This window comes from Aegilops tauschii, chromosome 2 (assembly GCF_002575655.3).
Source record: "Aegilops tauschii subsp. strangulata cultivar AL8/78 chromosome 2, Aet v6.0, whole genome shotgun sequence".
Lineage (NCBI taxonomy): Eukaryota > Viridiplantae > Streptophyta > Magnoliopsida > Poales > Poaceae > Aegilops > Aegilops tauschii.
The window spans coordinates 350,098,052-350,242,230 of NC_053036.3; the positions used below are offsets into that span (position 1 = coordinate 350,098,052).

At 44.7% G+C, this 144,179-nt stretch overlaps 3 protein-coding genes and 1 non-coding gene across 8 annotated transcripts; all 4 read left to right on the plus strand.

The window, feature by feature from the left end:
- Positions 1-45,007: 45,007 nt before the first annotated feature.
- On the plus strand, positions 45,008-48,684 carry LOC109747926 (uncharacterized). 5 transcript variants are annotated; one of them, XR_012202693.1, is made up of 5 exons: positions 45,008-45,631; positions 45,787-45,861; positions 47,179-47,251; positions 47,496-47,616; positions 48,132-48,684. It is a non-coding gene; the product is annotated as an uncharacterized protein (transcript). The 5 variants fall into 5 exon arrangements; XR_012202695.1 differs by having other exon boundaries at positions 45,015-45,861; positions 48,132-48,253; positions 48,345-48,684; XR_012202694.1 differs by having other exon boundaries at positions 45,015-45,715.
- Positions 48,685-76,005: 27,321 nt separating this feature from the next.
- Positions 76,006-76,806, plus strand: LOC109783291 (uncharacterized). Its single transcript, XM_020341904.4, has one exon. The coding sequence runs from the start codon at positions 76,254-76,256 to the stop codon at positions 76,575-76,577; it is 324 nt and encodes a 107-aa protein (XP_020197493.1). The 5' UTR covers positions 76,006-76,253; the 3' UTR covers positions 76,578-76,806.
- A 9,863-nt stretch (positions 76,807-86,669) lies between these two features.
- LOC109783290 (uncharacterized) lies at positions 86,670-87,275 on the plus strand. The gene has a single exon (XM_020341903.3). It carries the CDS (start codon positions 86,745-86,747, stop codon positions 87,078-87,080), a length of 336 nt encoding a protein of 111 aa, XP_020197492.1. The 5' UTR covers positions 86,670-86,744; the 3' UTR covers positions 87,081-87,275.
- Positions 87,276-96,270: 8,995 nt separating this feature from the next.
- LOC109783292 (chloroplast envelope quinone oxidoreductase homolog) lies at positions 96,271-98,626 on the plus strand. Its single transcript, XM_020341905.2, has 4 exons — positions 96,271-96,524; positions 96,783-96,921; positions 97,768-97,859; positions 97,946-98,626. Exons 1-4 carry the CDS (start codon positions 96,369-96,371, stop codon positions 98,624-98,626), a joined length of 1,068 nt encoding a protein of 355 aa, XP_020197494.2. The 5' UTR covers positions 96,271-96,368.
- The last annotated feature ends 45,553 nt before the right edge of the window (positions 98,627-144,179 follow it).

Genomic DNA, 144,179 nt, shown 5'->3' on the forward strand with positions numbered 1-144,179 from the left:
AATTCACCACAAACAAGTTTGGGTCGATTCAATATGATCGTTCTTCCAACGTCATAATCTCAATGTTGTTTTAGGACTATCGTTACACTTAACGATATCCTAAGATCCGGAAAACTTGATCACCAACAACACTTGAGCTAGTCCTGGAGGCAAGACTAGGAACCTTTTATTTAACTGTTTATCATTCCACACGTGCATATGAGTTTTCACTGAATCGCATATTCCAGGATCATGGCAGTTATAGCATAGAATATAAACTCCATAATTATGAATATGTAAGTATAATAATACAAATATTATTGCCTCTATGTCATTTTTCCAACAATAGTGCTATGTCTCAACTGATGACCTTACCGAACTACTCAAACATGTAGACCAGATCAGAGGGAGAAACCATTGAAGAACACATCATGAAGATTGATTAATAATATGTCTCATAGTAGTTTCCCGATGTGATACACGATTACAAAGTATGTCTAGTTCAATGAGTGCTACGGCGGTAGAGATGGTGGCGGCTATGGAGGTGTAGATGGGAAATGGCGGCGGCTAGAGTTGCTGTTGATGACGAAGATGGAGGTTTCTATGATGTTTTGTGTTTGTGGTGTTTGCCTCTTCACGGTATTTGTTGAATTGGATGAGGGGACACCCATGCATGGCAGTCCATATGGCCATGAATACGAGTGCGTGCAGTCGTATGGAACGTTGTCTTGTGCTCTGGTCTTCCTGGTGCGCCTCCCACTTGGTCTCCTCTATCTCCTTTTTACTCCTTTTCATGACTTGATTTCCTCCATAAATAGCCCATTTTTTGTGGAAGCAAAATAAAGATAGGACATATGCAACCCTTTGTATTCATTAGTCATTTGTATCATTATTGGAGCGAATATCTCAGTTTTATGAAATATCTCAGTTTAAACTTAGGTTTGATGAGCGTAAAAATAACACTCGTCATGGGTCCACACTAGAAATCAAATAAACTTTGCTTCTAATTTATCAATTATGCACTATGAACAATATTTATATTTGAACTATCTATGGATTATGAACAATTTGCATTTGTGTGCACTGAACTATGTTTGGGCAAGATAATCGACATGCATGTGTTTGCATGTATTTGATCTTTTGAAAATAGGGATTCTGGTTGCAAATGGCAATATTTGAGGCCCGCCCGGTCACTGTCCGCGGGCATGTCCATGGACGTATAGGGATCAGGATTAGCCAGTTGTAGTTGTAAATGCTTTAAAAGAATCTACAACCGGTCGCCTCAAACAGGTCTCAAACACTCGCGCGGACAGACCGCTCATTGACCGGTCAAAAAAAGCCGACCGAATCGGCTCCTCAAACGAGCGCCAAACGCCCGGGTTGTCTGGTACCACTCATACTCAACCCAAATCTGGGGCGAATATGGGGAGGCGCATGCGTGCTCAGACGCGCCCGCTATGTCAGTCCATCCCATGCTGGCCCACCATGACCATACTCCGTACAAAAACCCCACCTGGAGCAAAACCCTAGATCACTTCACTTTTCTTTGCTCTTCGTCTCTTCCCTCCCTTTCCCCAATCCGACCCGCTCCTCCTTTCCGTCAATCATGTCCAGCTCCGGTAGCGGCAGAGCGACGGATCCGGTGACGATATGGACGCCTTCCTCTGTGATGCGGTAGGCGACAAGGAGGAGTTGGCCCTCTATATCGCGATGGAGCACTCGCGGTGGACACGGGCGTCAGCTTCGGCTCTGCTCCATCCCCTGTCGCCCACCGCCACAGTGCTGAGCCGGAGCGGGTCCATCTCACGTCATGCAGTGCACCCACTTCGCGCCACTGGCCCACTGCCACCCTCCCAACTGTCCGTCCGCTGCTCCTTAAGGGCAACAGTGGGTGTTAGTGCCCGCTTTGCCGGCACAGCGGTCGTGCATGACGGAATCCGAGGTACGCGCCGCCCGTCGTGAGAGGCAGTGGTCTAGTGAGAGGGTGGCGGCCTCGGGAGTGCTCACACAGTCCTCCCGCTGCTGCCACGGCGTGCCGGCAGTGCCCGATGACGAAGAGAGGCTCCTCGCGTGGGTCTACCGCATCTCGCTAACGACGGCGGAGGCAGATGCCTGCTGGCTCCATCGGATAAACATGAAGGCGCTCCGGCTATGGTTGGAGCAATCCGCGTGCAAGCGGCAAAGGCAGCGATGGAGGCGGCGAGAGTGACAAAGCCGAAGAGGTAGCGGGACCGTGCTGTCTAGAGGATGGCGGGCTTCATCGACTCCTCCACCTCCTCCGACACACCAACTGCTCCGACGACGACGACTACAACGACCCACCTCCCGTCGGCGCCCACCTGGACACCTACAACAGCGCCGGTGACCTAAAGGGAAAAGACCAGGCGAGGAAGTGATGAAGCTCAACCCTCTCTCCATTTCTATTTCCGTTATTAGCAATCTAGTTTTGGACTTTTTCGTCGGTTGAAATGTGGTGATCTTTTGGTGATTGGTTATGTGCATTATGTGCATTTCTATGTCCATTTGTTGTCGATTTCTATGTCCGTTTGATGGTCTACATAGTTTAGTTTCACATTGCATGCTTTACTATGAATATAGGTTGATAGATTTGAGGTACACGATTGTGGTTGCGTCGATTTGAGGATTGCCCGATCACTGCCCGCAGATGTATAAGGTGCTGGATTTGGCAAATTCGACTGTAGATGCTGCAATAACTCTATTTTATTCCATCACAACTTCCTCCAATATTTTTAGGATAGTAAAACTCAACCAGTTTATAGCCCTCTCACGCCCTCAAGATTTTTGGCCGTTTGATTCATGTCTATAATGTTTTTGGCCGTTAATCGCTATCTAATCTTGTCATTAGTCGCTAAGGGCATGTACAATGGTGCTATCTTAGGAGTGCCACGTAGGATCAATGATGAGGTGGAGAAGAGAGAACTCATAAGAAAAGGCTTGTCTTCTCTTATGATCTCTTAGCACAATATGTCTCACCATATTTTTAGGAATTGCTAGTTATTGAAGATAAGGCTAAGAGATGACCCATTGTAGACTCTTTTTTTGCCATCTCTAAATTACATGCAAAACTTAAGATAAGACTATCTTATCAACCATTGTACATGCCCTAAGTGGGCCAGCTGTCCTAAATGGAGGCTGCTCTCGTAGAAAAATCAACTTAATGTGGTTGACTGGGCCCTTCCACATGAAGCCCATTTCAGCAAACGAGTATCTCAACTCTACGTTGTGCTCCCTTTCCCGACTTCTCCTACTGGCCGCTCGCACTTCCTATATATGGCGCGTACCGCGCCGGCCAGCATCGTAGCGCATACCCCCTCACGCGCGCTACTATTTCAAGGGGCCGACCCATTTCGTGGTTTCCCACACAACCAGTTTTTGGAAGGTTCCGGAACCTTCCCTGAACTGGTTTTTCTCTGTTTTTTCTTTCTTTTCCTTTTTTCGTTTTTTATTTTCACTTTTCATCCTTTTCTGTTTTATTTTTTTTCTATTTTCATTTTTATTCTTCTTTTTCAATTTACGAAAATCTTCTAAATTCGCATTTTTACGTGATTTTTTTTCAAAGGTGAACATTATTTTGGAAATCATGGTTTTGTTCTTAAAAATTTGTGAATATTCTCTTAAATCATGTACATTTTTTTGAAACCATAAACATTTTTTATAACTCACGAACATTTTTTTTCAAAATCGTGAATAATGTTTAGAACTTTATGAACATTCTCCTAAATGATGAACATGTTTTCAAATTCGTGAACATTTTTATAAAACTCATGAACATTTTTTTTTAAATCATGAACAATTTTTAAATTTAAGACAAGTTTTTGAAATCATGAACATTTTTTTCAAAGATGAACATTTTTTTGGAAATGTTTGTTTTGTTTTGAAAATTTTGTGAACATTCTCTTAAATCATGTACATTTTTTTGAAACCATGAACATTTTTTTATAACTCAGGAATATTTTTTCAAAATCGTGAACATTTTTTAGAACCTTATGAACATTCTCCTAAATGATGAACATGTTTTCAAATTCGTGAACATTTTTTCTAAAACTCATGCTCATTTTTTTGAATCTTGAACAATTTTGAAATTTATATTTTTATCGAAATCATGATTTTTTTTATAAATTCTTGTATTTTTTCTAATTCACGAACAATTTCTAAATCATGAATATTTCTTTAATCCTGAATTGTTTTTAAATTCTAGACAACTTTTTGAAATCATGAACATTTTCCAATTTCACGATCCTTTTTTGAAATCATGAACTTTTTTACAAATTTTGTGAACATTTTTGAAATCATGAACATTGTTTTAAATTCATGAACATTTTTGAAATTTGTGAACATATTTTCCCAAATTCATGAACAATTTTTGATTTACCGAGCATCTTTTTTGAAATCATGAATGTTTTTTTGAAATCATGATTGTTTTTATTTAAAATTAGCAACTTTTCTGAAATTTAGGACCTTTTGATATCCCGAATTATTGAAAAAAGAAAAGAAGAAAAGGAAAAAAAGAAAAAGAAAACATCCGAAAAAATAAAAACAGGCGGCGTCCGGGCCACATATGGGCCAGTCCCTCGGCTGCTCATTGCGATGCGGGCGCTTCGCAGAACGACCGAGCGACGCTGCCTGGGCCAGCCCACTTATGTAGATACGTTACGAACTGGCCAATCCAGTTTTGTGCCTTCTAAAGGTTCCCTGAACCGTGTTTTCGTTGCTTTCATCGTTTTCCTGTTATTTTCTTCTTTTTTCTGTTTCTTTTCCTTTTCCCTTCTTTTTGTTTTTCGTTTTTTGTTTCTTTTTTCTTTTTCAACACAAGTTCGCAGTTCTACAAAATGTTTAGGATTTTCTGTAACAGCAAAGAAATTTCCTATTTTTCAAAAAATGTTCTTGTTTTACAATTTGTTTCATAATTTCTAGAAATACATGAAAGTTTCAAAAAAATGTTCCTGTTCTTGAAATTATTTTCAAAATCTAGAAAATTATCATATTTTATGATTTTTGTTCATAAATTCAATAAATGTCGGGAATTCCAAAAAAATATTAGTGTTTTTTGAAAAAGTGTTCAGAATATTAAAATATGTTCCTATTTTCAAATGATTTTCGAAAATTTTAAAAATTGTTCATGCTTCTCAAAAACTGTTCAACAATTCAAAAAATGTTCCCAATATCGAAAACTATTCAGAATATGAATTTTTTCTCACAAATCCAAATATTGTTCGTGTTTTCAAAAAATGTTCTGAATTTTTTAAAAAATTGTGCTTTTAAAAAATTATTTAACAATTCAAAACATGTTCACATTATCGACTTTTGTTCTCAAAATTCTATAAATGTTCGAGTTTTTAAAAAAATGTTCGGGAATTTCAAATATGTTTGCGCTTTACAAAAATTGTTCCCATTATCCAATTTTTTTTCTCAAAAGTCAATAAATGTTTGCTATTTCAGTAAATGTTTCGGATTTCCAAAAAATGTTTTGTCAATATATGTTCACGCTTTTATTTTATTTTTTTGAAAATTTACCGTGTTTTTCAAAATTTCGTCTTCTTTTCAAACTTTGTGCGTTGCTACAAAAAATAACAATTTCCCAGGAAAGTTTGAAAAATATAAAAAATCTGTCCAGATTCTGCCTTGGTGTTAGTTCTTATACCTTCGCGCTCCTATTTTTTCACAAGCACTTGTTAGGTCTACTAGTTAGCGGCTCTCTGACCCTAGATGGAGGTGCAGAGTTCGAATCCCAGTGAGAGACTCTGTGCGCTTTTTCATTTTTTTAACATCAATGCGTTAAAGGCAGACAAGCGCGCTCACTACAGCGCCCTCTATTGGGCCGGCCTAGTCGGGGGGTCCGTGCGTGCGTCACTTCGCTGTTTGACGCAGTATGCATCGGTTAGGAGCTCCCCCTTTCCCCTCCCTCATCTCTCTCCTATCTCGCTACCTGGATGAACCGTATGTGCGCCGCCGCCGCTGTTGAAGCGATCCAACCCATTTTGGTATACTTATAGGAGTGAAAAGTAACATCGAACACACAACAAATGAACTTCCCGGGCGGCTGGCTTAGTTGGACCGAGGCGATGCTTGTCTTGTCGATCGATTCAGGTCTTCTCCAATGCTGATGCAGGATCCTTGTTGTGGTGCTGGAGACGAACGGGAGCATTGAATTTAATTCGTTAGCAATAACTTTTCAAAGTCTAGGTCGTAGTGCACATCCTCTTATGGGTTCGATAACTAATGGTCACTCCTTGGGGAAAGGCATAGGAAACTTCATTATCCAAACCGGATCTCAAAGGGCATCAACCATCTTTTCTAGCGCCGTTGCCGGAGAGGCATCATGTCACTAGTCACTGCGTTATAGTTACTAGCAAAAGGGCCCGTGCGTTGCAACGGGAGAAAAAAAATCACAAACTTCAATGTAGGTGACCACATTTTGTTCACATCATCGCATGATTTTTTTAAATCACAAATGCAAGAAAATGTTTCTTTTTTAAAATTTATTCACAAATCGAAGCAATGTTCACATTTTCAAAAAATATCATGGTTGTCAAAAAACTTGGTAATTCAAAGAATTATTCTGAATTTCAAGAATTGTTTTTTAAAACATACTCTAATACTCCCTCTGATACACCCTCGCAGTTAATTCTTCAAAATTCACGCGGGTATATAATCACAAATACTCAGAAGCATCAATGTTTAACTACATACCTTCTATCATTCATGAACACTTCTACAAATTTAGAAACATTTTTAAAAATCCTGAACATTTTTACTACTTAAAAATATATTTTTAAATATTGTGAACATTTTTTATATTGCAAACGGTTTTTAAACATTTTCTTCAATCGGCGAACAATTGTAGAATAGACAAACATTTTTTCAAAATTGGTGGATTTTTTTTAAGTTTGCAATTTTTTTTGAAATGCATGAACATTTTCTGAATCAGCAAACATTTATGAATCAATAAACCTTTTGTAATTCACGAACTGTTGTTAAATTTTTTGGACATTTTCTAAAATGCATGAACATTTTTTGAATTAGCAAACATTTTGTTCAATTTCATTAATAATGTTTCATACACGGACTTTTTTCAAAATCATGGACTTCTTTTGATTTTACAAACATTTGTTTTTAAATTCCGAACATTTATTTAATATGTGAATACTTTTAGAAAAATCCCGAGCATTTTTTGAATTCACAAACATTATATGTTTTCTTGAACATTTATTTCAAAATTCTCAGTTTTTTAAAATTTTAAAAGTTTCCAAATTATTTAAATTAGAAATAACAAAAATGGAACCAAAAAGATAAAAAAATAGAAATAGGAGCCCGCACATGGGCGGCCGAAACGGGCGCGCTGCGTGTTCTGCAGGGCGCAGAGCGGATTATAGTAGGTCCCTATGCTTGGGCCGGCTCAAGCGGGGGATTCCCTGAAAACGTTTTTTATTATTTATAGGTGGCATTGTGAGTAATATTTTGAAACTTTGGAGCCAATTTTAATGACGTACCACTGAAAGCAATAACCCCTTTATTTAGGTAGGTATAGATTGTTAAAGTTTCTATTTCAATTTATGTTTTAGTTCTTTGTTCTTGTATTTATTATTTTTCTAGTTCTGTTCTTACCGAAATCCCAACTCTTTTAATTCACTAAGCTCCTTAAAATCGAAGCTCCCAGAATCAATTGAGGTATCCAGTTTAGAAGTTACCTGCGATTTTGACCAATTGTTGACTGTTGAAGCTTCAAAATCATCTGAGCCAGTTTTACCCTCCCATCAAAGTGCATAATACGGCACAAATGCCACCACACCGGTTCGTTCTTTCCTTCTCCTCCAGACTTCCAGCAACAGAGTTTTCCTCTCCCGAGCCGAACACGGCCACCCGCTGACCCACCTAAGCCCCGGCCACCGGCCGTCGGAGCCTCTTCTCTACTCCATCCGGTGGATCGGTGCTCCACACCCCCGAATCTCCCGTTCCAAGCTTCCTCTCCCTCCTCCGAGCCGAATCGAGGCTGAATCGAGGGCCACCCCCTAGCCACGGTCGGCGCCGCAGCTCCTGTCCGCAAGATCCCCCACATCCCCTAGCTGCGCCCCAATCTGCTTCGCTACCGGTGGCCCAAGTCGTCCCATCGCGGAGCCCTCGAGCTGCTCCTACCAAGGACGTGCCAGAGCTCCTCCCGCCACCAGTCGCCGCCCGAGTCCAGCTTCCCCTACGACGACGCCGACTCCGTCCTGTAACGCCATTGAGTGTGTGCCTAGGGGCGTGTTTGGTTGCAGTTTGCAACAGTAGCTGCATTGCATGTCCATCTCCAGCCAGCCTGGTTCTTGAATGCAGCCTCATATGCAGCAGATGCAACCTGTTTGGTTGCCTGCATCGCATGGAGGGGCACTTACGCCCCTGCTGTTTGGTTGCCGTTTTTGTGCTTAGGGTGTGAGCAGATGCAAACTTTAGCTGTTTGGTTGCAAACAGCGTTTATGTTCTGCTCACCCCATTCAAATGTGGTGGCCTTACCACCACATGATCAACACAATAGCAAGCACATATGAGATCAAACAAAGCAAGCAACCAAACGAAATCAAACAAAGCAAGTAAGGAAATGACAGCAAACTACTTAACTACATAGCATCAGTCTAGATTAACAGCAGGGGCATCCTCCTTCCCTGCTCCACGCCAGGGTGCTGCTCCTGGCCAAAATATGAACAAGTTGCCAGCACAAGTACCATAAGTCTAGCCACACACCATAAAAGTTCAACACTAACACCTTACTTAACTACATAGCATGCTCAATGTCACCAACGCAGTTATGCCTGCTGCAACAAAACCTGCACATGACCGAGGAGTCGTGGTTGTAGATCTGAACCTTCAGTCCGAGTCCTGAGATGCGCACAACGACGAGGTCGCCGGGGACGATGCAGTGGCGGCGGCAGAAGTAGTTCCAGCCCCGGCCAAGCACCATGTGCCCCTCGAAGTTCTGGATCTGCACCCAGAACACGCACCGCTTGTTCGCCGACAGCCTGACCATGCACGGGAGCCGCTTGATGACCAGCCAGGTGTTCATCACCTCCACGAACTTGCGAGGGAAGACGAGCATGGCGAGGTCCTCGTTGTCCTTGATCTGCTGGTAGAAGCGCAGCGGCTCCCGGGCCCCCTCCTCATGGCCCTGCCTCGGAGATCATCCCCTTGAACGAGGCAGGCTCATGAAGGCGATCCTGCCAGGCAGGTCCACCGTCCCGAGCCACCTGTTCGTGGGGATGAAATCCTCGGCGCCCTCAGCTCCGGCCACCACCTGAGCTCCTCCACCCGCCATATCCCAGTCACTCTTCAATATCTTGTCAGGTAAGATGACAAGTATTAGTGCATAAACTCTTTGCCAAATGCCACTAATCAAATGCCATCGACATTAGCACTACAGCAAATGGCACTGATGAGAGACATTTGCCCAAGAGCAAATGCCACTGATCAGTGCACAAACTCTTGGGCAAATGCCACTTATCAATGGCACTTGCTCTTGGGCAAATGCCACTGATCAGACTGATCAGTGGCATTTGCCCAAGAGCAAGTGCCATTGATAAGTGGCATTTATGTTGGAAATATGCCCTAGAGGCAATAATAAAATGGTTATTATTATATTTCCTTGTTCATGATAATTGTCTGTTGTTCATGCTATAATTGTATTAACTGGAAACCATAATACATGTGTGAATACATATACCACAACATGTCCCTAGTAAGCCTCTAGTTGACTAGCTCGTTGATCAATAGATGGTTATGGTTTCCTGACCATGGACATTGGATGTCATTGATAACGGGATCACATCATTAGGAGAATGATGTGATGGACAAGACCCAATCCTAAGCATAGCACAAGATCGTGTAGTTCGTTTGCTAGAGCTTTTCTAATGTCAAGTATCATTTCCTTAGACCATGAGATTGTGCAACTCCCGGATACCGTAGGAATGCTTTGGGTGTACCAAACGTCACAACGTAACTGGGTGGCTATAAAGGTGCACTACAGGTATCTCCGAAAGTGTCTGTTGGGTTGGCACGAATCGAGACTGGGATTTGTCACTCCGTATGATGGAGAGGTATCTCTGGGCCCACTCGGTAATGCATCATCATAATGAGCTCAATGTGACCAAGTGTTTGGTCACGGGATCATGCATTACGGTACAAGTAAAGTGACTTGCCGGTAACGAGATTGAACAAGGTATTGGGATACCGACGATCGAATCTCGGGCAAGTAACGTACCGATTGACAAAGGGAATTGTATACGGGATTGATTGAATCCTCGACATCGTGGTTCATCCGATGAGATCATCGTGGAACATGTGGGAGCCAACATGGGTATCCAGATCCCGCTGTTGGTTATTGACCGGAGAGTCGTCTCGGTCATGTCTGCATGTCTCCCGAACCCGTAGGGTCTACACACTTAAGGTTCGGTGACGCTAGGGTTGTAGAGATATTAGTATGCGGAAATTCGAAAGTTGTTCGGAGCCCCGGATGAGATCCCGGACGTCACGAGGAGTTCCGGAATGGTCCGGAGGTAAAGATTTATATATGGGAAGTCCTATTTTGGCCACCGGAAAATGTTCGGGATTTTTCGGTATTGTACCGGGAAGGTTCTAGAAGGTTCCGAAGTTGGGCCCACCTGCATGGGGGGACCCACATGAACGTGGGTAGTGGGGGCAAGGCCCCACACCCCTGGTCAAGGCGCACCAAGATCCCACCTTAGAAGGAATAAGATCATATCCCGAAGGGATAAGAGCAAGATCCCTAAAAAAGGGGGATAACAATCGGTGGGGAAGGGAAATGATGGGATTTCTTTCCCCCACCTTTGCCAACGCCCCAATGGACTTGGAGGGCAAGAAACCAGCCCCCTCCACCCCTATATATAGTGGGGAGGCGCATGGGAGCAGCACCCCAAGCCCTGGCGCCTCCCTCTCCCTCCCGTGACACATCTCCCTCCTCCCGCAGCGCTTGGCGAAGCCCTGCCGGGATCCCGCTACTTCCACCACCATGCCGTCGTGATGCTGGATCTCCATCAACCTCTCCTCCCCCCTTGCTGGATCAAGAAGGAGGAGATTTCGCTGCTCCATACGTGTGTTGAACGCGGAGGTGCCGTCCGTTCGGCGCTAGGATCATCGGTGATTTGGATCACGACGAGTACGACTCCATCAACCCCGTTCTCTTGAACGCTTCCGCTCGCGATCTACAAGGGTATGTAGATTCACTCCTCCCCTCTCGTTGCTAGCATCTCCTAGATTGATCTTGGTGACACGTAGGAAAATTTTGAATTTCTGCTACGTTCCCCAACAGTGGCATCATGAGCCAGGTCTATGCGTAGATTCTATGCACGAGTAGAACACAAAGTAGTTGTGGGCGATGATTTGTTCAATTTGCTTGCCGTTACTAGTCTTATCTTGATTCGGCGGCATTGTGGGATGAAGCGGCCCGGACCGACCTTACACGTACTCTTACGTGAGACAGGTTCCACCGACTGACATGCACTTGATGCATAAGGTGGCTAGCAGGTGTCTGTCTCTCCCACTTTAGTTGGATCAGATTCGATGAAAGGGGTCCTTATGAAGTGTAAATAGCAATTGGCATATCACCGTTGTGGCTTTTGCGTAGGTAAGAAACGTTCTTGCTAGAAACCCATAGCAGCCACGTAAAACATGCAACAACAATTAGAAGACGTCTAACTTGTTTTTGCAGGGTATGCTATGTGATGTGATATGGCCAAAAGGATGCGATGAATTATATATGTGATGTATGAGATTGATCATGTTCTTGTAATAGGAATCACGACTTGCATGTCGATGAGTATGACAACCGGCAGGAGCCATAGGAGTTGTCTTAATTTATTGTATGACCTTCGTGTCAATGAAAACGCCATGTAATTACTTTACTTTATTGCTAACCGTTAGCCATAGTAGTAGAAGTAATAGTTGGCGAGACAACTTCATGAAGACACGATGATGGAGATCATGATGATGGAGATCATGGTGTCATGCCGGTGACGAAGGTGATCATGCCGCGCCTCGAAGATGGAGATCAAAGGCGCAAGATGATATTGGCCATATCATGTCACTTTATGATTTGCATGTGATGTTTGTCATGTTTACATCTTATTTGCTTAGAACGACGGTAGCATAAATAAGATGATCCCTCACTAAAATTTCAAGAGATGTGTTCCCCCTAACTGTGCACCGTTGCGAAGGTTCGTTGTTTCGAAGCACCATGTGATGATCGGGTGTGATAGATTCTAACATTCGCACACAACGGGTGTTGACGAGCCTAGCATGTACAGACATGGCCTCGGAACACAAGCAAAACACTTAGGTTGACTTGACGAGCCTAGCATGTACAGACATGGCCTCGGAACACAAGAGACCGAAAGGTCGAACATGAGTCGTATAGTAGATACGATCAACATGGAGATGTTCACCGATGATGACTAGTCCGTCTCACGTGATGATCGGACACGGCCTAGTCGATTCGGATCATGTATCACTTAGATGACTAGAGGGATGTCTATCTAAGTGGGAGTTCATTAAATAATCAGATGAACTTAATTATCATGAACATAGTCAAAAGGTCTTTGCAAATAATGTCGTAGCTTACGCTTTAGTTCTACTAAAGATATGTTCCTAGAGAAAATTTAGTTGAAAGTTGATAGTAGCAATTATGCGGACTGGGTCCGTAAACTGAGGATTGTCCTCATTGCTGCACAGAAGGCTTATGTCCTTAATGCACCGCTCGGTGTGCTGAACCTCGAGCATCATCTGTAGATGTTACGAAACATCTGACATACATGTTTTGATGACTACGTGATAGTTCAGTGTGTGATGCTAACGGTTTAAAATTGTGGCACCAAAGACGGTTTTGAAACGTCGCAAAACATATGAGATGTTCCAAAGACTGAAATTGGGATTTCAGACTAATGCCCACGTCAAGAGGTATGAGACCTCTGACAAGTTTCTTAAGCTTGCAAACTAAGGGAGAAAAGCTCAATCGTTGAGCATGTGCTCAGATTGTCTGAGTACTACAATCACTTGAATCGAGTGGGAGTTAATCTTCCAGATGAGATAGTGATGGTTCTCCATAGTCACTGCCACCAAGCTATTAGAGCTTCGTGATGAACTATAACATATCAGGGATAGACATGATGATCCTTGAGCAACTCGCGATGTTTGACACCGCGAAAGTAGAAATCAAGTAGGAGCATCTATTGTTGATGGTTAGTAAAACCACTAGTTTCAAGAAGGGCAAGGGAAAGAAGGGATACTTCATGAAACGGCAAATCAGTTGCTGCTCTAGTGAAGAAACCCAAGGTTGAACCCAAACCCGAGACTAAGTGCTTCTGTAATGAGGGGAATGGTCACTGAAGCAGAACTACCCTAGATACTTCGTAGATGAGAAGGTAGGCAAGGTCGACAGAAGTATATTGGATATACATTATATTAATGTGTACTTTACTAGTACTCCTAGTAGCACCAGGGTATTAGATACCGGTTCGGTTGCTAAGTGTTGGTAACTCGAAATAAAAGGCTACGGAATAAACGGAGACTAGCTAAAGGTGAGATGACGATATGTGTTGGAAGTGTTTCCAAGGTTGATGTGATCAAGCATCGCATGCTCCCTCTACCATCGAGATTGGTGTTAAACCTAAATAATTGTTATTTGGTGTTTGCGTTGAGCATAAACATGATTGGATTATGTTTATCACAATACGGTTATTCATTTAAGGAGAATAATGGTTACTCTATCTATTTGAATAATACCTTCAATGGTCTTGCACCTAAAATGAATGGTTTATTGAATCTCGGTCGTAGTGATACACATGTTCATGCCAAAAGATATAAGATAGTAATGATAGTACCACATACTTGTGGCACTGCCACTTGAGTCATATTGGTATAAAACGCATGAAGAAGCTCCATGTTGATGGATCTTTGGACTCACTCGTTTTTGAAAAGATTGAGACATGCGAACCAAGTCTATTAGTATATATGCATGAAGAAAGTCCATACAGATGGATCATTTGGACTCACTTGATTTTGAATCACTTGAGACATGCAAATCATACCACATGGGCAAGATGACTGAAAGACCTCGTTTTTAGTAAGATGGAACAAGAGAGCAACTTGTTGGAAGTAATACATTTGATGTGTGCAGTCCAATGAGTGCTGAGGCACGCAGTGGATATCGTTATGTTCTTACTTCACAGATGATTTGAGTAGATGCTGAGAATATTTACTTGATGAAACACAAGTCTGAATTATTGAAAGGTTCAAGTAATTTCAAAGTGAAGTTGAAGATCGTCGTGACAAGAGGATAAAATGTCTGTGATATGATCATAGAGATGAATATCTGAGTTACGAGTTTGGCACACAATTAAGAAATTGTGGAAATTGTTTCACGACTAATACCGCCTGGAACACCATAGTGTGATGGTGTGTCCGAACATCATAACTGCACCCTATTGGATATGGTGCATACCATGATGTCTCTTATCGAATTACACTATCGTTTATGGGTTAGGCATTAGAGACAACCGCATTCACTTTAAATAGGGCACCACGCAATTCCGTTGAGATGACACCGTATGAACTATGGTTTAGAGAAACCTAAGCTGTCGTTTCTTAAAAGTTTGGGGCTGCGATGCTTATGTGAAAAAGTTTCAGGCTGATAAGCTCGAACCCAAAGCGGATAAATGCATCTTCATAGAATACCCAAAACAGTTGGGTATACCTCCTATTTTAGATCTGGAAGCAAAAGCGATTGTTTCTAGAAACGGGTCCTTTCTCGAGGAAAAGTTTCTCTCGAAAGAATTGAGTGGGAGGATGGTGGAGACTTGATGAGGTCATTGAACCGTCACTTCAACTAATGTGTAGCAGGGCACAGGAAGTTGTTCCTATGGCACCTACACCAATTGAAGTGGAAGCTTATGATAGTGATCATGAAAATTCAGATCAAGTCACTACCAAACCTCATAGGACGACAAGGATGCGTACTACTTCAGAGTGGTACGTAATCCTGTCTTGGAAGTCATGTTGCTAGACAACAATGAACCTACGAGCTATGGAGAAGCGATGGTGGGCCCGGATTCCGACGAATGGCTTGAGGCCATAAAATCCGAGAGGATCCATGTATGAAAACAAAGTATAGACTTTGAAAGAACTACTTGATGGTCGTAAGGCTGTTGGGTACAGATGGATTTTAAAGGGAAGATAGACAATGATGGTAAGTGTCACCATTAAGAAAGCTCGACTTGTCGTTAAGATGTTTTCCGGCAAGTTCAAGGAGTTGACTGCGATGAGACTTTCTCACTCGTAGCCATGCTAAGAGTCTGTTAGAATTATATTAGCAGTTACTGCATTATTTATGAAATCTTGCAGATAGGATGTCAAAACATTGTTTCCTCGACGATTTTCTTGAGGAAAGGTTGTATGTGATACAACCAGCAGGTTTTGTCAATCCTGAAAGATGCTAACAAGTATGCAAAGCTCCAGCAATCCTTCTAAGGGTTGGAGTAAGCATCTCGGAGTTGGAATGAACGCTTTGATGAGATGATCAAAGATTTTGGGTTTATACAAAGTTCATGAGAAACTTGTATTTCCAAAGAAGTGAGTGGGAGCACTATAGAATTTTTGATGAGTATATGTTGTTAACATATTGTTGATCAGAAATGATGTAGAATTTCTGGAAAGCATCCAGGCTTATTTGAAAAGTGTTTTTAATGGAAAACCTGGATTAAGCTACTTGAACATTGAGCATCAAAATCTATAAGGATAGATAAAAAACGCTAAATAGTACTTTCAAATGAATACATACCGTGACAAGATTTTGAAGGAGTTCAAAATAGATTAGCAAAGAAGGAGTTCTTGGCTGTGTTACAAGGTGTGATTATTGAGTAAGACTCAAGACCTGACCACGGCAGAAGAAAGAGAAAGGACGAAGGTCGTCCCCTATGCTTTAGACGTAGGCTCTACAATATGCTATGCTGTGTACCGCACCTGAAGTATGCCTTGCCATGAGTTAGTCAAGGGGTACAATAGTGATCCAGGAAGGGATCACATGACAGCGATCGAACTTATCCTTAGTATCTAGTGGACTAAGGAATTTTCTCGATTATGGAGGTGGAAAGGGGGTTCGTCGTAAAGGGTTACGTCGATGCAAACTTTGACACTAATCCGGATGACTCTGAGTAGTGAACCGGATTCGTATAGTAGAGCAGTTATTTGGAATAGCTCCAAGTAGCGCGTGGTAGCTGCATCTACAAGATGACATAGAGATTTGTAAAGCACACACGGATCTGAATGTTGCAGACCCGTTGACTAAAACCTCTCTCGTAAGCATAACATGATCAAACCCTAGAACTCATTGAGTGTTAATCACATGGTGATGTGAACTAGATTATTGACTCTAGTAAACTCTTGGGTATTAGTCACATGGCGATGTGAACTTTGAGTGTTAATCACATGGTGATGTGAACTAGATTATTGACTCTAGTGCAAGTGGGAGACTGTTGGAAATATGCCCTAGAGGCAATAATAAAATGGTTATTATTGTATTTCCTTGTTCATGATAATTGTCTGTTGTTCATGCTATAATTGTATTAACTGGAAACCGTAATACATGTGTGAATACATAGACCACAACATGTCCCTAGTAAGCCTCTAGTTGACTAGCTCGTTGATCAATAGATGGTTATGGTTTCCTGACCATGGACATTGGATGTCATTGATAACGGGATCACATCATTAGGAGAATGATGTGATGGACAAGACCCAATCCTAAGCATAGCACAAGATCGTGTAGTTCATTTGCTAGAGCTTTTCTAATGTCAAGTATCATTTCCTTAGACCATGAGATTGTGCAACTCCCGGATACCGTAGGAATGCTTTGGGTGTACCAAACGTCACAACATAACTGGGTGGCTATAAAGGTGCACTACAGGTATCTCCGAAAGTGTCTGTTGGGTTGGCACGAATCGAGACTGGGATTTGTCACTTCGTATGACGGAGAGGTATCTCTGGGCCCACTCGGTAATGCATCATCATAATGAGCTCAATGTGACCAAGTGTTTGGTCACGGGATCATGCATTACGGTACGAGTAAAGTGACTTGCCGGTAACGAGATTGAACAAGGTATTGGGATACCGACGATCGAATCTCGGGCAAGTAACGTACCGATTGACAAAGGGAATTGTATACGGGATTGATTGAATCCTCGCCATCGTGGTTCATCCGATGAGATCATCGTGGAACATGTGGGAGCCAACATGGGTATCCAGATCCCGCTGTTGGTTATTGACCGGAGAGTCGTCTCGGTCATGTCTGCATGTCTCCCGAACCCGTAGGGTCTACACACTTAAGGTTCGGTGACGCTAGGGTTGTAGAGATATTAGTATGCGGAAATTCGAAAGTTGTTCGGAGCCCCGGATGAGATCCCGGACGTCACGAGGAGTTCCAGAATGGTCCGGAGGTAAAGATTTATATATGGGAAGTCCTATTTTGGCCACCGGAAAATGTTCGGGATTTTTCGGTATTGTACCGGGAAGGTTCTAGAAGGTTCCGAAGTTGGGCCCACCTGCATGGGGGGACCCACATGAACGTGGGTAGTGGGGGCAAGGCCCCACACCCCTGGTCAAGGCGCACCAAGATCCCACCTTAGAAGGAATAAGATCATATCCCGAAGGGATAAGATCAAGATCCCTAAAAAAGGGGGATAACAATCGGTGGGGAAGGGAAATGATGGGATTTCTTTCCCCCACCTTTGCCAACGCCCCAATGGACTTGGAGGGCAAGAAACCAGCCCCCTCCACCCCTATATATAGTGGGGAGGCGCATGGGAGCAGCACCCCAAGCCCTGGCGCCTCCCTCTCCCTCCCGTGACACATCTCCCTCCTCCCGCAGCGCTTGGCGAAGCCCTGCCGGGATCCCGCTACTTCCACCACCATGCCGTCGTGATGCTGGATCTCCATCAACCTCTCCTCCCCCCTTGCTGGATCAAGAAGGAGGAGACGTCGCTGCTCCATACGTGTGTTGAACGCGGAGGTGCCGTCCGTTCGGCGCTAGGATCATCGGTGATTTGGATCACGACGAGTACGACTCCATCAACCCCGTTCTCTTGAACGCTTCCGCTCGCGATCTACAAGGGTATGTAGATGCACTCCTCCCCTCTCGTTGCTAGCATCTCCTAGATTGATCTTGGTGACACGTAGGAAAATTTTGAATTTCTGCTACGTTCCCCAACAATTTGCTCTTGGGCAAATGTCACTGATCAGTGGCACTTGCTCTTAGGCAAATGCCACTAATCAGTGGCACTGATCAGGGGACTTGCCCAATAGCAAGTGCCACTGATCAATGACATTTGCCCAAGAGCAAATGCCACTTATCAATGGCACTTGCTCTTGGGAAAATGCCACTGATCAGTGCCATCTGGTTTTCTGCAACTGCCCATGAGCAAACATCCTAAGCATGGAAACATCTAAAAAGAAGAAGAACAAGTGCCACTTATCAATAGCACCCATGTGCACCCATGCACATTTGGCAGCATCCTACAAATGGTCCTACTACATGCACGTATAACACAAACCCTAGCTTGAACATGTATAACAAGATGAACATGAACATTATCCTAGGACACACACTGTAGCAAACAAGAACAGATCGGTCCAATTGGATTCGAATCAGATCGCATCCAATCGGATCTACTGGAATCCTATCGAATCCACTAAGTAGTAGCACATGCCTAAGAAATAAACCTCTAATCTACATCTACGAGCAAGCATTGGGGGGTTTGACTCACCGGAGCACGCGCAGTCGCAGTGAACTGAGGCCGGGGTGAAAACCCCGGCGGGAAGGAGAGAGGTGGCAGAGCATAGGAGGAGCCGGCCCTGGCGACGGCCTGCGGCATCAGCCCCGTGCTCATGGCCACGCCGGAGGTCGAGCAGGACAGTGCACCGACAGGAGAAAACCCTTGGACGAGGGTCAAGAAAACCCCTCTGCCCAATGGGGTCCCAAGAAGCGGCGGCTCCGTGGACGGCGCCAGCATCGAGCCCAGGACCACGAGGTCCAGAATCGGCGGCGGAGCAGGCACGGCCGGCACCGCATTGGCTGACGCTCGTGGTGGCCGGCAGCAGATGGGGGACGGCGCTCGCAGCACTGCCGCAAGGTCCCTGCCCGAGTTCTGGAGCCCGGCTAGCCAGCACTCTGGGATGCTGGCGATGCGCTGGTCGATGGGGGTCAGAGGACGGCGCGACGGTGGGCGAGGCGGAGCCATCAGAGGAGAGGAGAGCGAGGGGTGGTGAGGCAGAGAGGGAGCGGTGGGAACAGTGCGGGCTGATACGTCTCCAACGTATCTATAATTTTTGATTGCTCCATGCTATATTATCTTCTGTTTTGGACATTATTGGGCTTTATTATACACTTTTATATTATTTTTGGGACTAACCTATTAACCGGAGGCCCAGCCCAGAATTGCTGTTTTTTGCCTATTTCAGAGTTTTGCAGAAAAAGAATATCAAACGGAGTCCAAACGGAATGAAACCTTCGGGAACGTGATTTTCGGAACGAATGTGATCCAGAGGACTTGGACCCTACGTCAAGAAAGCTACCAGGAAGCCACGAGGTAGGGGGCGCGCCCTCCACCCTCGTGGGGCCCACGTTGCTCCACCGACGTACTCCTTCCTCCTATATATACCTACGTATCCCCAAACTACCAGAAACGGAGCCAAAAACCTAATTCCACCGCCGCAACCTTCTATACCCGTGAGATCCCATCTTGGGGCCTGTTCCGGAGCTCCGCCGGAGGGGGCATCGATCACGGAGGGATTCTACATCAACACCATACCCTCTCCGATGAAGTGTGAGTAGTTTACCTCAGACCTTCGGGTCCATAGTTATTAGCTAGATGGCTTCCTCTCTCTTTTTGGATCTCAATACAATGTTCTCCCCCTCTCTTGTGGAGATCTATTCGATGTAATCTTCTTTTGCGGTGTGTTTGTTGAGACCGATGAATTGTGGGTTTATGATCAAGTTTATCTATGAACAATATTTGAATCTTCTGAATTCTTTTATGTATGATTGGTTATCTTTGCAAGTCTCTTCGAATTATCAGTTTGGTTTGGCCTACTAGATTGATCTTTCTTGCAATGGGAGAAGTGCTTAGCTTTGGGTTCAATCTTGCGGTGTCCTTTCCCAGTGACAGTAGGGGCAGCAAGGCACGTATTGTATTGTTGCCATCGAGGATAACAAGATGGGGTTTATATCATATTGCATGAGTTTATCCCTCTACATCATGTCATCTTGCTTAAAGCGTTACTCTGTTCTTATGAACTTAATACTCTAGATGCATGCTGGATAGCGGTCGATGTGTGGAGTAATAGTAGTAGATGCAGGCAGGAGTCGGTCTACTTGTCTCGGACGTGATGCCTATATACATGATCATGCCTAGATATTCTCATAACTATGCTCAATTCTGTCAATTGCTCAACAGTAATTTGTTCACCCACCGTAAATACTTATGCTCTCGAGAGAAGCCACTAGTGAAACCTATGGCCCCCGGGTCTATTTTCCATCATATTAATCTTCCAACACTTAGCTATTTCCGTTGCCTTTTATTTTACTTTGCATCTTTATCACAAAAATACCAAAAATATTATCTTATCATATCTATCAGATCTCACTCTCGTAAGTGACCGTGTAGGGATTGACAACCCCTTATCGCGTTGGTTGCGAGGATTTATTTGTTTGTGTAGGTGCGAGGGACTCGTGTGTAGCCTCCTACTGGATTGATACCTTGGTTCTCAAAAACTGAGGGAAATACTTACACTACTTTGCTGCATCACCCTTTCCTCTTCAAGGGAAAACCAACGCAGTGCTCAAGAGGTAGCAAGAAGGATTTCTGGCGCCGTTGCCGGGGAGGTCTACGCAAAAGTCAACATACCAAGTACCCATCACAAACCCTTATCTTCTGCATTACATAATTTGCCATTTGCCTCTCGTTTTCCTCTCCCCCACTTCACCCTTGCCGTTTTATTCGGCCTCTCTTTTCCGTTTGCTTGTCGTTGTGGCTAGTCCTCTATCTTCTCTGTTGTCTCCCGAGAATGAAGTTCTAAATTTTAAGCAAAGGGAGGGAGAAAATCTAAAAGACGCTTGGTATAGAATTTGCAATGCTCAAAATAGATCTACCCGGAAGCAATCTACTTCCGTTCTTCTCCACAATTTTTATGTAGGTGCTACTCCTTGGTACAGATATATCCTTGATACCATTACCGGAGGGAATTTCTTGGGTAGCCATATTTTTGATTCTTATAATGCTATGATAGATTTGTTTGGCTCACCACCTCTTTTGGTTAATGGAACTACGTTAACTTTGGAGCATGTAATGCAAAGACTTGAAATTATTGAAAATAAAGTTGCTACCATAGAGTTAATTGAAAATTTGGATAAAAAGATTCACAACCAAATTACCCAATATGGATCTAAAGTAGGAGTCACTTTGAAAAATATTAAGGAGAAGGAACCCTTAGTTAACGAAAGAATAAATCAAGATTCCACTAGAATCGATAAACTTGAGGGTATCATTACCAACTTGGGAAACACTTTTTCTTCCGTAAAGAATACTCCAAGTCCTCCAACTAAAATTTCCAAGCTTATGTATGTTCCTAAAAACAAGGGTGAATCCTCTAGTAAGGAAACTGCAGATCTCAAATCTATAAGTATTCATCCCAATCTTTTTGCTATCATTAAGGAACCATTTGCTACAAATGAATTTTTCGATTTTATGCCTAGGAGTTTGATAATTAATAAAAAGAAAGAAACTCCCAAAGGTGATAGATGTCTTATTAAAGAGTTTCCCACCAAAGATGGCAATACCTAAATCTATCCTTGCTATTATGCCTAGCTAGGGGCGTTAAACGATATCACTTGTTGGGAGGCAACCCAATTTTATTTTTAGCTTTTTTGCTTTTTTGCTTCTGTTTAGGAATAAATATTTGTTCTAGCCTCTGGTTAGATGTGTTTTTATGTTTTAATTAGTGTTTGTGCCAAGTTAAATCTATAGGATCTTCTTGGATGATAGTAATTTGATCTTGCAGAAAATTCCAGAAACTTTCTGTTCACAAAAATAATTGTTAAAAATCACCAGAATGTGATAAAATATTTATTCCAATTGCTGCTGATCAATAAACAAATTTTCTAGGTCTTCCTATTTTGGCTGATTTTTTGGAGTTCCATAAGTTCGCGTTAGTTACAGATTACTACAGACTGTTCTGTTTTTGACAGATTCTGTTTTTCGTGTGTTGTTTGCTTATTTTGATGAATCTATGGCTAGTAAAAGAGTTTATAAACCATAGGGAAGTTGGAATACAGTAGGTTTAACACCAATATAAATAAAGAATGAGTTCATTACAGTACTTTGAAGTGGTCTTTTGTTTTCTTTCGCTAACGGAGCTCGCGAGATTTTCTGCTGAGTTTTGTGTTGTGAAGTTTTCAAGTTTTGGGTGAAAGATTTGATGGATTATGGAACAAGGAGTGGCAAGAGCCTAAGCTTGGGGATGCCCATGGCACCCCCAAGATAATATAAGGACACCTAAAAGCCAAAGCTTGGGGATGCCTCGGAAGACATCCCCTCTCTCGTCTACTTCCATCGGTAACTTTACTTGGAGCTATATTTTTATTCACCACATGATATGTGTTTTGCTTGGAGCGTCTTGTATGATTTGAGTCTTTGCTTTTTAGTTTACCACAATCATATTTGCTGTACACACCTTTTGAGAGAGACACACATGATTCAGAAATTATTAGAATACTCTATGTGCTTCACTTATATCTTTTGAGTTATATAGTTTTTGCTCTAGTACTTCACTTATATCTTTTAGAGCACGGTGGTGGATTTGTTTTATAGAAACTATTGATCTCTCATGCTTCACTTAGATTATTTTGATAGTCTTAAATAGCATGGTAATTTGCTTAAAAAATCCTAATATGCTAGGTATTCAAGATTAGTAAAAACTTTCTTATGAGTGTGTTGAATACTAAGAGAAGTTTGATGCTTGATGATTGTTTTGAGACATGGAGGTAGTAATATTAAAGTTGTGCTAGTTGAGTAGTTGTGAATTTGAGAAATACTTGTGTTGAAGTTTGCAAGTCCCGTAGCATGCACGTATGGTAAACGTTATGTAACAAATTTGAAACATGAGGTGTTCTTTGATTGTCCTCCTTATGAGTGGCGGTCGAGGACGAGCGATGGTCTTTTCCTACCAATCTATCCCCCTAGGAGCATGCGCATAGTGCTTGGTTTTTGATGACTTGCAGATTTTTGCAATAAGTATGTGAGTTCTTTATGACTAATGTTGAGTCCATGGATTATACGCACTCTCACCTTTCCACCATTGCTAGCCTCTTCGGTACCGTGCATTGCCCTTTCTCACATTGAGAGTTGGTGCAAACTTCGCCGGTGCATCCAAACCCCGTGATATGATACACTCTTTCACACATAAACCTCCTTATATCTTCCTCAAAACAGCCACCATACCTACCTATTATGGCATTTCCATAGCCATTCTGAGATATATTGCCATGCAACTTTCCACCATTCCGTTTATCATGACACGTTCATCATTGTCATATTGCTTTGCATGATCATGTAGTTGACATAGTATTTGTGGCAAAGCCACCGTTCATAATTCTTTCATACATGTCACTCTTGGTTCATTGCATATCCCGGTACACCGCCGGAGGCATTCATATAGAGTCATACTTTGTTCTAGTATCGAGTTGTAATCATTGAGTTGTAAATAAATAGAAGTGTGATGATCATCATTTTCTAGAGCATTGTCCCAAGTGAGGAATTAAAAAAAAAGAGAGAGAAAGGCCAAAAAAAGAGAAGGCCAAAAAATGAGAGAAAAAGAGAGAAGGGGCAATGTTACTATCCTTTTACCACACTTGTGCTTCAAAGTAGCACCATGATCTTCATAATAGAGAGTCTCTTGTTTTGTCACTTTCATATACTAGTGGGAATTTTTCATTATAGAACTTGGCTTGTATATTCCAACAATGGGCCTCCTCAAGTGCCCTAGGTCTTCGTGAGCAAGCAAGTTGGATGCACAACCACTTAGTTTCTTTTGTTGAGCTTTCATATATTTATAGCTCTAGTGCATCCGTTGCATGGCAATCCCTACTCCTTGCATTAACATCAATCGATGGGCATCTCCATAGCTCATTGATTAGCCTCATTGATGTGAGACTTTCTCCTTTTTTGTCTTCTCCACATAACCCCCATCATCATACTCTATTCCACCCATAGTGCTATATCCATGGCTCACGCTCATGTATTGCGTGAAGGTTGAAAAGGTTTGAGATTACTAAAGTATGAAACAATTTCTTGGCTTGTCATCGGGGTTGTGCATGATGAGAGCATTCCTGTGTGACGAAAATGGAGCATGACTAAACTATATGATTGTGTAGGGATGAACTTTCTTTGGCAATGCTATTTTGAGAGGACATAATTGCTTAGTTAGTATGCTTGAAGTATTATTATTTTTATGTCAATATTGAACTTTTTTATCTTGAATCTTTCGGATCTGAATATTCATACCACAATTAAGAAGAATTACATTGAAATTATGCCAAGTAGCATTCCACATCAAAAATTCTGTTTTTATCATATACCTACTCAAGGACGAGCAGGAATTAAGCTTGGGGATGCTTGATACGTCTCCAACGTATCTATAATTTTTGATTGCTCCATGCTATATTATCTTCTGTTTTGGACATTATTGGGCTTTATTATACACTTTTATATTATTTTTGGGACTAACCTATTAACCGGAGGCCCAACCCAGAATTGTTGTTTTTTGCCTATTTCAGAGTTTTGCAGAAAAAGAATATCAAACGGAGTCCAAACGGAATGAAACCTTCGGGAACGTGATTTTCGGAACGAACGTGATCCAGAGGACTTGGACCCTACGTCAAGAAAGCTACCAGGAAGCCACGAGGTAGGGGGCGCGCCTACCCCCTGGGCGCGCCCTCCACCCTCGTGGGCCCCACGTTGCTCCACCGACGTACTCCTTCCTCCTATATATACCTACGTACACCCAAACTACCAGAAACGGAGCCAAAAACCTAATTCCACCGCCGCAACCTTCTGTACCCGTGAGATCCCATCTTGGGGCCTGTTCCGGAGCTCCGCCGGAGGGGGCATCGATCACAGAGGGCTTCTACATCAACACCATAGCCTCTCCGATGAAGTGTGAGTAGTTTACCTCAGACCTTCGGGTCCATAGTTATTAGCTAGATGGCTTCCTCTCTCTTTTTGGATCTCAATACAATGTTCTCCCCCTCTCTTGTGGAGATCTATTCGATGTACTTCTTTTGCGGTGTGTTTGTTGAGACTGATGAATTGTGGGTTTATGATCAAGTTTATCTATGAACAATATTTGAATCTTCTGAATTCTTTTATATATGATTGGTTATCTTTGCAAGTCTCTTCGAATTATCAGTTTGGTTTGGCCTACTAGATTGATCTTTCTTGTAATGGGAGAAGTGCTTAGCTTTGGGTTCAATCTTGCGGTGTCCTTTCCCAGTGACAGTAGGGGCAGCAAGGCACGTATTGTATTGTTGCCATCGAGGATAACAAGATGGGGTTTATATCATATTGCATGAGTTTATCCCTCTATATCATGTCATCTTGCTTAAAGCGTTACTCTGTTCTTATGAACTTAATACTCTAGATGCATGCTGGATAGCGGTCGATGTGTGGAGTAATAGTAGTAGATGCAGGCAGGAGTCGGTCTACTTGTTTCGGACGTGATGCCTATATACATGATCATGCCTAGATATTCTCATAACTATGCTCAATTCTGTCAATTGCTCGACAGTAATTTGTTCACCCACCGTAAATACTTATGCTCTCGAGAGAAGCCACTAGTGAAACCTATGGCCCCCGGGTCTATTTTCCATCATATTAATCTTGCAACACTTAGCTATTTCCGTTGCCTTTTATTTTGCTTTTATTTTACATTTCATCTTTATGACAAAAATACCAAAAATATTATCTTATCATATCTATCAGATCTCACTCTCGTAAGTGACCATGTAGGGATTGACAACCCCTTATCGCGTTGGTTGCGAGGATTTATTTGTTTGTGTAGGTGCGAGGGACTCGTGTGTAGCCTCCTACTGGATTGATACCTTGGTTCTCAAAAACGGAGGGAAATACTTATGCTACTTTGCTGCATCACCCTTTCCTCTTCAAGGGAAAACCAACGCAGTGCTCAAGAGGTAGCACGGGCGTGGCGGTGACAGGAGAGTGTGGGGGAGGGGGCGAGTTATGAGACGTCCACTCCGTCTCCCGCGCTGCCCGAGGCGTGCAACTGGCTCGCACGCGTGGGCGCGCCGAGTCAGGCTCGCGAGAAACTACCGATTCGACAGTTTCCGCCGGGCCAGGCTCATGCCTGCTTTAAGTTCCCTGCGGGCCGCAAAACGCATGCAGCCCACGCAATCAAACAGGCCACGCACATCCCGCGCGGATCTGGTTGGGCTGCATGCGGGCAACCAAACGCGCCCTAGGTGTGTGGAATATGCCGGGCCGGCTGGGTGCGTCAGTGGCTGGAGTCCGTGCGTGCGTGGAGTGTGCCAGCCGGCTGGGTGCGTCGTGTGCGTGCGATGCAGTGCCTTGTGTGCGTCCTCCTTCGCCGGCTGGGTGCGTGGTGCTCGTTTGCGTCCGGCCAGCTGCGTGCATGCCCATGTGTTGTGCGCGTGTGTATAGATGCTCGCCGCATATCCACTTTGTGGCCATCTGTTCATGTACCTATGCGGAGCTGGGTCAACAATAAATCCTTTTTTATGTAAAGAGTAACACATTATCCCCTCATATTCGTACGTAGTCTATATTAAAATCTTTAAAAAGATTATATTTAGAAACGGGGGGAGTACTCAACATGGCACATTACACTCTGATTACATCAGCTCATGGAGCTTTCTAGGAACTCTTTTTTCACGAATACGCAAAGCTTGCGTATCATTCATTGATAGAAGAAGATCAGAACGAATACAAGATGTGATACAACACATGACACGGACACAAAAGGCGTGAACATGGTGATCTGAGCAGATAAACAAGGGATGCTCGGCCCAAAATGAGAAAAACACAGCTACACGCCATCCTGAGTAGTAGTGCAAACCACCAACAAGACGACCAACAACCTCATATCCAAGCCCGGGGACGCCACGGGCAAAGAAGGCGACGCCTTAAAGAAGGAGAATGGCACCTAGACACCGCCGCCGTCTGATCCGGATAGCCGGACCTAGGGTTTCCCCCGCTACTCAAAAAGGGGCTCAGAACCGGCCGTGACAACACCTCCAAGGAGGGGACGACACCCATGGGTGTCGCCGCTGCCAGCATCGAATGCAGGGATTTCGCCCTGGCCATAGTCCGAGCAATCCCAAGCCGTCAGAACACGATCGGAGTAGAGGAAGTCTGGTATAGGTCAGTGCCAGAACCGCAGGAGGGGAGCCACGCCCATCACCGAAGAGGCATCAGGCGCCGCTGGACGCACGAGGAACGGAGCAGCGGAAGGACAAACGAGGCACAAAGGTGGGTGGCTGGGCGAAATGAGGGGCGACGTGGGATGCGATGGTGGCCGGAGGCCCGAGCGAGCCAGAGTCCGGAGGGAAGCGCAGATCCTGGTCACCGGGACCGGAGCAGCAAGGTGATAACCCACAAGTATAGGGGATCGCAACAGTTTTCGAGGATAGAGTATTCAACCCAAATTTATTGATTCGACACAAGGGGAGCCAAATAATATTCTCAAGTATTAGCAGTTGAGTTGTCAATTCAACCACACCTGGAAAACTTAATATCTGCAGGAAAGTATTTAGTAGCAAAGTAGTATGGAAGTAACGGTAACGGTGGCAAAGGTAACAGTAGAAGTTTTGTAGTAATTGTAACAGTGGCAACGAAAAAGTAACTAAGCAAAGATCAATATGTGAAAAGCTCGTAGGCATTGGATCAGTGATGGATAATTATGTCGTATGTGATTCCTCATGCAACAGTTATAACGTAGGGTGACACAGAACTAGCTCCAATTCATCAATGTAATGTAGGCATGTATTCCGAATATAGTCATACGTGCTTATGGAAAAGAACTTGCATGGCATCTTTTGTCCTACCCTCCCGTGGCAGCGGGGTCCTATTGGAAACTAAGGGATATTAAGGCCTCCTTTTAATAGAGTACCGGACCAAAGCATTAACACTTAGTGAATACATGAACTCCTCAAACTACGATCATCACCGGAAGTGGTCTCGATTATTGTCACTTCGGGGTTACTGGATCATAACACATAGTAGGTGACTATTGACTTGCAAGATAGGATCAAGAACTCACATATATTCATGAAAACATAATAGGTTTAGATCTGAAATCATGGCACTCGGGCCCTAGTGACAAGCATTAAGTATAGCAAAGTCATAGCAACATCAATCTCAGAACATAATGGATACTAGGGATCAAACCCTAACAAAACTAACTCGATTACATGATAAATCTCATCCAACCCATCACCGTCCAGCAAGCCTACGATGGAATTACTCACGCACGGCGGTGAACATCATGAAATTGGTGATGAAGGAAGGTTGATGATGACGACGGCGATGGATTCCCCTCTCCGGAGCCCCGAACGGACTCCAGATCAGCCCTCCCGAGAGAGATTAGGGCTTGGCGGTGGCTCCGTATCGTAAAACGTGATGAATCCTTCTCTCTGATTTTTTCCCCGAACATGAATATATAGAGTTGGAGTTGAGGTCGGTGGAGCTTCAGGGGGCCCACGAGACAGGGGGCGCGCCCAGGGGGGTAGGCGCGCCCGCCACCCTCGTGGACAGGGTGTGGCCCCCTGGTCTTGATTCTTTCGCCAGTATTTTTTATATATTCCAAAAATATTCTCCGTGAAGTTTCAGGTCATTCCGAGAACTTTTATTTCTGCACAAAAATAACACCATGGCAACTCTGCTGAAAACAGCGTCAGTCCGGGTTAGTTCCATTCAAATCATGCAAGTTAGAGTCCAAAACAAGGGCAAAAGTGTTTGGAAAAGTAGATACGATGGAGACGTATCAACTCCCCCAAGCTTAAACCTTTGCTTGTCCTCAAGCAATTCAGTTGACAAACTAAAAGTGATAAAGAAAAACTTTTACAAACTCTGTTTGCTCTTATTGTTGTAAATATGTAAAGCCAACATTCAAGTTTTCAGCAAAGATTATGAACTAACCATATTCACAATAACACTTGGTCTCATATTTACTCATATCAATGGCATAATCAACTAGCGAGCAATAATAATAAATCTCGGATGAGAACACTTTCTCAAAACAATCATAATATGATATAACAAGATGGTATCTCGCTAGCCCTTTCTGAGACCGCAAAACATAAATGCAGAGCACCTCTGAAAATCAAGGACTGACTAAACATTGTAATTCATGGTAAAAGAGATCCAGTCATACTCAATGTAAACTAATAGTAATGCATGCAAACGACAGCAGTGCTCTCCAACTGGTGCTTTTTAATAAGAAGATGATGACTCAACATAAAAGTAAATAGATAGGCCCTTCGCAGAGGGAAGCAGGGATTTGTAGAGGTGCCAAAGCTCGATTTTGAAACAGAGATAAATAATATTTTGAGTGGCATACTTTCATTGTCAACAGAACAACCAAGAGATCTCGATATCTTCCATGCTACACACATTATAGGCGGTTCCCAAGAAGAATGGTAAAGTTTATACTCCCCCACCACCAACAAGCATCAATCCATGGCTTGCCCGAAACAACGGGTGCCTCCAACTAACAACAGTCCTGGGGGAGTTTTGTTTGCAATTATTTTGATTTGAGCATGGGACTGGGCCTCCCGGTGACCAGCCATTTTCTCGTGAGTGAGGAGCGGAGTCCACTCCTCTTGAGAATAACCCGCCTAGCATGGAAGATACAGACAACCCTAGTTGATACATGAGCTATTCGAGCATACAAAACATAATTTCATTTGAAGGTTTAGAGTTTGGCACATACAAATTTACTTGGAACGGCAGGTAGATACCGCATATAGGAAGGTATGGTGGACTCATATGGAATAACTTTGGGGTTTATGGAAGTGGATGCACAAGCAGTATTCCTGCTTAGTACAAGTGAAGGCTAGAAAGAGACTGGGAAGCGACCAACTAGAGAGCGACAACAGTCATGAACATGCATTAAAATTAATAAACATTGAGTGCAAGCATGAGTAGGATATAATCCACCATGAACATAAATATCGTGGAGGCTATGTTGATTTTGTTTCAACTACATGCGTGAACATGTGCTAAGTCGAGCCACTTGAATCATTCAAAGGAGGATAGCACCCTATCATACCACATCATAAACGTTTTAATAGCATGTTGGCATGCAAGGTAAACCATTATAAACTCCTAGCTAATTAAGCATGGCATGAGCAACTATAATCTCTAATTGTCAATGCAAACATGTTTCATTCATAATAGGCTGAATCAAGAAAGATGAACTAATCATATTTACAAAAACAAGAGAGGTCGAGTTCATACCAGCTTCTCTCATCTCAATCAGTCCATCATATATCGTCATTATTGCCTTTCACTTGCACGACAGAACGGTGTGGATAATAATAATAGTGCACGTGCAATTGGACTAAGCTGGAATCTGCAGGCATTTAATACACAGGAGAAGACAAGGTAACATGAGCTCTTTGTTAAATCAACAATAATGCATATAAGAGACACTTCAACAATTTCATTATGGTCTTCTCCTCTCGACCCCCAAAGAAAAAAAACTATTTACACGGGAAAACTCCCAACAAGCAAAAGAAGAACGAGAAATCTTTTTGTGTTTTCTTTTAGTTATTACTACTACAGGCATGGAAAGTAAACTAGCTAAAAGCTACAACTAATTTTTTTGGTTTTTCTTAAGGTTTTCAAACACACAAGAAGAAAGCGAGAAAAAAAGTAAACTAGCATGGATAGTACAATGAAAAAGTATGAGCACCGATAACTAGAATGAGTGTGTGAACATGAATGTAATGTCATTGAGAAATACGTACTCCCCCAAGCTTAGGCTTTTGGCCTAAGTTGGTCTATGCCCACAGATCAAAGCTGCCCTCTCCGGTGTACTGAGGAGGATCCTCAGGGTGCCACTGGTTAGCGAGCTCTTGCGGATCCCACTGATAAATAGACTCCTGATATGGATCAGGAGATGGCTCAGGCTCAGGCTCTGGGGATCATGTTCGCTCCCAATGTGCATAAATATCATCAGGTAGGATGATGTATGTGCCTGAATAAATGTTAAACAAAGAAGGTGCAGGCAGGGTAATAATCTGTCAAGTCTTTTCACTGAATACCAGGTTATAAATGAGTCTATTCTCCTTATCATCGCAAATAAAATCATGTGCTACCATACTATTATAATCTAGAAAAATAGGGGGCAACAACTTTTCTTCTTTCTCATAGTGTCTAATAGGTATCTCAAAATTTTTAGCAAGACGTGAAGCAAAGATACCTCCAAAAATGGGGCCCTTTGTACAGTTTAGACTCAACTGTTTAGCAACCATAGCGCCTAAACTGAAAGTAGTATCACGAAACAAGGCATGACGCAAAATAACAATATCAGGGGCACTAAGGTTTCCACTGTTCCCATGACCAATTAAGCATCTAGTAGCAAATATTGCAAAGTAACGCCGAACAGGAAAATGTATGCTAGTGATTCTTGCATCGGAAACTTTCCTCGTTTCCCCTACAGCAATCATATCAATAAACCCTTCCACATCATTATGATGTGGTTCCTCTATGCTACCCGCAAAGGGTAACTTGCAAACCGCACAAAAATCATAAAGTGACATCTCCTTAAACTCATCATATAAATAAAAATCCACCGAAGGTGGCGATCTCCTAGCATGGAAATGAGAATTTTGCACAAAAATATTAGTGAGGAGGAGATACTGTTCGAGCTGGTCGTGGAGGAAGTCGGTGAGGCCTGCATTCTCAGCCAAGTAATAAAATCATCATGAATCCCGACTGCTCTCAAGAACTCATCACAAGGCCATTCACACGGCCGAACCTCCGCAGTGTGAGGGAGATTATACTTGGGCTTCTTATTTTCTTCACTTTGCTTATCCTTCGAGCTTCGGCTCGAAGAGCCCCTCAATAATCTATTCATCATTTTCTGAAAATTTCTGAATTTTTTAGTAACTCAAAATAAAAGTGAACCAAACTCAACAAAATTGATAGCAACTACTCCCACAAGTGCCTAGAGACTATATCATGCATTAGAACTACTTGGGACCAAATAAATTTGACATGCAAGCTCAAGAACAAGGTCACCTAAGCAGCAAAAATTTGCAATAAATAAAGCACTAGAACAAAAACTAATTGGACCATTGGAGGAGTCACATACCGAAGAACAATCCCCCAAAGCAGTTTTGTGAAGGAAGCTTTGAGCAAGGAGATCGAAAATCGTAGCAAGATGAGCTAGAACTCGGGTTTGAGCTGGTGGATGATTTTTTCTGGAGGAAGAAGGAGTGTGTGGGTGCAGGAATAAGTGGAGGGGGCCACATGGGGCCCACGAGACAGGGGGCGCGCCCCAAGGGGGTGGGCATGCCCTGGACCCTCGTGGCCAGGTGGTGGCTCCCCCTGGTGTGTTCCCAGTGCCAATAATTCTTAAATATTCTAAAAAAATCATATTTCATTTTTAGGACATTTGGAGAACTTTTATTTTTGGGGTACTTTTTTATTGCAAGGATAATTCAGAAAACAGACAGAAAATACTATTTTTGCTTTATTTAATCTAAATAACAGAAAGTAAAAGGAGGGTACAGAAAGTTGTGCTTTCTAACTTCATCCATCTCATGCTCATCAAAAGGAATCCACTAACAAGGTTGGTCAAGTCTTGTTAACAAACTCATTCCGAATCGCATGAAACCTGAGAATTTTCGAATAGCACTAGGTTACCTCAACGGGGATATGCACATCCCCAACAATAAGAATATCATATTTCTTCTTGACAGTAGGAAGAGGGAATTCAAAACCTCCAATAGTAATTGTTGGAATTTTTCCAATAGAGTTGATATTGTGGACTTGAGGTTGTTTCCTCGGAAAGTGTACCGTATGCTCATTACCATTAACATGAAAAGTGACATTGCCTTTGTTGCAATCAATAACAACCCCTGCAGTATTCAAAAAGGGTCTACCAAGAATAATAGACATACTATCGTCCTCGGGAATATCAAGAATAACAAAGTCCGTTAAAATAGTAACGTTTGCAACCACAACAGGCACATCCTCACAAATACCTACAGGTATAGCAGTTGATTTATCGGCCATTTGCAAAGATATTTTAGTAGGTGTCAAATTATTCAAATCAAGTCTACGATATAAAGAGAGAGACATAACACTAACACCGGCTCCAAGATCAATAAAGCAGTTTTAACATAGTTTCTTTTAATCAAGTCTACGATATAAAGAGAGAGGCATAATACTAACACCGGCTCTAAGATCAAGAGAATTAAACCAAGTTTTAGCATCACCCTTTAATGAGAACGGAAATAACTTAAGGATATAGTAGTAACGAATTTTTTCCTCATGAGTAAATAGGGTGGCTATATCATTTAATTTAGTAAGATGTGCCACAACAGTTTCAGATTCATAGCCATAGAAAGGATCAGATTCAACCAAAGTAATTATCTCAGGATCGACAGAGAAATCATAATCCTTATCGGAAATACAGATAGGTGAAGTAGCAAAAGCATGGTCATATTTCATTCTAGCATTCAAAGATTTTTATTTCAGCTTAGCTAATAATTTCTTAAGATCATATCTATCACTGCAAGCAAGAAAATCTCTAGCAGTTTCTTCATCCATAACATAACCCTCAGGCACAACATGCAATTCATATCTAGGGGGAGAATCTTCATCATCACTTTCATCAATATTATCAGTTTCGATAATTTCATTCTCTCTAGCCCTAGCAAGTTGTTCATCAAGAAATTCACCTAATGGCACAGTAGTATCAAGCATAGAAGTAGTTTCATCATAAGTATCATGCATAGCAGAAGTGGCATCATCAATGACATGCGACATATCAGAATCAATAGCAGGTGTAGGTGTCGCAAATTTACTCATAACAGAAGGTGAATCAAGTGCAGAGCTAGATGGCAGTTCCTTACCTCCCCCCGCAGTTGAGGGAATCTTGGTTTTTCCGTCTTTCAAGACCCTCATAGTGATCAAAAGATATAAATCCCAAGTGACACAAAGAATAGAGCTATGATCCCCGACAATGGCGCCAGAAAATAGTCTTGATAACCCACAAGTATAGGGGATCACAACAGCTTTCGAGGGTAGAGTATTCAACCCAAATTTATTGATTCGACACAAGGAGAGCCAAATAATATTCTCAAGTATTAGCAGTTGAGTTGTCAATTCAACCACACCTTGAAAACTTAATATCTGCAGGAAAGTATTTAGTAGCAAAGTAGTATGGAAGTAACGGTAACGGTGGCAAAGGTAACAGTAGCAGTTTTGTAATATTTGTAACAGTGGCAACGGAAAAGTAACTAAGCAAAGATCAATATGTGAAAAGCTCGTAGGCATTGGATCAGTGATGGATAATTATGTCGGATGCGATTCCTCATGCAACAGTTATAACGTAGGGTGACACAGAACTAGCTCCAATTCATCAATGGAATGTAGGTATTTATTCCGAATATAGTCATACGTGCTTATGGAAAAGAACTTGCATGACATCTTTTGTCCCAACCTCCCGTGGCAGGGGGGTCCTATTGGAAACTAAGGGATATTAAGGCCTCCTTTTAATAGAGTACCGGACCAAAGCATTAACACTTAGTGAATACATGAACTCCTCAAACCACGGTCATCACCGGGAGTGGTCCCGATTATTGTCACTTCTGGGTTACCGGATCATAACACATAGTAGGTGACTATTGACTTGCAAGATAGGACCAAGAACTCACATATATTCATGAAAACATAATATATTCAGATCTAAACTCATGGCACTCGGGCTCTAGTGACAAGCATTAAGCATAGCAAAGTCATAGCAACATCAATCTCAGAACATAATGGATACCAGGGATCAAACCCTAACAAAACTAACTCGATTACATGATAAATCTCATCCAACCCATCACCGTCCAGCAAGCCTACGATGGAATTACTCACGCACGGCGGTGAGCATCATGAAATTGGTGATGGAGGAAGGTTGATGATGACGACGGCGACGGATTCCCCTCTCCGGAGCCCCGAACGGACTCCAGATCAGCCCTCCCGAGAGAGATTAGGGCTTGACGGCGGCTCCGTATCGTAAAACATGATGAATCATTCTATATGATTTTTTTCTCCCCGAACGTGAATATATAGAGTTGGAGTTGAGGTCGGTGGAGCTTCAGGGGGCCCACGAGACAGGGGGCGCGCCCAGGAGGTAGGCGCGCTCCCCACCCTCGTGGACAGGGTGTGGGCCCCCTGGTCTTGATTCTTTCGCCAGTATTTTTTATATATTCCAAAAATATGCTCCGTGAAGTTTCAGGTCATTCCAAATTTTTTTATTTCTGCACAAAATAACACCATGGCAATTCTGCTGAAAACAGCGTCAGTCCGGGTTAGTTCCATTCAAATCATGCAAGTTAGAGTCCAAAACAAGGGCAAAAGTGTTCGAAAAAGTAGATACGATGGAGACGTATCACAAGGACGCCGGCTAGCCCATGGAGCTGGAAGGGGGCGCAGCTCCGTAAGCGCGCCGGAATCGAAGAGCGCCGGGATGGACGGCCACCCAAGAAACCAACAAGGTGGGGGTGCGAAGGCGCTCGGGTGCCGGCGAGCCGAAGGAGCCGGAAGGAGCGCAGCTCCCGAGACACGTCGGGCCCGAAGCAGCCCTGGCCGGCCATGGACGCAGGAATCGGGCGCAGGTCCATGACCGCCGGGCAGGTCTCACCCCTGTAGGGGGGGTGATGGTGGGTGGATACACGCGCACAGCCAAGCCTTGGCCGGCCTGCTGCAAGAGGCCACCGCCGCCGGGCACTACCAGGCACATCGAAGGCCATCGTTTGCAGGGTGGAGCAGATCCGAAGCTCGCGAGGGGGGAGGGGAGTCGCACCATGGCAGGCGCACCCGGCCGCCAGAGGACGCAGCCGTCCGGGGAAGCCGCAACCAGCCAGGAGCAGAGCTCCAGATCCCGGCGGGCTGGAGGGGGCGGGCAGGGCCGCACGGAGGCGCGAGACAGGGTCCCGAAGCCAGCCCAAGGCACGACCAGGGCACCCGCAGGCCTCGCCGGACCCGCGGGACAGCGGCCGCGAGTGAGAAGGCGAGGAACACGCGTCGTCGCGGAAAGGGATCGGGGCTGCGAGGGGGGAGGGGGCAGCGCGAGAACCGCCGCCACCATCCTAGGGTCTCCGGCGATGGCGAAGCGGGAGAGGGCGGCGGGAGGTGGTTGCTGGCCGGCGGCTAGGGTTCCCCCCGAGCCGCCCAAGCAAGACGACGTGGGGGGCAGCGGCAGTTCTCCTCCCTTTCCAGGAACTCTTGCAATCATCATTTGGTCATCCTGTTCCCTGACTGATGCAGCCAGCTCGTGTGCGAACACGTTACACGTTCTCCTCATTCTGCTAATGCTATATGAGGCAAAACTTGCAAGACCTGCTCTAATGTCTTGGAGCAGTGCGTAGTTGGGTGACCGATTCTAGGCTGCGTTCTTTAATTCCATCGCAATCCTTTGGCGATCAAGCTCTAACGATAGGAGCACTACTATAGGGACGACACTGGTTGATCGAGTTTTGAAGGACACTATGCACCCGTAGGAGTATACTAGCATATATGCCCATGCGTTGCAATGGGAGAAGAAAAAAAAATCCTCACACGCTCCAAGTGACCCATTCATGTTACCACTCTCTTCGTCACCATGGTCACATTGTCCACCTCACGACGAACATGACAATCTCAAGGGCAATGAGCTTGGTCTTCACACTCTAGCTCTCTGCTTTCGAAAGACCTTACAATGCGTCACAACGAAAAAAGTTATCCGCATACGTAGCCTTCGTCCTCAAGAACAGAATACATCTAAACTGGTAAATATCTATCTAATTATTTTGTTACAGCGAACAAGGCAAATTATGTCAGCTATGGTTGAATTGAAAATTAATAATACAATTATTCTTAAAGCTACCAAAAGTTTGATTAGTTGTTACCATTGAGACAGAAAGTTTGCAATTGAAACACGTATTTTTCAATGATATTTTTCTAGAATTAAAATATGTATTATTTAGTACATCCAAATATTCAGAGTGGCGATGGAAAGAAGCAAAAATATAAAAGTATTCTTTATAAGAAACTATATAAAATGTCATATGGCCCTAGCCTAATAATAACACATAAAATCATGTGAAACATCTGATTAATTGCGGCTGCATTGTTAAACAGGCTGAGTCCAAGTTGTCGATTAGTTGGGCCGGCCTCGTACTAAAAAAAGGTACAAAATGAACTCCTCGCGCGACTTAATACCTTATTTCCGCATGCCCAATTCTGTATCAAAAGAAAAAAGGCACCGCTGGTAGCATACTGATATTCCAGGGATCGAATCCTGTTGTTGGTGTTTTGTTTTTTTCTGGTTCAGTATTTTTCTTTTCCTTAAAAACGGACCAACATATAGAAAGACGTACGACAAAACTGATGGTCGCACCGTGGACAATAAAAGGTGGAGAAACAATCCTCCCGGAAAGATAAGTAGCCGGTCTATCGGTATGCATATGATGTGTATCAAATTGTTTACCTGTATTTGCATATAAATATGTATGTAGTGTATGAAAAAATCCTCCAAAATCATTTTACGTTATTTTTTGGCAAAAATATCTATTTATAATCATATATGACTAACTTACAACCAGGTCGTTCCTTTAAATCAACATCAAAACTAGGTGTTTTAACTTAGGGATAATTAGATTTATACCCCTAGTTGTGTCCCACTCGTCTCTTTTACCCCTAATTTCCAAAAGTCATTGGTCCTGTCCAAGTCACTTTGCTCCTATTATGCTTTTGCCCTTTGACTGCTTGACCGTCAGTTTGAAAACTTCATAACTAATTCATACTAAATCAGAAAAATGCAAATAAGATACCAAAATGTTCAGAAAAACATCACCTATATGTCGGTGTTATTTGTATTCATGAAAAAAGTGTTGGAAAGTGTCCATCCGAGTTTTAGCTCTTATGCCACCACCATGAATAGTAAAATCTAAAAAAGTTCAAAAAATTAAAAAAATTGGTGGCAAAGAATGATAAATGTTTTAGTTGCCTGCCAAGTTTCATCAGGGAATAACATTCGTGGGTGCCGCGGCAAAAAAAACAATCAGCACTCCAAAATAGATTATTTTTTTGCCACGACTTCCACGAATGTCGTTCCCTAATGAAACTTGGCAAGCACTTAGAACATTTGTTGTTCTTCGCCACCATATTTTTTTGATTTTTTTGAATTTTTTAGAGTTCACTATTCATGGTGGTATCAAAAGAGCTAAAACTCGGATGTGCACTTTCCAACACTTTTTTTCATGAATACAAATGACACTGACATATAGGTGATGTTTTTCTGAACATTTTGATATCTTATTTGCATTTTTCTGATTTAGTATGAATTAGTTATGAAGTTTTCAAACTGACGGTCAAATGGTCAAAGGGCAAAAGCATAAGAGGAGCAAAGTGACTTGGACAAAACCGGTGACTTTTGAAAATTAGGGATAAAACAGTCGAGTGGGACACAACTAGGGGCATAAATCTAGTTATCCCTTTAACTTATAATCTATCTATTAGACTATGCTCTCTAATTTTAAGGCCCACATTTAATCGGTCTCCAATTTAAAACTGAAGCACGCGATTTTGATCGGGTCAATAATTTCTTAAGAAGCTCTCTCATCCAATTATTTTAGTTCATTGTACTTCTTAATTTGGAAGCTCTCCTATTTGATTGGAGAATTCAATTTTGGATTTGATTCACATTTTGATCGAGTAAAGGATTTTTCAAATTAATCGGTAGCAACTGCCCTCTAAAGACATACTAATCCCGCGTGACCTCTCATCACCTAGAAAAAATCACCAACATATGATATTATAGCACCAATATAGTACGTGCAGCCATCGACGCAAAAAACTTCCTCACATAAATATGGGATGATTAGCAAATAACACAAAATCACAACTCGAAAGGCTCACCAAAACACTGCATTATTACAAATCTATAATATCTAAATAGTTCATCTCCACTACCTTATTTCTCTTGACATAAAGACTATCCATCTCAGCAATTTGCCACATAAGCATTATTTTACCTTTTTAATATGAGTAACAAATTTCTGTTGGAATTTTAATGTGTGGCAACGACGATCTATTCCCGTACTTAATCTACCAACCGAAGCCCAATGTTCTCTCGCATACAGAAAAGAGAAGCCCAATCGTCTCATTTAAGAAGGCCAACCGTTGCGAACCAACCTGTGGTTGGATGGTTAGAGCATCTTCAGCCGTTCGCCCTCCAGGGCGCCGAAAAAGAGCGGCCTGGGGGCCAACCGGCGCTAATTTGGCCCCTGGGGATGACCTAGCTCCCAGCCACGCCCCCAGGCGCCGCCCCCCAAGCCGCGACAAATTCAAACATGGTCATTCCCGCTCACAAAAAATGCCACAAGTCCGGCGATCACAGCGGCCCAGTTCGGCGATCATCACCTTGCCACAGTTCGGCGATCGAATGAAAAGTTCGGCGTACAAAAAAGAAAGAACGCGCGTGCAACGCATCAGACGGCGGGGTCGGCCTCCGGCGTCGGCGGAGTCGGCGTGCGCGGGCTTGACGGTGTCGGAGCTGCTTCTGTGCTGCTGGGAGTCGTGGACGCATCATCGCTCGGGCTTGGCGTCTCGTCAGCATGGGCGTGGGAGTTGACGGCGCCGTCGACGACATCTGGTTCAGGACGAGGCCGCGCTCCGCCAAGTACCATGCCTTGACCGCCTTGTCGGTGCTCTGGAGCATGTCCGTCCCGCCCAGCAGGAAAGCCAGGTTGGTGTTCCTCTTCTTCGCGGCGACATCGGTCCAGAGTAGGTCGAGCTTGACGGCGCTGCTCGTCATCAACGCCGACCACCGCGCCTCTGTCTTCTCTTCACGCAGGGCGGCCTGGGCCTATGCGTCGGCGAGGCAATGCTCGATGGACTCCTGCACACGCGCGGTAGCCAAGTCGGCGTGTTCCCCCTTCTTGGCCCCTTTGTTGCCTTCGGGGCGCCCGTCGCCCGTGCCCGGCGTCGGCGCGTCCGGCTTGTAGGTCTCCTTGGCCTTGGCGAGGGTGCGCCGGACATCCGCCCACTTGTCGCACTTCTCGATCCGTTTGAAGACGTGGAGGTACTTGAAATCTTGGTCGCTGCTGTCCTGCTGAAACATGCCGAACATCCGCACCAGCTGCGTCGAGGAACTACCAGTGAGAGGCGCACGCACGGCGAAAAGAAAAAGGGAGAGGCCGGCGTGCCATACCTGATCCTCGATACTGGTGCCGCTCTCCGGCCGAGCCGCGATCTCCTTGATGATCCCATGCCATTTGTTGCACGCCGTTTGGATGAGCCCCCAATGGTTCGCTATTGCCTTCGACCTGCGATGCATGTAGACGCCTTTGAAGTAGGGGTCGACGAGTTTGTGCTCGTCGAACTCGGCCTTGATGCACTCCCAATACGTCTCGATGCTCTGGTTCGTGCCCGTGATCGGGTCGAGGCAGACGACTTTCCACGCTTCGGCGAGGCACTCGTCCTCCTTGGACACCCACTTGATGCGCGGCTCGTCGGTCCTGGCCGCCCCCTTCTTCTTCTTGCGTTCCTCGCCGGAACAGGCGCCGGCTCCTCCTCCTCCTCCTCCTCGTCCTGCTCGTCCGGCTCCTCCTCGCCGTACTCGAGCTCGCCGTCCATGTCGCCATCGAGGCCCATCATGTCGTCCTGGGCATTGAACCCGGGGGACGCGGCGGCGGCGGCCGAGCCTGCCGTCATGATGTCGTCCATGTCGGCTTCGGTCGCATCGGTGTCGCCGAGGTGCGACATGGAAGCTTGTAAGAAGGGCAGCGCGCCACGGTGGAGAGGGGGCATCGGGGACGACGCGTAGGCCGGCGGTGAGTAGTTGTATGAAGGGTACTGCACGCCGGCGAAGGCGGGCGAGGGCGTGCGCTGGGCCGGGTGACCATGGGGGAAGGTGATGTTGGGGTTGATCCCACCGTGCGCGTCCCCTTCGGCGTAGCCCGGCGACGGCGTGCATCCCCAGGATTGCGGCAACGATGAGAAACCGGCCAGAGAACCGACACTTTGCTGGCTCCAGGGCGTGTACTGGGCGTGCTGGCCGCCGGGTGGATTCATCATCCCCACGCGAACCGCCTCGACTTGTTCGGCCGAGCGCTCCGCTTGGTCTGCCGCAGCCGCAGCCGCGAGCGCCCCGCTGTCCCGGGCCTTCTTGGCGTTGGCCCTGTTCCGCCGGTCGGTGGTGACAACCTCCTGATGCTGAACTTCCGCCCTCCAGTCGGCGTTGGACATACCCGGTGGCTTGGACGGCGGCGCCCTCGGCTTCCTCTGCTTCGGCTGGGCGACGGCGGCGGACGCAGCCGTCGCGGCGCGGGGGAGCACGTACTTCTTCGGCGGCATGGCGGCCGGCTGGGAGGGGAGGAGGAGGGAGATTGGCGGGAGGAATGGAGAGAATGGGAGGGAAGCCGGGGGGAAGCGGGAAGAAACGGCGGGAAAAGGCTCTCAAGTCGCCGACAGAGCGGCCCCACGCGCCCTTTTCGCTTGTGCCGGTGCGCCGCGTTCGGCTCGGGTACGCGGCTGTTATTTCGGCCCAACCCGCGAAAAACGGACTCATGGAGACGCGACTGGCCGATTTTCGCCCGCAGCCGCTAAAAAAAGCCGAGGGGGGGGGGGGGGGGGGGGCTCTTGGGGCGCGGCTGGAGATGCTCTTAGAGGGACTATGGTATCCTCAGTCCATCAAGATTTAAATCCTGGTGCTCGCATTTATTACTGAATTATTTCAAAATTTCTGGCGATGCGCATTCAGTGGAAGGAGACGTTTACGTCGACAACAAGGTAGCTACGGTGACTTCACTTCATGAATTTTAAGATGTTATGTCAGCTAAGTCTTTCGGAAGCGCTCAAGAAGCCCAACCGTCCGGCCCCGCGTCACGCTTCCGCGGCGCATCCGGCGGCGAGGCCTGGCTCTCTGGGGATGTCGATCTATTGCCGGTGGGATTCGGTACGGTGTTCTGTAGCGTCGTCGAGATGCAGGCCCGTATGTATTTCTTGGTCAGCCCACGCTAGGGAAACAATCAGCCAGGGTAGTTCTGGAATCCGACGAGGCCACGAACCCACGATCGAGGGCATCTATGGTTCGTTTCGGCGCCGACACACCAAGCACACGCCCTAGCTTCGCGTAGACGCCTAGGAAGTTCGACGATGGCATCTGTACAACGGATCAACACCGGCGCTGACGGCAGAATATTCCTATGGTGAGTCTCCTTGATTCCTTTGTTGATTTATATTGTGGAATACTGATGATGAACTGGATCTGCATCTGGCTCCAGAAGACTAGAAACTTTTTGCTTTACATGGAATTAATTAGGTATAGCAATTTCTTGTTTTATTCTCAAAAATAGGTATTGTAAATTAGGCATGCACTGATTTCATCATCTGATACTTCTAAATTTCACCCTTAGGACAACATAGCACGGCTCACGTCAGATCTAAGGTATATCACCGACTCATGTCTAGGCTATCACAAGTTACAATTATCATTAGACATGCACAAACTGTTCGATGCTTGTTTGTATTTTTGGGACCATTATAAATCTACCAGTTTGTATGTGTTTTAGGTGTAAGAGCCACATTCAAACTAACGAACAAAAATACAATTTTCTAATTGCAAAATACATATTATCTTGTGTTCCTTTATGTACAGTCATTGTTAGAAAAAAAAAACTTCTATGTGTTCACTGTGTTCTTCGCCTCCCCTATGGTCAAATCCTGGCTCCGCCCCTGGCCATACATTCGTCTTCTCCATCTTCTTTATTGCATGTATCTCGAACGTGGGCTTAGATTTTCATTCGTAATTTTAAGTCAACACGATGGAAGGTCATGCAACCTCATGCCAGTTGATAGCCGAATGAAGCCGCCGATGGCTGTTTCAGTTAATCAATTCTCTCATGAAAACTGAAACAACCATCGGCGGCTTCATTCAGTTAATCAATTCTCTCATGTAAGTCTCTCAATGGTGATATGGCGACGTCGCAAAGCTCATGGCTCCTCAGACATCCTTGTCCACTAGCGATGCCATGGACAAGAACAGGGTATAATATAGGCCTCCAAGTGACCAACATCGGTTTTGAAATGAGCGAACCGTTGGGCGAGCGCTCGGGCGACAGCCTCGGCGACGCGGCTCGGCCCTCGCCGCGGGCGGCGGCGAACGGATGGACCCTCGTTCGGAGCGGCGCAGGTGCCTCGGGCCGCTCGGCGGCGGGCGCGCCGGCGGCGCCGTCAACCTCGCTGGCCCTAGAACCTTGCGGGGGCAGGTCCTGGGCCCTGGTGGCGGAAGACTCGGGCGACGAAGGTGAGGATGCAGAGGATGGGGCGTGGATACCGACGCCGTCAGGGCCCTTGGTGTGCGATTTCGTGGCTTTCGCGGCGAGGTCGCAGCGCCGGGGGCGTGGACATGGCCGGTGTTTTGCCCCGGGGGGTAGGGGCCCCAGGTCGGCGGCGTCTCGTGTCTGGAGTCCAGCGACACCTGGAAGTGGCAACATGGCGGCGAATGCGGCGGCGGCGTTGCTGCCTTCCCTGTCGCCCTCGGAGCCGGTCGAGGATTGGCCATGCTTGCCCTCGCCGATGCGGCGGCTGGCGGCAGCGGCGCTGGAGGGACGGCGCGCGCTAGAGGAGGTGCCCGAGCTGGCCTCGAGGGCTGACGTGGCGGCGAGCGAGGCCGTGGGAGCGGTTCGTGGGCCACGGGCCGCGGTTGGGCCTGGGGTTGTGCCTTCGGTGGTGGAGGGGCTGAGTGTGGCCCAGTCGGTGGGGGAGGCTCAGGTGTCGGCGGCGGCCAGTGGAGTGGGTTCGGTCTGGCCCGACCCAGCTCAGCAGTCCCACGCGGCTCGGCCTGCCCCCGGCTATATATGGCTGCGTCGCGGGGTGTTGGACCCTAGTTTAGGGTTTCCAGCCACCGCTCGAGAGGTGCGGCGCTTTGGCCTCTTCGCCCGCACTCTCCAGATCTCGCCTCCTCCCCCCCCCTCTCGATCTCCTTCGCGGCGGCGGTGATGGGCGATCGACGGGCGGACAAGAGACCGATGGAGGCGCCGAATCTGGATGCTGAGAGAAGAAGAGAGAAGGAGCTGCGCGACAAGGCAAAGGCTTCTGCTCGGGATCGCCAAGGGTACCGCGACGAGCGTGCATCGTGCGGCTACGTTTCGGAGCAGGTAGGGCGCGAGGGGGATTGGGGCGCTCCTCCCCCTTGGTGGATCCAGCAGCAGGAGAAGAAGAAAAAGAAGAAGGCGGGCCAGCGCCGCCGCCAGCTGGAGCGCAAATCCATGGAGCACCCCGACTGTGGTGGGGCCACGGGAATCCTCTCGCCAAAAAGCCCATGGCGAGCGCGGTGCCGCTGGCGATGGCGCTTCCTTCCTCATCCAAGGGCACGGCGGGTGAACCTATCCCTGTGGAAGATGCGCCGAAGGCGGAGGTGGAATGCTTCAAGTGTGGGCGTTGGGGCCATTTTCAATCCAAATGCACTTTCAAACCGTTGTGCATGCTTTGCAAAGAGGAAGGTCATGCTTCGGCTGCCTGTCCCTCCCGTGGGAAGCGCCATCTCGGAAGAGGCACTACTAGGGAAAAGCTTATAGGCAGACCCTTACTAATAGCGTAGGTTTATACCCCTCGCTACTGCTACTAGTAGCGTTGGGTTGGGTATAAACCTAACGCTACTGCTAAGTGATCTCCTTGCCGCCGCCACCTCCGCCTCTCACCCCTCCTCTGCCTTTGTCTCTGTGTTTCTCCTCCACTCCCCACGATTCCCCCAACCAACCCCATCACCGCCGCCGACGCCGACGACCTCCTCTCCCCCAACCCCACCGCCGGCGCCCCCCACCTCACCAGGAGCCACTGCCATGGACAGAGCCGCTGCCTCTCTCGGCGCCCGAAGCCCTAGCTCAGGCCGCCGCGACCCACCCGCTGCGTCCCACGTTCACGCGCGAGATCCGCCCCATGGCGATGTTCGATCCAGGCAGGCCCGAGGAAGGAGAGCAGTCGGCTCCCTTCCTCCTCTCCGGTGAGCCTGAGCGAGCACCCCCTCCCCCATGACCACAAATCCACCCCCGGTTCCTCCATCCTCCCTCCAGTCTCCGACGCTGTCGCCGCCCAGCCACGGAGTACCACCGCAACACCTGGTATGGCGCACCACGGCCACCCATCGCCGGTGACCTCCCATAGCTCCGACCCTGGCTGCCTCCTAGCGCACTGCAGCTTCACCAGCCTCCCCCTCCCCACCTCCTCCGCACCGCCGCTGGACCAGCGTGCCGCGTTGCCCTCAGATCCGGCTTCCAGGAGCTGCCACGGTCGTTCAGCAGGTAGCATTGCGTGCATCATTGGCCGTGCGTGCAGTCCGCATCCCCTTCGCATGCCTGCACTACGGTTCGCTGGTGTAGTTCAATGTTTGGCTCCGCCTCCCCCTGTTTGCAGCTCCTTTCAATTCTTTTGCAGCTCACTGAATATATTTTTGCAGTTCATTGTGAGAATCCATTGCGCTAGCCGCGCCGCACCTTTTCCTGCTTCTTCTCGTCTGAGGCGAGCACCAGCGGTACGTATCAGCCCTCTTCTCTATGGTGCTGGCTAGGTAAGAACTAGGGATCTGTGGCAGCAGCTTATAGATTAGAATTAGATTTGATAATTGGAGATGGATTCCTGAACCAATTTGCAAATTCGTTGGTGATTTCAGTGCTTATCCTTATTTGGTTTTGGTGCCTGGTCGTACCTTCTCTATGTTAGTTCCTTTGCTTAGCCAAATCAGTTAGGGATATGGCCCATCCATGATGTTGCGAGGTGTTGATTGCCTTCTAGCAAAAATCTGGAGCGTTGGGTATCTCTGGCTGTAAACTGAATCTGGTTCAGTTAAAAACTGCACTGTCAAATTTGGACAGCCAGCTTCTAGGTGAAAAACGAGTTAGTTATTCTCAGAATTTCGAGTTGCCTCTATATGAAATCTGTAAAGCAAGTTCCAAGCTTTCCATAGAGTATTTATTTGCGTCGTTTGGATGTATGGTTTGAGAGCAGCCATCGTTTTAGTTTGCTGTCCTGAAAGTTAGTATCCTGAGCGCATTGTTTTCATATGCCAGTTTACGGCCTTGTAGAGGCTGTTTTAAAAAAAGTTTCAATACGAATTTTGTAGAGGGTTTGTTGTAGATTGCAAGGCCGATTTCAGTTTCAGTTTGCTCCACCGCTGTGAAAGGTGGAGGAGCCTAGATTGCAAGGCCGATTTCAGTTTCAGTTTCGATCGAGCCTAGATTGCAAGGCCGATTTTAATACGAGCACTCTCCATGCAGCTCGTCAATAATTGTAGTCAATTGGTTGGACAGTCTTCTTGTTTTCATCATTTTTTTCTAGTTATATACGTAGTTGGCTGGGATTATAATGCTATCTTTGCTTACTGTTAACTGTCCAAATTGATGTAGAAAGATAAACAGTTGTTGATCGCTTCCACGATTGTGTGATAGAAACGTCAATTAGTAAGTGAAAATACACGTTTGCGCCTACTTGTATTTTATAGCAGTTTCTGGGACTGTGACATGTTCGTCATCCTTCTGTGATTGGTTATATATGGATTATATATGTTAGGCCTGTGGAAAAGGACTGAAGAATCCATAGCAAGAACTGAGAGGTTATATAATTTTGCATCTACATAAGTAACTTGCCCCAATTCTTTGGTACTGCCCTGAGTTTTCAGGGGCGTACATGTTGGGGATTTCTTATTTGCGCGTACATTCCTTAGTCGCCTTACGAGTTTGTTGAGTGGTGCCTTAACAGCTTCTTGCATTTTGTTGCACTTGCATGTCAGCAATTACACTAAAATCTGGTTTCTCTGGTTGTGCTACTGACATGTCTTTATATTTCTTGGCAGATTAACATATTCAAGTCAAGATGGTTAGGTTTGGGAAAAAGTTGACGGCCGGCCAAGTTCCAGAGTGGAGAGGGTATGATTCAGGATTTCTCCCACCTTGTACTGACCTGTATCATTGAGTTCTCCTAATATTCTGTCAACTGCTTCTGATGAAACTTATCTCGATTTCTTACCATGTTTACTGAACAAGAAGATAAAGAAACATTGCAATAATTGAACATTGCAATTGAGTGCCCATCTAATTGGTGTAAAAAATTGCACACTTGGCCTTGGCTACCAATTTTTTTAACATTGCATTGCTGATTCAATGTTTACAGTTACTATATAAACTACAAGCTGATGAAGAAGAAAGTAAAACAATATGGGCAGCAGCTCCAACAGGGAGAGAAAGACCGTCGCCGTGTTCTCAAGGATTTCTCAAAGATGCTTGATGATCAGGTAATGCTAAGAGATGGATCTCTGCCAATTCATTACTTCATTCTCCCTGATCTGAGTTTAACCTGCAGAATTTAGCTTTTGTGTGGTGTGGACAGTGCAGTGACAGGGGTTGCATCCTTGTAGGGTCTAATACATGTTTCTTACTGCAGCTTTAAGCTTCGCTGTCATCTAACTCTTTCTAGTTAATTTTTGTTATCTGTCTTTGAACCTATAAAAATGGGTGATCTGTACACTTGTCATCTCCTACATGTGTTTCCTGAACATGTCTAAAGCTTTTATAAGAAATGCAGTTCTGAGCTCAGGCAATCGTAGGATGACTAGACACATACTACATATGATTTGAGATGTATATGTATGCTAATTGATGTTTCGGGGGGTGCTCATATACTTCCTCGGCAACATGGAAACTTTCACATTTGGTCTAGTTGTCTCTATGGGTTAGCGACTTAGCATACATGTTGTAATCAACTTTCACATTTGCTTCTCTGACAAGTAAGGTCTGTTTTCATTCATAGGTAGAAGATAGCAACAGAGTGGGAAGGTTTGTGCAGAGATCTTGCCTCGAGGTTATCACAGATGCGCACAATATGACACTGAATTGACCAAAAATAGGGAGCTACAAGATGAACTTTTAAAGGCCGGTTCCATTTTCTGTATATGCCTTGTACACTCTTATATTCTTCCATGATTGAAGTCTGCAATGCTTATGGGACAATCTTTGTTTGTAGGTTAAGACCTCACTGTCTGCTTCAACGAAGAGATTTGAAGAGCTGCAAAAGGTAATTTTGGGGCAAATTTCCATTGCTACAGGATAATGAGATGTTGAAGCGGCAGACTGAATCCATGACACCGAAGTGCAAAGCGGCAGATTATCTCTATTTTTCCTTTTCATTTTTCTTATTATTGGAGTGAGAACGGATAGAATGAGGAACTGTGTGATAGTAGATACAACAACTGTAGTAGAAAGAAACTTATGTTTGCAATTGTTAATGACATACATTCTTGCATGTTCTTTGAAGTGGTCAATCGTGAGTACCAATGCATAATGATGGGGTTTTGGCTCATTTATTGGCTTCGGTGTCCAGTTAACCATGAAATAGGAGTCCATGTCAATTATGTATGCTCTTACTGGATGTGTTCTAATGCTGGTTTATTATAAATCTTGTATTTGTAATGATGTGTATTGGTTTATTTTTTTAATTCCTAATAAGTTAGTAATAGCGTGGGGAGGAAACAGAGCGCTACTAGTATATAGGATACTAGTAGCGTTGGTTGTTTACCCATGCTACTACTATTTCATTAGTAGTAGCGCGTGTACGTAATAGCAGTAGTGCGGGTGGCACACGCTACTACTAACTATTAGCTGTAGCGCGATACTAGTAGCGCGGGTACCCACGCTGTTAGTAGTCATTTTACCCGCGCTGCTAGTAGCCTTTTTCCTAGTAGTGAGGGTTTCTTCTGCCTCCGGTTCGACGACGATGAAGAGGCGGAGGTGCCGGTGGATGCGCGGATCGAGAACGCTGCCATCCTCTTGGCGGAGCCCGGCAAGCTGTCCCTCCGCATCCTGCAGCAAGAGCTCAAGCTCATCGTGGCTGGGGACTGGGACTGGTAAGTTTCTCAGGTGGGTGACAATGATTTTCTGGTGGTGTTTCCTTCGGCCGATCTCTTGCACATGGCCAAGTTGAGCGGCAAGCTCTTCCTTCCCCGCAACGACATCACGGCTAGGGTGCGTGATATGCTGCATGAAGAGATCCAGCCCATGGTGATGCCCGAGGCTTGGGTGCGGCTGCACGGGATCCCGAAGAAACACCGCGGGAGGATAGGATCAAAGAAGGTTTCAAGATGTCGGGGCGACCTATTGGTGGATGAACTGTCTCCCACAAGGTTGGGGCCTGTGAGGATGAAATTGGCTTGCAAAGACCCAAACAAGCTTAACGGGGTGGTGGAAGTTTGGTTTAACCATGAGGGCTATCAAGTCAAAGTGGAGGTCGAGCGTTTGCCCAAACGTGTGGCGATGGCGGCGCTCCGAGGCAGGGGCCCTCTGACCCTCGCCCCCCATATGAGGGTGACAAATCTGAGCACCTGGGGCAACAGGGCGGCAACAGCAAGCAAGTGACTAGCGGCCTAGGCGCGGGTAAATCTGCGCCAGGTGGGAACCAAGAAGAGGCTCCAAAGGGCGACGTGCAAATGGGTGAACAGGAGGAGGAGCAAGAAGATAGTATCCAGGACACTTCGATTGACACTGAGACATGGGACAAGTTGGGTGCTTTGAGCGGCGGGACGTAGACCGTGGCGACGCAAGACACCGCGGTCAGTGTTCCCCCGCTGGCCCGCACTCTGGCTGGTGCTTTTGATGAGTATGGATCAAACCTGGAGCTGCCTGTGCCTTCTCTCCTCTCTGATCCAATGATGCTGGAGACCCCTCGGGCCCATGTGATCCCATCTTCTCCGATAGCGCTGGGGGCTGACTCTGGATATGTTTTGAATGAAGGGGCCGGTCCGACCCCTGCGTCCGGCCGTCGTGGCTCGAGCGGGTCGGGCAGACAGCCTAAAAAGATAGCGGGGAGGAAACCAGCGGCCAAGGAGACGACGTCGAAGAAGGTGGTGTCATCGGCAGGGTTGTGTGGTGAGTTGGGTGCGGAGCTGGTGGCGGTGGGTACGGCGACCAAGGCTAAGAGATCCAGGGCGACTCTGGTGGAACCGCGGGCGCCCAGTGCGCGGGCCAAGGCCAAGCTGGGTGACATGTCGTCCATGGAGAGCGCCAAGCTACGCCTCGCTGAAAAGAACCCGGACACCTCAGGTAATCCCCTCCCCTCCTTTCGCATTCTGAATGCTTTCTCCGACAATCATTTGGCTTCGATCTTGAATGATAGTGGTGTAGTGGTTTCGGCCAGTAGCGTAGATGTTATTTCTTTGGTTCGTGCGCGGGAAGAGTCCTAGGCCGCGTTGGCTGAGGTGGCTGCCAGGTGTGCAGCCAATGCCAAAGAGGGTCTGGCAATAGCAGGGGATGTTGTTGGCCCTGTGCCCGAAGAGGAAGCAGAGGAGAGGGATGCCTCTGCTCTTACTTCTTCTAGCCGTGCCCCGGCTCAGAAACGCGTGGTGAGGGCGGTGAGCTCGCGAGGAGTTCGCCTCAGGAACCGCATTATCTAATGCGGTACCTGTTCTGGAACATTCGCGTCTGCGGACACTCGAGGCGTCGTACACAGCTTCGCGAATATATGGATAAGGAGTGCATCGAAGTTGTAGCATTACAAGAGACGATCAAATCAGACTTCTCCTTCAGAGACCTTTGTTCGATCGATCCTTTACAACGTTTCGAGTGGCAATTGGTGCTGTCTTCTGGGCTTTCCGGGGGTTTATTGCTGGGCTGTAATCGGGATATCTGTGATGTAATTTCGTGGGATCGGGGTGTGTTTTTCATTGCGGCTACGATCAAACACCGTGTTTCCGGTCTGTCTTGGGTAGTGATGTGTGTGTATGGTCCGACTGATCACTCCCAATCAGCGGATTTCTTGGCCGAGCTGCTTAGTTTCGTAGGGACCAAACGAGCGCTCCTCCTCCCACTTGTTTTGGGTGCGGACAAGAATAACGACAATGTGGACTGGGCTAGGGTGAACATGTTCAATAACGCAATTGCGGCTAGGGCCTTGCGTGAGGCAACGCGTACGGGTGCGAGATACACCTGGTCTAACAAACAGCTGCGTCCGGTGCGGAGCGTCCTTGACAGGGTGTTCTTCACCCCGGAGTGGGAGGCGATCTTCCCTCTCTGTTCTCTGGTGGCGGAGACGCGTATAGGCTCGGACCACCTCCCCCTCATCTTCTCCTCTGCAGAGGATTCTGTACGGAGAAATCGTTGTTTCTACTTTGAAACAACGTGGTTTGGAGTTGAGGGCTTTGAGCTTATGGTACAGGAGCACTGGGTGAATATCACGTTGCAGCTCGGGCCCCAACGGGGTCCGGCCAAATTCTGGACAGCGGGTGCTGCGGCCCTGCGCTCTTTCCTCAGGGGATGGGGTGCAAATCATGGTAGTGAAGCCAAGAAGGAGAGGGCTAGATTAGTAGAGGAGATAGCAGCTTTGGATGCACAAGCTGACACGAGGCCGATGGCAGAAAGTGAATGGGCACTCAGCTATTCCCTCAAAAATCAAGTCCTTGCCATCTTGCGAGCCGAAGAAGAGTATTGGCGTCGTAAGGGCGGCATCAAGTGGGTGACCAAAGGAGACGCAAACACGGGTTACTTCCATGCTTTGCCAATGGCAGGAAAAGGAAAAGTCTAATCCTTCGCCTTAATTCTGAGGACGGGCTTCTTCTGACTCAGGCGGATATTGTTAGACACATCTACGATTTCTTCATTGGCTTATTGGGGACGGCCGAGGAGAAGGTTGTGGGCCTTCAGGAAGGATTTTGGGAGCAGGCCGACAACGTATCCCAAGTAGAAAATGATGGGCTTGCCCTAGCCTTCCTTCCCGAAGAGATCGATCGGGCTATGGCCGACATGAAAACTGACACGACACCAAGGCCCGACGGCTGGCCGGTGGCCTTCTTTAAAAGATTTTGACCATGCTTTAAACACGTCTTTTATGCCTTAGTTAATGGGTTTGCTCTTGGATCAGTTGACTTGGTGCGTATCAATTATGGTGCTATTAGTCTTATTCCTAAAGTGAAAGGAGCGGATAATATTTGATTATTAGGCCTATCACATTGATCAGTGTTCCTTTCAAGTTGTGCGCAAAATCCTACGCTTAGCGTCTAGCGCCAGTGGCACAACGTGTTATCCTGAAAAGCCAAACTGCTTTTCTGAAAGGCCGCAACATTCTCGAAGGCCCCATTGTGTTAGGAGAAATTGTGCATGAGCTTAAACGTACTAAGGGGAAAGGGATCCTGCTTAAACTAGACTTTGAAAAAGCCTACGACCGAGTAAATTGGGAGTTTATTCGAGAAGTATTCCTCAAAACGGGTTTTGAGGCGGGTTTTGTGCACCGGATCATGCACCTCATTTCTAGTGGGCAAACAACGGTCACAATTAACGGGGAAATGGGGAAATTTTTCCGTAACAAAAGGGGACTCCGACAAGGGGACCCCGGCTCGCCACTGATCTTCAACTTCGTCGCGGATGTTTTCTCGGCAATGATTGACAAAGCCAGGGCGGCTGGTCACCATCAAAGGTGTCGTCCCACCTTATCCTGGTGGGGTCACGCACTTGAAATATGCCAACGACACAATGCTCCTTTTCAAGCCGGACCTGCATAGTATAGCGACGATCAAGTTGCTGCTTATAACCTTCGAACTCCTTTCCGGTTTGAAAATTAATTTCCTCAAGAGCGAGGTTATTTCCATTGGGATGAGCCACCAGGATAGTTGGAATGCAGCCAATCTACTTAATTGTAAGCTTGGGGGCTTCCCAATTAAGTATCTCGGTTTACCGATTTCCCACCGGAAATTGTCAATAACGGAATGGGAGCCGTTATACGGCAAGGTGGCTAATCGGGTGAGCCCGTGGAGAGGGAGGTTCATGTCCTCGGCGGCAAGATTAATCCTAACAAACACTAGTCTTTCTTCCTTGCCGCTCTTCACCATGGGTATGTTTCTCTTAGCGGATGGGGTTCACGCAAAGATTGATACGCCTCGTTCCAAGTTCTTTTGGGAAGGAACTGGAACCAAAAAGAAATACCACTTAGTTAGGTGGGAGGCAGTTTGTAGACCTAAAAAGTTTGGCGGTTTGGGGATCATCAACTCTAAGTTGATGAACATGGCCCTTCTAACAAAGTGGTGGTGGCGCCTTGCCCAAAAAGAGTCGGGGCTCTGGGCGGACATCCTTAGGGCTAAATACTTCCCGGATGAAAATGTATTCAAAGCCAAACACAAAGGTTCGATGTTCTGGAATGGGATCCAGGCGGTCCGACCAGCCTTTGCGGTGGGGGCCCAGTTTGAAGTACATAACGGAATGTCCACGCCGTTCTGGCTTGATAGCTGGATCGACCCACGTCCGTTGTGGAAGGTCTTCCCCACCCTATATCATCTAGTGACGGATACGAATGTTCTGGTTGGGGAGGCCCTTAGATCGTCGCCACCAGCCATATATTTTAAATGCCCCTGACAGCTATTGAACAGGGGAGGTGGAATGAGTTGTTGGCGATAATTGGGCCAGAGCCGCTGAGCTTGGGAGCTGATGCGATCTCGTGGGGCTTGACAGCCTCAGGTAAATTCTCGGTGAAGTCCTTATACGCCAAGATGGCGGAAGGTAACACCTTGGATACTGCCAGAGGATTGTGGAAGGTAGGGATTCCACTCAAGATAAAAATCTTCCTATGGCAAATGTTCAAAAACCGCCTCCCAACGGCGGACAATGTAGCCAAAAGGAACAGCCCTTCCGATGGAACGTGTATCGTGTGTGGGAACCACGAGGATGCGAACCATGTCTTTTTCCAGTGTGCGCTAGCTGGATTCGCGTAAGCGTTCCGTCAAAATTGGAGCCCGGCGTCGGGATCCGATTTGCTTTAGATAGTTCAAACCCAGAAAGGAACTAGTGGTCGTTTGTTTGGAGATGCGTAGGGGCGCTATTATGGGCTTTGTGGACTATTAGGAACAAAATGACGATAGAAAAGAAGTTCCCTGCACACCCCGCTGATGTTATCTTTAAATGACATCTCTTCCTACAGATGTGTACACCGTTGGGGAAGCACCGAGATGCTGAGCAGATGTCGGAGGCCATGTAGAAGATTAGAAGCACTTTGTCCACCGCGCGACAGCCTCCATAGATGGTCTCTCTTTTTGGTTTTGAGCTAGTCGAAGGAAAGGGGTGTGATCTATGTTGTTTCTAGCATGTTGTAACCTTGGACCCTTGATGCCTCTTCATACTTTCATGTTTGTTTACTTTTGGTCTGTAAAACCGAAGAACTATTGTGATGGTGGCCTGGTGGCTTTATTAATTTAAAGCCGGACGCTTCTAGCGTCTTCGTTCCAAAAAGAAAAAAAGTCTCTCAATTATCAGGTTAGTACAGATTCCCCCCCATGTCTTCTGATCTACCATGTTAATAGCATGTAGATGAGTTGTTAATATAATGTCATGTCTCCGGAGTTTTTTCATACATGTGAATACATCCACTTCTATGTAACCACCCGATAAATTTGCAGCATTCCTTAAACAAACGCAACAACATGTATATATTTGAAATATATAGAAAGTGAAGGTAATAAAAATATCGCGACGAATTTGGGAACTGAAATTTCCCGCTAGACATGTGACGTCCAGGTTATGTAGAAGGAGGCGAGGAAGATGCTCATAAGGGGTCCTTTCTCTCCCTCCCTCCCTCCTACATATCTCTTCCACGGTGGGCACCAGCTACGCCCTCCTCTCTAATTGAGATTGAGTGGATCATGTTGGAAATATGCCCTAGAGGCAATAATAAAATGGTTATTATTGTATTTCCTTGTTCATGATAATTGTCTGTTGTTCATGCTATAATTGTATTAACTGGAAACCGTAATACATGTGTGAATACATAGACCACAACATGTCCGTAGTAAGCCTCTAGTTGACTAGCTTGTTGATCAATAGATGGTTATGGTTTCCTGACCATGGACATTGGATGTCATTGATAACGGGATCACATCATTAGGAGAATGATGTGATGGACAAGACCCAATCCTAAGCATAGCACAAGATCGTGTAGTTCGTTTGCTAGAGCTTTTCTAATGTCAAGTATCATTTCCTTAGACCATGAGATTGTGCAACTCCTGGATACCGTAGGAATGCTTTGGGTGTACCAAACGTCACAACGTAACTGGGTGGCTATAAAGGTGCACTACAGGTATCTCCGAAAGTGTCTGTTGGGTTGGCACGAATCGAGACTGGGATTTGTCACTCCGTATGACGGAGAGGTATCTCTGGGCCCACTCGGTAATGCATCATCATAATGAGCTCAATGTGACCAAGTGTTTGGTCACGGGATCATGCATTACGGTATGAGTAAAGTGACTTGCCGGTAACGAGATTGAACAAGGTATTGGGATACCGACGATCGAATCTCGGGCAAGTAACGTACCGATTGACAAAGGGAATTGTATACGGGATTGATTGAATCCTCGACATCATGGTTCATCCGATGAGATCATCGTGGAACATGTGGGAGCCAACATGGGTATCCAGATCCCGCTGTTGGTTATTGACCGGAGAGTCGTCTCGGTCATGTCTGCATGTCTCCCGAACCCGTAGGGTCTACACACTTAAGGTTCGGTGACGCTAGAGTTGTAGAGATATTAGTATGCGGTTAACCGGGAGTTGTTCGGAGTCCCGGATGAGATCCCGGACGTCACGAGGAGTTCCGGAATGGTCCGGAGGTAAAGATTTATATATGGGAAGTCCTATTTTGGCCACCGGAAAATGTTCGGGATTTTTCGGTATTGTACTTGGAAGGTTCTAGAAGGTTCCGAAGTGGGGCCCACCTGCATGGGGAGACCCACATGAACGTGGGTAGTGGGGGCAAGGCCCCACACCCCTGGTCAAGGCGCACCAAGATCCCACCTTAGAAGGAATAAGATCATATCCCGAAGGGATAAGACCAAGATCCCTAAAAAAGGGGATAACAATCAATGGGGAAGGGAAATGATGGGATTTCTTTCCCCCACCTTTGCCAACGCCCCAATGGACTTGGAAGGCAAGAAACCAGCCCCCTCCACCCCTATATATAGTGGGGAGGCGCATGGGAGTAGCACCCCAAGCCCTGGCGCCTCCCTCCCTTTCGTGACACCTCTTCCTCCCCGCTTGCGCTTGGCGAAGCCCTGCTGGGATCCCGCTACTTCCACCACCACGCCGTCATGCTGCTGGATCTCCATCAACTTCTCCTCCCCCCCTTGCTGGATCAAGAAGGAGGAGACGTCCCCGCTCCGTACATGTGTTGAACGTGGAGGTGCCGTCCGTTCGGCGCTAGGATCATCGGTGATTTGGATCACGACGAGTACGACTCCATCAACCCCGTTCTCTTGAACGCTTCTGCGCGCGATCTACAAGGGTATGTAGATGCACTCCCCTCTCTCTCGTTGCTAGATGACTCCATAGATTGATCTTGGTGATACGTAGAAAATTTTAAATTTCTGCTACGTTCCCCAAAAGTGGCATCATGAGCCAGGTTTATGCGTAGATTCTATGCACGAGTAGAACACAAAGTAGTTGTGGGCGACGATTTGTTCAATTTGCTTACCATTACTAGTCTTATCTTGATTCGGCGGCATTGTGGGATGAAGCGGCCCGGACCGACCTTACACATACTCTTACGTGAGACAGGTTCCACCGACTGACATGCACTTGATGCATAAGGTGGCTAGCGGGTGTCTGTCTCTCCCACTTTAGTCGGATCGGATTCGATGAAAAGGGTCCTTATGAAGGGTAAATAGCAATTGGCATATCACCGTTGTGGCTTTTGCGTAGGTAAGAAACGTTCTTGCTAGAAACCCATAGCAGCCACGTAAAACATGCAACAACAATTAGAGGACGTCTAACTTGTTTTTGCAGGGTATGCTATGTGATGTGATATGGCCAAAAGGATGTGATGAATGATATATGTGATGTATGAGATTGATCATGTTCTTGTAATAGGAATCACGACTTGCATGTCGATGAGTATGACAACCGGCAGGAGCCATAGGAGTTGTCTTAATTTATTGTATGACCTGCGTGTCAATGAAAAACGCCATGTAATTACTTTACTTTATTGCTAACCGTTAGCCATAGTAGTAGAAGTAATAGTTGGCGAGACAACTTCATGAAGACACGATGATGGAGATCAAGGTGTCATGCCGGTGACGAAGGTGATCATGCCGCGCCTCGAAGATGAAGATCAAAAGGCGCAAGATGATATTGGCCATATCATGTCACTTTATGATTTACATGTGATGTTTGTCATGTTTACATCTTATTTGCTTAGAACGACGGTAGCATAAATAAGATGATCCCTCACTAAAATTTCAAGAGATGTGTTCCCCCTAACTGTGCACCGCTGCGAAGGTTCGTTGTTTCGAAGCACCACGTGATGATCGGGTGTGATAGATTCTAATGTTCGCATACAACGGGTGTTGACGAGCCTAGCATGTACAGACATGGCCTCGGAACACAAGCAAAACACTTAGGTTGACTTGACGAGCCTAGCATGTACAGACATGGCCTCGGAACACAAGAGACCGAAAGGTCGAACATGAGTCGTATAGTAGATACGATCAACATGGAGATGTTCACCGATGATGACTAGTCCGTCTCACGTGATGATCGGACATGGCCTAGTCGATTCGGATCATGTATCACTTAGATGACTAGAGGGATGTCTATCTAAGTGGGAGTTCATTAAATAATCAGATGAACTTAATTATCATGAACATAGTCAAAAGGTCTTTGCAAATAATGTCGTAGCTTATGCTTTAGTTCTACAAAGATATGTTCCTAGAGAAAATTTAGTTGAAAGTTGATAGTAGCAATTATGCGGACTGGGTCCGTAAACTGAGGATTGTCCTCATTGCTGCACAGAAGGCTTATGTCCTTAATGCACCGCTCGGTGTGCTGAACCTCGAGCGTCGTCTGTAGATGTTACGAAACATCTGACATACACGTTTTGATGACTACGTGATAGTTCAGTGTGTGATGCTAACGGTTTAAAATTGTGGCACCAAAGGCGGTTTTGAAACGTCGCAGAACATATGAGATGTTCCAAAGACTGAAATTGGGATTTCAGACTAATGCCCACGTCAAGAGGTATGAGACCTCTGACAAGTTTCTTAAGCCTGCAAACTAAGGGAGAAAAGCTCAATCGTTGAGCATGTGCTCAGATTGTCTGAGTACTACAATCACTTGAATCGAGTGGGAGTTAATCTTCCAGATGAGATAGTGATGGTTCTCCATAGTCACTGCCACCAAGCTATTAGAGCTTCGTGATGAACTATTGTTAGAAATATGCCCTAGAGGCAATAATAAATTGGTTATTATTATATTTCCTTGTTCATGATAATCGTTTATTATCCATGCTAGAATTGTATTGATAGGAAACTCAGATACATGTGTGGATACATAGACAACACCATGTCCCTAGTAAGCCTCTAGTTGACTAGCTCGTTGATCAATAGATGGTTACGGTTTCCTGACCATGGACATTGGATGTCGTTGATAACGGGATCACATCATTAGGAGAATGATGTGATGGACAAGACCCAATCCTAAGCCTAGCACAAGATCGTGTAGTTCGTTTGCTCAGAGCTTTTCTAATGTCAAGTATCATTTCCTTAGACCATGAGATTGTGCAACTCCCGGATACCGTAGGAATGCTTTGGGTGTACCAAACATCACAACGTAACTGGGTGGCTATAAAGGTGCACTACGGGTATCTCCGAAAGTGTCTGTTGGGTTGGCACGAATCGAGACTGGGATTTGTCACTCCGTGTAAACGGAGAGGTATCTCTGGGCCCACTCGGTAGGACATCATCATAATGTGCACAATGTGACCAAGGAGTTGATCACGGGATGATGTGAGTTACGGAACGAGTAAAGAGACTTGCCAGTAACGAGATTGAACAAGGTATAGGGATACCGACGATCGAATCTCGGGCAAGTAACATACCGTTAGACAAAGGGAATTGCATACGGGATTGATTGAATCCCCGACATCGTGGTTCATCCGATGAGATCATCGTGGAACATGTGGGAGCCAACATGGGTATCCAGATCCCGCTGTTGGTTATTGGCCGGAGAACGTCTCGGTCATGTCTGCATTGTTCCCGAATCCGTAGGGTCTACACGCTTAAGGTTCGATGACGCTAGGGTTATAGGGAAAGTATGTACGTGGTTACCGAATGTTGTTCGGAGTCCCGGATGAGATCCCGGACGTCACGAGGAGTTCCGGAATGGTCCGGAGGTAAAGATTTATATATGGGAAGTCCTGTTTTGGTCACCGGAAAAGTTTCGGGTGAAATCGGTAATGTACCGGGACCATCGGGAGGGTCCCGGGGGTCCACCAAGTGGGGCCACCAGCCCCAGAAGGCTGCGTGGGCCAAGTGTGGGAGGGGACCAGCCCCAGGTGGGCTGGTGCGCCCCCCACCAAGGCCCAAGGCGCATGGGAGAGTGGGAGGGGGCAAACCCTAGGTCCAGATGGGCCTTAGGGCCCATCTAGTGGGGCGCCCCCCCTCTCCTCCCCTTGGCCGCCCCCCTTGATGGGATCTAGGGCTGGCCGCCTCCTCTTGGGGGTGGAAACCCTAATGGGGGCGCAGCCCCCTCCCCCCTATATATAGTTGAGGTTTGGGCTGCCCAAGACACAGGAGAACGTCTCTTTTTCGGTGCAGCCCTACCCCTCTCCCTCCTCCTCCTCTCCCGCGGTGCTTGGCGAAGCCCTGCGGGATTACCACGCTCCTCCACCACCACCACGCCGTCGTGCTGCTGCTGGATGGAGTCTTCCCCAACCTCTCCCTCTCTCCTTGCTGGATCAGGGCATGGGAGACGTCACCGGGCTGCACGTGTGTTGAACGCGGAGGCACCGTTCTTCGGTGCTTAGATCGGAATCAACCGCGATCTGAATCGCTACGAGTACGACTCCCTCATCCACGTTCTTGCAACGCTTCCGCATCGCGATCTACAAGGGTATGTAGATTCACTCCCCTTCCCCTCGTTGCTAGATTACTCCATAGATTGATCTTGGTGATGCGTAGAAAATTTTGAATTTCTGCTACGTTCCCCTACAGTGGCATCATGAGGTAGGTCTATGCGTAGTTTCTATGCACGAGTAGAACACAAAGTAGTTATGGGCGTAGATGTTGCCAATTCTTCTTGCCGTTACTAGTCTTATCTTGTTTCGGCGGCATTGTGGGATGAAGCGGCCCGGACCGACCTTACACGTACGCTTACGTGAGGCAGGTTCCACCGACTGACATGCACTAGTTGCATAAGGTGGCTAGCGGATGTCTGTCTCTCCCACTTTAGTCGGAACGGATTCGATGAAAAGGGTCCTTATGAAGGGTAAATAGAAATTGGCATATCACGTTGTGGTTTTACGTAGGTAAGAAACGTTCTTGCTAGAAACCTATACAAGCCACGTAAAAACTTGCAACAACAATTAGAGGACGTCTAACTTGTTTTTGCAGCATGTGCTATGTGATGTGATATGGCCAGAAGATGTGATGAATGATATATGTGATGTATGAGATTGATCATATTCTTGTAATAGGAATCACGACTTGCATGTCGATGAGTATGACAACCGGCAGGAGCCATAGGAGTTGTCTTTATTTTTTGTATGACCTGCGTGTCATTGAATAACGCCATGTAAATTACTTTACTTTATTGCTAAGCTCGTTAGCCATAGAAGTAGAAGTAATTGTTGGCGTGACAACTTCATGAAGACACAATGATGGAGATCATGGTGTCATGCCGGTGACAAAGATGATCATGGTGCCCCGAAGATGGAGATCAAAGGAGCAAAATGATATTGGCCATATCATGTCACTATTTGATTGCATGTGATGTTTACCATGTTATGCATCTTATTTGCTTAGAACGACGGTAGCATAAATAAGATGATCCCTCACTAAAAATTTCAAGAGACGTGTTCCCCCTAACTGTGCACCGTTGCGAAGGTTCGTTGTCTCGAAGCACCGCGTGATGATCGGGTGTGATAGATTCTAACGTTCGAATACAACGGGTGTTGACGAGCCTAGCATGTACAGACATGGCCTCGGAACACACGCAAAACACTTAGGTTGACTTGACGAGCCTAGCATGTACAGACATGGCCTCGGAACACAAGAGACCGAAAGGTCGAACATGAGTCGTATAGGAGATACGATCAACATGGAGATGTTCACCGATGATGACTAGTCCGTCTCACGTGATGATCGGACACGTCCTAGTTTGACTCGGATCATGTATCACTTAGAAGACTAGAGGGATGTCTATCTGAGTGGGAGTTCATTAATCAGATGAACTTAATTATCATGAACATAGTCAAAAGATCTTTGCAAATTATGTCATACGCTTTAGTTCTACTGGTTGAGATATGTTCCTAGAGAAAATTTACTTGAAAGTTGGTAGTAGCAATTATGCGGACTGGGTCCGTAAACTGAGGATTGTCCTCATTGCTGCACAGAAGGCTTATGTCCTTAATGCACCGCTCGGTGTGCTGAACCTCAGCATCGTCTGTAGATGTTGCGAAACATCTGACATACACGTTTTGATGACTACGTGATAGTTCAGTGAGTAATGCTAACGGTTTAGAATTGTGGCACCAAAGACGGTTTTTGAAACGTCGCAGAACATATGAGATGTTCCGAAGACTGAAATTGGGATTTCAGACTAGTGCCCACGTCAAGAGGTATGAGACCTCTGACAAGTTTCTTAAGCCTGCAAACTAAGGGAGAAAAGCTCAATCGTTGAGCATGTGCTCAGATTGTCTGAGTACCACAATCGCTTGAATCGAGTGGGAGTTGATCTTCCAGATGAGATAGTGATGGTTCTCCATAATCACTGCCACCAAGCTATTATAGCTTCGTGATGAACTATAACATATCAGGGATAGACATGATGATCCTTGAGCAACTCGCGATGTTTGACACCGTGAAAGTAGAAATCAAATAGGAGCATCAATTGTTGATGGTTGGTAAAACCACTAGTTTCTAGAAGGTCAAGGGCAAAAGGGATACTTCATGAAACAGCAAATCATTTGCTGCTCTAGTGAAGAATCCCAAGGTTGAACCCAAACCTGAGACTAAGTGCTTCTGTAATGAGAGGAACGGTCACTGAAGCAGTACTACCCTAGATATTTGGTAGATGAGAAGGCAGCCAAGGTCGACAGAAGTATATTGGATATACGTTATATGTGTATTTTACTAGTACTCCGAGCAGCACCAGGGTATTAGATACCGGTTCGGTTGCTAAGTGTTAGTAACTCGAAATAAAAGCTGCGGAATAAACGGAGACTAGCTAAAGGTGAGATGACGATATGTGTTGGAAATGTTTCCAAGGTTGATGTGATCAAGCATCGCATGCTCCCTCTACCATCGAGATTTGGTGTTTGCGTTGAGCATGATTGGATTATGTTTATCGCAATACGGTTATTCATTTAAGGAGAATAATGGTTACTCTGTTTATTTGAATAATACCTTCAATGGTCTTGCACCTAAAATGAATCTCGATCGTAGTGATACACATGTTCATGCCAAAGGTATAAGATAGTAATGATAGTACCACATACTTGTGGCACTACCACTTGAGTCATATTGGTATAAAACGCATGAAGAAGCTCCATGTAGATGGATCTTTGGACTCGCTCGTTTTTGAAAAGATTGAGACATGCGAACCATGTCTATTGGTATATATGCATGAAGAAACTCCATGCAGATGGATCGTTTGGACTCACTTGATTTTGAATCACTTGAGACATGCAAATCATACCACATGGGCAAGATGACTGAAAAGCCTCGTTTTCAGTAAGATGGAACAAGAGAGCAACTTGTTGGATGTAATACATTTTGACGTGTGCAGTCCAATGAGTGCTGAGGCATGCAGTGGATATCGTTAAGTTCTAACTTCACAGATGATTTGAGTAGATGCTGAGTGTATTTACTTGATGGAACACAAGTCTGAATTATTGAAAGGTTCAAGTAATTTCAGAGTGAAGTTGAAGATCGTCGTGACAAGAGGATAAAATGTCTGTGATATGATCATAGAGATGAGTATCTGAGTTACGAGTTTGGCACACAATTAAGACATTGTGGAAAGTGTTTCACAATTAATACCGCCTGGAACACCATAGTGTGATGGTGTGTCCGAACATCATAACTGCACCCTATTGGATCTGGTGCATACCATGATGTCTCTTATCGAATTACCACTATCGTTTATGGGTTAGGCATTAGAGACAACCGCATTCACTTTAAAAGGGCACCACGCAATTCCGTTGAGACGACACCATTTAGAGAAACCTAAGTTGTCGTTTCTTAAAAGTTTGGGGCTGCGACGCTTATGTGAAAAAGTTTCAGGCTGATAAGCTCGAACCCAAAGCGGATAAATGCATCTTCATAGAAAGCCCAAAACAGTTGGGTATACCTCCTATTTCAGATCTGGAAGCAAAAGTAATTGCTTCTAGAAACGAGTCCTTTCTCGAGGAAAAGTTTCTCTCGAAAGAATTGAGTGGGAGGATGGTGGAGACTTGATAAGGTTATTGAACCGTCACTTCAACTAGTGTGTAGCAGGGCACAGGAAGTTGTTCCTGTGGCACCTACACCAATTGAAGTGGAAGCTTATGATAGTGATCATGAAACTTCGAATCAAGTCACTACCAAACCTCGTAGGACGACGAGGATGCGTGCTACTTCAGAGTGGTACGTGATCCTGTCTGAGATATCATGTTGTTGGACAATACTGAACCTACGAGCTATGGAGAAGCGATGGTGGGCCCATATTCCGACAAATGGTTAGAAGCCATAAAATCCGAGAGGATCCATGTATGAAAACAAAGTATAGACTTTGAGAGTACTACTTGATGGTCGTAAGGCTGTTGAGGTAAATGGATCTTTAAGAAGAAGACGGACATGGACGGTAATGTTACCGTCTATGAAGCTCGACTTGTGGCAAAGAGTATTTCCACAAGTTCAAGGAGTTGACTACGATGAGATTTTCTCATCCGTAGCGGTGCTTAAGTCCGTCGGAATCATGTTAGCATTAGCTGCATTTGTGAAATCTGGCAGATGGATGTCAAAACAAGTTTCCTTACCAGTTTTCGTAAGGAAAGGTTGTATGTGATACAATCAGAAAGTTTTTGTCGATCCTAAGGATGCTAAAAGGTATGCTAGCTCCAGCGATCCTTCCATGGATTAGAGCAAGCATCTCGGAGTCAGAATATACACTTTGATGGAGTGATCAAAGTTTTTGGGTTTATACAAAGTTTGTTAGAAACTTGTATTTACAATAAAGTGAGTGGGAGCGCTACAACATTTCTGATAAGTATATGTGAATGACATATTGTTGATCCGAAATGATGTAAAATTTCTGGAAAGCATAAAGGGTTGTTTGAAAGGAGTTTTTCAAAGGAAGACCTGGATAAAAGCTACTTACATAATTGGGCATCAAGATCTATAGAGATAGATCAAGACGCCCGATGATACTTTCAAAGAACGCACACCTTGACATGATTTTGAAAGAGTTCAAAATAGATCAGCAAAGAAGGAGTTCTTGGCTGTGTTACAAGGTGTGAGTATTGAGTAAGACTCAAGACCTGACCACAACAGAAGAGAGAGAAAGGACGAAGGTCGTCCCCTATGCTTTAGACGTAGGCTCTACAGTATGCTATGCTGTGTACCGCACATGAAGTGTGCCTTGCCATGAGTTGGTCAAGGGGTACAATAGTGATCTGGGAATGGATCACATGACAGCGGTCGAACTTATCCTTAGTACCTAGTGGACTAAGGAATTTTCTCGATTATGGAGGTGAAAAGGAGTTCGTCGTAAAGGGTTACGTCGATGCGAACTTTGACACTAATCCGGATGACTCTGAGTAGTAAACCAGATTCGTATAGTAGAGCAATTACTTGAAATGGCTCCAAGTAGCGCATGGTAGCATCCACAAAGATGACATAGATATTCGCAAAGCACACACGGATCTGAAAGGTTCAGACCCGTTGACTAATAACCTCTCTCACAAGCATAACATGATCAAACCAGAACTCATTGAGTGTTAATCACATAGTGATGTGAACTAGATTGTTGACTCTAGTGAACTCTTTGGATGTTGGTCACATGGTGATGTGACCTATGACTGTTAATCACATGGTGATGTGGACTAGATTATTGACTCTAGTGCAAGTGGGAGACTGTTAGAAATATCCCCTAGAGGCAATAATAAATTGGTTATTATTATATTTCCTTGTTCATGATAATCGTTTATTATCCATGCTAGAATTGTATTGATAGGAAACTCAGATACATGTGTGGATACATAGACAACACCATGTCCCTAGTAAGCCTCTAGTTGACTAGCTCGTTGATCAATAGATGGTTACGGTTTCCTGACCATGGACATTGGATGTCGTTGATAACGGGATCACATCATTAGGAGAATGATGTGATGGACAAGACCCAATCCTAAGCCTAGCACAAGATCGTGTAGTTCGTTTGCTCAGAGCTTTTCTAATGTCAAGTATCATTTCCTTAGACCATGAGATTGTGCAACTCCCGGATACCGTAGGAATGCTTTGGGTGTACCAAACGTCACAACGTAACTGGGTGGCTATAAAGGTGCACTACGGGTATCTCCGAAAGTGTCTGTTGGGTTGGCACGAATCGAGACTGGGATTTGTCACTCCGTGTAAACGGAGAGGTATCTCTGGGCCCACTCGGTAGGACATCATCATAATGTGCACAATGTGACCAAGGAGTTGATCACGGGATGATGTGAGTTACGGAACGAGTAAAGAGACTTGCCAGTAACGAGATTGAACAAGGTATAGGGATACCGACGATCGAATCTCGGGCAAGTAACATACCGTTAGACAAAGGGAATTGCATACGGGATTGATTGAATCCCCGACATCGTGGTTCATCCGATGAGATCATCGTGGAACATGTGGGAGCCAACATGGGTATCCAGATCCCGCTGTTGGTTATTGGCCGAAGAACGTCTCGGTCATGTCTGCATTGTTCCCGAACCCGTAGGGTCTACACGCTTAAGGTTCGATGACGCTAGGGTTATAGGGAAAGTATGTACGTGGTTACCGAATGTTGTTCGGAGTCCCGGATGAGATCCCGGACGTCACGAGGAGTTCCGGAATGGTCCGGAGGTAAAGATTTATATATGGGAAGTCCTGTTTTGGTCACCGGAAAAGTTTCGGGTGAAATCAGTAATGTACCGGGACCACCGGGAGGGTCCCGGGGGTCCACCAAGTGGGGCCACCAGCCCCAGAAGGCTGCGTGGGCCAAGTGTGGGAGGGGACCAGCCCCAGGTGGGCTGGTGCGCCCCCCACCAAGGCCCAAGGCGCATGGGAGAGTGGGAGGGGGCAAACCCTAGGTCCAGATGGGCCTTAGGGCCCATCTAGTGGGGCGCCCCCCTCTCCTCCCCTTGGCCGCCCCCCTTGATGGGATCTAGGGCTGGTCGCCTCCTCTTGGGGGTGGAAACCCTAAGGGGGGCGCAGCCCCCTCCCCCCTATATATAGTTGAGGTTTGGGCTGCCCAAGACACAGGAGAACGTCTCTTTTTCGGTGCAGCCCTACCCCTCTCCCTCCTCCTCCTCTCCCGCGGTGCTTGGCAAAGCCCTGCGGGATTACCACGCTCCTCCACCACCACCACGCCGTCGTGCTGCTGCTGGATGGAGTCTTCCCCAACCTCTCCCTCTCTCCTTGCTGGATCAGGGCATGGGAGACGTCACCGGGCTGCACGTGTGTTGAACGCGGAGGCACCGTTCTTCGGTGCTTAGATCGGAATCAACTGCGATCTGAATCGCTACGAGTACGACTCCCTCATCCGCGTTCTTGCAACGCTTCCGCATCGCGATCTACAAGGGTATGTAGATTCACTCCCCTTCCCCTCGTTGCTAGATTACTCTATAGATTGATCTTGGTGATGCGTTGAAAATTTTGAATTTCTGCTACGTTCCCCTACAACTATAACATATCAGGGATAGACATGATGATCCTTGAGCAACTCGCGAGGTTTGACACCGCGAAAGTAGAAATCAAGAAGGAGCATCAATTGTTGATGGTTAGTAAAACCACTAGTTTCTAGAAGGGCAAGGGCAAGAAGGGATACTTCATGAAACGGCAAATCAGTTGCTGCTCTAGTGAAGAAACCCAAGGTTGAACCCAAACCCGAGACTAAGTGCTTCTGAAATGAGGGGAACGGTCACTGAAGCAGAACTACCCTAGATACTTCGTAGATGAGAAGGCTGGCAAGGTCGACAGAAGTGTATTGGATATACATTATATTAATGTGTACTTTACTAGTACTCCTAGTAGCACCAGGGTATTAGATACCGGTTCGGTTGCTAAGTGTTAGTAACTCGAAATAAAAGCTGCGGAATAAACGGAGACTAGCTAAAGGTGAGATGACGATATGTGTTGGAAGTGTTTCCAAGGTTGATGTGATCAAGCATCGCATGCTCCCTCTACCATCGAGATTGGGGTTAAACCTGAATAATTATTATTTGGTGTTTGCGTTGAGCATAGACATGATTGGATTATGTTTATCGCAATACGGTTATTCATTAAAGGAGAATAATGGTTACTCTGTCTATTTGAATAATACCTTCAATGGTCTTGCACCTAAAATGAATGGTTTATTGAATCTCGATCGTAGTGATACACATGTTCATGCCAAAAGATATAAGATAGTAATGATAGTACCACATACTTGTGGCACTGCCACTTGAGTCATATTGGTATAAAACGCATGAAGAAGCTCCATGTTGATGGATCTTTGGACTCACTCGTTTTTGAAAAGATTGAGACATGGGAACCATGTCTATTAGTATATATGCATGAAGAAAGTCCATACAGATGGATCATTTGGACTCACTTGATTTTGAATCACTTGAGACATGCAAATCATACCACATGGGCAAGATGACTGAAAGGCCTCGTTTTCAGTAAGATGGAACAAGAGAGCAACTTGTTGGAAGTAATACATTTGATGTGTGCAGTCCAATGAGTGCTGAGGCACGCAGTGGATATCGTTATGTTCTTACTTCACAGATGATTTGAGTAGATGCTGAGAATATTTACTTGATGAAACACAAGTCTGAATTATTGAAAGGTTCAAGTAATTTCAGAGTGAAGTTGAAGATCGTCGTGACAAGAGGATAAAATGTCTGTGATATGATCATAGAGATGAATATCTGAGTTACGAGTTTGGCACACAATTAAGAAATTGTTTCACGACTAATACCGCCTGAAACACCATATTGTGATGGTGTGTCTGAACATCATAACTGCACCCTATTGGATATGGTGCATACCATGATGTCTCTTATCGAATTACAACTATCGTTTATGGGTTAGGCATTAGAGACAACCGCATTCACTTTAAATAGGGCACCACGCAATTCCGTTGAGACGACACCGTATGAACTATGGTTTAGAGAAACCTAAGCTGCCGTTTCTTAAAAGTTTGGGGCTGCGACGCTTATGTGAAAAAGTTTCAGGCTGATAAGCTCGAACCCAAAGCGGATAAATGCATCTTCATAGAATACCCAAAACAGTTGGGTATACCTCCTATTTCAGATCCAGAAGCAAAAGTGATTGTTTCTAGAAACGGGTCCTTTCTCGAGGAAAAGTTTCTATCGAAAGAATTGAGTGGGAGGATGGTGGAGACTTGATGAGGTCATTGAACCGTCACTTCAACTAATGTGTAGCAGGGCACAGGAAGTTGTTCCTGTGGCACCTACACCAATTGAAGTGGAAGCTTATGATAGTGATCATGAAACTTCAGATCAAGTCACTACCAAACCTCATAGGACGACAAGGATGCGTACTACTTCAGAGTGGTACGTAATCCTGTCTTGGAAGTCATGTTGCTAGACAACAATGAACCTACGAGCTATGGAGAAGCGATGGTGGGCCCGGATTCCAACGAATGGCTCGAGGCCATAAAATCCGAGAGGATCCATGTATGAAAACAAAGTATAGACTTTGAAAGAACTACTTGATGGTCGTAAGGCTGTTGGGTACAGATGGATTTTAAAGGGAAGACAGACAATGATGGTAAGTGTCACCATTAAGAAAGCTCGACTTGTCGTTAAGATGTTTTCCGGCAAGTTCAAGGAGTTGACTGCGATGAGACTTTCTCACTCGTAGCGATGCTAAGAGTCTGTTAGAATTATATTAGCAGTTACTGCATTATTTATGAAATCTTGCAGATAGGATGTCAAAACATTGTTTCCTCGACGATTTTCTTGAGGAAAGGTTGTATGTGATACAACCAGAAGGTTTTGTCAATCCTGAAAGATGCTAACAAGTATGCAAAGCTCCAGCAATCCTTCTAAGGATTGGAGTAAGCATCTCGGAGTTGGAATGAACGCTTTGATGAGATGATCAAAGATTTTGGGTTTATACAAAGTTCATGAGAAACTTGTATTTCCAAAGAAGTGAGTGGGAGCACTATAGAATTTTTGTTGACTATATGTTGTTAACATATTGTTGATCAGAAATGATGTAGAATTTCTGGAAAGCATCCAGGGTTATTTGAAAAGTGTTTTTAATGGAAAACCTAGATTAAGCTACTTGAACATTGAGCATCAAGATCTATAAGGATAGATCAAAAACGCTTAATAGTACTTTCAAATGAATACATACCATGACAAGATTTTGAAGGAGTTCAAAATAGATCAGCAAAGAAGGAGTTCCTGGCTGTGTTACAAGGTGTGAGTATTGAGTAAGACTCAAGACCTGACCACGGCAGAAGAAAGAGAAAGGACGAAGGTCGTCCCCTATGCTTTAGACGTAGGCTCTACAATATGCTATGCTGTGTACCGCACCTGAAGTGTGCCTTGCCATGAGTTAGTCAAGGGGTACAATAGTGATCCAGGAAGGGATCACATGACAGCGGTCGAACTTATCCTTAGTATCTAGTGGACTAAGGAATTTTCTCGATTATGGAGGTGGAAAGGGGGTTCGTCATAAAGGGTTACGTCAATGCAAAATTTGACACTAATCCGGATGACTCTGAGTAGTGATCCGGATTCGTATAGTAGAGCAGTTATTTGGAATAGCTCCAAGTAGCGCGTGGTAGCTGCATCTACAAGATGACATAGAGATTTGTAAAGCACACACGGATCTGAATGTTGCAGACCTGTTGACTAAAACCTCTCTCGTAAGCATAACATGATCAAACCCTAGAACTCATTGAGTGTTAATCACATGGTGATGTGAACTAGATTATTGACTCTAGTAAACTCTTGGGTATTAGTCACATGGCGATGTGAACTTTGAGTGTTAATCACATGGTGATGTGAACTAGATTATTGACTCTAGTGCAAGTGGGAGACTGTTGGAAATATGCCCTAGAGGCAATAATAAAATGGTTATTATTGTATTTCCTTGTTCATGATAATTGTCTGTTGTTCATGCTATAATTGTATTAACCGGAAACCGTAATACATGTGTGAATACATAGACCACAACATGTCCCTAGTAAGCCTCTAGTTGACTAGCTCGTTGATCAATAGATGGTTATGGTTTCCTGACCATGGACATTGGATGTCATTGATAACGGGATCACATCATTAGGAGAATTATGTGATGGACAAGACCCAATCCTAAGCATAGCACAAGATCGTGTAGTTCGTTTGCTAGAGCTTTTCTAATGTCAAGTATCATTTCCTTAGACCATGAGATTGTGCAACTCCCGGATACCGTAGGAATGCTTTGGGTGTACCAAACGTCACAACGTAACTGGGTGGCTATAAAGGCGCACTACAGGTATCTCCGAAAGTGTCTGTTGGGTTGGCACGAATCAAGACTGGGATTTGTCACTCCGTATGACGGAGAGGTATCTCTGGGCCCACTCGGTAATGCAGCATCATAATGAGCTCAATGTGACCAAGTGTTTGGTCACGGGATCATGCATTACGGTACGAGTAAAGTGACTTGCCGGTAACGAGATTGAACAAGGTATTGGGATACCGACGATCGAATCTCGGGCAAGTAACGTACCGGTTGACAAAGGGAATTGTATACGGGATTGATTGAATCCTCGACATCGTGGTTCATCTGATGAGATCATCGTGGAACATGTGGGAGCCAACATGGGTATCCAGATCCCGCTGTTGGTTATTGACCGGAGAGTCGTGTCGGTCATGTCTGCATGTCTCCCGAACCCGTAGGGTCTACACACTTAAGGTTCGGTGACGCTAGAGTTGTAGAGATATTAGTATGCGGTTAACCGAAAGTTGTTCGGAGTCCCGGATGAGATCCCGTACGTCGCGAGGAGTTCCGGAATGGTCCGGAGGTAAAGATTTATATATGGGAAGTCCTATTTTGGCCACCGGAAAATGTTCGGGATTTTTCGGTATTGTATCGGGAAGGTTCTAGAAGGTTCCGAAGTGGGGTCCACCTGCATGGGGGGACCCACATGAACGTGGGTAGTGGGGGCAAGGCCCCACACCCCTGGTCAAGGCGCACCAAGATCCCACCTTAGAAGGAATAAGATCATATCCCGAAGGGATAAGATCAAAATCCCTAAAAAAGGGGGATAACAATCTGTGGGGAAGGGAAATGATGGGATTTCTTTCCCCCACCTTTGCCAACGCCCCAATGGACTTGGAGGGCAAGAAACCAGCCCTCTCCACCCCTATATATAGTGGGGAGGCGCATGGGAGCAGCACCCCAAGCCCTGGCACCTCCCTCCCTCCCGTGACACCTCTTCCTCCCCGCTTGCGCTTGGCGAAGCCCTGCCGGGATCCCGCTGCTTCCACCACCACGCCGTTGTGCTGCTGGATCTCCATCAACTTCTCCTCTCCCCTTGCTAGATCAAGAAGGAGGAGACGTCCCCGCTCCGTACGTGTGTTGAACGCGGAGGTGCCGTCCGTTCGGCGCTAGGATCATAGGTGATTTGGATCACGACGAGTACGACTCCATCAACCCCGTTCTCTTGAACGCTTCCGCGCGCGATCTACAAGGGTATGTAGATGCACTCCCCTCTCTCTCGTTGCTAGATGACTCCATAGATTGATCTTGGTGATACGTAGAAAATATTAAATTTCTGCTACGTTCTCCAACAGATCAGTCACAAGGTAATTGCCACCGTTTGCTGCAAACTAAAAATCTTTCTGCTCATGTCTTTGTCTGATCGATGTTTTTATTTGAAACATATAGAAAGTGAAGGTAATAAAAATATGGTGACGAATTTGGGACCTGAAATTTTCCATCAGGCATGTGACGTCCAGGTCGTGTAGAAGGAGGCGAGGAAGATGCTCATAAGGGGTGCTTTCTCTCCCTCCCTCCTACATATCTCTTCCACGGCAGGCACCAGCTACGCGCTCCTCTCTAATTGAGATCGAGTGGAATTTCCATCGTTTGCCGCAAACTAAAAATCTTTCTGATCAGTCACAAGGGATTTTGGACACGGAAAAAAGTGCATGGCTTAAACCATGTTTATCTTGATTGCAGGTGATCCAAAGAATTGCAGGTTTAAACCATGTTGAGATATTGCATGTTATCCAAAGGACATGGGAGTACAGTAGGGATCTGACAAATGGCTTAGATTGGTATCATACTTTGCATTTGTTTGATGGCATGTCCATCTTGATATCTTTTGGATTCAACAAAAAAAGAAAAAAAATACATTGGCATTCAACACTCCAGGGTCGTCAAATTATCTGATGTAAGATTGTTTATTCTAAGATTTTTACATTATTGATTCTCAAGTAATCAGGCCAGTTAATCCCAGGTTATCATGATATTTTTCATTAACATTAATGTTTCATTTGATGTGAATAAAATTATTCACTTTGGAGTTATTTGGGACAAGTATGCAAAAACATGTTCTTTTATCATGATTGCACAATCTGCATCCAAAAACCTATTGCATCAAGTTTGATTTCTATATCTGACAAAAAAGTAGTATAGTGCTAGCATATACATTTAATAAAAATTACACTAAAGCAACTTATAACTTCTGACTGACCTGTTGCCATCTTCTCATATGTAAAAGTAGACATATTTCTCTCATCGGAATTTATGCAATTAAATAACAAAGAATTTATGCAATTGAATAACAATGTGTTAACTACTTTTTTAGAGATTGTCATCGAAACATGCTATTTTTGGGTTTTCTCGAGATGGCATATTTATGGTTTCCTCATGGTGTTTGAGTGTGACGTTGCTCCATAAGTAAGTTCTTATTTATGGTTTCCTCATGGTGTCTGAGCATGACTTTGCTCCAGAACTAAGTTGCCTACTCGGCGGTGGGCATAGTTATGGTTTCCTCATGGGAATTTTTAGTCATTTCACATTTGTTGTTGTCCCGGGGAGTTGACAAGTGGAAGACATTCTCGACTGTATCACCATTCGCAGTAAATAGAACGGACCCTAAATTGTGATGAATTTGAAATAGAATGATGAATTTTTTGTACGCTGAACAGAAAAGTTAATTGTATGGACAAGTTCAAAAGTTTTCGCAATGCACCCACCGTTTTATGCTTTCTTCTCCTTTCCTCCCCTCAAATTTAATACATTGTCTCTTAAGTAGTTTCGCATGCTAATGTACCAAAACATTGTTCATATTTTTTTGCTATGTATCGGTAAGAAAAATCACAACAAATTCCCACTGCAACGCACAGGGTATCATTCTAGTAAAAATAAAACACGATCCATCATCCCTCTCCACCCTCACTCTCCAAACCAAATATTCCCTCGGTTCCACAATATAAGGTGTATTATTTTTTAATAAGTCAAATCTCTTTTACTTTGACAAAGTTCAGAGCCAAAAATACCAGTATCCACCATAGTAAATAAATAAAATATGAAAATTCATTTCATGATGAATCTAATGATACCGATTTGATATTACAGATATTGATATATTTCTCTATAATTTTTGTCAAACTTAAAGAGGTTTGACTTAAAAAAAACTAACGCACCTTATATTTTGAAACAGAGAGAATAAAATAATTACGAAAACCCAACAACACCAACGGCGTAGCAAAGCGCGCCCAACCCTTCTAGTAAAATATTATGGCTCAAAATCTTCGAGACTTCGCTTCGCTGCTCCAAATGAGAACTTTATGTGTGCACCAATTGCACAACCTGATGTTGCTACCGAGCAATATGAAATTAAGCCCCAGTTAGTCTTGTTGCCTAGCAATATGAAATGAAGCCCTACTTAGTCATAACGGTTCAACAAGGCCAATTTAGAAGCACTGCATGAGAGGATGCCGACATGCACTTACACAATTTTACCGAGCTGTTTGATATGACACATATTAAGGACCATGAACCGAACTCTCTAAAATTGCATCTATTTTGTTTTTCCTTGAGAGGAAAAGCAAAAGAATGGCTTTTACCTTTACATAGGGGAACTATAACTTCATGGACTGCTTGTTGTAGCAAATTTTTATGTAAGTTTTGCCCCCCAAAAAAATTATACAATTTCAATATCAAATCACAAGTTTTAAGCTGAAGGAACGTGAGCCACTAGCACTCGCGTGGGATCGCATGGAGGAGGCTATAAGAAATTATCGTAATCACGGGATGGGAGAATGATTAATTCTTCATATGTTTTATAAGGTTCTTAATCTCATGTTAAAAACTATGCTTGATACAGCTGCAGGAGGAACTATAATGGGAAGACCTATTGAAGAGGCCAAGAAGCTACTTGATGATATGCAAGAAAATCATGCCCAATAGCATGTAGAAAGGTCTACCACAAGGAAGGTCAACGCTATCTCCGAAGAGAAAGATGAAAGGCCGACGTCAAAGATCGATGAACTCATCGACATCATAAAAGGTAAAGAAGAGGTAAGGCTTAGTTTGGCAACAATGTTTTTAGAAAACCATGGTAATTAAAAACCACAATATTCTGATGTGTGGGCAAGGAATACCAAAATTTCTTTAAACCATGGTTTTCTCAGTTCTACCAAAACTACCTAGGTGTTTGGCTAGTGGCATCTTTAATCCATATGCCACTCGTCGCGGAAGTGTTGCAATCGGACTGGACAGATAATTAAGGACGGAATATTGTACATCATAGAGGAGCACATACCATACCCCTGGTGGTGAGCTTGATTCCCTCATGATTGCAGAGACAAGATAGGAGACTCACACGCGACGCCGGCTGGAAGAAGGACCCGAGAGACCGACTACACGCTAATCAAACAGAATCGGCTACTAACCAGGAGATATAATACAACTCTTTTATATAACATATAGAGAAAAAAATAGGAGGCCATCACAGCTGATATTCTTATCTCGACATAGGCAGCAACGCCAATTGCACTTCTATCCGTTTGTTTAGAAAAGTGGAGGCCGGGGCCTCTTTTATTTCCAGATACCGGAAAAGACCATGGCTTCTGTATACTATGTTTTACAAAACTTCAGTTTTTGCTGACGACAAACACATCAAAATATTCAAAACCATGGTTTTTTAGAAACCACGGCATTCTCCGAAAACTTCAAAAAGACATTGCTGCCAAACGTAGCCTAAATGTTAATGCAATCACCGAAGGTGATGTTATTGTTATTGGGAGGGAGTGAACAGCGAACTAGTACACCGCACATACACAGGCACGCACAGGCGACGTTTTGGTGATTGCCGGTGCAGCCGCTAACCAACATAGACAAATTTACACGTGACAACCCTTTACGATGCACGCCCGATGCTCGACTGTGCAGTTCCGCAAATTATATGTGGGATGTCGTAAATTGAATCAGTTTTCGTGATCTCCAAGACCGGTTGGAAGAGAAGGTTCCAAAAGTGTGTCTGCCCCATAATTTGCAGTGAAAATTGGTTAGCTGATGATCTGTTTCAGGCATCTTTGGACCAAAAGTTGCACCAATAAATCGAGCCTGCTGGATCCAGTCGGGGAGACGGGTGTGCCACACTGCACAACCACCATTCATTTATAAGCTGGCCTCAAGAAGTTGCTTCCATTTATAAGCTCGTGGTCGTAGTGGGGTTCGCAGGAAATATGGACAGAGATCAGGCGCGCGTCTCTCTGCTTGTAGTTGGAGCGCTGCTCACCGGCACTGTGATTGCAGTGCTCGCAGCCGGTCCAGCCGCCGGCGACACCAGGGCCGGGCCTGGGCTAGCCGGCAGCATGGGCACCGCCTACAGAGTCGACGCGGCTACGGCGCCGCAGAAGCTCACACCGGTGGTGCACCGTCGCGTGCTCGCCAGCCTCGGCAGCTCGGTCTTCGACCCTAACAGGCCGGCATGCATCGGCCAGTGCGGGGGCGCCGGGCAGCCGTACACCGGCCGGGGATGCGTGCGGGCGTACCAGTGCCGCGGCTAGCGCTAAGTTAGCACCGCATCTGACAAGACGCACCGACGCAAGTTCACTCGATGGCATGCCGCTAAACTTGTACGCATCCCGAATAGTACGTGCGTACACCCGTTGGTAGTTGTTATAGTACTAGTTGGATTGGCCGTAACTCGCAAGTGATTGATCCTTGTACGTGATAAATTTGTTATTGTTGCTTGGTGTAAAATGTTCTCATGTCTAATGCTAGATTGTACGTTATTCCTAGCCAGCGGCGAGTTTTCTCCTAAATGTGTGCATATGTTTACACAACTTCTTAAAGCAATATCATTACTACGTCGTAAGAATATAGTAGATGGTGTGCATTTGACAGCGATTGTACGTTATTCCTAGCCAGCGGCGAGTTTTCTTCAAAATGTGTGCATATGTTTACACAACTTCTTAAAGCAATATCATTATGACATAGTAAGAATATTGTAGATGGTGTGCATTTAACACCAATGCAGTTGATTTAGGAAATGGTTTATTTTCAACCGGCTGATAACAGCGACGCGTAAGTTGCCTCGTCCTAGCGACGCGTGTCCCGGTGGACCTGGCAACGCGCACGGCTTATTCCCTCCACGTGTCCCTCGATTCCCTTGTCTCTCACTGCTCATCACTAAAATCTTATCCGATCCTTCGAATCCCAATCTCCTTCTGCCGATGCAGGAACAAGAAGCCTCCACCGGCCACGTGCCTGTCGTGACCGGCGACAGCCACCGTTGCAGGAGCCAGCCAATCGCTGCTGCAATCGCTCCACTTGCTTTTTTTCTTTTCTTCTAGACGCAAGCACAACGGCGCTACGACCCACAATCTCGCCGCTGACCAGGCACGCCGCAACGCGATTCTTGCCGCGGCGGCGGAGCTGCACTGCGGCAAGCGGCACGCGACCCGTGGAGCCGGAGCTGTTGGCGCTGCATTGGAGTTCCGCCGGGGCTGCAATGGACCTCGGCCGGAGTTGCAATGGACCTTCGCCGGAGCCGTCGACACTGTGTTGGACCTCTGCCAGGGCTGCAATGGAGCTCGACCGGATTTGCAATGGAGCCATAGTTGCCAGAAATTCGGGTCGATCGGGTCGAGGAACGGGGTCGCGGGTCGAGGGTCGCCACCCCTCCGGAACAAGGTACGACGAGGAGTATACTTCTTTGGAACGTTAAATGGGAACGTGGATCGCGATCCAAAGAATTTCGGGTCGATGACCCCGGTACGATAGGTTCGTGTACGCGTTGGAAAGGTCATGACGATCCCTCCAAAAATATGACAATCTGTTGATATATTTCCTAATATTCCAGCTACTACCTCTGTCTCAGTTTACAAGTCCTGCGTGTATACCTAAGTTGCCAATTTTATCACCGTAATATAAACTATATAACATAAAAATTATACCGTTTGAAAATAGAACATATGAAGTTTATATTGATATATTTTTTGTAATATTTGACTTGTATTATGTTGGTCAAATTGACGACCTAGGGGTACACGCACGCCTTGTAAACTAAGAGAGAGGGAGTACAAAATTTCACATTAAATTTTCATTTATGTCAGCAATTAAGTACTGAAATGGGGCCACATGTGCGCCGTGATTTTCTCAGCTGCCGGTTTTCCTTTCACACGAAGCGTTCTGATCCGGGAAGTATCACAATTCCTAAATCCTTGTTCACCATCGTTCCTCTGCAATACTCCAGTGGATCTGCCCTCCATGGATCCACCCTCAAAGTCCAAGCTTCCAAGATTCACTATTACAAAAACAGTTATAGCTAATATGGACACTAATAGCGCACTGTACATATGATGCGCCATTACTAAATACTAATGGCGCACCATGTGTTGGTGCGCCATTAGTGTGCAAATACTAATGGCGCATCACATCCACGGTACGTCATTAGTAATTTTTTTAATTTTTTCAAAACTACTAATGGCGCACCGTGGGATGGTGCGCCATTACTAGTTCAACTAGTAATGGTGCACCACTCCCACGGTGCGCCATTAGTAATTATGTTTCAAAAAAAATTCAATTTTATTTTTATTTTTATTTTTTAAACTACTAATGGCGCACGGTGGCAGTTGTGCGCCATTACTAGTTCATTACTAGTTGAACTAGTAATGGCGCACCATCCCACGGTGCGCCATTAGTAACTTGGCCACCACTTTCACCGAATGCACACACACCCCCCCCGACCGCCTTTTCAGTTAAAAAAAATAAAAAAATGATGGAAATGTCAAAAAAATAAAAGAAAATAAGTTTCTCATGTGATATGTGGTCTAGTTGTTGTGAAAATTTACAAATATGAATTTCGACTTTATTTGCAAAATCTCTCGAGAATTTGTAAAATGGCATAACTTTTGCATACGAACTCGGATGAAAAAGTTTTTTATATGAAAAATCATCTACTCGAAAAGTTACATCCGAATTTAACCGGGGAACCCCGTTAAACATTTTCAAAATCCTCAAAAACCTAACAGAAAAAAAGATACGAGGCTTTTAAGATCTAGAGAGGCAAAAAAAATCAAACTTACTAATGGCGCACCTGCCCATGGTGCACCATTACTATCTTCCCGACTTCAAAATTCAAAATAAGTCAAAAAAATAAAAATAAAGTTACTAATGGCGCACCTGCCTGTGGTGCGCCATTAGTATCTTCCCGCCTTCAAAATTCAAAACAAATTAAAAGAAAAAGTAATGGCGCACCTGCCCACGGTGCGCCATTACTATGCCGTATATATGGCTGGGCGTGGTCCTCTCCTCCTTACCTCTTCATTCTTCTCCTCCACTCCATCTCCTCCTCTCCTTCACTCCATCTTCCCTTCTCTCCTCCACCATACTACCCTCCTCCTCTCCGGCGACCTCCTCCTCCTCCTCTCCGGCGACCTCCTCCTCCTCCTCTCCGGCGACCTCCTCCTCCTCTCTGGCGACCTCCTCCTCCCTCCTCCCCTCCCCTCCCCTCACGGTTTCTCCTCCCTCCTCTCCGGTGAGCTCCTCCTCCCTCCTCTCCGGTGAGCTCCTCCTCCCTCCTCTCCTCCCATCCCCTCATGGTTTCTCCTTCCTCCTCTCCGATGCTCCGGTGAACTCCTCTCCGGCGACCTCCTCCTCCTCTCCGGCGATGTAGGCGAGCGCCTCTCCGGTGACCTCCTCCTCCTCCTCTCCGGCAAAAGAACACGGCAAAAGAACGTACAAGATCCAAAAACAGGAACACAATTTGAAATAATATCGTGCAAAAAAAGAGCAAAAAATGGCCAAAAAATCGCGATCCAGATCCAAATTCAAAATTCAAAAATAGCAATGGTGCACGATGGGGGTTAGACGGTGCGCCACTACTATTTTCCCGTCTTCAAAATTCAAAAATACTAATGGCGCACCGTGGCCTATACTAATGGCGCACCAGTGGTGCGCCATTAGTATACCAGATACTATTGGCGCACCACTAGTGCGCTATTAGTAAAAAAATACTAGTGGCGTGGTACTAGTGGCGCACCAGTAGCGCGCCATTAGTAGGCAAAACTGGTGCGCCACTAGTAGGCCTTTTCCTAGTAGTGGTTCTCCCTTCAGCATGGGATTCTCAACCGCTCGCCGCTCGCGCACGATGTATGGCCGCATACAATAGTGAACAGCTCGACAGCTGGCAACCCGCAGGCTAGTGGCGAATCGGCGAAGGGCGGACTCCGGTGATCCGGCGGTGGAGCGCGGTTGCATGGTGCCCTGGTAAGCCTCCATCCTCATGAACTACCTTGGCATCTTGCATATCGATTTGGGTCAGCACCATCGATCAGGGTCGCGATCCCTCCATCGACCCTCGTCGACCCAACTTCGTCCCCGATCCTCGATCGGGATCGATGACCCCGGGTCAGGGATCGCACCCTCGACCCGCGAACCAGGCTACTATGAATGGAGCATCGGCGGAGCTGTTGGCGCTGCATTGGAGCTCCGCCGGGGCTACAATGGACCTTTGCCGGAGTTGCAATGGAGCTTCACCAAAGCGTCGGTGCTGAGTTGGAGCTCCACCGGAGCTACAATGGAGCTTGCCGGACGCCATCCGTGCTGCGTTGGAGCTCCGCTGTGCTTGCAATGGCGCCGCGTTGAAGCTGCCGCGCTCGCTGCTGCCATGGCGCTGCTGGGATCCAACGACCACCAACACACTAATCCAACGGCTGAATAGGCCGATGATTTCTCTAAAAAAATCATCCGGCTGATTCATAGCAGCCCTGTTGATTTAACAGTGTTTCTGGTGTCAGCTTTAATTGCATTTCTCACTGGTTCCAATTCCACTTTTTCAACCATTTCATGTGTTTCAATTGCACCTTTTCAATTGTGTTGTCCCAACCGTATGCGTGTCTAAAGTGCACTGGTTTACTAGTTAACAAACTGGTAAATGCTTGCCTTGTCTTTCCTCCTTCAAAAGAAAACATCCCAGACTTTCCTCCCCCCTCTCCCCAGTCCGTCAACGCCGCCGCTGGTATAGCGGCGGCGATGTCCCTCAATAAGAATAGTGTCTCCCATGTTCTATCTTCGTCCCGATGGTGCGTCTAGCTTCGTCGGAGAGCATGTGGAGGTGTGTCTTCGTTGGATCTCGTGGTATTGGGTCACTGCTGGTCTTCGGTGGATCTGTTTGGATCTGGCCTTCGTTCGTCTTCGTTTGGGTATTTATAGGTTTGGCCCTTCCGATCTACGACTTTCTTCATCGGTGATGATTACTGCTCTTGTGCGCTGGTCCTATGGGGCCTGAGCTCGACGACTTCGTCTAGTAGAACAAGATTTGCCCGGCTTCGGCAAGGGAGGGGCGATGATGGTGACGCGCCTTCAGCTCGCTCTAGTGCTTGTAGTCGTCGTTAGGTGGTCCACGGACTTGATTGTAATTTTTATTACCTCGGGTGTTCTTTGTACTGTCATGATTGAAAATGAATAGTTTATAAGTTTCTTGGAAAAAAATGTCAAATGTTTACCTCAAGCTCGTGCCCTTACGTAATAGCATCACACACGACGTCGACTTCACAGGAAGTAGTGCAATGTAAAACCATGCATCTATCATCTTTCATAAGCACATAATTTTTGTGATAATGAAAGTAGAGGGTTTATGCTATATCATTAATTAGATTGTACTGACTTGGCCAACCATCCATTAGATATAATTTCAATGGATTAGATTAGAGAATTATTCAATGTAACTTTGAACTAAACACTACTGAAACTTTTAAAAATAATTACCCTACTAAATACTCGAGATAATATATGCAAAGAAAATGATCCAGAGGTTATATAAAAGGCAAGGGCGAGTGGTGATCGCAGAGTGTTTTACCTATTATATCATAAGGAAACTTGTAGAGCCACGCACCTTCCAGCCGACGGCCGCCTGATTGCCTTGCAATCCGCAAAGTCGTTGGATTCTGCACGAGAACACACCAAATTTTAAGTTTAAGTTTCTGAAATCTGTGATTTTGTCTTCTGCTCGTATCAAATTTCAACAGTTGAAACTTCAAGAAGTTATAAAAACGCGTCAAAATGTATTAAAAATGGGGATCTTATTTTAAAAGACCTCGTCAAAAGAAACACAAATATACAAAGGAAACTTCATTCGTTCTTTTGGTTCCAAAATATAAGAAACTGGAAATCAAAAGCTAAAAGAAAAATGAGGGTCGGTACCCCTGCATGCCACAAATCCCCTCCCGAACCACAGAGACCTCCTACTTGATGCGCGTGTACGTCAACTAGAGTGGCTTTTCTGAAGCTAGGGCAAATGAGCCAGCCCGTTTTGCCTCTAGTCAGTTTTCACCAAAAAAACAATTGTTGTTTTTTAGGAGCAAGATATTTTGAAAACATATTAAAATAAAAAAATGTGTTTACAAAAATAATCAATATGTGTATATAAAAGTTCCGTATATATTAAAAAAGTTCACCGTGTATCAGAGAAGTGTTCACTGAGTATTGGAAAAATGTTCATCATATAATTAAAAAAGTTCATCATATACTAAAAATGTTCAATGTACATAAAAAATACTCATTGTATATTAAGAAAAAAATTAGTATGTATTTCAAAAATGTTCACTGTAAACAAAAAAAAACAGTGTGTATTTGAATAAATGTTCACCTATATTGGAAAAGAAGTTCACTGTATATTGGAAAACTAAAAATGTGAAAAAATAATAAAAGTAAAAGGAGAATAAAACTAGTATCCAAAAATATAAAGGAAAAAGGAATAAAGAATAAAAATAACAAAGGAAAAAACCCGAAAACAACGGTTGTTACATGGGCCGGCTCATCTAGAGGAGTGTTCAGTGAAGCCTTGACTATACGACAAGCTAATAGACAAGCTTCATGAGGCTGAAGCTTGCCCTCTAATAAAAAAAGAATCTTATTTACTACCACTCGGTCTAGCCTAGCTCCCAAGCCCATGTATCACCTATAATGCCTACATTGATCCAAGTAGGAAAAGGGACTGGCCTAGTTCCCAAGCCCATATGTATCACATGTAAATCTCATCTTCCCCTGAAAAAACATGTAAATCCATTCTAGTACATTGATCCAACATGAAAAGAGAACGGACCCAGCCTAGTTTCGCAGTTGTCTAATACCTCATCCTTCATAGATTTGGCGGGTTGTCTTGGATGGAAGGGATGTTTTAGCTCAAAGGATTATCAGAAGGATTGGAACTGGCAAAACTAGGAGTATATGGGAACATAATTGGATCCCTCGAGGGATTGATGAGACCATTATCATTGTTGGTTGATCGGTCGCCTAGAATGGTTTTGGAACTGATCGATGCCTCATTTGTTCCATGGCGAGAGGATCCCACTTTTTTTGCCTTTCCGTATTGAAGCAACTTTAAGGATCCCACTATGCACAAGGAGACTTGATGACTTCTAGGATAGGGAAAAGGACTGGCGTGGCAAATTATTGATGAGCTCAGTTTACAAGATAGTTGTTAAGACAAAGATACAAAGGGAAAATTGGTTGGAAAATGTTGAAGGCCCTTCTGACACCGGAGCTGAGAAGAAGTCGTGGAGGTCCTTGTGGAACATTAGAGTGCCTTTAAAACTGAAAAACTCCTTGTGGAGATTGTGTCAGGACTCGCTACAAACCGCTGACCTTTTGCAGCACTGTAACATGTCCACAACATTTTTGTGTTCTTTATGTGCACCTGAGGATAATTGGACGCATGCCTTGATCGAGTATGAGAGGTGTGGTGTGTCTGGCCACTCTCATATGAAGAAATGGTGAAACATATGTGTGCTAACCTAGACATGAATGCAAAATAGTGGTTGTTTATGATGCATGAGACTCTTACACAGGCGGAGTTTACAATTTTGGTGGTGACTATGTGGGTGATTTGGAGAGCCAGGAGGAAGGCTATTCATGAGGATATATTCCAAAGTCCCTTGTCAACCCATTTTTTTTCATTTCATCATTTATTGCTGACATCCAAATTTTGGCGAAACTTATATGGAGTTTACAATAGTTAAACCTTATTCATGGTTAGTTCTGCCAGTGGAACACATGAAAATTAACACAAATGCTTCTGTCATGAGGAACAGAAGTTATGGAGCGGTGGTTGTTGTGTGCCGAGACTATGGGGTAGTTTCTGGGTGCGTCATCCACCACCTTTCGAAATATTGCAGACACTGTTACACTTGAAGCTTGGGCATTTAGAGAGGCATTGGAGATTGCAGATGATCTTTATGTGCAAAAGATACATGCTTTAGATTGCAAGACAGTGGTGGAGGATATTAAGCAGCGATCTTCAGCGGCGCATGGATCTATCATACATGGAAGAATAGAACATTCTACTGCTTTACTGCTTGTAATATAGTTCATCGGTTTAGGAACTCGGATATCGAAGCTCAAAATCTCTCTAAGCATGCTTTATCACTTGGGTTTGGTCGCCATGTGTGGTTGTATCTACTTGGTGATCTATTTTTTATACCTGTAAACATTGTCATGAATAAAAACTTAGCGATAATGTCTCAAAAGAAGTTGTCCAGTATACTAATCCAACGCTATTTAGCTTGACATATACAAATTTTGGTTGAAGATTTGATATATTATAATTAAAAACTCCCTGAAACTTTCAGTAAGCACTACATGTTTCTAGTAGTAAGCCTATTTGGACAACACTATGAAGAGATAATGGCTATTAAGCTAATATCCAATTTTGTGTTCCAAATTTCATAGATATGAAAAACATTCCCCAAAACATCACTAAATACTACTCCCTCTGTAAACTAATATAAGATTTTTCACTTATCTGGACGATAATATTGGGAGTAATGGCTATTTTGCTAGACAATCCAAATTTTGATTCAAAATTTGATATTTAAAAAGGGACATTTACATTTATACCCTTAATTTGCGCCCACTCTCAGATTTACACCTAACTTTTTGATGTGCTCAAATTTGCCCCTAAAATGCATTTCAGGTCACGAGAATGCCCTTCCAGCTGTCAAAGTTGCTTGATCGAAACTTTGAAAATCAATAACAAATTCATATGAACTCAGAAGAATGCAAATAAGATATCGAAATGTTCATAAAAATACCACCTATATGCACATGTCATTTACGTTCATCACCTATACGTGCTATTATTTGCATTCACCCTAAATAGTTTTTTTAATGTTATAAACCCTAAAAAGCTTTAAAGAGTGCTTTGACAAGTGCATATAGGTGATGTTCTTATGAACATTTTGATATCTTATTTTGCATTCTTCTGAGTTCATATGAATTTGTTATGAATTTTTAAAGTCTCAGTCAAACAACTTTGACCAAATGGAAGGGCATTCTTGCGACCTAAAATGCTTTTAGGGGCAAATTTGAGCACATAAAAAATTTAGGGGTAACTTTGAGTAGTGGGTTTGAGTTAGGGGCACAAATGTGAATGTCTCTTTGAAAAAAAATCAGTAAATAGTACATGTGTCCAGTAGTAATCTAGGAAATTTTGAGCTTATTAGGGTTGCCGGTTTAGGAGATAATGACTATTTTCTAAACAGATCAAAATTTTAGTTTATTATTTGATATGAATGAAGGGAGACAAAGCTACATGGGTTTTGCTGTAAAAAAATGTTTTAAAAAGTGCAACGCCATAGAATTATTTGATATTTATGTGCTTGGAACCATTTTAAAAAGCTCCTCACTATTAGTTGTAAAACGGATAAGTATTTAAAACTGAAACTAATGTGTTATTTGTAGTTGGGCTTCAGGTCTGTTTTCTAAAGAATAATCGATGCAACACCATAGTTGGAAATAAAAAGTGGAGGAAATGCTTTCTCACTTGATTTGTCTATGTGTGTATGATAGATGTGGGTATCGAATATGGGTTGCCTAGCTCACCAACTGTTGTTGGACAACTCGATCAACCTAAGAGGCTTTGCTTGTGCTTATCTTCTTAAACCCCACCTTATTAATTAATAAGTTTATCAAGACGAGCAGAATAATGGTGTTAACAAAGTCAGAATTAAGATACAATTTGCTTTTCCCTAACCGGCCAATGTAGCTGAAATGCTGCCTTCTCCAAGGCCCATTTCGCATTTGAATTTGGTGACAATGATTGTGGTATGGTCCAAACATTGCAATTTTTTTTGTATGTTTCATTCATTCGAAATTTCCAACAACTGTGCACAACCAGTTAAAGGCATCTCTAATACTCCCTTTGTTCATAAATATAAGTTGTTCTGACTTTTTTGTGAACATAATAACATTTTACTGTATTTGTTCATTCATTTCAGTCTTTATGTAGTTTATATTAAAATAATTTAAAACATCTTATATTTGTGAACGGAGGGCGTAGCTTGTAATTTACTTTGGTCATGAAAATGCACTCCCTCTTGTCGGGTGCATAAATCGGACTTCTAGTGGTAGATAATCGCGCATGATTATCGTTGTAAGCCAAAAGATGTTGTACCTGCTCGCCTCTAGTAGCAAAGAAAAAGACACTGTACTACCAGCTCCTGTACCCATGATTGGCGGCAAAAATGGGCGGTCAGTTGTGTGCGCACCACACCGACTCTACATTTAAATACGGCCAAAGGGGAGTAAAGCAAAGACATAGTGGGGCCACGAGAATTGCCCAATACCAAACCTCCGTTTATAAGTTGCCGCCCGAGTCTACCGTGACACTCTCCTCCAGCTGCAAAGCATTGCCATACACAAGAACATCTACAGGTCCAGAGTGACAGAGAATGGGCAGATGCCTCTCTTTTCTACTCCTCCTGGGCGTCGCGCTTGCGCTCGCCGGCCCGGCTAACGGCGACATATCGGCGGGGTTCGCCGCTTCAGGGGCAGCATACAGCATCGACGCCGCGGTGCGGCAGCTGATGTCGCCGTCGTCGATGAAGCTGGAGGACGGCGTGGACCCTGAGTTCAGTGTCGACCTGGAGGTGCACCGCCGCGTCCTCGCCGGCATCAGCCCCGGTGCCCTGAGCCGCAACAGGCCCGCCTGCCCCGGCGCGTGCCCGGCGCCCGGAGGATCGTACACCAACCGGGGATGCCAGAAGAAGTACCAGTGCCGTGGCTGAATGGAGCAGCAGAGCACTCTGGCCGGCAACCTCCTGCACGCATGCACGTTCGACCGGCGTAAATTTTCATTTCACATTTATATTTCGTTCCGCTATCTTGGAATAATGTGGCAGTCTTGTTGGAACTTGTGACGTGATATCGGTTGTTCTTGTTCACAGAAGCATGTCATGAATGATAATTTTGATTTTAGGCCATCTTCAACGCTGACCTGTAAACCGGACAACGCATCCGTTTATAGACACGGATGTAGGAGTCGGCCATCCAACGATACCGCATACATTAAAAATACTATTTAAATAAACCGAACGAATTTCATCAAATACGATGGATTTCATTAAAATTCCGACATAATTTGCGTAAAAAGGTTGATATTTCGATCGTTTAACTAAAAATTAGAAAGAAAAAACCTAAACCCTATACCGGGCGACCACCTTGTACGCGTGGCCGCATAGCCGTCGCCCTTTGTGTCGTCGTCGTCGTCCCTCCACTGGTGGAAGGGTAACAGAGGGCCGTGGCAGCCTTGTCCGGCGGCCGTCTGCTACTTGCGAAGGAGCTGCCCAGCCTCCTCCTGGGCAGTGCGGAGGGCCGCCGCGACCAATGCAGACGACGCTCGCGAAGCTATGACGACGGGCTTGCCCCGCCGACATTGGCGAAGGGGTCGCTATGCGACCATTCCTCGTCAATCTTGGCAAGCTCGTTGTCAAGGTGGTGGCCATGCCTAGCGGTCGTCTCCGCTGTGGTGATGAAGCAGCCGAGCGCCCACGCGGTGGCGAGGTCTGGGTCGTTGTGGACACATTCCAGCACCGTGTCGGACTTGGCGAACACCGAGCGGTGGGCGGCGTTGCGCCGGTCGTACCGTGCCTGTCGCCTTGCCGCGCTCCTCCTTGGAGACAACAGCCCTCGAGCTCGAGGGACCGCCGACACCGCCGCCTCTGAGGTAGTGGAGGATGGGGTCACGTGCCTTCGTTATCACGGGTGGCAGCTCCTCCTTGATGAGGCGGTGGTTGTAGCGGGGCGGTGACGTGGGCTCATAGATGCGGGCGTACTGGTTGCGCGTTGATGGCGACACTGGCTCATCCTTGACGTAGCGTCCGATCTGGACACCACGATTGCACGGGGGCGATGCCGACTCCTCCTTGATGCGGCGCCTGATCTGGACGCCGCCGCAGTTGCGCGCACGCCGGGGGGGGGGGTGGGCTCCTCCTTCACCCGCCGGAGTGGGGACGTCGGCTCCTGCTTCATGCGGTAGCACAAGGGGACGATGGCTCCTCCTTGACTCGCGTCAACGGCAATGGTGGCGCCGACCCCGTCTGATGGAGCAAACGCTCCGTTATGATCTTCATTTGACAGAAGAATTCTTCATCCCTTAGAGCGGCCTCCGCGAGGAGACGGGGCTGCTAGTGCGGCGTCTAGTCCTCCTCGTTGCCGAAGGAGATGACGATCTCCTCCTTACTGAAGGAGCCGACAACCATGGATGCCGATGGGCCCGAAGAGCGAGCACGACGGCGCCAAAATTCGTCTGATGATGAACCGCCACCGTCACCGCCTTCGCCTGCTGGCACGGAGGCCCATGACTTCGGCGTCGCCGCAGGAGTTGAGGGGGCTCAGATAGGACAAAGTGTGGTTGTGCATCGCCGGCGCGCGACTTAAATAGTCGCTGCTAGTCCTTGCGAAGGGCCGGTCAGTCGCTTCAATGCAGTGCAGCGACCGGAGTTGGTTCGTTAGGAAGCCGCGTCCGCATTGAAGCAGCGACTCCTGAGAGGTCGAGTCGGTCAACGCCGCCACCCGTCCGGTCACATCAATCGACATTAATGTTGGTCATTGCATGCTCTAAGCTGGCATGAATGCGGCGTGGGAAGCGGCGTGTGCATTGGACAGAAAACGCAGGGGAGTCAATAAAGGTGGGCCAAATCAGTTAGACGCGAGCGTGGCAGCGGTCCGAACGCCCCCCCCCCCCCCCCCCCCCCCCCTCCCCGCTCTCTAATATGCAGGAAAAAACATGTCTGAACGGGCTTGCGGATTAATACGGACTCGCATTGGATGACAGAACACGTTCGAACCGCGCAATCCGAATGATCGGGGCTGTTTACTTTAGATTTCTCAACACAAGTGTACTTATCCTTCACCTGGAAAAAAAGGTGTGCACCCCCATTGCTTGGCATAAAAACACTGCAATTGGACAGATGAGGTAGTTGAACTGACGAAGATTGTGTCGGCCAAATCTTGAAGTAGGGACGCCCGGCTGCTGCCCACTCACGTCATACTTTGTGTGCTGCGGGCATTCACACAACTTTTCCAGCGCATGACAAATTGACCAGCAAGCACTTTTGAGAACCGACCCTAACCCCCCCCATGGATTAGGTGATCCTCTAGCCCCATCAATCGCTTTCTTTTTCTTTTACGTTTCCTTTTGTTTTTTCCCTTTTTTATTTATAATTTTCTCACTTTTCTGAACATTTTTTGAAAACATGAAACTTTTGAGAATTCGTAAATTTGTTTTTGAAATCATGAACATTTTTCAAATTCGTGATTTTTTTACCAATTCGCCAATATCTTTTCAAATTGTGAATTTTTTAAATCCGTGAACTTTTTTACAAATTGACGAACATTTTTCGTAACTCGTTAACCTTTTTTGAATCAAAGATTTTTTTTCGAAATTTGGGAACCTTTTTTTAATTCGCAATTTTCTTTGTTTTATGATTTTTCTGAAATGCATGAACATTTTCTGAATTCATGAACGTGTTTTGAATCATCAAAAAATTCTGAAAAGTTAAAGTTTTTTTCGAAATTTGGGACCAATATTTGAAATTTGCGAACATTTTTTGTTTTTGTTAACATTTAAAAGGAACTAATGAACATTATTTGAATTGTTTTAATACGCATCATTGTTCAAAATTTTGATTTTTTAATATGTGAATATTTTTTGAGAATCCCGAACATTTTTTGAATGCGTGAACATTTTATGAGTTTTCTCCGAAAATCATGAACATTGTTTTTTTTTCAAATTCTCGATCTTTTAGTGATTTCTTGAGCATTGTTTTTCAAAATCCAAAATTATTTAGAAATTGAAACAACAAATTATTAAAAAATTTAAAAAGAGAATAAATAAAAAAAGAAAAAACAAGGGGAGTCCCGCCCCGCGCATTGGGCCGGACAACAAGTTGCTGGGCGGCGCGTAGGAGCTTCCGGGCCCAAGTGGACGCGAACAGACGGACGAGCTATGAGCTCGAGTTGGTCCATCTAGCCGAGCAGGTTAGTTCGCCTCGCTCTGGCCCAGCATAATAATTAAAGTTTAGAGATTTTTTTAGAAAAGGAGGTCATCCTCCGGCCTCTGCATCGGAGAGATGCATACGGCCACTTTATTAAAACAAGTTCAATCAAAAACAAATAGTTTGGTGCAAAGTACAGCTCACAGCAGGAGCTAAAACAAGATAAACTGAAAGCCTTCAACCGGCTGGACGAAAAGATACTAGGGACATATCCTATTATGCGACCGCCATCCAAACCGGTTGAAAATAGCCCGCGCTACCATCTCCCACCGGTTGCACCCAGTAGTCATCTGCTCCCTGGAGCCCATAGGAGTGAGTAACGACCACGTACGGATCCATGCCGTAGCCCTGAAGATAACCTGCAAGAAATTAACAATAGCTACCCTGTTAAAAATCAAATCATTCCTGCAGTTCCATATAGCCCAAATAAGTGCGCATATTCCAATCCGAATACTTGACGCAACATGAGGAGGCACTCCAATTAGCCACGTCCCAAACAACGCGTCTATGCTTACCGGAGGCATAATATTAAATGCTATATGGACAGACCGCCAAAGTAACTTCGCGAGAGGGCAATCAAGAAATAAGTGTTGAATTGTTTCATCGTGAACACAAAAGCAACATCGTGAACTCCCTACTCATCGCCGCTTTATCAGGTTATCTTTGGTGAGGATCACTTGCTTGTGAACAAACCACATAAAGATTTTAATACGCAAGGGAACCTTAACTTTCCAGATGTGTAACGATCTTGGGATTGGGCCAGAGTTAATGAGATCTGAGTACATCGATTTAACCGTGAACACTCCATTACTCGTTAGTTTCCAGTTCAGTGTATCTCCCTGATCAGAGAGTTGAACATCCATCAACCTCCTCACTAGGTGTAACCAGGAAGCCCATCTTTCCCCTACCAGGGACCTCCTGAACTGGATATTCAAAGGGACCGTCTGCAAAATTGTTGCTACGTAGTCATCTTTACGTTGAGCAATATGATACAGGGAAGGATATTGGAGAGCTAGCGGTGTGTTGCCTAACCAAGTATCCTCCCAAAACCTTGTTGTTGTTTCGTCCGCAACAATGAATTTCACCCTATGGAAGAAGGTTTCTTTCACTCTCATGAGACCCTTCCAAAATAGTGAATCATTAGGTCTTACGGTCACTTGAGCAAGAGTTTTAGAGTGCAAGTATTTATTTCTTAGGATTTGAGCCCACATACCCTTGGGTTCAAGTGCTAACCTAAACAACCATTTGCTCAGTAGACATTTGTTTTTAATCTCGAGGTTCTCGATCCCAAGACCCCCCTGATCTTTTGGTCGACAAATAATATGCCATCTTACCAGACGGTACTTTGTCTTAACCTCGTCAGATTGCCAGAAAAAACGGGATCGATAGTAGTCTAGTCTCTTATGTACCCCTTTAGGCACCTCAAAGAAAGACAGAAGGAACATTGGCATATTCGTGAGCACCGAGTTGATCAATACCAGCCTTCCTCCATATGACATAAGCTTACCCTTCCAGCCGCTTAGTTTCTTCTCGAAACGATCCTCGATACACTTCCACTCCTTATTAGTTAGTTTCCTATGATGAATTGGAATGCCCAGATAACTGAACGGTAATGCTCCTAGTTCACAGCCGAACAGTTGCTTGTAACTGTCTTGGTCATCTTTGGCCCTACCAAAGCAGAACAACTCACTCTTGTGAAAGTTGATCTTAAGACCCGACAACTGTTCAAATAAACATAAGACCAATTTCATATTCCTCGCCTTTGCAAGGTCATGCTCCATGAAGATGATAGTGTCGTCTGCATATTGTAAGATAGACACGCCCCCATCCACCAGATGGGGAACAAGACCACCTACGAAGCCTCTCTCCTTGGCCCGACCTATGAGAACAACCAACATGTTTGCCACAATGTTGAACATAATTGGAGATATGTGATCTCCTTGTCTCAGGCCTTTACGCGTTTGGAAGTAATGACCAATGTCATCATTCACCTTTATGCCCACACTACATTTCTGGACAAAGGAATCCACCTGATTCCTCCATGCCCCATTAAAACCTTTCATGCGCATGGCCTGTTGCAAAAATGGCCATTTGACTTTGTCATATGCCTTCTCAAAATCTACTTTCAAAATCACCCCATCGAGTTTCTTCGAATGGATTTCATGTAGAGTTTCGTGTAAGACAACAACCCCTTCTAGGATATGTCAGAGATAATTAGGATGACGGACGAGCTCCGAGCAGAAACACTAATGCCCTCCGGCTGCATGCAGGAGATTTCAGATATCAACAGGGGCGCATTTCCTACATATGCACCTGTCCTCGACGAGATTAAGGAGGGAATGATCGATTTTGTAACGGTTACTTTTCGTTTTGAAAATAGGGAAGCGAGTTATGAAGCGCATGCCTTGGCTAAGGGGAGCTCCTGTACGATGCACAACGCGCTACGAAAGAAGTGAGCGCGTACCCCCCTCCCCCCGGCTCCCCCCTTCGCGCACTTCTGGGCCGACCCATGTGCGGGTCGAGACACTGCCTGTTTTCTTTCTTCTTCTTTTTTTGTTTTCCTTTTTTCCATAATCCGGGATATCAAAAAACTTCTAAATTTCAGATTTTTTAATAAAACTAACATGATTTCAAAAAATCATGATTACATAAAAATGCCCGGAAATTCAAAACTGTTCATGAATTTGTAAAAAATGTTCACAAACTTAAAAAATGTTCATATTTTTTTAAATCATGATTCAGAAAAATGTTCGCTAATTCAAAAAATGTTCACAAAATTGGAAAAAATGTTCATGATTCATGAAAAAATGTTAGCTAATTCAAAAAATCTTCACGAATTTGAAAAAACGTTCACGATTCAAAAAAATGTTTGCTAATTCTAAAAATGTTCACGAATTTGAAAAAACTGTTCATGATTTTGAAACAATAGTCTTTAATTTTAAAATGTTCATTATTTTAAAAAAATGTTCATGAGTTGAAAAACATGTTCATGACTTAAGAGGATGTTCACAAATTTCTAAAAAATATTCACAAATTTAGGAAAATGTTCACGATTTCAAAAAAATGTTGTTGAGTTTTAAAAAATGTTCACAGTTTTTAAAAAAGATTTTCATGATTTAAGAGAATGTTAACGAATTAGTAAAAATAAAACCACGATTTTGAAAAATGTTCATCATACCAAAAAAATAACGAATTTAAAAACAAATCGCGAATTAATAGATTTTCAGAAATTGAAAAAAATAATAAAAATGAAAACATAAAATGAAAGAAAAAATGAAAAGAAAGCAGAAAAAGAAAAGAAAAACAGAAAAACCCGATCCAGGGACGTTCTAGAACCTTCCCAAAACCAGTTGGCGGTGAAACACTGAAATGGGCCGGCCCATAGAAACAGCAGCGAGCGAGGGGGGGGGGGGGAGGGTACGCGCTATATAGGAACCGTGTTGGCAAAGGCAGCTTCGTCGCTTCCGGTAAGTCGCCATTTGTGGCTAGGGATCACCCCCGACATCACTTGTATTCCGGATGTTTTGAACCTTGAATATATCCCTAGTTCACCTAAAAAAACTAATGCCTTTGATAGTAAGAAAAATAGTAGGTATAGATATGATGCCCTCGCAGGTGCATACTCCAATTTATTTTTAAGTCACTGCTTCCTCTATCCGGGTTTATTGGCCCTCCTCGTATTTTGGGTTGGATTTTGACTAAAAAGTATAAAGTATATGCTACAAAGTGAAATATTGTTGAATTTGTATTCGAAAAAGGTTTTTGATGGCATAATTCTTGTGACATATAGTTCATATTTTATTAGTTATATAAATCTATGGTCAAACTTTTGCTCAAAATAAGAGGGGCCTAATAAACGCGGACGGAGGGAGAATCAAACAACACATTAAATAGCCATCCTGTGTATTGTAATCATAGTCAAACATCAAGTGGTGCTAAATTAAGCGTTAGGTCTTCCCAATTTAAGTGCCCAAGAGCTACCCGGTCAAACCCTTCGTACCCAAGTCACTTGTCTTTGATTTTTTTTGAAACTATGATGATTTTTATAGCAAATTCGGAAACTATACACCCTAATGCAGAAAAATCAAAAGTATCACCCTGTCGGCCTCCTGTTGGCCGAAGAGGGACTTTTCGGCCTACCATTGGCCGGAGAGGGACTTTTCGGCCTACCGCTGGCCAAAAAGGACTTTTCGGCCAACAGTTGGCCAAAGAGTCCCTCTTCGGCCAACACCGGCTCTACTGTTTTAGAAAATTCATATCAATTAGGATTTTTAGTATTTTAATTTGATTCTTTTTGCATTAGATTGGAAATTTTATGAAGTTTCTGCAGATATCAAGTTTGACTAGATTTGAAAGTTTGTATTTGAATTTTATGAATTTGCTCAAATCACTAGATTGCCTATAATTTGAGCTAGGAGTATTCTTTTTAGATGGTTCTTTTTGCTACTGGTTCTTTGTGACTTTGTTTATCAGTAGTAATTAACTGGTGAATTTTAGGATTATTTAAAATTAGGTTTTCACGAAAACAGTTTGTTTTAGTGTTTTATAGGTTTTGTGCTATTTCTTTTAATTTTAATTGCTTTAAATTGTTTTCTTTATTTTTTTGACATATTCTTTTAGTTTCTGTTAAGTTATTAGTAGATATTTTATTTGTAGTATTTTTTTGTATTTTATTTCTTTTATCCTCCATTTTCTTTCCCGTCGTTCTTTCCCTCAATTTTCTCCCGCTATTTTCTTTGCCGCCATTCTCTCCCGCCATTCTTTGCCTCCATTTTCTTTCCCGTCATTTTATTTGCCGCCGTTCTCTCCCTCCATTTTCTCCCACCATTTTATTTCATGCCATTCTCTCCCGCCATTTTCTCTCCCGCCATCTTCTTTCCCGCCATTCTCTCCCGCCATCTTCTTTCCCGCCATCTTCTTTCTCGCCATCTTCACTTCTCAACTTATAAAACAAGCCTCTTGTCCACGACCGTAGATAACATCATCTGACACGGTCTGTGTCTCCTGCGTCGGTGCTGCTGGTAGAGTGTGAAACACTGCTGAGAGAAGTCATAAGTGTTTGCAGCTTCGTCATCATCATCGGAGAGTGTTTCACACTTATGACTTCTCTCACACAGTGTTTCACACTCCACATGAAGGCATCATAGTCATCCTCCGTCGATGCAGCACTCCTTAGTGTGGCGGGAGAGAATGGCGGGAAAGAAAATGGCGGCAAAGAAGATGGCGGGAAAGAAAATGGAGGGAAAAAGATTGCGAAAAAGTATTTTTTTTCATGTATAAAACGGCAATGGTTGTACAGGATTTATAAGGAACTTTTAAATATAAACTCCTATGAAGCTCAAAATAAGTTTTCTAGTAGGATAAAAGAAATAAAATACAAAAAAATACTACAAATAAAATAGCTACTGATAACTAAACAGAAACAAAAAGAATATGTCAGAAAAAATAAAGAAAATAATTTAAAGCAATTAAAATTAAAAGAAATGGCATAAAACCTATAAAACACTAAAACAGAACTGTTTTAATAAAAACCTAATTTTAAATAATTATTAAATTCGCCAGTTAATTACTACTGATAAACAAAGTCACAAAGAACCAGTAGCAAAAAGAATCATCTGAAAAAATACTCCTAGCTCAAATTATAGGCAATCTAGTGATTTGAGCAAATTCATGAAAATTCAAATTCAAACTTTCAAATCTAGTCAAACTTGATATCTACAGAAACTTCATAAAATTTCGAATCTAATGCAAAAAGAATCAAATTAAAATACTAAAAATCCTAATTGATATGAATTTTCTAAAACAGTAGAGCAGGTGTTGGCCGAAGAGGGACTCTTTGGCCAACTGTTGGCCGAAAAGTCTCTCTTCGGCCAACATGAGGCCGACAGGGTGATACTTTTGATTTTTCTGCATTAGGGTATATAGTTTCTGAATTTGCTACAAAATCATCATAGTTTAAAAAAAATCCTTGTCTTTGCAAGTGTGCCTTATATCCGTACCCACCCGTACGTTGCCACTATGATATGCTTTGAGCTAGCTTTATTCTTCGCTAGCTCCATCCAAAGGCATACGACTCACATTTGCCACAGGATTATGGCCACCTCCGGGATGAAGGCGTCCAGCCTGCGCGCCGTGCAGTATAGCGGCTACGGTGGCGGTGCCGCGGCCCTTAAGGTGAGCTTTTGTGCTAGCTGTCTGTTTATGTCTTGGTGAAGTTCAGAGCGCATGATTTTGGTAGCTTTGACTGGAGCCATGCAGTTTCATGCCAATAAACCCGAACGCAGGGAGTAATATTCTGCAAGTTCAAGTACTTAGCACATTGCAGTTAAGTTTGGCCGGTGAAGTTATCTCATAGAAAAAAGAATTTTAATTTGTGATGATCTCGGAGTAAAATGTGTAACATAACAACATATCGACTTGGTTTTACTTCAGTACGTGGATATCCCAGTTCCTTCACCGAAGAAAGATGAAGTTCTCATAAAAGTTGAAGCAGCAAGCATAAATCCAGCGGATTGGAAGATCCAGAAAGGGATGCTCCATCCTTTTATTCCTAAATTCCCGTTTATTCCAGGTACTCACGCATAACATATTTCTTGTACACCAGGCTTTGTCTTTTGTGATGACAATATTTCCCATGGAGTTGATTGCAATTTGCAAGGAATGCTTTGGATAGAAATTCATAACTGGTCAATTATATGCATCGATAGAGTATATGTAAAAAGATATATAAAGTGAAAGATATATCACATCCGACCTTTGCTTAGTACTCCCTCTGTTCCTTGATATAAGGTGTATAGATTTTTGAGAAAAAAATCCAAAATATAAGGTGTATTGCATTGCACCACTCATTTGGATATTTTTTTAGGGATTTGATTACATTTCATTATATTAGGCAAGATCCTCTATTTTCTCATGTCAATTAGTCAGGTGTAATCTCGCCCAAAACTTGTGAAATTTTCCCTTCATTGGCATTCTTTAATTTCCGTGCCCAAAACTATACACCCTATATTTAGGAACGGAGGGAGTATATCGTAAGATAGGTATATGTTATATATATTTTTGAGGGAAAAAACAAGACTCTATTTCTTATTTTATTAACTTAAAAAAAATACAAGAGTGAAGACTCAAAACAAAACAGGGAAGGAAGAGAAAAAAATGTCTATGCAAGCTAAAATTACATTACAACAACATAAAAGCAAGGATCAATTATCTAAAAGAGTTGACCCACGTTTCAAAATACAGGTACTCATTGGTATATAGAGTAGTATATTGTTTTTTTAGAAGGAAAGAGTAGTATATTGTTTTGTTTGCGGGTACATGGCTAAAAACGCTCTTATATTAGGGGATGAAGGGAGTACTATATTGTTATTGTCAATGCCAATTTAAGCACTCCTTTCGCTACCTGCTAATGAAACAGTAACCGACGTTGCTGGAGAGATTGTTGAGGTTGGTTCTGCGGTTCAAGAGTTGAAAGTTGGTGACAAAGTTGTGTCCAAATTAGTCTTTTGGGTAATTAGAAAAGCCCTGATTTGAACAATTCAGTTTATGTCTCATTTATATACACATCATTCATGACAGAAGATATTTAATTACAGAAAGCTGGTGGCCTCGCCGAGTATGTTGCAGCATCCGAGAGCATCACCGTCACCCAACCCACCGGAGTATCCGCTGCCGATGCCGCAGGGCTGCCCATCGCCGGCCTCACTGCTCTGCAGGCCCTGAAGGCCATTGGCACGAAGTTCGACGGCACATGCAGCGGCAGCAACATCCTGATCACCGCGGCATCAGGCGGCATCGGCACGTACGCCGTCCAGCTCGCCAAGCTCGGGAACCACAACGTCACCGCCACCTGCGGTGCCCGCAACCTGGAGGCCGTCATGAACATCGGCGCCGACGAGGTGCTTGACTACAAGACCCCGGAAGGCGTGGCACTGAGCAACTCTTCGGGCAAGAAGTACGACTACATCGTGAACACCACGGCTGATGGCAAGTGGTCGGCCTTCAAGCCGGCCCTCAACTGCCCTGGCAGAGTCGTCGATATAGCTTCCAACTTTTGGAACTTTGTCGCATCAATCCTGACGTTTTTCTCCAACAAGAAGCTGTCCATCGTGATCGAATCGATGGGGAAGGAGGACCTGAGGTTTCTGCTTGAGCTGGTGAAGGAAGGGAAGCTCAAGACGGTTGTCGACTCACGCCATCCATTCGAGAAGGCAGCGGACGCGTGGGAGAAGAGCATGAGCGGGCACGCCACAGGAAAGGTCATAGTTGTGATGTGAGCGCACGTTTACTGTAAATTTCTGCTGTTATGTTCGGCAAGTTTTTTTTTTCGAAGGAGGGCTCCCCTGCCTCTGCATCATAACAATGCATATGGTCAACTTTATAAATAAGCAAATAGGTTCAACAATGTCTTAAAGTCTCCAAACGAAAGTAACGGAAAGCTCACAAAGAGCCAAAGGGCCAATAACATAACTAGCCAAAAAAAGCCACAACCGACTGGCATAAGAAAGATAGGTAAACTAATTGCCTATCCTATTACATGACCGCCATCCAAACCGGTTGAAGATATCCCGTGCTACCATCTCCCACCGGATAGATCCAGTAACCAAACGCTCCCTGTCCTCCGTCGGAGTGAGTAGCGACCACATACGGATCAACGCAGTGGCTCGGAAGATAACCTGCAAAAAATGAATATTTGTTGTTCTGTTAAAAACCAAATCATTTCTGCAGTTCCAGACTGCCCATAATAAAGTACATACTCCTACGCAAATGTGTCTCGCTGTTTCGGACTCTATCCTGTTAAGCCACATTCCAAATAACGTGCTGACAGAACTCGGAGGAGTAATATTAAAGGCAATGTGGACCGTCCGCCATAGAACTTTGGCCAACGGGCAATCAAGAAAGAGGTGTTTGATGGTTTCATCCCGATCACAGAAACTACACCTAGTAGGTCCTGTCCAGTTACGCTTTGCCAAATTATCCTTGGTTAAGATGACTTGTTTATGTACAAACCACATAAACACTTTAATTTTCAAATGAACTTTGACTGCCCAAACATATTTGGAGCTAGGAATAGAGCTTGAATTGATAACATCAAGATACATTGATTTAACTGTAAACTCTCCAGACCTAGTAAGCTTCCAGCGTAATTTATCGGGTTGTTGAGACAGCTAAGCCTCCATCAGTCTACTCACTAGATGAAGCCACTCTTCCCAACGATTACCGACTAGCGTCCTCCTGAATTGAATATTAAGGGGAATGGATTGAAGTACCGTTGCAACGAAAGCATCACGTCGTTGAACAATACGATACAGAGACGGGTATTATTGAAGTGCAAGGGGGGTCTCTCCGAGCAAAGTATCCTCCCAGAATCGTGTGGTAGCACCATTGCCGATAATGAACTTTGTCCTATTAAAAAAAGACTAATTTGACTCTCATAAGACCTTTCCAAAAAGGTGAGTCAGTCGGCCTCGCTGTCACCTGGGACAAAGTTTTGGAGTGAAGATACTTGTTATGAAGGATCTGCGCCCAAGTGGCATCAGTCTCGACAGATAACTTCGACAGCCACTTGCTGAGAAGACATCTGTTCTTGACCTCAAGATTCTCAATGCCAAGACCCCCTTGGTCTTTCGGTCGACAGATAATATCCACTTGGCGACTCTGTACTTTCTTTTTAGTTCATCGCTCTGCCAGAAGAATCGGGATCGATAAAAGTCCAGTCTTCTCCTAACTCCAACTGGGACTTTGTGGCACCCCGGCTCAAAGCAACCGGTTTACCTTGCATTGCCAGCCCAGAGATCGAGTCTTCTGGCAATACACAACAACATGGTACAGAAACAACCGCTTTATTGATGCTAGCGGATTACATAGGTCTGATATTACATCGAGATACGAGGCCAAGCGGCACACCCGGTGCTGCTGGACAGTATGTATATTATTTAATGAACATGACGGGGCCTCGATCACACGAACTACGGGGCAGCGGACGAACGACGAAGTGGAACTCCATAGCACAGGGACACCGACGTGGACACGGCCTAGACACGAGATACGCTCCGATGCGAACCGACTTGCCTGAAAGCTGGCATAACACGCCAGGTCAGTACATTGAATGTACTTGCAAGCTCACAACAAACATAAGCACGATGACAGACAATATCATGATAATTAATCAGATTAAATTCAATGCAAGAAATACTACAGATGCAATGCAAACAATATGTGCTCCGAGTCTCACGGACTCGCTTACCAGACGGTTACCTCGTAACCAAACGGTGACCATACCGGGGTCACACCTGAAACCAATCCCTCATGAACACCTCAAGAGTTCATGATTCACCAATGCCTTACGAGAATCGCTTAGTTTGCAAGATTTATTACAAAAGTTGATCCATGGTGTGACTTACTCACGAGTTATGCCCATAACCGAGGACGCGGCTATCGATAGATTAAATACACTCTGCAGAGGTAGCGCACTTTACCCACAATACGGAACACCTGTCCTCGCAATCCCATTCGGGTAGACCAAAGCATTCTGACGAAACCCTCCCTTTGTCGTGCACTCTCCCCGGCCACTCTGACCAACTCCCTCTCAGGGCTAGGTCTTGGGTGGCCCCGTGTCTACCAAAGACACCAACAGCCACCGTCGTGGCAAAACGGTCCCAAACGGGGACAAGGTACCATAAAAACAAAAACGAGCACACAAGGTTATGTCTGCCTACCGGGCCAGGATATGCACGCCCATAACCTTCCCTCGTGGGAGGCACCGGTGAGAGCCACAATAAAGGACCGAATCAAGACCTTCCCACAAGGTAAATGTGGTCGCACTGAATTAAAAACCCGATTCAGTGGCACCATGATGTGATCAACATCATATTCAAGTTGAACTTAATCAAGTTTAGCTTTGATAAAAACTTTTTATCAAAAACATAATATATGCCAGAATCATGCAACTACTCGACATGCAAAGCAAACAACTCATAGTCATGGATCAAACTTAATAACATAAACATCTTGCAATACTCAGAATCAAAACTCTCTGGTTCTAACTCATTTTTATTATCCAGCAATATTTTAATTAGTTCATCATTTAATTGAAAATGTCACTAATAAAATAACTATCATTAATTTCCATAGCAATATGTCTAGTGCAAAATCCTACTATACTTAGCCAAACAAGTTCATGCATTCAACCAGTAACTAAAACAAGCATATCAAGCATGATAAAGTAACTAGCAATTAACCAAATTTTATTTATCAAATTTTAAATGCAAATAAGAACTCATATTCAAGTAGAAAATCACAGATATTGAAATAACACCATCCAAATGCTGGTGTGGCTTGCCTTAGTGTAGAGGAGGATCACACCCCTCTTGGTTTGCTTCAAGATAAACTTCTCCTCTGAAAAGAATTTAAAACCACAAAAACAATTATCAAAAACACATTCTGAAAATTACCAGAAATTCTAGGCAGCAAGGAAAAATCCACCTTTTGGTGTGCTGCTAGAGCTTTCTGAAACAAAGACAATGCAAAAAGAATCAAATCATTTGGGCTTATGGTTTAGAAATGGTGGCTGGTCAAAGTTTAGTCAAATTTCTGAATAATATTTGAATTAAACAGAAATCCTGGGAGGGGAGGGGGGGTTGACGTCGAAGGCGTAAAGCGGGAGTGCGCCTCCACTCATACCGCTTCGGGCGCGAGTGGTGAGGCTGACACTGGGTCCCGCGCGTCAGGAGAGAGGGGGAAGCGCGAGATCAGAGAGAGGCGGGGCTTCATCGGAGCTCACACCGGCGATGAGGGGGTTTTGGGCTAGGTGTTACGTCTCCAACGTATCTATAATTTTTTATTGTTCCATGACATATTATATTCTGTTTTGGATGATTAATGGGCTTTGTTATACACTTTTATATTATTTTTGGGACTAACCTATTAACCGGAGGCCCAGCCCAAATTGTTGTTTTTTTGCCTATTTCAGTGTTTTGCAGAAAAAGAATATCAAACAGAGTCCAAACGGAATGAAACCTTTGGGAACGTGATTTGTGGAACAAACGTGATCCAGAGGACTTGGAGTGGACGTCAAGCAACAGACGAGACGGCCACGAGGTAGGGGGCGCGCCCACCCCCCAGGCGCGCCCTCCACCCTCGTGGCTCCACCGACCTACTTCTTCCTCCTATATATACCTACATACCCCCAAACCATCAGAGGAATCCACAAAAACCTAATTCCACCGCCGCAACCTTCTGTACCCGTGAGATCCCATCTTGGGGCCTTTTCCGGCGTCCTGCGGAGGGGGCATTGATCACGGAGGCTTCTACATCAACACCTTAGCCTCTCCGATGATGTGTGAGTAGTTTACCTCAGACCTTCGGGTCCATAGTTATTAGCTAGATGGCTTCTTCTCTCTCTTTGGATCTCAATACAAAGTTCTCCTCGATTTTCTTGGAGATCTATTTGATGTAACTCTTCTTTTTGCGGTGTGTTTGTCGAGACCGATGAATTGTGGGTTTATGATCAAGATTATCTATGAACAATATTTGAATCTTCTCTGAATTCTTTTATGTATGATTGGTTATCTTTGCAAGTCTCTTCGAATTATCAGTTTGGTTTGGCCTACTAGATTGATCTTTCTTGCAATAGGAGAAGTGCTTAGCTTTGGGTTCAATCTTGCGGTGCTCGATCCCAGTGACAGAAAGGAAAACGACACGTATTGTAGTGTTGCCATCGAGGATAAAAAGATGGGGTTTATATCATATTGCATGATTTTATCCCTCTACATCATGTCATCTTACTTAAAGCATTACTCTGTTCTTATGAACTTAATACTCTAGATGCATTCTGGATAGCGGTCGATGTGTGGAGTAATAGTAGTAGATGCAGAATCGTTTCGGTCTACTTGTCGCGGACGTGATGCCTATATACATGATCATACCTAGATATTCTCATAACTATGCTCAATTCTATCAATTGCTCGACAGTAATTTGTTCACCCACCGTAATACTTATGCTATCTTGAGAGAAGCCACTAGTGAAACCTATGGCCCCCGGGTCTATTTTCCATCATATTAATGTTTCATCACTTAGCTATTTCTATTGCCGTTTATTTTACTTTGCATCTTTATCATAAAATACCAAAAATATTATCTTATCATATCTATCAGATCTCACTCTCGTAAGTGACCGTGAAGGGATTGACAACCCCTTTATTGCGTTGGTTGCGAGGTTCTTATTTGTTTGTGTAGGTGCGAGGGACTTGTGCACGGTCTCCTACTGGATTGATACCTTGGTTCTCAAAAACTGAGGGAAATACTTACGCTACTTTACTGCATCACCCTTTCCTCTTCAAGGGAAAACCAACGCAGTGCTCAAGAGGTAGCAAGGAGGATTTCTGGCGCCGTTGTCGGGGAGATTCGCGCCAAGTCAATTCAAGATTTGATTTCCCGACAACGAGCCATTTCTGGCGCCGTTGCCGGGGAGTCTACGCACAAGTCAAGACATACCAAGTACCCATCACAAACTCTTATCCCCCGCATTACATTATTTGCCATTTGCCTCTTGTTTTCCTCTCCCCCACTTCACCTTTGTCGTTTTATTCGCCCTCTCTTTTCCGTTCGCCTCTTTCTCGCTCGCCTTTTCGTTTGCTCGCGTGTTGGATTGCTTGCTTGTCACGATGGCTCAAGATAATACTAAATTGTGTGACTTTACTAATACCAACAACAATGATTTTCCTAGCACTCCAATTGCTCCTCTTACCGATACTGAATCTTGTGAAATTAATGCTGCTTTGTTAAATCTTGTCATGAAAGATCAATTTGCCGGCCTTCCTAGTGAAGATGCCGCTACCCATCTAAATAGCTTCGTTGATTTGTGTGATATGCAAAAGAATAAAGATGTGGACAATGATATTGTTAAATTGAAACTATTTCCGTTTTCGCTTAGAGATCGTGCTAAAACTTGGTTTTCGTCTTTGCCTAAAAATAGCATTGATTCTTGGAATAAGTGCAAGGATGCTTTTATCTCTAAGTATTTTCCTCCCGCTAAAATCATCTCTCTTAGAAACGATATCATGAATTTTAAGCAACTTGATCATGAGCATGTTGCACAAGCTTGGGAGAGGATGAAATTAATGATACGTAATTGCCCTACTCATGGTTTGAATTCGTGGATGATTATACAAAAATTTTATGCCGAATTGAATTTTGCTTCTAGAAATCTCTTAGATTCGGCCGCGGGTGGCACTTTTATGGAAATCACTTTAGGAGAAGCTACTAAATCCTAGATAATATTATGGTTAATTATTCTCAATGGCACACCGAAAGATCTACTAGTAAAAAAGTGCATGCGATAGAAGAAATTAATGTTTTGAGTGAAAAGATGGATGAACTTATGAAATTGTTTGCTAATAAGAGTGTTACTTCTGATCCCAATGATATGCCTTTGTCTACTTTGATTGAGAATAATAATGAATCTATGGATGTGAATTTTGTTGGTAGGAATAATTTTGGTCACAACACATATAGAGGAAACTTTAATCCTAGGCCGTTCCCTAGTAATCCCTTTAATAATTATGGTAATTCCTGCAACAACTCTTATGGAAATTTTAATAAGATGCCCTCTGAATTTGAGACTAGTGTTAAAGAATTTATGATTTCCCAAAAGAATTTCAATGCTTTGCTTGAAGAAAAATTGCTTAAAGTTGATGAATTGGCTAGGAACGTGGATAGAATTTTTCTTGATGTTGATTCTTTGAAACTTAGATCTATTCCACCTACGAAAGATTGCTTTGTGAAAGCGTGTTCCTCTAATTTCTACGAGAATAAAGATGAAGATTGTTCGCACACGAACACGTCACCGTGTACCTCCAACGCCGAGGGTGATGCACCGCAGCTCACGTCGAAGGAGACCCGTCTCGAAGCGCGGTACGCAAGCAATCCGCGGGTACTTTTGAGCACCCGAAACCCCACGCACCCGGGAGGAACCCCGTCGGGGCGCGCGGCGGCTATGGGCTGCCCTAGGTCGACCTGATCGCCCCTAGGGCCTCGAGTTTCGCTGCCCTGCAATGAAGAAGAACGAACGAAGAATGAGGAAGAAGAAGAACTAGGGTTAAGGAGAAAAGATAAAAGATAAAAGTGGTAGATGTGTTTGATCGACTGTGTGTTGTTCAATCGGCCGTCACCTCTTGTCTATATAAGAGGCGGATGGACTTTCCGTACAAGAAAAGGACTTGCCTAGCCATCCAAATAATCAAAACCTAACAAAACACGAACTATTCACGACCTCCGGCCCGGATGTCCGGCTCAAGGCCCGGATGATCCGGCCTAGCCTAGTTTTCTGACAGCAGCTCACCAATCGGGCTATAACTTTTTCATACGATGTCGGATTTGGATGACTTTTATATAAAAATCAACCGTCTCGACGAGACGCACAAATTTCATGTTGAACACTTTCCGATCTGGGGCCATCGTGAGGGCGTTTCAGGCCGTTTTATAAAGTCTGCAGCAGAAAATATGGTCCGGACGATTTTCCGGATTGTCCGGCCTTTACCCGGATCATCCGGGACTTGACCCAGATCATCCGGCTTCAACTTTTAGCTTCTGTTGTTTGGGTCAATTTTCGGCCCCCGGTCGGATGATCTGGACCCCGGTCCGGATGATCCGGCCATACAGTGCTGCAGCGCATAATTTTGACTGTAACTTTTGTATACAACCTCGGATTAAGACGATTTTTATATCAAAATCGTCCGTTTTGACGAGACGAAGAACTTTTCTGTTGAAGACTTTTTCATCCGAGGCAATATTAATTAGGTTTCATGCCATTCTTTGATCTGATGCCAATACGAGCATCTCTAAGATTGTCATATCTTTTGCACCTGAACTCCTTTTTGGACCATCTTCATATCTATTTCCATCATCTTGAAGAGAGCCATTAATTGGTGACATGAACTCATAATTTTAACCTCATCTCATTATAGCCTCAAGTCACTCTTTGCGATCATGCCATTTTCGAGCGTCAACAAAGATCTAAAAGTTATTGATGTGTCCCCTATCAAATCTTTGTTTTGCAATATGAATCTTGATAATGATGGGACTGGAGATGAGCCACTTTACCTAGAAGGCGTTCCAAAAATTCGGAGTTTTAGCTCTTGATGCAAAAATTGGTAAAAGTGGGATTGAAGAGGTCAAAACTTTAGATATCAATGAACCCACTATCTTGGATTTCAAGGAATTTAATTATGATAATTGCTCTTTGATAGATTGTATTTCCTTGTTGCAATCCGTGCTAAATTCTCCTCATGCTTATAGTCAAAATAAAGCTTTTACTAAACACATCATTGATGCTTTAATGCAATCTTATGAAGAAAAACTTGAGTTGGAGGTTTTTATCCCTAGAAAACTTTATGATGAGTGGGAACCTACTATTAAAATTAAAATTAAAGATCATGAATGCTATGCTTTGTGTGATTTGGGTGCTAGTGTTTCCACGATTCCAAAAACTTTATGTGATTTGTTAGGTTTCCGTGATTTTGATGATTGCTCCTTAAACTTACACCTTGCGGATTCCACCATTAAGAAACCTATGGGAAGAATTAATGATGTTCTTATTGTTGCAAATAGGAACTATGTGACCGTAGATTTTATTGTTCTTGATATAGATTGCAATCCTTCATGTCCTATTATTCCTGGTAGACCTTTCCTTAGAACGATCGGTGCAATCATTGACATGAAGGAAGGGAATATTAGATTCCAATTTCCGTTAAGAAAAGGCATGGAACACTTCCCTAGAAAGAAAATTAAATTGCCATATGAATCTATTATGAGAGCTACTTATGGATTGCCTACCAAAGATGGCAATACCTAGATCTATCCTTGCTTTTATGCCTAGCTAAGGGGCGTTAAACGGTAGCGCTTGTTGGGAGGCAACCCAATTTTATTTTAATTTATTGCTTTTTGCTTCTGTTTAGGAATAAATATTTGATCTAGCCTCTGGTTAGATTTGTTTTTATGTTTTAATTAGTGTTTGTGCCAAGTTAAACCTACAGGAACTTCTTGGATGATAGTTATTTGATCTTGCTGAAAATTCCAGAAACTTTCTGTTCACGAAAACAATTGTTTAAAATCACCAGAACGTGATAAATACTGATTCCAATTGCAGCAGATCATGAACAAATTGTTTAGGTCGTCCTATTTTGGTAGATTTTTTTGAGTTCCAGAAGTTTGCGTTAGTTATAGATTACTACAGACTGTTCTGTTTTTGACAGATTCTGTTTTTCGTGTGTTGTTTGCTTATTTTGATGAATCTATGGCTAGTAAAATAGTTTATAAACCATAGAGAAGTTGGAATACAGTAGGTTTAACACCAATATAAATAAATAATGAGTTCATTACAGTACCTTGAAGTGGTGTTTTTTTTTTCACTAACGGAGCTTATGAGATTTTCTGTTGAGTTTTGTGTTGTGAAGTTTTCAAGTTTTGGGTAAAAGATTTGATGGATTATGGAACAAGGAGTGGCAAGAGCCTAAGCTTGGGGATGCCCATGGCACCCCAAGGTAATCTAAGGAAACCAGAAAGCCAAAGCTTGGGAATGCCCCGGAAGGCATCCCCTCTTTCGTCTTCGTCCATCGGTAACTTTACTTGGAGCTATATTTTTATTCACCACATGATAAGTGTTTTGCTTGGAGCGTCTTGTATGATTTGAGTCTTTGCTTTTTAGTTTACCACAATTATCCTTGCTGTACACATCTTTTGAGTGAGACACACATGATTCGGAATTTATTAAAATACTCTATGTGCTTCACTTATATCTTTTGAGCTATATAGTTTTTGCTCTAGTGCTTCACTTACATCTTTTAGAGCACGGTGGTGGTTTTGTTTTATAGAAACTATTGTTCTCTCATGCTTCACTTATACTATTTTGAGAGTCCTACAAAACAGCATGGTAATTTTCTTTAATTGGGAAATTAGTCCTAATATGCTAGGTATTCAAGATTAGTAAAAACTTTCTTATGCGTGTGTTGCATACTAAGAAAAGTTTGATGCTTGATGATTGTTTTGAGATATGGAGGTAGTGATATTAAAGTTGTGCTAGTTGAGTAGTTGTGAATTTGAGAAATACGTGTGTTGAAGTTTGCAAGTCCCGTAGCATGCACGTATGGTAAATGTTATGTAACAAATTTGAAACATGAGGTGTTCTTTGAGTCCTCCTTATGAGTGGCGGCCGGGGACGAGCGATGGTCTTTTCCTACCAATCTACCCCCCTAGGAGCATGCGCGTAGTGCTTGGTTTTTGATGACTTGTAGATTTTTGCAATAAGTATGTGAGTTCTTTATGACTAATGTTGAGTCCATGGATTATACGCACTCTTATCCTTCCATCATTGCTAGCCTCTTCGGTACCGTGCATTGCCCTTTCTCACCTTGAGGGTTGGTGCAAACTTCGCCGGTGCATCCAAACCCCGTGATACGATGCACTCTATCACACATAAACCTCCTTATATCTTCCTCACAACAGCCACCATACCTACCTATTATGGCATTTCCATAGCCATTCCGAGATATATTGCCATGCAACTTTCCACCGTTCTGTTTATCATGACACGTTTCATCATTGTCATATTGCCTTGCATGATCATGTAGTTGACATCGTATTTGTGGCAAAGCCACCATTCATAATTTTCTCATACATGTCACTCTTGATTCATTGCCCATCCCGGTACACCGCCGGAGGCATTCATATATAGTCATACTTTGTTCTAGTATCGAGTTGTAATCATTGAGTTGTAAATAAATAGAAGTGTGATGATCATCATTCATAGAGCATTGTCCCAAAAAAGGGGGAAGGCCAAAAGAAAAAAAGGAAAGGCCCAAAAAAATATATAAAAAGGGGCAATGCTACTATCCTTTTTTTCCACATTTGTGCTTCAAAGTAGCACCATGATCTTCATGATAGAGAGTCTCTTGTTTCGTCACTTTCGTATACTAGTGGGAATTTTTCATTATAGAACTTGGCTTATATATTCCAACAATGGGCTTCCTCAAATGCCCTAGGTCTTCGTGAGCAAGCAAACTGGATGCACACCCACTTAGTTTCTTTTTGTTGAGCTTTCATGCATTTATAGCTCTAGTGCATCCGTTGCATGGCAATCCCTACTCCTTGCATTAACATCAATCGATGGGCATCTCCCTAGCCCGTTGATTAGCCGCGTTGATGTGAGACTTTCTCCTTTTTTTTTTCTTCTCCACATAACCCCCATCATTATATTCTATTCCACCCATAGTGCTATATCCATGGCTCACGCTCATGTATTGTGTGAAGGTTGAAAAAGTTTGAGATTACTAAAGTATGAAACAATTGCTTGGCTTGTCATCGGGGTTGTGCATGATGGGAACATTCTTGTGTGACAAAAATGGAGCATGACCAAACTATATGATTTTGTAGGGATGAACTTTCTTTGGCCATGTTATTTTGAGAAGACATAATTGCTTAGTTAGTATGCTTGAAGTATTATTACTTTTATGTCAATATTAAACTTTTATCTTGAATCTTTCGGATCTGAATATTCATACCACAATTAAGAGGTTTACATTAAAAATTATGCCAAGTAGCATTCCACATCAAAAATTCTATTTCTATCATTTACCTACTCGAGGACGAGCAGGAATTAAGCTTGGGGATGCTTGATACGTCTCCAACGTATCTATAATTTTTTATTGTTCCATGCTATATTATATTCTGTTTTGGATGATTAATGGGCTTTGTTATACACTTTTATATTATTTTTGGTACTAACCTATTAACCGGAGGCCCAGCCCAAATTGCTGTTTTCTGCCTATTTCAGTGTTTCGCAGAAAAAAGAATATCAAACGGAGTCCAAACGGAATGAAACCTTCGGGAACGTGATTTGTGGAACAAACGTGATCCAGAAGACTTGGAGTGGACATCAAGCAACAGACGAGGCGGCCACGAGGTAGGGGGCATGCCCACCCCCCAGGCGCGCCCTCCACCCTCGTGGGCCCCTCGTGGCTCCATCGACCTACTTCTTCCTCCTATATATACCTACGTACCCCCAAACCATCAGAGGAATCCACGAAAACCTAATTCCACCGCTGCAACCTTCTGTACCCGTGAGATCCCATCTTGGGGCCTTTTCCGGCGTCCTGCCGGAGGGGGCATTGATCACGGAGGGCTACTACATCAACACCATAGCCTCTCCGATGATGTGTGAGTAGTTTACCTCAGACCTTCGGGTCCATAGTTATTAGCTAGATGGCTTCTTCTCTCTCTTTGGATCTCAATACAAAGTTCTCCTCGATTTTCTTGGAGATCTATTTGATGTAACTCTTCTTTTTGCGGTGTGTTTGTCGAGACCGATGAATTGTGGGTTTATGATCAAGATTATCTATGAACAATATTTGAATTTTCTCTGAATTCTTTTATGTATGATTGGTTATCTTTGCAAGTCTCTTCGAATTATCAGTTTGGTTTGGCCTACTAGATTGATCTTTCTTGCAATAGGAGAAGTGCTTAGCTTTGGGTCCAATCTTGCGGTGCTCGATCCCAGTGACAGAAAGGGAAACGACACGTATTGTATTATTTCCATCGAGGATAAAAAGATGGGGTTTATATCATATTGCATGAGTTTATCCCTCTACATCATGTCATCTTACTTAAAGCATTACTCTGTTCTTATGAACTTAATACTCTAGATGCATGCTGGATAGCGGTCGATGTGTGGAGTAATAGTAGTAGATGCAGAATCGTTTCAGTCTACTTGTCGCGGACGTGATGCCTATATAAATGATCATACCTAGATTCTCATAACTATGCTCAATTCTATCAATTGCTCGACAGTAATTTGTGCACCCACCGTAATACTTATGCTATCTTGAGAGAAGCCACTAGTGAAACCTATGGCCCCCGGGTCTATTTTCCATCATATTAATCTTTCATAACTTAGCTATTTCTATTGCCGTTTATTTTACTTTGCATCTTTATCATAAAAATACCAAAAATATTATCTTTCATATCTATCAGATCTCACTCTCGTAAGTGACAGTGAAGGGATTGACAACCCCTTTATTGCATTGGTTGCGAGGTTCTTATTTGTTTGTGTAGGTGCGAGGGACTTGTGCGTGGTCTCCTACTGGATTGATACCTTGGTTCTCAAAAACTGAGGGAAATACTTACGCTACTTTACTGCATCACCCTTTCCTCTTCAAGGGAAAACCAACGCAGTGCTCAAGAGGTAGCACTAGGCTAGAGGGATAGGATTGAAGCGGGGCTCGCGGCTCACCTGCCCGTACCCGTGGCATGGCGTGGGGTGGGCGGAGCTGCTCGCGGTTGAGCTCGCAAGCTACGGTGGCGGACGGGTTTTGCCGGAGAGGTTGAAGACGACGGCTAGGGCCGGCTCCGAGGGCTCAGCGGCGTCCGGGCTGCACCAACAGACCACCAATGCCCTGCCCAAGCAGTTGCTTGAGCTCGAGAGGCACCGGAGAGCGGCGGCTGGCCTGCGTGGATTGCCGGAGTCCTCTGGTCAGGGCGATGGCCAGAGGCTTGCCCGACCGAGCTAGGGTCGTTCTACGTGTTCGTGGAGGTGGTGTGGAATGGTTCTTGGCTAGGATTCGAGGCGGGGTCGCTATATATAGCCGGAGCGAGGGGGGGCGTGTCACCGCCGGAGCTCTCTGGACACGCGGCGAACGGCGACGAGAAGCTCCAAAGCGAGGGGCAAACACTCAGCGTCAATGCAGGAGCTTGCCCACACTCGCGGACGAGCACAGGAGGCGGTGGAGGAAGTGGACAAGCACACGCGCGCACTGTGGCATTTTGGCCACGATGCGCCTGTGCTTGCTGCGGCGGCTCCGGCATCGGCGAGCAGCAGGGAGCGGTCAAGGGTGATGGGTCGGGGTCGGTGGCGTGGCGCAGCAGGCGTCGGCGAGCGCTGGAACGAGCACGCGCGAAACAGAGGGGAAAACGCTAGCCAGAGCGCGTCAAGACGCTGCCAGGCACCATGTCCTCGCGTGGTCACCAAGCTGGCATGGTCAAGACGACGCCCAGGCGTGGCCAAACTTTGTCTATGCGTTCGTCCGTGCAGTGTTTCGTCTAGGAGTGGTGATAGCTCATGCTCAGGCCGACCAGATTTGACTAAACCAAGCTGGCAAGTTTCTGACCAGAAACTTGGTCGCCAAGTTTGGCCACCTTTTAGAAGGCCATTAGGGCTGATCTCCTGGGGTTTAGGGTTTCTTAGGAGGGTGTTTAAGCTCAAGAAAGATCAGGGCCAAAAGCTCAAGGAAAAATGTACTTGATGTACAAACTGGAATTTTGGGCCAGAAGAGAAATGATTTTCTATAAAAATATTCCAAAAAGTCATGAGATATTTTTGCATGGGAAGGTGTGCCAAGGTTCTAAGAATATTCAGGAATTATCTCATATTTTTCTGAGCAAGAAAAATTGGGGTTGCTTTGGAGCACAAGTTTCTGAAGTGAATTTCAGAGAGAAAAATGAATATTTTTCTTTTATGAAAAATATTCATTTGATTATTTTGGGGATTTATCAGAGGAATAAAGTAGATAGGTCACTTGGGTGAAAGTCAAGGATATGCCCAAGTGACAAGTCCATTTGAAATGATTCCAAAATCCAAATCAAGTTAGGGCAGAAACCACGATAAAAACCAAGTCGAGAAGAAGAGAGAAGGCAAAATCCAGGCTGTCACAAACCTCCCCCACTTAAGATGAATCTCGTCCTCGAGATTCGGTTGCTTGGGAAAACAATTCTGGGTATGCAGTCCTTCAAAATTCCTCTCTTTCCCAGGTCGCTTCCTCTTCGGTGTGATGCTCCCACTTAACCTTGTAAAACCTTATTTCTTTGCCGCGAGTGACCCTTTCTGTCTGATCCAATATTCTAATTGGCTTTTCCTCATAAGTCAAATCCTTAGCCAATTCTATCTCTGCCATATCAGTCATTTTCTCCGGTGGCGAGATACATCTCCTTAGCTGTGAGATGTGAAACACGTTGTGTACTTCTGACAGTTCCGGTGGCAATTCCAACTGGTATGCAAAGGTTCCAACTCTAGCCATGACGGGGAATGGACCGATATATCTGGGTGCCAATTTTCCGCGGGTCTGAAACCTCTAGACTCTTTCATAGGGGTGACTCGGAGATATACGTGTTCTCCGGGTTCGAAGCCGATCTGACGATGTTTGGCATTGATACGTCTCCAACGTATCTATAATTTATGAAGTATTCATGCTATTATATTATCCATCTTGGATGCTTTATGGGCTTTACTATGCACTTTTATATTACTTTTGGGACTAACCTATTGACCCAGAGCCCAGTGCCAGTTTCTGTTTTTCCCTTGTTTCAGTGTTTCGCAGAAAAGGAACATCAAACGGAGTCCAAACGAAATGAAACCTTCGGAAAAGTTATTTTTGGAAAGAAAGCAATACGGGAGACTTGGAGTGCACGTCAGGGGATCAACGAGGAGAGCACGAGGCAGGGGGGCGCGCCCACCCCTGGGCGCGCCTCCACCCTCGTGGGCCCCTCGCGGCTCCCCTTCCCGACTTCTTTCGCCTATATATTACCATATACCCTAAAACCTTCGGGGGACAGAATAGATCGGGAGTTCCGCCGCCGCAAGCCTTTGTAGCCACCAAAAACAATCGGGACCCTGCTCAGGCACCCTGCCGGAGGGGGGATCCCTCACTGGTGGCCATCTTCATCATCCCGGCGCTCTCCATGACGAGGAGGGAGTAGTTCACCCTCGGGGTTGAGGGTATGTACCAGTAGCTATGTGTTTGATCTCTCTCTCTCTCGTGTTCTTGAGGTGATACGATCTTGATGTATCGCGAGCTTTGCTACTATAGTTGGATCTTATGATGTTTCTCCCCATCTACTCTCTTGTAATGGATTGAGTTTCCCCTTTGAAGTTATCTTATCGGATTGAATCTTTTAATGATTTGAGAACACTTGATGTATGTCTTGCGTGGGATACCCGTGGTGACAATGGGGTATTCTATTGATCCACTTGATGTATGTTTTGGTGATCAACTTGCGGGTTCCGCCCATGAACCTATGCATAGGGGTTGGCACACGTTTTCGTCTTGATTCTCTGGTAGAAACTTTGGGGCACTCTTTGAGGTTCTATGTGTTGGTTGAATAGATGAATCTGAGATTGTGTGATGCATATCGTATAATCATTCCCACGGATACTTGAGGTGACATTGGAGTATCTAGGTGACATTAGGGTTTTGGTTGATGTGTGTCTTAAGGTGTTATTTTACTACGAACTCTAGGGCTGTTTGTGACACTTATAGGAATAGCCCAATGGATTGATCAGAAAGAATAACTTTGAGGTGGTTTCGTACCCTACCATAATCTCTTCGTTTGTTCTCCGCTATTAGTGACTTTGGAGTAACTCTTTGTTGCATGTTGAGGGATAGTTATATGATCCAATTATGTTATTATTGTTGAGAGAACTTGCACTAGTGAAAGTATGAACCCTAGGCCTTGTTTCAACGCATTGCAATACCGTTTACGCTCACTTTTACCATTAGATACCTTGCTGTTTTTATATTTTCAGATTACAAAAACCTATATCTACCATCCATATTGCACTTGTATCACCATCTCTTCGCCGAACTAGTGCGCCTATACAATTTACCATTGTATTGGGTGTGTTGAGGACACAAGAGACTCTTTGTTATTTGGTTGCAGGGTTGCTTGAGAGAGACCATCTTCATCCTACGCCTCCCACGGATTGATAAACCTTAGGTCATCCACTTGAGGGAAATTTGCTACTGTCCTACAAACCTCTGCACTTGGAGGCCCAACAACGTCTACAAGAAGAAGGTTGTGTAGTAGACATCAGGCATCATAGTAGCTCTTCTGTCGGGATTTGGCCAGTTGCAGTCTGTCTCGGATTTCCTTGACTTGCTTCTATGCTTCGAGCATTAAGTCAGTCCCGAAAATGCGGCTGTCTCTGGTTTGAGACCAGTTCAATGGAGTGCGGCATTTTCGGCCATACAGGGCTTCATAGGGTGACATCTTTAAGCTGGCCTGAAAACTGTTGTTGTAGGAAAAATCGGCGTAGGGCAGACAGTCTTCCCACTTGGTACCTTGGGCCAATGTACAGGCCCGGAGCATGTCTTCGAGTATTTGATTTACTCGCTCAGTCTATCCATCTGTCTGAGGATGATAAGCCGTGCTGTATTTCAACGCGGTCCCCAAGGCTTGATGTAGTCGGGACCAAAATGCGGATGTGAAGAGAGATCCCCTGTCGGAGGTGATAGTCTTGGGTACTCCATGCAGACTGACGATTCTTGACACATACAGCTGTGCGAGTTGATTTGCACGGTATGTGGTCCGAATAGGAAGGAAATGTTGGGTAACGTAGTAATTTCAAAAAATTTCCTACGCACATGCAAGATCATGGTGATGCATAGCAACGAGAGGGGAGAGTGTTGTCCACATACCCTCGTAGACCGACAGCGGAAGCATTATCACAACGCGGTTGATGTAGTCGTACGTCTTCACGATCCGACCGATCAAGTACCGAACGCACGGCACCTCCGAGTTCTACACACGTTCAGCTCGATGACGTCCCTCGAATTCCGATCCAGCCGAGTGTTGAGGGAGAGTTTCGTCAGCACGACGGCGTGGTGACGATGATGATGTTCCACCGACGCAGGGCTTCGCCTAAGCTCCGCAACGGTATTATCGAGGTGTAATATGGTGGAGGGGGGCACCGCACACGGCTAAAATATCGTATATCAAGTGTGTCTATGGAGTGCACCCTTGCCCCCGTATATAAAGGAGCAAGGGGAAGAGGGCCGGCCAAGGGGAGGTGGCGCGCCCAAGGGGGGAGTCCTACTCCCACCGGGAGTAGGACTCCTCCTTTCCTTGTGGGAGTAGGAGAAGGGAAGGGGAAAGGAGAAAGAAGGAAGGGGGCGCCCCCCCTCCCTAGTCCAATTCGGACTAGCCCATGGGGAGGGGTGCGGCCACCCTTTTAGGTCTTTCCCTCCTTTCCCGTATGGCCCATTAAGGCCCAATACGAATTCCCGTAACTCTCCGGTACTCCGAAAAATACCCGAATCACTCGGAACCTTTCCGAAGTCCGAATATAGTCGTCCAATATATCGATCTTTATGTCTCCGCCATTTCGAGACTCCTCGTCATGTCCCCGATCTCATCCGGGACTCCGAACTCCTTCGGTACATCAAAACTCAATAAAACTGTCATCGTAACGTTAAGCGTGCGGACCCTTCGGGTTCGAGAACTATGTAGACATGACCGAGACACCTCTCCGGTCAATAACCAATAGCGGGACCTGGATGCCCATATTGGCTCCCACATATTCTACGAAGATCTTTATCGGTCAGACCGCATAACAACATACGTTGTTCCCTTTGTCATCGGTATGTTACTTGCCCGAGATTCGATCGTCGGTATCTCGATACCTAGTTCAATCTCGTTACTGGCAAGTCTCTTTACTCGTTCCGTAATACATCATCCCGCAACTAACTCATTAGTCACAATGCTTGCAAGGCTTATAGTGATGTGCATTACCGAGTGGGCCCAGAGATACCTCTCCGACAATCGGAGTGACAAATCCTAATCTCGAAATACGCCAACCCAACAAGTACCTTTGGAGACACCTGTAGAGCACCTTTATAATCACCCATTTACGTTGTGACGTTTGGTAGCACACAAAGTGTTCCTCCGGTAAACGGGAGTTGCATAATCTCATAGTCAGAGGAACATGTATAAGTCATGAAGAAAGCAATAGCAACATACTAAACGATCGGGTGCTAACCTAACAGAATGGGTCAAGTCAATCACGTCATTCTCCTAATGAGGTGATCTCGTTAATCAAATGACAACTCATGTCTATGGCTAGGAAACATAACCATCTTTGATTAACGAGCTAGTCAAGTAGAGGCATACTAGTGACACTCTGTTTGTCTATGTATTCACACATTTATTATGTTTCCGGTTAATACAATTCTAGCATGAATAATAAACATTTATCATGATATAAGGAAATATATAATACTTTATTATTGCCTCTAGGGCATATTTCCTTCAGTCTTCCACTTGCACTAGAGTCAATAATCTAGTTCACATCGCCATGTGATTTAACATCAATAATTCACATCACCATGTGATTAACACCCATAGTTCAAATCTCTATGTGACCAACACTCAAAGGGTTTACTAGAGTCAATAATCTAGTTCACATCGCTATGTGATTAACACCCAAAGAGTACTAAGGTGTGATCATGTTTTGATTGTGAGATAATTTTAGTCAACGGGTCTGTCACATTCAGATCCGTAAGGATTTTGCAAATTCCTATGTCTATAATGCTCTGCACGGAGCTACTCTAGCTAATTGCTCCCACTTTCAATATGTATCTAGACCGAGACTTAGAGTCCTCTAGATTTAGTGTCAAAACTTGCATCGACGTAACCCTTTACGACGAACCTTTTGTCACTTCCATAATCGAGAAACATTTCCTTATTCCACTAAGGATAATTTTGACCGCTGTCCAGTGATCTACTCCTAGATCACTATTGTACTCCCTTGCCTAAATCAGTGTAGGGTATACAATAGATCTGGTACACAGCATGGCATACTTTATAAAACCTATGGCCAAGGCATAGGGAATGACTTTCATTCTCTTTCTATCTTCTGCCGTGGTCGGGCTTTGAGTCTTTACTCAATTTCACACCTTGTAACACAGGCAAGAACTCTTTCTTTGACTGTTCTATTTTGAACTACTTCAAAATCTTGTTAAGGTATGTACTCATTGAAAAACTTATCAAGCGTATTCATCTATCTGTATAGATCTTGATGCTCAATATGTAAGCAGCTTCACCGAGGTCTATCTTTGAAAAACTCCTTTCAAACACTCCTTTATGCTTGCAGAATAATTCTACATTATTTTTGATTAACAATATGTCATTCACATATACTTATGAGAAATGTTGTAGTGCTCCCACTCACTTTCTTGTAAATACAGGCTTCACCGCAAGTCTGTATACAACTATATGCTTTGATCAACTTATCAAAGCGTATATTCCAACTCCGAGATGCTTGCACCAGTCCATTGATGGATCGCTGGAGCTTGCATATTTTGTTAGCACCTTTAGGATTGACAAAACCTTCTGGTTGCATCATATACAACTCTTCTTTAATAAATCCATTAAGGAATGCAGTTTTGTTTATCCCTTTGCCATATTTCATAAAATGCGGCAATTGCTAACATGATTCAGACAGACTTAAGCATAGATACGAGTGAGAAACTCTCATCGTAGTCAACATCTTGAACTTGTCGAAAACCTTTTGCGACAATTCTAGCTTTGTAGATAGTGACACTACTATCAGCGTCCGTCTTCCTCTTGAAGATCCATTTAATCTCAATGGCTCGCCGATCATTGGGCAAGTCAATCAAAGTCCATACTTTGTTCTCATATATGGATCTTATCTCAGATTTCATGGCCTCAAGCCATTTCGTGGAATCTGGGCTCACCATCGCTTCTTCATAGTTCGTAGGTTCGTCATGGTCTAGTAACATAACCTCCAGAACAGGATTACCGTACCACTCTGGTTGACCTACGAGGTTCAGTAATAACTTGATCTGAAGTTCCATGATCATCATCATTAACTTCCTCACTAATTGGTGGAGTCACAGGAACAGATTTCTGTGATGAACTACTTTCCAATAAGGGAGCAGGTACAGTTACCTCATCAAGTTCTACTTTCCTCCCACTCACTTCTTTCGAGAGAAACTCCTTCTCTAGAAAGGATCCATACTAAGCAACGAATGTCTTGCCTTCGGATCTGTGATAGAAGGTATACCCAACTGTTTCCTTTGGGTATCCTATGAAGACACATTTCTCCGATTTGGGTTTGAGCTTATCAGGATGAAACTTTTTCACATAAGCATCGCAACCCCAAAATTTTAAGAAACGACAACTTTGGTTTCTTGCTAAACCTCAGTTCATAAGGCGTCGTCTCAACGGATTTTGATGGTGCCCTATTTAACGTGAATGCAGCTGTCTCTAATGCATAACCCCAAAACGATAGTGGTAGATCGGTAAGATACATCATATATCGCACCATATCTAATAAAGTACGATTACGACGTTCGGACACACCATTACACCGTGGTGTTCCAGGTGGCGTGAGTAGTGAAACTATTTCACATTGTTTTAACTGAAGGCCAAACTCATAACTCAAATACTCTTCTCTACGATCAGATCATAGAAACTTTATTTTCTTGTCACGATGATTTTCCACTTCACTCTGAAATTCTTTGAACTTTTCAAATGTTTCAGACTTATGTTTCATCAAGTAGATATACCCATATCTGCTCAAATCATCTATGAAGGTCAGAAAATAATGATACCTGCTACGAGCCTCAATATTCATCGGGCCACATACATCTGTATGTATGATTTCCAACAAATCTGTTGCTCTCTCCATAGTACCGGAGAACGGCGTTTTAGTCATCTTGCCCATGAGGCACGGTTCGCAAGCGTCAAGTGATCATAATCAAGTGATTCCAAAATCCCATCAGTATGGAGTTTCTTCATGCGCTTTACACCAATATGACCTAAACGGCAGTGCCACAAATAAGTTGCACTATCATTATTAACTTTGCAGCTTTTGGCTTCAATATTATGATTATGTGTATCACTACGATCGAGATCCAACAAACCATTTTCGTTGGTGTGTATGACCATAGAAGGTTTTTATTCATGTAAACAGAACAACAATTGTTCTCTAACTTAAATGAATAACCGAATTGCAAAAAACATGATCAAATCATATTCATGCTCAACGCAAACACCAAATAACACTTATTTAGTTTCAACACTAATCTCGAAAGTATAGGGAGTGTGCGATGATGATCATATCAATCTTGGAACTACTTCCAACATACATCGTCACCTCGCCTTTTACTAGTCTCTGTTTATTCTGCAACTCCCGTTTCAAGTTACTACTCTTTAGCAACTGAACCAGTATCAAATACTGAGGTGTTGCTATAAACACTAGTAAGTACACATCAATAACATGTATATCCAATATACCTTTGTTCACTTTGCCATCCTTCTTATCCACCAAATACTTGGGGTAGTTCCGCTTCCAGTGAACAGTCCCTTTGCAGTAGAAGCACTTAGTCTCAGGCTTAGGACCAGACTTAGGCTTCTTCACTTGAGCAGCAACTTGATTGACGTTCTTCTTGAAGTTCCCCTTCTTCCCTTTGCCCTTTTCTTGAAACTAGTGGTCTCGTCAACTATCAACACTTGATGTTTTTCTTGATTTCTACCTTCGTCGATTTCAGCATCACGAAGAGCTCGGGAATTACTTTCGTCATCCCTTGCATACTATAGTTCATCACGAAGTTCTACTAACTTGGTGATGGTGACTAGAGAATTCTGTCAATCACTATTTTATCTGGAAGATTAACTCCCACTTGATTCAAGCGATTGTAGTACCCAGACAATCTGAGCACATGCTCACTAGTTGAGCGATTCTCCTCCATCTTTTAGCTATAGAACTTGTTGGAGACTTCATATCTCTCAACTCGGGTATTTGCTTGAAATATTAACTTCAACTCCTGGAACATCTTATATGTTCCATGACGTTCAAAACGTCTTTGAAGTCTCGATTCTAAGCTGTTAAGCATGGTGCACTAAACTATCAAGTAGTCATCATATTGAGCTAGCCAAACGTTCATAACGTCTGCATCTGCTCCTGCAATAGGTCTGTCACCTAGCGGTGCATCAAGGACATAATTTTTCTATGCAGCAATGAGGATAATCCTCAGATCACGGATCCAATCCGCATCTTTGCTACTAACATCTTTCAACATAATTTTTCTCTAGGAACATATCAAAAATAAACAGGGAAGCAACAACGCGAGCTATTAATCTACAACATAATTTGCAAAATACTATCAGGACTAAGTTCATGATAAATTTAAGTTCAATTAATCATATTACTTAAGAACTCCCACTTAGATAGACATCCCTCTCATCATCTAAGTGATTACGTGATCCAAATCAACTAAACCATGTCCGATCATCACGTGAGATGGAGTAGTTTCAATGGTGAACATCACTATGTTGATCATATCTACTATATGATTCACGCTCGACCTTTCGGTCTCTGTGTGCCGAGGCCATATCTGTATATGCTAGGCTCGTCAAGTTTAACCTGAGTATTCCGCGTGTGCAACTATTTTGCACCCGTTGTATTTGAACGTAGAGCCTATCACACCCGATCATCACGTGGTGTCTCAGCACGAAGAACTTTCGCAACGGTGCATACTCAGGGAGAACACTTTTATCTTGAAATTTTAGTGAGAGATCATCTTATAATGCTACCGTCAATCAAAGCAAGATAAGATGCATAAAGGATTAACATCACATGCAATCAATATAAGTGATATGATATGGCCATCATCATCTTGTGCTTGTGATCTCCATCTCCGAAGCACCGTGTTCGTGATCTCCATCTCCGAAGTACCGTGTTCGTGATCTCCATCTCCGAAGCACCGTGTTCGTGATCTCCATCTCCGAAGCACCGTCATGATCACCATCGTTACCGGCGCGACACCTTGATCTCCATCGTAGTATCGTTGTCGTCTCGCCAACTAATTGCTTTTACGACTATCGCTACCGCTTAGTGATAAAGTAACACTATTACATGGCGATTGCATTTCATACAATAAAGCGACAACCATATGGCTCCTGCCAGTTGCCGATAACTCGGTTACAAAACATGATCATCTCATACAACAAATTATATCACATCATGTCTTGACCATATCACATCACAACATGCCCTGCAAAAACAAGTTAGACGTCCTCTACTTTGTTGTTGCAAGTTTTACGTGGCTGCTACGGGCTTAGCAAGAACCATTCTTACCTACGCATCAAAACCACAACGATAGTTTGTCAAGTTGGTGCTGTTTTAACCTTCGCAAGGACCGGGCGTAGCCACACTCGGTTCAACTAAAGTGAGAGAGACAGACACCCGCCAGTCACCTTTAAGCAACGAGTGCTCGCAACGGTGAAACCAGTCTCGCGTAAGCGTACGCGTAATGTCGGTCCGGGCCGCTTCATCTCACAATACCGCTGAACCAAAGTATGACATGCTGGTAAGCAGTATGACTTATATCGCCCACAACTCATTTGTGTTCTATTCGTGCATAGCATCAACGCATAAACCAGGCTCGGATGCCACTGTTGGGTAACGTAGTAATTTCAAAAAAAATTCCTACGCACATGCAAGATCATGGTGATGCATAGCAACGAGAGGGGAGAGTGTTGTCCACGTACCCTCGTAGACCGACAGCGGAAGCGTTAACACAACGCGGTTGATGTAGTCGTACGTCTTCACGATCCGACCGATCAAGTACCGAACGCACGGCACCTCCAAGTTCTACACACGTTCAGCTCGATGACGTCCCTCGAACTCCGATCTAGCCGAGTGTTGAGGGAGAGTTTCGTCAGCACGACGGCGTGGCGACGATGATGATGTTCCACCGACGCAGGGCTTCGCCTAAGCTCCGCAACGGTATTATCGAGGTGTAATATGGTAGAGGGGGGCACCGCACATGGCTAAAATATCGTATATCAAGTGTGTCTATGGGGTGCCCCCTTGCCCCCGTATATAAAGGAGCAAGTTGAAGAGGGCCGGCCAAGGGGAGGTGGCGCGCCCAAGGGGGGAGTCCTACTCCCACCGGGAGTAGGACTCCTCTTTTCCTTGTGGGAGTAGGAGAAGGGAAGGGGAAAGGAGAAAGAAGGAAGGGGGCGCCCCCCCTCCCTAGTCCAATTCGGACTAGCCCATGGGGAGGGGTGCGGCCACCCTTTGAGGTCTTTCCATCCTTTCCCGTATGGCCCATTAAGGCCCAATACGAATTCCCGTAACTCTCCGGTACTCCGAAAAATACCCGAATCACTCGGAACCTTTCCGAAGTCCGAATATAGTCGTCCAATATATCGATCTTTACGTCTCCGCCATTTCGAGACTCCTCGTCATGTCCCCGATCTCATCCGGGACTCCGAACTCCTTCGGTACATCAAAACTCAATAAAACTGTCATCATAACGTTAAGCGTGCGGACCCTTCGGGTTCGAGAACTATGTAGACATGACCGAGACACCTCTCCGGTCAATAACCAATAGCGGGACCTGAATGCCCATATTGGCTCCCACATATTCTACGAAGATCTTTATCGGTCAGACCGCATAACAACATACGTTGTTCCCTTTGTCATCGGTATGTTACTTGCCCGAGATTCGATCGTCGGTATCTCGATACCTAGTTCAATCTCGTTACTGGCAAGTCTCTTTACTCGTTCCGTAATACATCATCCCGCAACTAACTCATTAGTCACAATGCTTGCAAGGCTTATAGTGATGTGCATTACCGAGTGGGCCCAGAGATACCTCTCTGACAATTGGAGTGACAAATCCTAATCTCGAAATACGCCAACCCAACAAGTACCATTGGAGACACCTATAGAGCACCTTTATAATCACCCATTTACGTTGTGACGTTTGGTAGCACACAAAGTGTTCCTCCGGTAAACGGGAGTTGCATAATCTCATAGTCAGAGGAACATGTATAAGTCATGAAGAAAGCAATAGCAACATACTAAACGATCGGGTGCTAAGCTAACGGAATGGGTCAAGTCAATCACGTCATTCTCCTAATGAGGTGATCTCTTTAATCAAATGACAACTCATGTCTATGGCTAGGAAACATAACCATCTTTGATTAACGAGCTAGTCAAGTAGAGGCATACTAGTGACACTCTGTTTGTCTATGTATTCACACATGTATTATGTTTCCAGTTAATACAATTCTAGCATGAATAATAAACATTTATCATGATATAAGGAAATATATAATACTTTATTATTGCCTCTAGGGCATATTTCCTTCAGGAAATGTGCCACCTTTGAAGGTGTCCACTATGACCCATATTGTGTCGTTTCCTCGATGAGACTGTGGTAATCCGGTGATGAAATCCATGCGGATATCATCCCATTTCCATGGGATACCGGCAGAGGTTGGAGGAGTCCGGCGGGTTTTTGGTGTTCCGCCTTTACCTTGTTGCATATGTCGCAACAAGCCACAAAGTATGCGATGTCTTTCTTCATTCCATCCCACCAAAATACCTGACGAAGGTCCTCATACATTTTGGTACCTCCGGGGTGAATTGAGTATGGTGCTTCATGTGCTTCTGCCAATATTTTCTTCTTCAGACTTTCTTGATTGGGTACGCAAAGTCTTCCTCGGAACCTTAGCGAACCTCACTGATCCGTAGAGAAATCCGATGCATGTCCTTTGTGCATCTTCGGGACATACGTTTTCAACCTCTTATCATCTGCCTGAGCACCGCGGATTTCTTCTTCGAGAGTAGGGGCAACTTCCAATATATTGGCAAGACGGGCGTCGGTGATTACCAAATTGAGTTGCATGATTTCTTCATAAAGCTCAGGAGGCAAGGAATCCATTAGAGCATTAAGGTTGGCTGGTTTGCGGCTGAGGGCCTCAGCCACCACATTAGCTTTGCCTGAGTGGTAATTTATTCCGAGGTCGTAGTCCTTAACTAACTCGAGCCATCTTCGCTATCGAAGGTTCAAATCGGGCTGAGTGAATATATACTTGAGACTCTTATGGTCGGTGAATATCTGGCACTTCTTTCCAATCAGATAGTGTCTCCAGATCTTCAAAGCGTGCACCACCGCGGTCAATTCCAAATCATGAGTAGGATAGTTTCCTTCGTGTTGCCGCAGTTGGCGAGATGCATAGGCCACCACTTTGCCATCTTGCATGAGTACACACCCAAGTCCCCTTCTGGATGCGTCGCAGTAGACATCAAAACTGCGATAGATGTCTGGAAGAGTTAATAATGGGGCCGATGTCAGCCTGATTTTTAACTCATTGAAACTCCGTTCGCAGTCCTCAGTCCATACGAACTTCTTATCCTTCTTAAGAAGCTCAATCATTGGCTTGGCGATCTTGGAGAATCCTTTGATAAAACGGCGATAATATCCGGCTAGTCCAAGGAAACTCCGGATTTCTGAAACTGTTGTGGGTGCGGACCAATCAAGTACATACTTTACCTTGCTTGGGTCTACTGAGATTCCTTCTGCCGAGAGGACATGCCCGAGAAATCCCACTTGCTGGAGACAGAACTCACATTTGCTGAATTTGGCATAAAGTTGATGGTCGCGAAGCCTTTGCAGAACTGCTCGAAGATGTTCCTTGTGTTCGTCCTTGCCCTTGGAGTAAATGAGGATGTCATCAATGAACACCACCACAAATTTGTCCAAGAAGTCCATAAACACCTTGTTCATCATATGCATAAAGAAGGCAGGGGCGTTGGTGAGGCCGAAGGACATAACAGTGTATTCATAAAGACCGTACCGAGTGGTGAACGCAGTCTTAGGAATATCTTCCTTCTTTATCTTGAGCTGATGATATCCAGTCCTCAAATCAATTTTTGAGAATACTTTGGCCCCACTGAGTTGATCAAACAGATCGTCAATCCTCGGCAGTGGATACTTGTTTTTAATGGTGACGTCATTCAGCAGTCGGTAGTCTACGCACATTCGGAGACTGCCATCCTTTTTTTCCACGAAGATCGCTGGTGATCCCCATGGTGAAGAGCTTGGACGGATGTATCCTTTCTGCAGCATCTCATTCAGTTGTTTCTTCAATTCCACCAATTCCGAGGAAGGCATCCGATAATATTTCATGTGTATCGGGGTGGTTCTAGGCACCAAGTCAATTGCAAACTCCAATTCTCGGTCTGGTGGCATGCCTGGTAATTCTTTGGGAAATACATCTGGATACTCACTGACCACTGGAAGTAATTCCACCTCTTCTGCCACTTCTGCGAAAACCATATCTTTCGAGGGTATGCGCTTGCGGGCATAAAAACTTGTGGTGCGACCTTCCATGTTTTTCAGGGTAACTTCTCTGGTCGCACAGCTGATGCATACTTGGTATTGGGTTAACCAATTCATGCCCAGAATGACATCCAATTTGTTGTAGTCGATGATTATCAACGATGTTGGAAACTTGACGCCCTTGATGTCAATTTCCAAATTTCAGCAGACGAGATTGCTTCTGAGTAGGGATCCCGGGGATTGTACCAGCATGTGCTTTCCCAAAATCGAACAAGGAAAATTGTTTTGGGAAGAAAAACTCCGCGAAATAAAAGAGTGGGAAGCCCCAGAGTCAAATAAAATTATGGCGGGTATGTCATTAATAGGAAACATACCAATAACGACTTCCGGGTCCTCTTGGGCTTCGTCTGCGGAGATATGATGGATTTGACCTTGGATCATACTTGGGGCGGAATACGGCTCCATGTAGTTGACTTGCGGATGAAATGGAGCTGCTTGTCTGTTGTTCTTGGGACACTGTCTGGCGTAGTGTCTGCTACCTCTTGAGCACTGCGTTGGTTTCCCCTTGAAGAGGAAAGGGTGATGCAGCAAAGTAGCGTAAGTATTTCCCTCAGTTTTTGAGAACCAAGGTATCAATCCAGTAGGAGGCTACGCGTGGGTCCCTCGCACCTACACAAAACAAATAAATCCTCGCAACCAACGTGATAAGGGGTTGTCAATCCCTACACGGTCACTTACGAGAGTGAGATCTGATAGATATGATAGGATAATATTTTTGGTATTTTTATGATAAAGATGCAAAGTAAAAAGCAACGGAAATAACTAAGTGTTGGAAGATTAATATGATGAAGATAGACCCGGGGGCCATAGGTTTCACTAGTGGCTTCTCTCAAGAGCATAAGTATTTTACGGTGGGTGAACAAATTACTGTTGAGCAATTGACAGAATTGAGCATAGTTATGAGAATATCTAGGTATGATCATGTATATAGGCATCACGTCCGAGACAAGTAGACTGACTCCTGCCTGCATCTACTACTATTACTCCACACATCGACCGCTATCCAACATGCATCTAGAGTATTAAGTTCATAAGAACAGAGCAACGCCTTAAGCAAGATGACATGATGTAGAGGGATAAATTCATGCAATATGATAAAAAACCATCTTGTTATCCTCGATGGCAACAATACAATACGTGCCTTGCTGCCCCTATTGTCACTGGGAAAGGACACCGCAAGATTGAACCCAAAGCTAAGCACTTCTCCCATTGCAAGAAAGATCAATCTAGTAGGCCAAACCAAACTGATAATTCGAAGAGACTTGCAAAGATAACCAATCATACATAAAAGAATTCAGAGAAGATTCAAATATTGTTCATAGATAAACTTGATCATAAACCCACAATTCATCGGTCTCAACAAACACACCGCAAAAGAAGATTACATCGAATAGATCTCCACGAGAGAGGGGGAGAACATTGTATTGAGATCCAAAAAGAGAGAAGAAGCCATCTAGCTACTTACTATGGACCCGAAGGTCTGAGGTAAACTACTCACACTTCATCGGAGAGGCTATGGTGTTGATGTAGAAGCCCTCCGTGATGGATGACCCCTCCGGCGGAGCTCTGGAACAAGCCCCAAGATGGGATCTCATGGGTACAGAAGGTTGCGGCGGTGGAATTAGGTTTTTGGCTCCATATCTGATCGTTTGGGGGTACGTAGGTATATATAGGAGGAAGGAGTACGTCGGTGGAGCAACATGGGGCCCACGAGGGTGGAGGGCGCGCCCAGGGGGGTAGGCGCGCCCACCTACCTCGTGGCTTCCTGCTTTGTTTCTTGACGTAGGGTCCAAGTCCTCTGGATCATGTTCGTTCCGAAAATCACGTTCCCGAAGGTTTCATTCCTTTTGGACTCCGTTTGATATTCTTTTTCTGCGAAACTCTGAAATAGGCAAAAAACAGCAATTCTGGGCTAGGCCTCCGGTTAATAGGTTAGTCCCAAAAATAATATAAAAGTGGATAATAAAGCCCAATAATGTCCAAAACAGAAGATAATGTAGCATGGAGCAATCAAAAATTATAGATACGTTGGAGACGTATCAAGCATCCCCAAGCTTAATTCCTGCTCGTCCTCGAGTAGGTAAATGATAAAAACGGAATTTTTGATGCGGAGTGCTACTAGGCATAATTTCAATGTAATTCTTCTTAATTGTGGTATGAATATTCAGATCCGAAAGATTCAAGATAAAAGTTCATATTGACATAAAAATAATAATACTTCAAGCATACTAACTAAGCAATTATGTCCTCTCAAAATAACATGGCCAAAGAAAGTTCATCCCTACAAAATCATATAGTTTAGTCATGTTCCATTTTCATCACACAAGAATGCTCTCATCATGCACAAACCCGGTGACAAGCCAAGCAATTGTTTCATGCTTTAGTAATCTCAAACTTTTTCAACCTTCACGCAATACATGAGCGCGAGCCATGGACATAGCACTATGGGTGGAATAGAATATGATGATGGGGGTTATGTGGAGAAGACAAAAAAGGAGAAAGTCTCACATCAACGAGGCTAATCAATGAGCTATGGAGATGCCCATCGATTCATGTTAATGCAAGGAGTAGGGATTGCCATGCAACGGATGCACTAGAGCTATAAATATATGAAAGCTCAACAAAGAAACTTTGTGGGTGTGCATCCAACTTGCTTGCTCACGAAGACCTAGGGAACTTGAGGAGGCCCATTGTTGGAATATACAAGCCAAGTTATATAATGAAAAATTCCCACTAGTATATGAAAGTGACAAAACAAGAGACTCTCTATCATGAAGATTATGGTGCTACTTGAAGCACAAGTGTGGTAAAGGATAGTAACATTGCCCCTTCTCTTTTTTTCTCTCATTTTTTGGGCCTTCTCTTTTATGGCCTTTCTCTTTTTTTATTCCTCACTTGGGACAATGCTCTAGAAAATGATGATCATCACACTTCTATTTATTTACAACTCAATGATTACAACTCGATACTAGAACAAAGTATGACTCTATATGAATGCCTCCGGCGGTGTACTGGGATATGCAATGAACCAAGAGTGACATGTATGAAAGAATTATGAACGGTGGCTTTGCCACAAATACTATGTCAACTACATGATCATGCAAAGCAATATGAAAATGATGAACGTATCATGATAAATGGAATGGTGGAAAGTTGCATGGCAATATATCTCGGAATGGCTATGGAAATGCCATAATAGGTAGGTATGGTGGCTGTTTTGAGGAAGATATAAGGAGGTTTATGTGTGAAAGAGCGTATCATATCACGGGGTTTGGATGCACCGGCGAAGTTTGCACCAACTCTCAATGTGAGAAAGGGCAATGCACGGTACCGAAGAGGCTAGCAATGGTGGAAAGGTGAGAGTGCGTATAATCCATGGACTCAACATTAGTCATAAAGAACTCACATTCCTATTGCAAAAATCTACAAGTCATCAAAAACCAAACACTACGCGCATGCTCCTAGGGGAATAGATTGGTAGGAAAAGACCATCGCTCGTCCCCGATCGCCACTCATAAGGAGGACAATCAAAGAACACTTCATGTTTCAAATTTGTTACATAACGTTTACCATACGTGCATGCTACGGGACTTGCAAACTTCAACACAAGTATTTCTCAAATTCACAACTACTCAACTGGCACGACTTTAATATCACTACCTCCATGTCTCAAAACAATCATCAAGCATCAAACTTCTCTTAGTATTCAACACACTCATAAGAAAGTTTTTACTATTCTTGAATACCTAGCATATTCAGTTTATTTAAGCAAATTACCATGCTATTTAAGACTCTCAAAATAATCTAAGTGAAGCATGAGAGATCAATAGTTTCTATAAAACAAATCCACCACCGTGCTCTAAAAGATATAAGTGAAGTACTAGAGCAAAACTATATAACTCAAAAGATATAAGTGAAGCACATAGAGTATTCTAATAATTTCCGAATCATGTGTGCCTCTCTCAAAAGGTGTGTACAGCAAAGATGATTGTGGTAAACTAAAAAGCAAAGACTCAAACCATACAAGATGCTCCAAGCAAAACACATATCATGTGGTGAATAAAAATATAGCTCCAAGTAAAGTTACCGATGGAAGTAGATGAAAGAGGCGATGCCTTCCGGGGCATCCCCAAGCTTTGGCTTTTTGGTGTCCTTAGATTATCTTGGGGGTGCCATGGGCATCCCCAAGCTTAGGCTCTTGCCACTCCTTGTTCCATAATCCATCAAATCTTTCACCCAAAACTTGAAAATTGGTATGTTGACTTTTGCGTAGACCTCCCCGACAACGGCGCCAGAAATGGCTCGTTGTCGGGAGTCCAAATCTTGACTTGATTTCGCGTAAGCCTCCCCGGCAACGGCGCCAGAAATCCTTCTTGCTACCTCTTGAGCACTGCGTTGGTTTTTCCTTGAAGAGGAAAGGGTGATGCAGCAAAGTAGCGTAAGTATTTCCCTCAGTTTTTGAGAACCAAGGTATAATTCCAGTAGGAGGCTACGTGCGAGTCCCTCGCACCTACACAAAACAAATAAATCCTCGCAACCAACGCGATAAGGGGTTGTCAATCCCTACACGGTCACTTACGAGAGTGAGATCTGATAGATATGATAGGATAATATTTTTGGTTATTTTATGATAAAGATGCAAAGTAAAATAAAAGCAAAGTAAAAAGCAATGGAGATAACTAAGTGTTGGAAGATTAATATGATGAAGATAGACCCGGGGGCCATAGGTTTCACTAGTGGCTTCTCTCAAGGGCATAAGTATTTTACGGTGGGTGAACAAATTACTGTTGAGCAATTGACAGATGTGAGCATAGTTATGAGAATATCTAGGTATGATCATGTATATAGGCATCACGTCCGAGACAAGTAGACCGACTCCTGCCTGCATCTACTACTATTACTCCACACATCGACCGCTATCCAACATGCATCTAGAGTATTAAGTTCATAAGAACAGAGTAACGCCTTAAGCAAGATGACATGATGTAGAGGGATAAATTCATGCAATATGATAAAAACCCCATCTTGTTATCCTCGATGGCAACAATACAATACGTGCCTTGCTGCCCCTATTGTCACTGGGAAAGGACACCGCAAGATTGAACCCAAAGCTAAGCACTTCTCCCATTGCAAGAAAGATCAATCTAGTAGGCCAAACCAAACTGATAATTCGAAGAGACTTGCAAAGATAACCAATCATACATAAAAGAATTCAGAGAAGATTCAAATATTGTTCATAGATAAACTTGATCATAAACCCACAATTCATCGGTCTCAACAAACACACCGCAAAAGAAGATTACATCAAATAGATCTCCACGAGAGAGGGGGATAACATTGTATTGAGATCCAAAAAGAGAGAAGAAGCCATCTAGCTACTTACTATGGACCCGAAGGTCTGAGGTAAACTACTCACACTTCATCGGAGAGGCTATGGTGTTGATGTAGAAGCCCTCCGTGATGGATGACCCCTCCGGCGGAGCTCTGGAACAAGCCCCAAGATGGGATCTCATGGGTACAGAAGGTTGCGGCGGTGGAATTAGGTTTTTGGCTCCATATCTGATCGTTTGGGGGTACGTAGGTATATATAGGAGGAAGGAGTACGTCGGTGGAGCAACATGGGGCCCACGAGGGTGGAGGGCACGCCTAGGGGGGTAGGCGCGCCCCCTACCTCGTGGCCTCCTGCTTTGTTTCTTGACGTAGGGTCCAAGTCCTCTAGATCATGTTCGTTACGAAAATCACGTTCCCGAAGGTTTCATTCCGTTTGGACTCCGTTTGATATTCTTTTTCTGCGAAACTCTGAAATAGGCAAAAAACAGCAATTCTAGGCTGGGCCTCCGGTTAATAGGTTAGTCCCAAAAATAATATAAAAATGGATAATAAAGCCCATTAATGTCCAAAACAGAAGATAATATAGCATGGAGCAATCAAAAATTATAGATATGTTGGAGACGTATCAGTGTCCGGTTTGACCATAGCTGAAGCATGAATTGTTGCACTGACAATCTTCGCGCACCGGGCTGGTCACGACATTCTTGACTTGCGTGGTAGTCTTGTTGACATTCTGCTGCCAGTTGGGTTTGTACTCCACCTGAGTCTATTGCCAAGTATGAGCCTTTTGCACTGGTTGCATATCCTTCTTCGGCTCGAATTTGCGCTTGTGGTCGTTAACAGCTGGCTTGTTGTCGTGCAGGAGCTTGTGTTCCCTTTCTGCGATGAGGCCCTTGTTCACCAGAGTCAGGAAGTCTGGGAAATCAAACATGCTGAGAGTGCACCTGAGATGCTGATTCAGGCCTCCAAGAAACCGGTCGATCTTCCGCTCTTCTGTGGCAACATCGTGGAGAGAATAGCGGGCCAAATGGTTGAATTTATTCAAATACTTGTTGATGGTCATGCTGCCTTGAGTGAGAGCGAGGAATTCGCATTGCTTGATTTTCATAATCCCAGTGGGAATATGATACTTGCGGAAATGATCCTTGAATTTTGTCCAATTAATTTCCTCGTCCGCAGGCCATATTGTCTTGGCATTATCCCACCATATAGCGGCAGCTCCTTCGAGATAATGCGTTGCGAAGGGAACCTTGTCTCCTTCTTCAGTGCGAGCAATCTCCAGTTTCCTATCAATAGTCCTTAGTCAGTCATCGGCGTCCAAAGGATCAGTAGCGTGGCTGAAACTGGGAGGCTTGGTTCGCTGAAAATCTGACAGCTTGGAGTGATGGCCATTCTGGTTTCCATTCTGCCCAACCATAACTTGTACACTTTTCAGTATTTCCAGCAGATCGTTGCTCCTTCTTTCTTCAAACATTCGCAGGATTTGCTCGGTGGAAGGCGGGTGTGGCGGTGGAGATGGAGGTGGTGGATATGGCTCAGGGGAATGTCCTGCCTGTCTTGCGGAGCGACGGACAGGGACATCCTCACAAGCTTGACTGCTGCTGCCTCCACGCGTCATCCTATTTTTCGTTTTCCCAATACATAGCAACCATGATGAGAAAATTCCAAAATGGGGGAAAAAGCCAATGACTAATCCCGGAAGAAAGCAGCGAATGAAGACCAAGGCGAATAAAAGAGTCCAACATAATTATACATAGTCCCGTCATGGAAGTAAACATCACAACGGGTCTACTACCCTCGTACATGAAACTACGCATCATGACAAGTGCGGTTATAGCCATACATCATGCTCATGACTACCGCGATACTCTAATGGTCTACTGCTCGAATCGTGCTGCTGCTGGCTCGTCTCCTGAGCCGTACCCAGATCCTGAACTGATAGTAGAGACCTCCGGGTTAAGAGAGACACGCTGGCGCTGCCTCGAGGGCTCTCCCTCAGGGGCAGGCGGGGGATGGGATCTAAGCATAGGAGCGGCAGGAGTAGCGACAAGGGAAGCCCACGCAGCAGGAGCACTGCGAGGGGTCACCGTCAGAGGGTTAATGGTACCCTGCGCGGTCGCCGGGGGAACGGAGGCGGAAGGAACTGGAGCAGAAGTATAGATGACAGCGGGAAGAGGGTTCCTTATACGAGCAACCGCGAGAGCCGCGCGAGCGCGTGAAAGCTCCCGAGCTAACTCGTAGTTCAAGAGATAACTAGCGGTGATGTAGCGAGAAAGGTGGCTAGTGGGACGATCACACGCCGGATTAATAAAAGGAAAGCGAATACGCCCATTCTCGTGCAGAGATGGGTAGTAGAAGAAACCTGGGTGGGTGTGCATGCGAACCTCGTTGTAGCGCAAGTCTACAAGAGCGTCGATAGCAGCAAACTGAACCGCTTGAGATGGCGTAGAAGCAATACCATCCTTAGAAGAACGAGTGTAAGCGCCGGAAGGGGAACTGTGGTGTAGAGTGACCTCAGCATAATACTCATACAATGCACCGTCCAGATGCTCGCGATACACCCGATACTCTGGATTAGCACCCTCTGGGTAGAGTCGTCGCCACACACTCTGAAGCAGGTGCGGCGATGTGTACGGAGCTCGCTCAGGATGGTACAAGATCGGTACTGGTGCCATCTACACTCACAAACCATACAGTTAGTAATAACAACAAATAAACATGCATGCAATGCAACAACCAATTTCTATGACTACCAACACTCAAACGAAGCTATCTACCATTTCACTAACGCACTAACGGTCTAGCGTGTCCTAGAATCAGCGCGGCTCTGATACCAAGCGTTGTGGCATCCCGGCTCAGAGCAACCGGTTTACCTTGCATTGCCAGCCCAGAGATAGAGTCTTCTGGCAATACACAACAACTTGGTACAGAAACAACCACTTTATTGATGCTAGCGGATTACATAGGTCTGATATTACATCGAGATACGAGGCCAAGCGGCACACCCGGTGCTGCTGGACAGTATGTATATTATTTAATGAACATGATGGGGCCTCGATCACACGAACTACGCGGCAGCGGAAGAACGGCGAAGTGGAACTCCATAGCACAGGGACACCGACGTGGCCACGGCCTAGACACGAGATGCGCTCCGATGCGAACCGACTTGCCTGAAAGCTGGCATAACATGCCAGGTCAGTACATTGAATGTACTTTCAAGCTCACAACAAACATAAGCATGATGACAGACAATATCATGATAATTAATCAGATTAAATTCAATGCAAGAAATACTACAGATGCAATGCAAACAATACATGCTCCGAGTCTCACGGACTCGCTTACCAGACGGTTACCTCGTAACCAAACGGTGACCATACCAGGGTCACACCTGAAACCAATCCCTCATGAACACCTCAAGAGTTCATGATTCACCAATGCCTTACGAGAATTGCTTAGTTTGCAAGATTTATTATAAAAGTTGATCCATGGTGTGACTTACTCACGAGTTATGCCCATAACCGAGGACGCGGCTATCGATAGATTAAATACACTCTGCAGAGGTAGTGCACTTTACCCACACTACGGGACACCTGGCCTCGCAATCCCATTCGGGTAGACCAAAGCATCCCGATGAAACCCTCCCTTTGTCGTGCACTCTCCCCGGCCACTCCGACCAACTCCCTCTCAGGGCTAGGTCTTGGGTGGCCCCGTGTCTACCAAAGACACCAACGGCCACCGTCACGGCAAAACGGTCCCAAACGGGGACAAGGTACCATAAAAACAAAAACGAGCACACAAGGTTATGTCTGCCTACCGGGCCAGGGTATGCACACCCATAACCTTCCCTCGCGAGAGGCACCGGTGAGAGCCACAACAAAGGACCGAATCAAGACCTTCCCACAAGGTAAATGTGGTCGCACTGAATTAAAAACCTGATTCAGTGGCACCATGATGTGATCAACATCATATTCAAGTTGAACTTAATCAAGTTTAGCTTTGATAAAAACCTTTTATCACAAACATAATATAATGCCATAATCATGCAACTACTCGACATGCAAAGCAAACAACTCATAGTCATGGATCAAACTTAACAACATAAACATCTTGCAATACTCAGAATCAAAACTTCTCTGGTTCTAACTCATTTTTATTATCCATCAATATTTTAATTAGTTCATCATTTAATTGAAAATGTCACTAATAAAATAACTATCATTAATTTTCATAGCAATATGTCCAGTGCAAAATCCTACTGTACTTAGCCAAACAAGTTCATGCATTCAACCAATAACTAAAACAAGCATATCAAGCATGATAAAGTAACTAGCAATTAACCAAATTTTATTTATCAAATTTTAAATGCAAATAAGAACTCATATTCAAGTAGAAAATCACAGATATTGAAATAACACCATCCGAATGCTGGTGTGGCTTGCCTTAGTGTAGAGGAGGATCACACCCCTCTTGGTTTGCTTCAAGACAAGCTTCTCCTTCTGAAAAGAATTTAAAACCACAAAAACAATTATCAAAAACACATTCTGAAAATTACCAGAAATTCTAGGCAGCAAGGAAAAATCCACCTTTTGGTGTGCTGCTAGAGCTTTCTGAAACAAATACAATGCAAAAATAATCAAATCATTTGGACTTATGGTTTAGAAATTGTGGCTGGTCAAAGTTTAGTCAAATTTCTGAATAATATTTGAATTAAACAGAAATCCTGGGGGGGGGGGGGGGGGGGCGGTGACGTCGAAGGCGTAAAGCGGGAGTGCGCCTCCACTCGTACCGCTTCGGGCGCGAGTGGTGTAACGCCCACGATGCGGCTATATCTCCCACATGTCGAGGCACGACTTAGAGGCATAACCGCATAGTGGTTTTGTCGCAAGAAGGGTCATCTTCACACAATCCCATGTAATAAACAAGAATGGGATAAAGAGTTGGCTTACAATCGCCACTTCACACAATACATAAATATCATTCATACATCATCCAAAATACAAACATATAGACCGACTATGGTCACAATCCAGATGAAAATAAGACAACCCCAAATGCTAGATCCCCGATCGTCCCAACTGGGCTCCACTACTGATCATCAGGAAAAGACACATAGTAACGACCATGTTCCTCGTCGAACTCCCACTTGAGATCGACGCCATCGTCTGCACTGGCATCGTCGACACCTGCAACTGTTTATGGAAGTATCTGTGAGTCACGGGGACTCAGCAATCTCACACCCGCGAGATCAAGACTATTTAAGCTTATAGGACAAGAGGTGCAAAGAGGGGGAGCTGCAGCGGCAAAAGCATGTATGGTGGCTAACTTGCGTAAATGAGAGCGAGAAGAGAAGCAATGGAGCGGACGTCAACTAGCAATGACCCAGAAGAGGTCCTGAACACCTACTTACGTCATACATAACACAGACCGTGTTCACTTCCCGGAATCCGCCGAGAAGAGACCATCACGGTTACACACGCACTTGGTGTATTTTAATTGGGTTAAGTGACAAGTTATCTACAACCGGACATTAACAAATTCCCATCTGCCTCATAACCGCGGGCACGGCTTTCGAAAGATAATACCCTGCAGGGGTGTCCCAACTTAGCCCATCATAAGCTCTCACGGTCAACGAAGGATAAACCTTCTCCCGGAAAGACCCGATCAGTCTCGGAATCCCAGTTTACAAGACATCTCGACAATGGTAAAACAAGACCAGCAAAGCCGCCCGAATGTGCCGACAAATCCCGATAGGAGCTGCACATATCTCGTTCTCAGGGCACACCGGATAAGTCAAGCTACGAGTAAAACCAGACCTCAAGTTTCCCCGAGGTGGCCCCGCAGGCTGCTCGGTTCAGACCAACACTCGAAGGAGCACTGGCCCCGGGGGGGGGGGGTTAAAATAAGATGACCCTCGGGCTCGCGAAAACCCGGGGGAAAAGGCTTAGGCGGCAAATAGTAAAACCAAAGTTGGGCCTTGCTGGAGGAGTTTTATTCAAGGCGAACTGTAAAGGGGGTCCCATAAATCACCCGACCGTGTAAGGAACGCAAACTCAAGGAACATAATCCCGGTATAACAGTAACTAGGGCGGCAAGAGTGGAACAAAACACCAGGCTTAAGGCCGAGCCTTCCACCCTTTACCAAAATATATAGATGCATTAATTAAATAAGAGATATTGTGATACCCCAACATATCCATGTTCCGACATGGAACAAACTTCAACTTCACCTGCAACTAGCAACGCATAAGAGGGGCTGAGCAAAAGCGGTAACATAGCCAAACAACGGTTTGCTAGGAGAGGATGGTTAGAGGCTGACATGGCTAAAAATAGGAGACATGATATAGCAAGTGATAGGTAGCGAGCATGGCAGTAGAGCGAACAACTAGCATAGCAAAGATAGAAGTGATTTCGAGGGGTGGTCATCTTGCCTGCAAGATTCTCAGAGTTGTCGAAAGCTTGATCCTCGTAAGCGTACTCGACAGGTTCCTCGTTCACGAACTCGTCTCCCGGCTCTACCCAAGACAAGAACACAAACAAACGGAACCACAATCAACAACGAGAAATGCGCAAGCAACATGATGCAAAACATGTATGATATGCCAGATATGGTATGCAATGCATATGCGATGAATATGCGTGCTCCGGAAGGAAAATGATGAACATGGCAGCAACTTGGCAATCCAAGCATGCCACTGGAAAGATGAGATGATTTCGGTCGAAATCGATATAAAGATCACCGGAATCGGATGCACGGTTTGCAAATGGCAAGCAAAAACAAGAATGACACTAATCTGCGATAAACAGCAAGATAGCACTTAAAATACAACAAGTAACAATGCTACAGCACCCCAACATAGCAACAAAGCACATGGCAATAATCTACAGGAGATGCTTGACAAAAGATGGACACTGAGCTACTGCTAGTTCACAACATATCAAGCTCAAACAAGTATGGCAAAAGTGCAAATGATTACAGGTTCACAGACTTGGTGAAAAACTGGACATGGCAGAAATCATCATCAGGTAGCAGTGTTCAGAGCACGAAATCAACATGCTAAAGAAACTTAACATAGAAAAACAAGGCATGGTAGTGTTCTACTAAAAGCACTTGACAAAAGTCCCTTACCGACCATAAGCCAAAAAGGACCCGAAGATATGATGGCAAGCATGTAAACATAGCAAGTTTCGTTATCAGGTTCCAGACTTAGCAGAAAACAGAGCATGGCAGAAATATTAATATGTAGGCCTCTTTGTGAGCTTGATGCACTCACTACAGAGCAATGCATGAAAAACCAAGCATACCTACAGCCAGATGGCATATTTATGAAGCTATCCATGGCAAGAACAATTACATATAAAGTATGGATCAACTACAATAATCTTGGCAAGATTGCAAATCTTGTCAAGAATCTGGCAGAAATATTTTATAGCAAAAGTAGAGCAAGACTGAGTCATGCTATGGTACTCTAAAATTTCAAACAATTGCAGGAATGGATCAACTACAACTATAGCTACAACATATCCTTACTGAATATCTCCAAAATATGCATGGATCTCTCTGTAGCATCAAGTTTACATGGCAACAAAATTACAGCAGACAAGGACTTAGAGAAATCACTAAGTCCCTGAAATCAGAAATATTACGGGGCCTACTTTGCATGCTTGTGCTAGTCACCACAGAGATCACAAAAATACATGGACTACACCACTAGAAAGATGGCATGGCATACTTCAAAACACATGTAGAGCTCATGCCCAAAAGATGCACAGAATAAATGATACAAAAATGACAAATCTCCAAGTTCTGATAAGGACCAGAGATTAACAGCAACTAGCCCTCTTCCAACGAAGATTTGGGAATCAAGATGACCTCTAATGAAAATGGTGCAATTGAACAAAATGAAGCGCATCACGAGTCGAACAATTTGACATATTATACATGCGAACCGGAGCTACATGCACAAAGTTATCGCATCGAGAACAGGGGCACATGCTGATGGAATCTCCAGACTTAGAGAAATAGAGGGGGAGCGAGAAGTCAACGGGAGCTACAGTACCGATCGATCGGATCTGCCTCGTCGCTCGAGCCCGAGCTCATCGGCCGGAGGAGGAGCAGGGCCGGCGGTCGGCGGTCGGAGGGAGGAGGAGATGAGGCGGCGGCGCCGGAGGAGGGGGCCGCCGGCGGGGGCGGCGACCACCGGCGGTGAGGCGCGGCGGCGGGGCCCGGTGGCGATGGCGGCCGGCGGTGATGGCGCGGCGGCGGCCGGCGGAGTTGGCGGCGGTGGCGCGGGCACGGGGCCCGAGGCGGCGGCGGCGGGAGGAGGCGGGCCGGAGGGCCGGCGATGGGCCTGCGGGCCGGCGGCGCGGAGGAGAGAGAGGCGGGTGAGGTGGCGCGCGCCGATTGGCTGCGGCCGGTGCGTCCGGCCGGCGGCGGACGTGTCCGGCGTGGCGCGAGGAGAGGGTTAGGGTTTCGTCTGCAAATGTATTTCGGGATGCCCACCTTTAAATAGGTAGAGGGAGCTAGGAGGCTCCAAATGAGGTGCGGTTTTTGCCCACACGATCGTGATCGAACGACCTAGAGCATGGAAGAGAGTTTGGTGGGCTTTGGGCTGGTTTTGGAGGGGGTTTTTGCTGGACACTCAAAAGGACTTTGCGGATGCCCGGTTAACCGTTGGAGTACCAAACGGCCTCCGAATGGAACGAAACTTGACCGGTAGTCTCCGGGTGGTATATTAAGACCACTTGACAAGCCTCGGTCCATTCCGAGAAAGTTTGACACACGCACACGAAAGAAAACTAGAGGGGTGCACCGGAGGAGATAGGAGCGCCGGATTGGAAAACGGACAACGGGGAAAATGCTCGGATGCATGAGACGAACACGTACGCGAATGCAATGCACATGATGACATGATATGAAAATGCAAGACATGACAAAATACAAAACGAAAGACAAAACCCGACAACGGAGGGAAAAACATATCACATAGCCGGAAATGGCAAGAGTCGGAGTTACAAATATGGCAAGTTACATGCGGGGTGTTACAAGTGGTGAGGCTGACACTGGGTCCCACGCGTCAGGAGAGAGAGGGGAAGCGCGAGATCAGAGAGAGGCGGGGCTTCGCCGGAGCTCACGCCGACAACGAGGGGGTTTGGGGCTAGGCTAAAGGGATAGGATTGAAGCGGGGTCGCGGGTCACCTGCACGTACCCGTGGCTTGGCGTGGGGTGGACGGAGCTGCTCGCGGTTGAGCTCGCAAGCTACGGTGGTGGACGGGTTTCTCCAGAGAGGTTGAAGACGATGGCTAGGGGTGGCTCCGAGGGCTCAGCGGCGTCCAGGCCGCACCAACAGACCACCAATGCCCCGCCCAAGCAGTTGCTTGAGCTCGAGAGGCACCAGAGAGCGGCGGCTGGCCTGCGGGGATTGCCGGAGTCCTCTGGTCGGGGCGACGGCCAGAGGCCTGCCCGACCGAGCTGGGGTCGTTCTACGTGTTCGTGGAGGTGGTGTGGAGTGGTGCTTGGCTAGGATTCGAGGCGGGGTCGCTATATATAGCCGGAGCGAGGGGGGACGTGTCGCCGCCGGAGCTCTCTGGACACGTGGCGAACGGCGACAAGAAGCTCCAAAGCGAGGGGGCAAACACTCAGCGTCAATGCAGGAGCTTGCCCACGCTCGCGGACGAGCACAGGAGGCGGTGGAGGAAGTGGACAAGCGCACTCGCACTGTGGCATTTTGGCCACGACACGCCCGTGCTTGCTGCGGCGGCTCCGGCATCGGCGAGCGCCAGGGAGCGGTCAAGGGTGATGGATCAGGGTCGGTGGCGTGGCGCGGCAGGCGTCGGCGAGCGCTAGAACGAGCACGCGCGAAACAGAGGGGAAAACGCCAGCCAGAGCGCATCGAGACGCTGCCAGGCGTCATGTCCTCGCGTGGTCACCAAGATGGCATGGTCCAGACGACGCCCAGGCACGGCCAAACCTTGTCTACGCGTTCGTCCGTGCAGTGTTTAGTCTAAGAGTGGTGATAGCTCATGCTCAGGCCGACCAGATTTGACTAAACCAAGCTGGCAAGTTTCTGACCAGAAACTTGGTCGCCAAGTTTGGCCACCTTCTAGAAGGCCATTAGGGCTGATCTCATGGGGTTAGGGTTTCTTAGGAGGGTGTTTAATCTCAAGAAAGATCAGGGCCAAAAGCTCAAGGAAAAATGTACTTGCTGTATAAACTGGAATTTTGGGCCAGAAGAGAAATGATTTTCTATAGCAAAAATATTCCAAAAAGTCATGAGATATTTTTGCATGGGAAGGTGTGCCAAGGTTCTAAGAATATTCAGGAATTATCTCAAATTTTTCTGAGCAAGAAAAATTGGGGTTGCTTTGGAGCACAAGTTTCTGAAGTGAATTTCAGAGAGAAAAATGAATATTTTTCTTTTATGAAAAATATCATTTGATTATTTTGGGGATTTCTCAGAGGAATAAAGTAGATAGGTCACTTGGGTGAAAGTCAAGGATATGCCCAAGTGACAAGTCCATTTGAAATGATTCCAAAATCCAAATCAAGTCAGGGCAGAAACCACGATAAAAACCAAGTCCGGTAGAAGAGAGAAGGCAAGTCCGGAAAAAGAGAGAAGGCAAAATCCAGGCTGTCACAGACTTTGAAGAAAGACAAGAGAAACATAGGCATACTCGTGAGAACTGAATTTATCAGGATTAATCGGCCTCCGTATGACATGAGCTTGCCCTTCCAGCAACTTAGTTTCTTTTCAAAGCGATCCTCGATACACTTCCATTCTCTGTTTGTCAGCTTACCATGGTGTATTGGTATACCTAAATATGTAAAAGGTAAAGTCCCCAATTCGCACCCAAACAATTGCCTATAAGCCTCTTGTTCCTCATTGGCTCTTCCAAAACAGAACAGTTCGCTTTTGTGAAAGTTAATCCTTAACCCAGTTAATTGTTCAAATAAGCATAACACCAGCTTCATATTTCTCGCTTTTGCCAAGTCATGCTCCATAAAGATGATCTTATCATCGGCGTACTGTAGGATAGACATACCTCCATCAACTAGATGAGGCACCAATCCACCCACCTGACCAGCCTCCTTAGCCCTTTCTATCAGAATTGCCAACATATCAACTACAATGTTGAACAAAATAGGAGACATCGGATCCCCTTGTCTCAGGCCCTTATGTGTCTGGAAATAATGACCTATGTCATCATTCACTTTAATTCCAACACTCCCTTTTTGTGTGAACGATTCGACCTGGCGTCACCAGGCTTCATCAAAACCTTCCATACGCAAGGCCTATTGAAGGAAAGGCCATTTGACTTTATCTTACGCTTTCTCGAAATCCACCTTAAAAACAACTCCATCTAGTTTTTTCGAGTGAATTTCGTGGAGCGTTTCATGAAGGACCACTACCCCTTCTAGGATGTTTCTGTCCGGCATGAAAGCAGTTTGGGAATGCTGCACCACAGAATGCGCAATCTGCGTGAGCCTATTTGTCCCAACCTTGGTGAAAATTTTGAAACTAACATTGAGAAGACAGATCGGCCTGAACTGCTCAATTCTCACAGCCTCTGTTTTCTTAGGAAGCAATGTTATTGTTCCAAAATTCAAGTGAAATAACTGAAGCTGTCCAGAGAATAAATCATGGAACATTGGTAGCAAATCCCCCTTAATAATATGCCAACACTTTTTATAGAATTCTGCCGGAAATCCATCCGGCCCTGGAGCCTTATTGTTTTTCATCTGCGTAATGGCATCAAACACCTCTTTCTCAGAAAACGGGCCAATCAAAATATCATTCTTATCAACAGTAAGTTGAGGCACATCCTCAATCCTGGACTCATCCAGGGACACACAATTATCGTCTGGAGGCCCAAACAATTGCTTGTAATATTCGGTTATGTATAATTTTAGGTTATCCTGTCCTAAAATCGTTCCTTCTTCTTGTTCAAGCTGAAAGATTCTCTTCTTTCTGTGCTTGCCATTAGCGATCAAGTGAAAGAATTGAGTGTCCGCGTCCCCCTGGACAACTTTGCGAACCTTAGCCCGCAGCGCCCACTTTAACTCCTCTTCACGGAGAAGCTCTTTCAACCTCATCTCCACCTCTAGTTTAGCATGAAGCTCCGTCGCTTGCAAAATTGTGGACTCGACTTTTAAATCTAGGGACTGAATAACTGTAAGGAGCCTTTCCTTTCCGACCTTATAAATCCCACTAAGATGCTTAGCCCACCCACGCAAGAAACTTCTCAAATCCTTATCTTATTCTGCCAGCGCTCAACCGAAGTCCTACCTCTTGCATCCTTAGCCCATTCCCTGGCTACCAGATCCAAGAAGCCTTCACGTTCAAACCATGCCAGCTCGAATGAAAAGGAGTTTTTGTTCCCCATGTGGGTTGGCTCACCCGAGTCCACAAATAAAGGCGTGTGATCAGAAATGCCACGCGAAAGGGCCTGGACCGTTACAAAAGGGAATTTCTGTTTCCAGTCGACGCTTGCTAGGACTCGATCCAGCTTCTCA

Bases quoted from the DNA above. Each gene is read 5' to 3' on its own strand.
- LOC109783290 (XM_020341903.3), top strand. From the start codon at position 86,745: ATGGGCAGATGCCTCTCTTTTCTACTCCTCCTGGGCGTCGCGCTTGCG.
- LOC109783292 (XM_020341905.2), top strand. From the start codon at position 96,369: ATGATATGCTTTGAGCTAGCTTTATTCTTCGCTAGCTCCATCCAAAGG. The intron at 96,525-96,782 runs GTGAGCTTTTGT...GTTTTACTTCAG, and splicing joins GCGGTGCCGCGGCCCTTAAG to TACGTGGATATCCCAGTTCC. The intron at 97,860-97,945 runs GTAATTAGAAAA...ATTTAATTACAG, and splicing joins TGTCCAAATTAGTCTTTTGG to AAAGCTGGTGGCCTCGCCGA.
- LOC109783291 (XM_020341904.4), top strand. From the start codon at position 76,254: ATGGACAGAGATCAGGCGCGCGTCTCTCTGCTTGTAGTTGGAGCGCTG.